Source organism: Oncorhynchus mykiss, chromosome 5 (genome assembly GCF_013265735.2).
Source record: "Oncorhynchus mykiss isolate Arlee chromosome 5, USDA_OmykA_1.1, whole genome shotgun sequence".
Taxonomy (NCBI): domain Eukaryota; kingdom Metazoa; phylum Chordata; class Actinopteri; order Salmoniformes; family Salmonidae; genus Oncorhynchus; species Oncorhynchus mykiss.
Window position 1 is genome coordinate 74405608 of NC_048569.1, and position 144179 is coordinate 74549786.

The 144179-nt window shown below is 44.5% G+C and overlaps 1 protein-coding gene across 7 annotated transcripts; it reads right to left on the minus strand.

The window, feature by feature from the left end:
* Nucleotides 1-238: 238 nt before the first annotated feature.
* LOC110524556 (E3 ubiquitin-protein ligase LNX) lies at nt 239-95498 on the minus strand. 7 transcript variants are annotated; one of them, XM_036978391.1, is made up of 12 exons: nt 95071-95242; nt 93573-93641; nt 84287-84844; nt 48092-48351; nt 46524-46679; nt 15460-15665; nt 14691-15110; nt 12631-12765; nt 3928-4105; nt 2333-2591; nt 1504-1662; nt 239-1267 (listed from the first exon to the last, which is right to left on the minus strand). In XM_036978391.1, the coding sequence occupies exons 3-12, from the start codon at nt 84751-84753 to the stop codon at nt 1132-1134; spliced, it is 2376 nt and encodes a 791-aa protein (XP_036834286.1). In that variant the 5' UTR covers nt 84754-84844; nt 93573-93641; nt 95071-95242; the 3' UTR covers nt 239-1131. The 7 variants fall into 7 exon arrangements, with proteins under 7 accessions (XP_036834286.1, XP_021460005.2, XP_021460004.2 ...); XM_021604330.2 differs by lacking the exons at nt 93573-93641; nt 95071-95242 and adding an exon at nt 95298-95498; XM_021604329.2 differs by lacking the exon at nt 93573-93641 and having other exon boundaries at nt 95071-95241.
* Nucleotides 95499-144179: the final 48681 nt, after the last annotated feature.

Genomic DNA, 144179 nt, shown 5'->3' on the forward strand with positions numbered 1-144179 from the left:
TTGAAGGTGAAAAACCAAATCATTGTTTTATGTTTACATTGAATACAACCTGTATATTTTGTCTCACCTGAGAGAGGTGTTTGTTTTGTTGCATTTAAGGGATAGGTTTGGATAAAGGAGCTGACTGGACCTCAGCTGAATAGTTAGAATTTCAGTGAGCTGTGCTAAATAATATCTTATCCCAGGTCATTTAACATGAACCCAAACCACAACCCTTGCCAAAGCTCTCAGACAAGTGTCCTTTTCCAATGACTTTATTGATTATGTTACCAAAAGGTACCATCAGATATACTACGCAGGCCGAAGCATGTGATAGAACTGCGTTAAATGGCCCTAGACCAGACACATCCACGGAAACACACAGAAACCAAGTCAGGTTTTTTTTTTCTTTTCAAAAGTAGGAAAATCAGTAAGGCCTCCACGATGTCACCTTAATATTACTTTTAACAGATTATGAACACAATTTTACTTGTTTTTTTTACTATACTTTTGCCAGTGTTTTGATAATTTAGCAACAGCTTCTGAAAACATCTCAACACAAACGGCTATGTGGCAATGTGTCTTCAGTCCAACAGATGAAGATGATGACCACTGTTAATACAAACGTAATAAAGCCTATATTGAAAGGCCATCAAACAATCATTGAAAGAAATAGAAACATAGTACAATTGCTTGAGTCAGTATTTTTTTAGATAGCCAACATTTACAATAAAGAAATGTGAGTCCAATGAAATGCATACCCTAACATAGAACCAATGGAATTGGCAACTTGTGTCCCCTCCCAACCACCCACCCACCCCCCTCATTGGATGCGTTGCCATCGAACAAGCCTCTCCTCCAATCAGATTGCTCCGAACATCCCAGGGGTAGGGCCACAGATCCAGCTCCACCCAGCTCAGTGTCTCTGGGGAGTTTGGTCAAATTCCAGTCACATGGATGGTTGGCCTCTTCTGAACTCCTAGCAAAGTCTCAGCTGTCCATCAGGAGTCAGGGTTCTTAAGGTCCGCCTTCCATAGCTACATCACTAGTGAAAGCCCATCCCATACGGTAGGGCTCAGTGTTATAATCCAGTTAAAAGCTCTGCCCACATTCCTGGGTCAGTGTTGGCCCCTCCCTGTGGCTGCAGCGGGGCTACAGCAGGCTTCCAGGCCAGGACACGATGGTCAGGGTGATTCTGCCCCGCAGCTCCTTCAGCAGACGCACCAGGGCTGTGTGGGTCATCCCCCACGAACTCTTGCCATTCACCTCCAGCAGAATGTCCCCACATCTACACACAGAAATGGGGGGGGGGGGGTTAATGCAGGGATTAACAACCATAGAGATGGACTCAGTATAGTAAAGGAGGCCCATATAGCAATGCTAGCAGTGTGTAAATACAAGACTACTGTAACGATAAGGTAAATACTGGACATAATTTGTCACAGAAAAATAGAAGATTCAGCAAACATGCAGTGATATAGGTCCTCTGGCCAGTGTGTGAGATATATGTTTAGTAGTCTGTACCGTATCCTGCCGTCGTTGTAGGCTGGTGTGCCCTCCACGATGGAACGGATGAAGAAGGACTGATTGCAGTTGACCTCCTCCTGCCCCCCCACGATGCTGAAGCCCAGGCTGCCTGAGGTGCTCCGGCGCAGCACAATGTCTTTGCAGCAGTACAGGTGCCTGCAAGGGACAAAAAGGGGGATTAGGGAATCTCTAGACTGCTGCCAGCATTCAAATGTGTGCCCATCCTGTACTGTGTGCACATATGCAGCAGTGAGATTGCATATGTTCAGCAGTGAGATTGCAGAGTCCCGTGGCAGTCTGTCGTAAAAAAAACAACGGCTTGGCTGTCATTCAATGAGAATGGAGACATGGCTTTCCCTCCCAGGTGAGGCAGAGCTGTGAAAATACAGTGCCCGGGGGTGAGTGAAAATTACATTCAAATCCTGTTGGAACTGTTGCCCATTTGGACTGAATTCCCATGGTGAATCACTAGTTGGTTTTCACTTTTCTAATCAATTTTGCCGGTTGGGGAGAAATTGAGTTTCTATTTTACTCCAGTAGTTAAAAAATAAATAACTACAGTAAGGGCAGGTTTTTATACCAGCAGTGGCAGATCTGTAGAGAAATGGACATACCCAGGGATGCAAACTAAGAATACAAGTTTGGAGGTGGGGGGGGACTTTGGATCACTACTGGCTGTAAACGAGTGATGCGCGTTTGTAAGCAAACGAATGATGCATGTTTGGTTGAACGAGTTATCAGCAAAGATGGTGCTGGTAGAACAAGATAAGCGCAAGGTTTCTGAGATATAGAATAAGAAGGCTAGCTGAGGGGTACTGCTACTCACCTGGGCAGCTGCAACCATGACACCCACAGTGGTGAGTAGTCATCGGTGTGTGGCAGCTTTGCAAGGTTCTGCTTGGTGCTGTCGGTGGGCGAGTGTGAGAGGCAGGGTGGCGAGGGGAACTCTGGCTGGCTCTCCTCCGGAGGCCTCATCTCCAGGACCTTGAGCACCACGGGGGAGGTGGTGTTCTTCAGGTTGGCCACAGCCTCGCCCCGCGTCACCCCCGTCAGGTCCAGCCCGTTAACGTTCAGCAGGATGTCACCTGCAGGCAGAGGGGAGGACAGAACACAGCACCACTCAGCACAGTGTTGTTGCCCTGACCACTGTCTGATTCTGATGCCTTTCAAAAGCAAAAGTTCCCAGGGACAAGGACTCGTCTCGTCTGCCTATTGAATATTCAATCTTCTCCCACAGGAACACAAAGCAGTGGGACCAAATAACTTCCAGATAATCAAAGTGGGCTTAGACAGTGCTGGACACATAGCACTGCACCGCAGCACACTGCACAGCCAGCTGCTATCTGGAGTGGAGGCTCGCTCAAAGGACAACATCCACCCCCTTTGATTAGGATGCACTATGCAAATTCACACACACGCTAGGGTACAATCTGGTTAATTATTATGTAGACAGCTGTATACACAAACATATGCATGTTACTGATACACACAGGAATGCACAGGAATACACACTCAGAATTATGCTTTTGCTAAAGGCTAGGGGAATAACACAAAATATCATACACACATCCTCACTCTCCTCTCTCTCTTTCTCTCACACACACACACACACAGATGTAGAGTATTGTGTATTCAGAAGAACAGACAGGTCTGGTCTCTTTGTACTGTGGTTATCTGAGGCGGATCCCTAGGATGAGTAGTTCTGGGTTTAAATGCCTCCACTGCCCTTCGATATCTGGCCCGGCACAGAGAGCTTCCTCAGATGTTCTGACATCCCACACCCAGACACCCAAACACACACACACACCTATACTCTCACACGCTGCAGTATATAGCCGTAACAGGCCTGCCACAAATGTGTCCAATCATTTTGGGAGTCTGTTTGTGTTTGGTCTATTTCAGAGTTGACTGATTTTGTATAATGAGCTGATAAAAAGCAGCATGTCATTTCCTCTGGAACCTTCTTAACAAAATCTGAGTGTGGTGTGTGTGTGTGTGTGTGTGTCAGTGGTTGTGTGTGTGTGTGTGTGTTATACTTAATTTGGCGAGCCCTGAACAGTAACCATCCCTGCGTTTCCTGTTGAATAAATAAGCTTGGTAATGAAACAGGAATTTGAGTGTTTCTTCTCAATCACCCTGTCTGTTCTACACAAGGGACATGTCACACACACATGACACCTGTCTGCAGTACCAGCTCTGGCATCATGAAGACCAACAGGGACTGCATGGAACAGAGTAACTATCAGAGTCAATATTGGAGCAATTCAGGTAAATATTACCTAAATTCCCTGGCAGAACATTGGATTTGATTTACTGTATGACTGAGTGAGAGTGAAAGAGAGAGAGACTGTGCCTGAGTGTGTATAATTGTATGAGTGTGTGTGAGACTGTGATGTTTAAGGTTTATCACCAGGCTGGTACCTTTGCGGATGGATCCCTCCTGTCCCACCACTCCGTTGGGGTCCACGTTAGTGACGTAGACAGGGAGATCCCAGCCGCGGGAGGACATGCCCCCTGCCACTGTCATCCCCAGGGAGTCATGGGGCTCCTTGGCCAGCGTCACCGTCTTCTCATAACATGCCGGCTTCTCACATGAGTCCTGCAGAGGGGACAAGACAGAGGGGAGGGCTGCAATGTGAGAAATGTTACGGGTTAAACTGTAATAGATGTGTGTTTACAATAGAGTGTTTATCTGTGTTGTTTGTTTGCATCCAGTGTGTTTTCTTGTGTTTTGTGTGAGAATGTGTGTGTGTGAGTGTGTGTATTTTTGTGTCTGTAATTGTATCTCTGTGTGTTCAAATTAAAGAATTGTACAGTATGGTCCTGTTTTTCTTCCAGTAAAACAAGGATTGCTGACGGCCATGGAATTCCTTCCTAGGCTTGGCTTGGTTTCCCTCCAACAGACACAAACACAGCCATAGAAGCCAACTTCATTAAGACCAATATTAAAACACGATATGAAGCCAACTTCATTAAGACCAATATTAAAACACGATATGAAGCCAACTTCATTAAGGGGGCAGTGTAGTTAAACACATGATTTCCAGTTTTTTTATGATATTTCCACATTTTGAGGTCGAAATAACACTCTGAAATTGTGAAAACAATGATAATGCCTTTTTGTGTAAAAGCTGAGGCACGTTCAACAAGGGGAATAGTTTGCGAAAGTTTGCTAATGTTAGCTTAAGCTTGTGAACATCATTTTTTTTTTAAATACAGTTTGTGGCAAACGTTCGCACACATAAGCTAACAGCCCGAAGAGGTAGTGCGCGGTGAACAGAAAATGATTTACATACTGTATGTATTGAATAACTACACGTAATAGACATTTTATGAATCATGTATGGTTTTTCTTCATTGCTTCTATTTGTTTTTCACATTGGTTTAGTTTTTCCATCTTATTTGACCCTCGGCGAGGCGAGGAGATGCACAACAAGATTGTCGGACTACTGGTTTGAAAGGTAGTTAGCCAGCTACGCCAACTTGTACAGTAGCCTAGCTACTATCACAAAATCATTATAGCAAGTGTGTCATTACTTAACTAGATACCCAAATGTTAATTTTCTTGTTGATCAAGAATTGGATATCGATGATGGTGAAAAGCCTAGGTGAGGATTAACATTAGATACATTATGTTACCTAGCTAGCGTAATAGTTTCCCCTTTCATCTGTGGTTAGGTGTTACACAACATTGTTGTCAAGTTATGAAGACTAGTTATCTATATCTGGATTTAACACAGTAGCTATGTATTAGCTAACTTGATCACCTTGAGGCCCCATACGGGGGGAGGGGGGGGGGGGACATGTAACATTCACACAATCCTAAAGTTAACAATTAAGAGGTGTAATAAATCTGATCCTGTATCAGTGGTTAGGGGAGGCTTGGTTCTTCTCAGGTTTGAACCTGTCCATGCACGTAGCTCTCAGACCAGTCTCTCTGTCCAACACAGACCACTGCATAGTTTGTACTATGCTTTTGCATCTAAGATGTAACTCGGTCTCGCATCTTGCGTGTGTTTTTACTCAGGTATAAGGCTATCCTCGACAGGCATACGAAAACCGGCCAAGGAGGAGGTCTTGTTTCTTTGTTCACTGACACACATCCCAACACCTCCACCTGCATACACCTGCAGACCACAAAATTCCTACTTACATCCACAAAAACTGCACACCCAACTCTTACCCTCCTCATACTGACACACACCCCAAAAACTCCACCCACACACAGCCACATACAGCACCCAACCTTCACATTCCTCACACTGACATCCACACACAGCAATGAGAACCTAAAAGGTCAACCAAGAAAAGTGTGACCGCAACCATGAAGGAAATGCTCAGCCTGCAGACATAGCACCCAGATTCAGCAAGACAGGAACTCTCGCTTGGAAAAGTTTACTCATGCTTTGCAGCGTCTCGCTGAGCAGTGGTTGTGAAAATTGAAGTAAATAGTTTTTGTTGAATGAGCAGTAAAAACAGTTGAGTGAGCAGTGATTTTTAATTGAAGTAAATGTTTTTTTCAATGAGCAGTGATTGTTATTGAAGCAAATTAGTTTTGGAATAAGCAGTGAGTAGCAAATCCATTTTTTTTTATGTTTCAAAATTGTATATTCGTGTTATTCATGAATACAATATCATTAAAAAAGTATTACATTTTCTCTGTCAGTTATTTTTTTGTTCTCTATGCAAGTTCATTCTGGAATAAAGTTAGTCTATTACATTTTTATTTATTTAATCTAAACCATTAAAAGTGCTATTTCTTAAAAAAATGGACACCAGAACAATTTTCTCCATTGTGCAACAACAATTATTTTATTGTTTAGAGCCCATTTTGTTGTCCCTCTTCTGGGCAGCCTGGTTACGTAGGGCCACTCTGTTGTCTGCAGGATTAGGGGCTGGCTCGATGTTACGTGCCTGTGCCACGACATAGTCCTCATCCAAGTCCTCTGTTGTCTGCAGGATTAGGGGCTGGCTCGATGTTACGTGCCTGTGCCACGACATAGTCCTCATCCAAGTCCTCTGTTGTCTGCAGGATTAGGGGCTGGCTCGATGTTACGTGCCTGTGCCACGACATAGTCCTCATCCAAGTCCTCTGTTGTCTGCAGGATTAGGGGCTGGCTCGATGTTACGTGCCTGTGCCACGACATAGTCCTCATCCAAGTCCTCTGTTGTCTGCAGGATTAGGGGCTGGCTCGATGTTACGTGCCTGTGCCACGACATAGTCCTCATCCAAGTCCTCTGTTGTCTGCAGGATTAGGGGCTGGCTCGATGTTACGTGCCTGTGCCACGACATAGTCCTCATCCAAGTCCTCTGTGATGCCCTCATGGATGAGGGCCATTTTGTGGAGGGCACAGGCACTGGCGAGGACATCTGGAATCTTCTCCAGCAGCAGCATGTCAAGATGTTGGAGCCTCCTCCAAATGCACTTTAAGAGGCCACTGGATCTCTCGATTTGGACTCGGGCGGAGCTGTGGATTGCATTGAATCGCTTGTGGTCGTCCACTGGGTGACCATTATCCCTGAATGGGACAATAAGATCCAGGCTTAGGGGATAAGAGGGTGGGCATTTAGGTGACATCGCTGGTCCTGTACACCCTGCATCATGCACAGAACAAGCGTTTCCCCGCAAAGTTGGCTGTCTCATACAGCTTGCAGCTGGAAGCTGGGCTGGCCTTTTCAGTTAGTGTAGGCATCCCGATGTTCGGAGGGCCCCCTGATGGTAATGTGGGTGCCATCTCTGCACCCAATCACACCAGGGAACCCTCTGATCCCCTGGAACCCAGCCTCCAGAACTGAAAACTGAGTGGGTGTTGGCCATTTGAAGTAGGTGGGCATCAGCTGGTTCTGGCCATCTACTATTTGGAGCAGTTGGCCAACAGCCACAGAGAGGCTAACATACAATCCTCCAGTCGTTCTCCTCTGTATGGAACCAGAGGGATGAGTTCCTCACACAACATCTGAAAAACAGCCAAATTGGATTTTGTCATCTTAGAGTTTTGTCCTGCCTTTGTTCTGTGTGTAAGACAGAGGCAAATAGCAATGATACAATGATGTATTATTCATTATAGGTTACATTCTACTTAATTTGTAATTTTTTTAATTATTTCCCCTTTGTGCAACTGTCGATAGATAAGGGGCCATATAAATAATATGCTTAATGTACAGCCTGGTTGGATGACTGTACACCCCACCCACACAGCTGTCTGATTGGCCAATTAACTAAGAGTCTGGGATGCATTCGTGCTTATAGATAACATTAGCTAGCTACATCATTGGGGATTTTTGTGACACAACTTTATTTAGGCTAGTTTAATCAAAACAAAGAGATCATCAACACATGCAAATTAACTGCAAGGTTTCTTGGAACATCAAAAAATGACATGGAAAGACAAAGTCGTTGTATCGAGGGATGACTTCCTCCACAGAACCCTTAACTCTTCCAATCGGATCCTCACTTTTTCTTGTCAATACACACTCAAATAAGTAGCCAGTACATGACATCAGTACCAGGGTCTAAAGAGTCATCGATTATTGCAGAAGCTGCAGCTAAAATCAACATTTTACGTGTTCTATCCATTGTTTTACCAGAAAGAATCTGTTGAAAACAAACATAGTTCGCCGTGAGCGTTCACAAACAGAAGTCTTGTCGAATGCACCTCTGTTTGAACAAAAACATTTTTTCTGGAATTTCAGCCTGTTCAGGTGGGATGGAACTTTTGTCCTACATCATGTCACAATGTGATCTGATTATAATAGACCGTTGTAACGCTCATCGTATTGGGTAGACCAAGGCGCAGCGTGATTTGGGTTCATCATAATTTATTTGAATGTGAACCAGCAACAAAACAATAAAGCCAAACAAACAAACGAACGAACAGCCTTGTAGGGCTCAAAAGCAACAATACAAAAACAAGATCCCACAAACAACAGGTGGGTAAAGGCTACCTCCATATGATCCCCAATCAGAGACAACGATAGACAGCTGCCTCTGATTGGGAACCATACCAGGCCAACATAGAAATACAAAAACTAGACTACACATAGAAATAATAAACTAGAACACCCCCCAATCACACCCTGACCTACCCCAACATAGAAATAAAGGCTTTCTATGGTCAGGACGTGACAACCATTGACTGACTGTTCATCTGGGTAAGGGGGTGGGTTCTAGACCATCCTATCAGTCTGAGCATTTCAAGGGCCAAAGAAGAACAATAACTACTGAGTGTATAAAACATTAGGAACACCTTCCTAATATTGAGTTGCTCCCCGTTTTCCCTCAGAAAAGCCTCAATTCGCCAGGGCATGGACTCTACAAGGTATTGAAAGCGTTCCGTGTTGACTCCAATGTTTCCCACAGTTGTGTCAAGTTGGCTGGATTTCCTTTGGGTGGTGGGCCATTCTTGATACACACAGGGAACTGTTGAGCATGTTCTTGACACACTCAAACTGGTGACTACTACCATACCCCGTTCAAAGGCACTTACATCTTTTATATTGGCCATTTACTCTCTGAATGGCACACATACACAATCCATGTGTCAATAGTCTCAATGCTTAAAAATAATGATTTAACCTGTCTCCTCCCCTTTATCTACAGTGATGGAAGTGGATTTAACAGGTAACATCCATAAGGGATCATAGCTTTTACCTGGATCCACCTGGTCAGTCTATGTCATGGAAAGAGCAGATGTTCCTAATGTTTTTTTTCTTTCATTAAAGAAACACAGACAGTGATTTATTAGACATACAGTGATGATTTAAAATAAAATTACAAAGACTGCATGGGGGCTTTAAGACCAATATTACAACACAATATAAAGGTCTGGTTAGATTTAGTCTAAATATGATAGTCCTGCTGAAGGTGGCTTAGCTTATCTCAGAACGATAATACGTTGTTATTGTTGCTACCTGCTATCTCTGCAGGGTTCTTTCTATTACAGCCTCATTCTCTCTCAACTAGCTTTGATTCCAAGGACTGTATCTGAAGAATACAGTACCACTTCACTCTGGCGTCACACATTCTCCAGTTTTAACAATGTGTCTGAGAGAATTAACACCTCAAATAGAGAAAGCGAGACGAGAGCTGTGAAGTTGATCATTATCAGAACAACGGAATTTGTCAGCTCCAATAATGAGCTGGAGAAAATCCTGTTTAAGCGTGGAGGTGTGTAAATCCTGACTATGTTTTCTTCATGGATAATAGGCTCAGAGAGAGAGAGGCGGCTGCTCTGGGCAAACACACATGGCACTCTGAGAGGAGCGGAACACTTTGGCACAGTCAGGAATGACACGCTCCTCTTTGATGGAAGAATAGTACGGCTCAGGATAATTTTCACATAAAAGGGAATATTTAACATGAGAAGAAGAGGCAGGAATACAAAGAGCTCTTTCAGTCTGTATCGCTGAAGCATTACAGATTGCGCAATATAAATGTTAAGGTAATTTCCGATTGAGCCGTCATATGCAGCTTTTCCCGTAAATGCTGTCTCCGCTAATGCAGGAACATTGCCTTTCCATTTCAATCACGCTATAATGCTGAACTTCCGCAACACGGATTGAATAGAGCTCAAAGTCTGGGGTTTTAGTGTGTGTATAACCTTGTCATGACGGTGACCTCGTTGGGTATAGCAAGCCCATCCCCCTCTCCCTGCCTCCCCCTTTCCTCCTTCAACTAGGTTGCTGTGGTCAGAGAGACGCCATAAATTCCTGAGAATCTCCTCATGGACACACAGTATAGAGAGAGTAGAATTTCATGGAGAACAAAGGAAATCCTTCCACCTCACAGAACTTGAGGTACAAACAAATTTCATCTTCCGGAGAAAGTATGAAAGATCGGTGAAGAATCCAGCTACGAACTGGTCCGTTTGTCACAACTTAGGGAAGCTCATGGGAGACGGTGGCCACATTACCATAACGCTGTTTATATAATAGCCCCAGATATGAGGTTTACATCTAATTGTTGTATAAGATGAATGAGTGAGTATGATACTGTTTACACAATTTTACAATGTGATTTTGGACTGTTTAATGAAGGAAAACTAAAAAAGGGAATTGGATTTGAACTAAATCAGAAGACCGCCCCGAGGCTCAGTTAGGGTCAGACATCCTGGGACCACCCTTTTCTGCCATTCCGAATAAAACCCCCACTCGAGTTTTCGATCAGCAGACCGAGCTTACCTCAATTACGAGATGGCTAAAGGTTGCAGACCATGTTTTTCTCCATTAGGAAGACAAAGGTTGTAGACCATTGCTGAATCTTTTAACCATACCACGGTTAAATTCTTAGACTATCGATACCGACAGAATAAGAACAAGTCTTTGATTTTAATTACTAGTCTGCAGCTAGGAATTCGGTATCATTGAACACGAAGAACGACAACCGCCGAAACATCCATCCTATAACGAATGTCCCCTCTAACCACAACCGAGAGAGAGAGAGAGAGAGATGGACAGTTCTACAAAAGAAATTAACTTTTCACCAGCGATCAAGACGACACACTGAGAGGAAATATATGTATTGATTGCAATTGTTCCCGAATGAGTGAGCGTTCATGTGCAAAGGATTAGCATTTTAATTGTTATAATTATCACTCTGCAGTGACTTCTTAGTCGGCCCCCACTTCCCCTTTTGTCTCCTATCATTTCATGTAACCACATTTACCTTGTTTGTTTGTTTGTTTATGCATTTCTGTGAATTACTTAGTTAGAAACCCTGTTATGGATGATGCGAATTTTCGCAGCTTTTTGTTAAAAATCGCGCAACATTTCAAAGTCCTGCTACTCATGCCAGGAATATAGTATATGCATATGATAAGTATGTGTGGATAGAAAACACTCTGAAGTTTCTAAAACTGGTTAAATTGGGTCTGTGGCTATAACAGAACGTGTTTAAAAGTAAAAATCCCTGGTAAAACTGTTTACCAAAAACAAAACAAAAAATATTCGTCCGCCATTCAATCAATTGTTTAAGACGAGAGAAAATATATGCGAACCCCCTGTAAACGCCTACAGCTTCCACACGATGTCACCATTGCTATCAATATCAGAATAATTTATCCCTGGTTGCAACACAAATAGACCCCTCCCTTCTTCTGACGCACCACAGTATGTTGTGAAACTGAAAAAATGGACGATGTTTTCCAGACTTGCTGCTATCGAATACAGATCGCCCCGTGATCAATTTGATACATCATTAACGTTTATTAATACCTAAAGTTGGGTTAGAAACGTCGTTTGAAGTGATTTGTAAAAGTTTATAGGCGACTTTTGTAATTTTAAAAAGTGACGTTGCGTCTTGTAAATTGACTTTTTGCAGCATCAGACTGGCCTTCAGCAAATGACATTTTGGGTATACAATGACGGATTTAATCGGGAAAAAGACCCAATTGTGATGTTTATGGGACATATAGGAGTGCCAACAAAGAAGCTCGTCCAAGGTAATGAATGTTTTATATTTTATTTCTGCGTTTTGGGTAGCGCCGGCTACCGCAAAATCTGTTGTTTACGTGTCGTGCTGGTATTTTGGGGGGTGCATGCTATCAGATAATAGCTTCTCATGCTTTCGCCGAAAATCATTTTACAAATCTGACTTGGTGGCTAGATTCACAACGAGTGTAGCTTTAATTCAGTACCTGGCATGTGTGTTTTAATGAAAGTTTGAGATTTAACGAGTACTAAGTAAAGTACTATAGGTGGCGCTCTGAAATTTCCGCTGAGCTATCCCTGTGCAGGGATCACCTCCATAAGAAGCTTAGTAATAAATAAATGATTTAAGACACTTGATGTATGGATGACTCATAGTGAAGACTGGGTTCGTGCAGATAACCAACAATTTACGACGTTTGGAATGAGACTAACGTGAGGTAAAGTAAATAATTCATTAATTCGAAGACTAATTGATCAGATAAAATATCTGAAAAGTTATTTTAGGAAATGATAACTTTGTAACCTGAATATTTTTCCTTGGTGCCCCGACATCCTAGTTAATTAGTTACGTGACTAATCAGTTGATCGCGTAATAACTAATTACAGAGAATCTTTGATAAAAACTATCAGTCTTCAGTTAATGATAGTGTGTGCCTATGCTTGTGCGTGCGTCATGCATTTTATGCATTGCTAACCAGTAGCGTATGCTCCATGTCCACTGGGGAGTATGGAGGGGGGCCGTCCATGCCCCATGGAGCCTCCTGCAGAATGTCAGGCGTGGGTAAACAGATCTGACGAGACACTATGAAGTGGACCTGCTCCTCACTCGCCTACAGGAGACAAACACACAAACACAACCAAGCTCAGAACCAGACAGACACACATAGCAATTAAAAAAGAATGACAAACTAAAAACAGTCACTTTGTAGAAGAATATCATGGTTGAGCCCCATAAATAAACATTGAATACAGCTTCACTGAAGTTGATCCAGATATCCAAACAAGCACTTTACAAAAATAACTTCACTGCCACATAACTAGACTCAGACACAGAAACTATACCAGCTCAAACAGGCCCATCTTGCTCATCCCAGATGCTGAATTGACGGCAGAGTATTAGCGGCAATTCCATGATAATGGAACGCTTTGACTACTTTCTTTCACTTTAAAATCAATGCCAAAAAGCATTGATTTCAAAGTTTAACAAACCATACAACTCCATGCACAAGGACTAATTTTTAACAATTTAGACTAACATTTACAAACATTTATTTTGTGGAAGAACTGTGTAGAAGCACATTTTGGTAACAGATTTATGGTAAAATCTCCCTTAGGTTTTTATGTGACCACATCTGCAGAAATAATGCGTTGTAAGCTACTGTATGACATGGCACCTTGAGTTTTACATTTTTTTTAATGTTTTGTTATTTTACGACAGTAAGTGAAGTGGGTTTACACCCGGTTATGGAATTACATCATGAATTGCACTCATTTCTAGTAGATGTTTTCTAAGACCCCGTTTCCATCTGTCTATTCAGAAATCCAAGCCTTTACTTATGCATATTTTGTCATTTGGAATTGTATGTAGCGATGCTTTAATTTCTCCCTTAGCTTTCACTTGACACCCAATTTGATATAATCCTATGAGCTTCACATGTTGGTGCTCATACATAGAAATGCCCTGAGGTAAACCTGTGGACATTTTCTACCTCCTCCTACCAACCCCCTAAGACAGCTCAAGGGGGAAGAAATCACCCACACAGAGCTTGGCCAGGCAGTAAAATATGTTAAACATTTATTACCCCTGAGAGGTTTACACAAATAATAAACATGTGTGGTGTACAAAACACTCTCACTCACACACACATTTCAATTGCACCCTTTTACTTGCATCAGGAAGCAGCCTGTTTAGTGTCACTCTCACCCACATTTTCTCTTCTCTCTCACAATACTGCAGTCTTTCTGCTGCCCTCACCTTCTCACTATGACTTATTCAATTTCAACTCAAAAACTCACCTTTAAACTTATTTTTCTAACAGTCTGTATTTCTCACCTCTCTACAACCTTTCCTCTAACTTTCTTTTTCATGCTCTTTATTTCTCTCTTTTGTCTCTTTTTCAGGCTGTATGTCCACCCACTCACACAGTGACTCACTCCCTCATTCACTCTCGCACACACACACACTCACAAGCACATGCACACACATTCGTGAGTACACACACACAGCTCGCCCTCCCGTGTTGCTCATTTGAGAGTGCCTGTGCTCTCTGTGCCGCAGAGCTACCTCCTAAATTACCCAGTCCAGCTCGTTAGCGCCTTAATTTGACTAATTTAATCGGTTTCCAGCCAGTTCTTAATCTCTGACAACAACAGTCTGCTGTGTGCCATGTTGGGTCCTCAGAGAACCCCAATTGCAAACCAGTCTCCTCAGACAAAAACCCAGAGAGCACAGCTACAGCTATATCCCACAGTCAACCAGAAACACACCACCGCAATTACCCAGCATCCACCAGGAAGCAGAGCCTCAGCCAAGCAGTAGAGCAGCGCCCAGTCGACCACAGACACACAACAATTAACCACAATTAACCTCAATGGACAGGGACAAAGCCAGCCAACAGAGTGCAATTAACCAGAACTACACACCACTATTAGCCATAATATCACAGGACCCAGAGACAAGAAATACATACCATTACCAACCATTGTAAACCACAACCAACCAATGCTCCCTAACCTCTAGCTCCTGCAGACTTACCTGGATGAGTAAAGCGGCGTGTTCTGGCGCTCCGTAGTGCAGGTCGTGTCCGTTGATGGCGAGGATGCGGTCGTTGACGCTGAGCTGCCCATCGTGTGCCGCCAGGCCGCCTTCCAGCAGGTGGAAGATAAAGACTCCATGTTCCTCTGGTCGTCTCACCAGCTTGATGCCCAGCTGCTCCTCTGGGGTGCTCTTAGCCAGGACCACGTGGATGCTGTCGTCCCTCAAGGGCTGGCCATGGGGGAGGCCATGAGGCGGGTAGCCCCCGGCTGCGTCGTGGGGGTGCCCGTGGTGCCCCGAGTGTGAGCGGTAACGGTGGCGCTGCTCTCTCAGCACTGTGAGTCGCAGCAGCTGGCAAGGCTGTTTGAGTGTGGCCAGGGCGTAGCAGTGGGGCACATTGCTGATGTCTATGCCATTCACCTGAAGATGAGAGGGAGAGGTGGAGTTAAGTCTCAGATTATATGCTGTGATGAGAAATCCAAATACACAACACATACAGGGAAAGGGGATGCCTAGTCAGTTGCACAACTGAATGCATTTGACCAAAATATGTCTTCCACATTTAACCCAACCCCTCTGAATCAAAGAGCTGCGGAGGCGCCCGGGGAGCGAGCAGAACGGCACATTTTTCCACCTTGCCAGCTCGTGGATTCGAACCAGCAACCTTACAGTTACTGGCCCAACATTCTTCACCTCACCCAACATTCTGCCGCCCCTCAGTCACATACATGGCGAATAGTACTCCACCTTACTTTGAACAAAAACTGACCTTGAGGATCATGTCTCCGGGCAGCAGGCGTCCGTCCCGGGCGATTACCCCCTCCCTGTAGATGTCCTGGATGAGGATACGCACCAGGGGGGTCTCGTTGCCCCCCACGATGCTGATGGCCAGGGGCTCCGAGGGCTCACGGTTGATCTTAATACTGGTGACCTCACCATCAGGGATCAGGTGATGGAGCTGGGGTAGAGCCAGCACTGAGAGTGAAGGAGGGAAATATACAGTACCAGTCAAAAGTTTGGACACATCCACTCATTCCAGGGTTTTTCTTTATTTTTATGTTTATCAAATCTATGAAATAACACGTATGGAATCATGTAGTAACCAAAAACAGGTTAAACAAATAAAAATACATTTTTAAATTTGAGATTCTTTGAAGTAGCCACCCTTTGCCTTAATGGCAGCTTTGTCTAGTACTGTATAATATATATATATATATATATATATATATATATATATATAGAGAGAGAGAGAGAGAGAGAGAGAGAGAGAGAGAGAGAGAGAGAGAGGGAGAGATAATGAGGGAGAGAGGGAGTGTGAGAGAGAGGAGAGAGAAATAGAGAGTGAGAGAATGAGGGAGGGAGAGAAGTTGTGTGTTACTCTGATTTCTATGATGAAAAGGAACTCTCACAGAGGCAGAATGCAAGGCCAAGGAGAAAGCAAAAGAAACAGAGAGAGAGAGAGAGAGCTAGAAATAGACAGAGGGAGGAAGCCAGAGAGGCCGCGTAGAGAGGTTTAGCGTTGAAGCAGCTGTCTCTACTCCCCCAGGTTAGCAAAACAAGCTTGTACAAGCCTAAGGGGAAAATCCACTTGGCTGATCATCTTTCCATATGTTTGTATCATTAGTCACATATATCTATCTATATGTACCAAGTATGCTTGGGAAAAACCTGACATTGACTTTTCCACAAGGTTATTGCTTGGGTGGAGATAAAATCACACACATGTTTACACAGATACACACTGACTGTACTGACAGAGAACTGAGATATAAAGTTCCCACAAATACACAACCACAGCCTCATACTGTACACAATACCGTTCAAAAAATTGGGGTCACCTAGAAATGTCCTTGTTTTTTTTAAATAACATCAAATTGATCAGAAATACAGTGTAGACATTGTTAATGTTGTAAATGACTATTGTAGCTGGAAACGGCTGATTTTTAAAAGAATATCTACATAGAGACCCATTATCAGCAACCGTCACTCCTGTCTTCCAATGGCATGTTGTGTTAGCTAATCCAAGTTTATAATTTTAAAAGGCTAATTGATCAGTAGAAAACCCTTTCGCAATTATGTTAGCACAGCTGAAAACTGTTGTACTGATTAAAGAAGCCATAAAACTGGCCTTCTTTAGACAAGTTGAGTATCTGGAGCATCAGCATTTGTGGGTTCGATTACAGGCTCAAAATGGCCAGAAACAAAGAACTTTCTTCTGAAACTCATCAGTCTATTCTTGTTCTGAGAAATGAAGGCTATTCCATGCGACAAATTGCAAAGAAACTGAAGATCTCATACAACGCTGTGTACTACTCCCTTCCCAGAACAGTGCAAACTGGCTCTAACCAGAATAGAAAGAGGAGTGGTAGGCCCCGATGCACAACTGAGCAAGAGGACAAGTACATTAGAGTGTCTAGTTTGAGAAACAGGCGCATCACAAGTTCTCAACTGGCAGCTTCATTAAATAGTACCCGCAGAACATCAGTCTCAAGTCAACAGTGAAGAGGCGACCCCGGGATGCTGGCCTTCTAGGCAGAGCTTCTCTGTCCAGTGTCTGTGTTCTTTTGCCCATCTTAATCTTTTCTTTTTATTGGCCAGTCTGAGATATAGTTTTTTCTTTGCACCTCAACTATCAGGTGCACCTGTGTAATGATCATGCAGTTTAATCAGCTTATTGATATACCACACTTGTCAGGTGGATGGATAGAAATGCTCACTAACAGGGGCGTAAACAAATTTGTGCACAAAATCTGACAGTGTATGGGACATTTATGGGATTTTTTATTTCAGCTCATGAAACATGGGACCAACACTTTACATGTTGCGTTCATATTTTTGTTCAGTGTAAATTATCCTTATATCTTCTTCTTTGTGCTATTTTTTAATAATCGCACAAACTCAGTAAAGTAATCTGATTACTTTCAGTTACTTTCCCTTTAAGAGGCATTAAAACAGGGGTGTCAAACACATTCCATGGAGGGCCTAGTGTCTGCTGGTTTTATTTTTTTCCTTTAAATTAAGACCTAAACAACCAGGTGACCTTAATTAATAAATTGAGTACAGCGGAGAAGCGAAAACTCGCAGACACAGAAAACTTCCCTCCGTGGAATAAGTTTGACACATGCATTAGAAGAAAGCTTACCCTGGCGTGACGTTTTCAGAACCGTGTAAATCTCTCAAGGACAAGATTACTTTTATCGTTATATTTGCCTGTATTTACCCCCACAAAATGACATTTTAATTAGCTGCTAATGTGGCTGTCATAAAGAACTACAAATGTCATGATGATCCGGATAAGACTGCCGAATCGAGGCAAGGTTAGCTACATCTAATGTTAGCTACATTAGTAATGTAAAAGGGGCAAAATGTCTTTAACTGGACGATTCTGTGAACTGCCTTGTGCTCTACATCTATCAGCCGTTCTACAATGCCTTCAGAAATGTCACTGGCTTACACACAATACCCCATAATGTCAAAGTGGAATTATGTTTTTCAAAATGTTTTTACAAATTCAAGTCAATAAGTATTCAACCCCTTTGTTATGGCATGCCCAAATAAGAGAAAAAAATTGTTAAACAAGTCACATAATAAATTGCATGGACTAACACTGTGTGAAATAGTAATGTTTAACATGATTTTTGAATGACTGCTTCATCTCTGTACCCTACACATAAAATTATCTGTGAGGTCCCTTAGTCCAGCAGGTAATTTCAAACACAGATTCAACCACAAAGACCAAGGAGGTTTTCCAATGCCTTGAAAAGAAGGGCACCTATTGGTAGGTGGGTAAAAAAAGCAAGCATTGAATATCCCTTTGAGCACGGTGAAGTTATTAATTACAATTTGGAATGTGTATCAATACACCCAGTCACTACAAAGATACAGGTGTCCTTCCTAACTCAGTTGCTGGAGAGGAACGAAACCGCTCAGGGATTTCACCATAAAGCCAAACAGTTACAGAGTTTAACGGCTGTGATAGGAGAAAATTAAGGGTGGATGTCACCGTCCTACTAGCCACCACCGATCCCTTTTTCGTTTGTCTGTTGGTTTTGTCTTATTAGTTTCACCTGTGTGTATTTTAGTTTAATTAACGTCCTTATATGTAGTAGGTTGTCCCGCCCTTGTTTTGTGCGGGATTGTTTTGGATTCATGTATTTTGGGTTAATACGTGTGTGTTATTTTCTCCGATAATATTTTGATCCTGTGTTGGATTATTTCACCCTGCATATTTGGGTTGACCGTGTTTGGTTTTCGGAGAATAAATAACTATCGACTCACTGTAACCTGCTCTCTGCGCCTGATTCCACCCACCTTGATATTACGTGACAGAATCCCGCACCACCCATGGAATCAGCAGGAGCAGCCGCGTCTCCTCTCCCATCGATGGAGGAGAGAGTCCTCCACCACACCAGCGTGCTTCATCGGATTGGTTCTGCCATGGACCAAATGATGGAGAGGATGGATCGATGGGAGAGGAGTGGTCTTCCCACATCATCGCTAGCACCCCCTTCTCCAGCACCTCCTGTTCCTGCGACCACATCGGGCTCCGGGGCTCTTCGGTTGACACTCCCACGGGAGTATGACGGAACGGCGGCTGGGTGCCAGGGTTTCCTCCTTCAACTGGAACTATACCTGGCTACCGTGCGTCCTGCTCCCTCTGGAGAGGAGAGTGTGAGCGCCCTCGTCTCCTGCTTGACTGGGCGAGCCCTCGAGTGGGCCAACGCAGTGTGGAATGGTCCGGACTCGGCGAGGGATAATTACCCAGAGTTCACCCGCCGATTCCGAGCTGTTTTTGACCATCCACCAGAGGGTCGGGCGGCGGGTGAACGGCTGTTCCACCTGCGGCAGGAGACGAGGAGCGCACAGGACTTCGCTCTGGAGTTCAGGACCTTGGCCGCAGGAGCAGGATGGAACGACAGGGCCTTGGTCGATCATTTCAGATGCAGTCTCAGGGAGGACGTCCGCAGGGAGCTGGCATGTCGGGACACCACCTGCACACTGGATGAGCTCATTGACTTGGCTATCCGTCTCGACAATCTGCTGGCTGCCCGCGGGCGTTCGGATCAGGCCCTGTCGTTTCCACTTCCCAGCCCTCCTGCCCCTATCCCTATGGAATTAGGAGGGGCAGCTTCGAGGGGGACCGGAGGAGGAGTGTCCTCCTGCACCAGTTGTGGTCGACGAGGGCACACGTCAGACCGGTGCTGGAGGAACTCGTCTGGGAGTCGGGATGGCAGGCGGAGCACTGCTCGATCACCCCAGGTGAGTAAGCACCAGACTCACCCAGAGCCTCCTGTCGGTCATGTGTATGTATTGACTTCTTTCCCTGGGTTTTTTCCCTCTCTACAGCATAAGGCGCTAGTCGATTCAGGCGCAGCTGGGAATTTCATGGATCGTGGGCTTGCGTTAAGGCTAGGGATTCCCCTGGTGTCGTTAGACCAACCCTTCCCCGTGCACTCCTTAGATAGCCGACCATTAGGGTCAGGAGTGATTAGGGAGGCTACGGTGCCACTGGACATGGTAACGCAGGGGGATCATAAGGAGCAGATTAGTCTGTTCCTTATAGATTCACCTGCGTTTCCAGTGGTGTTGGGGGTTCCCTGGTTAGCTCAACACAATCCGGTGATTTCCTGGCGACAGGGGGCTCTTAAGGGGTGGTCAGAGGAGTGTTCAGGTAGGTGTAGAGGAGTTGCCGTTGGTGCGACTACGGTGGAGAGTCCAGACCAAGTCTCCACCGTGCGCATTCCCTCTGAATATGCCGATTTGGCTATCGCCTTCAGTAAAAGGAAGGCGACCCAATTACCACCTCATCGTCGAGAGGACTGCGTGATAAACCTTCTGGAGAACGCTGCACTTCCTAGGAGTCACGTGTATCCATTGTCCCAGGAGGAGACGGTAGCGATGGAAACATACGTTGCTGAATCGCTGAGACAGGGGTACATTCGGCCCTCCGCATCACCCGTCTCCTCAAGCTTCTTTTTTTGTGAAGAAGAAGGATGGAGGTCTGCGTCCGTGCATTGATTATAGAGGTCTAAATTCCATCACAGTGGGGTTTAGTTACCCACTACCTCTCATCGCTACGGCGGTGGAATCATTTCACGGGGCGCGCTTCTTCACAAAACTGGACCTGAGGAGCGCGTATAATCTGGTGCGTATCCGGGGAGGAGATGAGTGGAAAACTGCATTTAGTACTACATCTGGTCATTATGAGTACCGCGTCATGCCATACGGGTTGAAGAATGCTCCAGCCGTCTTCCAATCCTTCGTAGACGAAATTCTCCGAGACCTGCTCGGGCAGGGAGTGGTAGTGTACATCGATGACATCTTGATCTATTCTGCCACACGCGCGGTGCATGTGTCTCTGGTGCGTAAGGTACTTGGGCGACTGCTGGAGCATGACCTGTATTGCAAGGCGGAGAAATGTGAGTTTTTCAAGCAGTCCGTTTCCTTCCTGGGATATCGTATTTCCACCTCTGGGGTGGTGATGGAGGATGACCGCGTTACAGCCGTGCGTAATTGGCCGACTCCGACCACGGTGAAAGAGGTGCAGCGGTTTTTAGGGTTTGCCAATTACTACCGGAGGTTTATCCGGGGTTTTGGTCAGGTGGCTGCTCCCATCACCTCGCTGCTGAAGGGAGGACCGGTGCGCTTGCGCTGGTCAGCAGAGGCGGGCAGAGCATTCACTCGTTTGAAGGAGCTGTTCACCAATGCGCCCGTGTTGGCGCATCCGGACCCCTCTTTAGCGTTCATAGTGGAGGTGGATGCGTCCGAGGCTGGGGTCGGAGCCGTGCTGTCCCAACGCTCGGGCGTGCCACCCAAGCTTCGCCCTTGTGCTTTCTTTTCGAGCAAGCTCAGCCCAGCGGAGCGAAACTATGATGTGGGGGACCGGGAGTTGTTAGCTGTAGTCAAGGCTCTGAAGGTGTGGAGACATTGGCTTGAGGGGGCTAAACACCCCTTTCTCATCTGGACTGACCATCGTAATCTCGAGTATATCCGGGCAGCGAAGAGACTAAATCCACGTCAGGCTAGATGGGCTATGTTTTTTACCAGGTTCCGGTTTACCCTCTCATACCGGCCAGGCTCCCAAAACACCAAAGCCGACGCGCTGTCCCGCCTCTATGATACCGAGGAGCGGCCCGTTGAGCCAGCTCCCATCATTTCACCGTCATGTCTCGTGGCACCGGTGGTATGGGAGGTGGACGCGGAGATAGAGGAGGCCTCACGGTCAGAGCCGGCCCCCCCCAACTGTCCAGTGGGAACTCAGTACGTACCGAGGGGGGTCCGGGACAAGCTGATTCGGTGGGCTCATACTCTCCCCTCATCGGGTCATCCTGGCATTGAGAGGACAGTGCGGAGTCTGAGAGGGAGATACTGGTGGCCCACGCTAGCTAAAGACGTGAGATTTTATGTCTCCTCCTGCTCAGTGTGTGCTCAGAGCAAGGCTCCTCGGCACCTTCCTAGAGGGAAATTACAACCCCTCCCCGTTCCACAACGGCCGTGGACACACTTATCGGTGGACTTTCTTACCGACCTTCCCCCGTCCCAGGGAAGTACTACGATCCTGGTCGTTGTGGACCGGTTTTCTAAGTCCTGTCGTCTCATCCCGTTGCCCGGTCTCCCTACGGCCCTGCAGACTGCTGAGGCCTTGTTTACCCATGTCTTCCGGCACTATGGGGTGCCTGAGGACATCGTTTCTGATCGGGGTCCCCAATTCACGTCCAGAGTATGGAGAGCGTTTATGGAGAGACTGGGGGTCTCGGTCAGCTTAACCTCAGGTTTTCACCCCGAGAGTAATGGGCAGGTGGAGCGCGTAAACCAAGATGTGGGCAGGTTTCTGCGGTCCTATTGCCGGGACCGGCCTGGTGAGTGGGCAAGGTATGTTCCCTGGGCTGAACTAGCCCAGAACTCCCTACGCCACTCCTCAACTAACTTGTCTCCTTTTGAGTGTGTGTTAGGTTACCAGCCGGTCCTGGCCCCATGGCATCAGAGCCAGACCGAGGCTCCTGCGGTGGAGGAATGGGTACAGCGCTCCAAGGACACCTGGAAGGCCGTTCAGGACTCACTACGGTTAGCGGGCGAACGGCAGAAGAGGAGCGCTGACCAGCACCGCAGTGAGGCCCCCGTGTTTGCACCAGGGGACAGGGTCTGGCTCTCGACCCGAAACCTGTCCCTCCGCCTGCCCTGTCGGAAGCTGGGGCCGCAGTGTGTGGGGCCGTTCAAAGTCCTGAGGAGAATAAACGAGGTGTGTTACAGGTTACAACTTCCTAGGTATTACCGTATTAACCCCTCGTTTCATGTGTCTCTCCTCAGGCCGGTGGTGGCTGGTCCCCTGCAAGAAGGTGAGGTGCCTGAGGTCCCTCCGCCCCCCCTGGACATCGAGGGGTCCCCGGCGTACACAGTTCGGGGCATTCTGGATTCGAGACGCCGGGTGGGGGGCCTACAGTACCTCGTGGACTGGGAGGGGTACGGTCCGGAGGAGAGATGCTGGGTTCCGGTGAGGGATATTTTGGACCCTTCTCTCCTGAGAGATTTCCACCGCCTCCACCCGGATCGCCCAGCACCTCGTCCTCCGGGTCGTCCTCGAGGACGGTGGCGGCGCGCTGCGGGGGCCGCGCGTCAGGGGGGGGGGTACTGTCACGACTTCCGCCGAGGTTGGCTCTCCTGCCTGTTCGGGCGGTGCTCGGCGGTCGTCGTCACCGTCCTACTAGCCACCACCGATCCCTTTTTCGTTTGTCTGTTGGTTTTGTCTTATTAGTTTCACCTGTGTGTATTTTAGTTTAATTAACGTCCTTATATGTAGTAGGTTGTCCCACCCTTGTTTTGTGCGGGATTGTTTTGGATTCATGTATTTTGGGTTAATACGTGTGTGTTATTTTCTCCGATAATATTTTGATCCTGTGTTGGATTATTTCACCCTGCATATTTGGGTTGACCGTGTTTGGTTTTCGGAGAATAAATAACTATCGACTCACTGTAACCTGCTCTCTGCGCCTGATTCCACCCACCTTGATATTACGTGACAGTGGATCAACAACATTGTAGTTACTCCACAATACTAACCCAATTGACAGAGTGAAAAGAAGGAAGCTTGTACAGAATACAAATATTCTTAAACATGCATCCTGTTTGCAACAAGGCACTAAAGTAATATTGCAAAAAATGTGGAAAAGTTTTTGTCCTGAATACAAAGTGTTGTGTTTAGGGCAAATACAATACAATACCACTCTCCATATTTTCAAGCATAGTGGTGGCTGCATCATGTTATGGGTATACTTGTTACTAAACTTTTTGGGATCGGGGGCAGCATTTTCACTTTTGGATGAATAGCATGCCCAGAGTGAACTGCCTCCTACTCTGTCCCAGATGCTAATATATGCATATTACTAGTAGTATTGGATAGAAAACACTCTGAAGTTTCTAAAACTGTTTGAATGATGTCTGTGAGTATAACAGAACTCATATGGCAGGCGAAAACCTGAGAAAAATCCAACCAGGAAGTGGGACATCTGACATTTGTAGTTTTTCAAAGCTTGGCCTACTGAATACACAGTGAGATATGGATAAAGTTGCACTTCCTACGGCTTCCAATAGATGTCAACCGTCGTTAAAAACTTGAATGAGGATTCTACTATAAAGGAGGGGCTCATGAGACCTATTTGAGTCAGTGGTCTGGCAGAGTGTCTCAGGCTCTCAGGCTCTTGTTCCGGTGCTTTTCTTCAGACATAGGAATTCTCTGGTTGGAACATTATTGATGTTTTATGTTAAAAACATCCTAACGATTGATTCCATACATCGTTTAACTTGTTTCTACGACCTGTAACGGAACTTTTTGAGTTTAATTAGTGGGCTGAACACGCTAACAACAAGTTGCTGTTTGGCCATAAATGATGGACTTTATGGAACTGAAATCGACAAGATGTTTATCTTTCATTTGCTGTATTGGACTTGTTAATGTGTGAAAGCTACATATTTCTAAAAAATATTTTTTAATTTTGCGCACTGCCTTTTCAACAGAATGTTGTCGAGGGGTTCCCCTAGCGGAACGCTGCGCTAGAAATGAAGGACTTGGGAGTTTTTCAAGATAAAAAAAAGTGGAATGTAGCTAAGCACAGGAAAAATTCTAGAGAAAAACTTGGTTCAGTCAGTTATCCACCAGACACTGGAAGATGAATTCACCGTTCAGCAGGAGAATAACCTTAAACAGACGACCACATCTACACTGGAGTTGCTTAACAAGAGGACAGTAAATGTTCCCGAGTGGCCGAGTTACAGTTTTGACTTAAATCAAAACTGTAAACTGGTTGTCTAGCAATGAGAAACAACGAAGTTGTCAGAGCTTGAAGAATTTTGAAAAGAATAATGGGCAAATGTTGCAAATTCAGGTGTGAAAAGCTCTTAGAGAAAACTCACAGCTTTAATTGCTGCCAAATGTGCTCCCACAAACTATTGACTCAGGGGTGCAAATACCTATGTAAATGAGATATTTCTGTATTTCATTTTCAATACATTGACAAACATTTCTAAAAACATGTTTTCACATTGTCATTATGGGGTATTGTGGGCAGATAGTTGAGATAAACACAAATATTTAATCAAATTGGAATCAGGTTTTAACACAACAAAATGTGGAATAAATGTGGAATAAGTCAACACTTTCTGAAGGCACTGTATCTCTCCCTCCCTGCTCATTCTCTCTTTCTGGCCAACTCTCTCCCCCTATCTCTCTTGTTCCATAGCCCCAGTCCCTAGTTCTAATCGCGCTGCAGTTTCTCCCTTCCAAAGTCAATATTTTCTCTTCATTGCTTCCAGGGAGAAGATCACAGACCTGTTGTTGTTATATAATCTCTCTCTCTCTCTCTCTCTCTCTCTCTCTCTCTCTCTCTCTCTCTCTCTCTCTCTCTCTCTCTCTCTCTCTCTCTCTCTCTCTCTCTCTCTCTCTCTCTCTCTCTCTCTCTCTCTCTCTCTCTCTCTCTCTCTCTCTCTCTCTCTCTCTCTCTCTCTCTCTCTCTCTCTCTCTCTCTCTCTCTCTCTCTCTCTCTCTCTCTCTCTCTCTCTCTCTCTCTCTCTCTCTCTCTCTCTCTCTCATTATGGCTCATCCTCCACTACTCATCCTACTCTTCATGACTCCTTCCATCCCTCTCATTCTCCATGGTCGTCCTGTACACTGCATCCCTCTGAAATAGATCCTGTATGCCTCTGAAATAGATTCTGTATCCCTCTGCAATAGAATATGTATCCCTCTGCAATAAACACAGTAACCCTCTACAAATCATGTATTCCATCACAGGCCTGCTATTAGACCCATGGGCTAATAGCAGGTGAGGAGGTAGAAGAGGGAACAGCAGCTCTCTGTCCCTGTCCCCTGGAGGTCCATCTCTCTCCTCCAACCTAGTCCACAGGCAGCCAATCTCCCATCTGATCACTCTCTTCTGTTCTGTTTTGTTCTGAGGGATCAGTGGACTCTTATGCAATGTGCAGTTGAATAATTAAAGGAACATATGTTGCTGAAGTTACGCTGGGGGATATCAGCAGTGTCACCTCAGCACAGAGCCAAAGGATCTGCTCAAAAATACATGCACAAAAAAAACTAACACAGGCAGACATTTACATAAACACAAATCAATGCAAGCACAGGCATGCACATAGACACAAAAATGCACTGAGCTCAAACACACACGCACACCTAAAACCTCTACAGGGAATCACAAAAACTGCAGACACAGCATAAAGAGCACTGACATAATACTGAACTAAACACAACCCCCACTGACATTATACTGAACTAAACACAACCCCCACTGACATTATACTGAACTAAACACAACCCCCGCTGACGTAATACTAAACTAAACACAACCCCCACTTACGTAATACTAAACACAACCCCCGCTGACATAATACTAAACTAAACACAACCCCCACTTACGTAATACTAAACTAAACACAAACCCCACTGACGTAATACTAAACACAACCCCCGCTGACGTAATACTAAACTAAACACAACCCCCGCTGACGTAATACTGAACTAAACACAACCCCCACTGACATTATACAGAACTAAACACAACCCCCGCTGACGTAATACTGAACTAAACACAACCCCCGCTGACGTAATACTGAACTAAACACAACCCCCACTGACATTATACTGAACTAAACACAACCCTCGCTGACGTAATACTGAACTAAACACAACCCCCGCTGACGTAATACTAAACACAACCCCCACTTACGTATTACTAAACACAGCCCCCACTGACATCATACTAAACTAAACCCATCAACCACTGATGTCAAACAGAACTAAATACAACGCCCGCTGACATCATAGTGAACTAAACACAATTCCTGCAGACGTCATACTGAACAATTCACAACCCCCACTGACTTCATACTGAACTAACCACACACCCCACTGACGTCAAATTGAACTAAACAACCATCGCTGACATCATACTGAACTGAGCACAACCCCCACTGAAGTCATACTGAACTATTCACAACCCCCACTGACATCATACTGAACTAAATACAACCCCCACTGATATACTACTGAACTAAACACAATTCCCGCTGACAGAGCTAAACACAACCCCAAGTGACGTCATACTGAACTAAATTTAACCCTCACTGACTTCATACTGAACTAAACACAATTCCCGCTGACAGAGCTAAACACAACCCCAAGTGACGTCATACTGAACTAAATTTAACCCTCACTGACTTCATACTGAACTAAACACAACCCCCACCAACATCATACTGAACTAAACACAACCCTCACTGAAGTCACACTGAACTAAAAACAACCCATACTAATGTCATACTGATCTAACCACAACCCCCACTGATGTAATACTTAACTAAACACAACCCCCACTGACTTCATACGGAACTAAACACAACCCCCACTTACGTCAAACTGAACTTATCACAATCACCACTGACAACATACTGAACTAAATTCAACCCCCACTGATGTCATACTGAACTAAACACAACCCCCACTAACTTCATATTGAACTAAACAGAAACCCCAACTGACATCATACTAACCTAAACACAACCCCCGCTGACATAATACTAAACTAAACACAACCCCCACTTACGTAATACTAAACTAAACACAAACCCCACTGACGTAATACTAAACACAACCCCCGCTGACGTAATACTAAACTAAACACAACCCCCGCTGACGTAATACTGAACTAAACACAACCCCCACTGACATTATACAGAACTAAACACAACCCCCGCTGACGTAATACTGAACTAAACACAACCCCCGCTGACGTAATACTGAACTAAACACAACCCCCACTGACATTATACTGAACTAAACACAACCCTCGCTGACGTAATACTGAACTAAACACAACCCCCGCTGACGTAATACTAAACACAACCCCCACTTACGTATTACTAAACACAGCCCCCACTGACATCATACTAAACTAAACCCATCAACCACTGATGTCAAACAGAACTAAATACAACGCCCGCTGACATCATAGTGAACTAAACACAATTCCTGCAGACGTCATACTGAACAATTCACAACCCCCACTGACTTCATACTGAACTAACCACACACCCCACTGACGTCAAATTGAACTAAACAACCATCGCTGACATCATACTGAACTGAGCACAACCCCCACTGAAGTCATACTGAACTATTCACAACCCCCACTGACATCATACTGAACTAAATACAACCCCCACTGATATACTACTGAACTAAACACAATTCCCGCTGACAGAGCTAAACACAACCCCAAGTGACGTCATACTGAACTAAATTTAACCCTCACTGACTTCATACTGAACTAAACACAATTCCCGCTGACAGAGCTAAACACAACCCCAAGTGACGTCATACTGAACTAAATTTAACCCTCACTGACTTCATACTGAACTAAACACAACCCCCACCAACATCATACTGAACTAAACACAACCCTCACTGAAGTCACACTGAACTAAAAACAACCCATACTAATGTCATACTGATCTAACCACAACCCCCACTGATGTAATACTTAACTAAACACAACCCCCACTGACTTCATACGGAACTAAACACAACCCCCACTTACGTCAAACTGAACTTATCACAATCACCACTGACAACATACTGAACTAAATTCAACCCCCACTGATGTCATACTGAACTAAACACAACCCCCACTAACTTCATATTGAACTAAACAGAAACCCCAACTGACATCATACTAACCTAAACACAACCCCCACTGACATCATACTGAACAAAACACAATACCCACTGACATCATACTGAACTAAACACATCACCACTGACGTCATACTGAACTGAACAAAACCCCCACTGACATCATACTGAACTAAACACAACCTCCACTGAAGTCATACTGAACTATTCACAACCCACACTGAAGTCATACTGAACTAAACACAACCCCACTGATGTCATACTAAACTAAACACAACCCGCACTGATGTCATACTGAACTATTCACAACCCCCACTGACATCATTCTGAAATAAACACAACCCCAACTGAAGTCATACTGAACTATTCACAAACCACACTGACATCTTACTGAAAAGAATCACAACCCCACCTACTTCATACTGAACTAAACACAACCCCCACTGACATCATACAAAAATAAACACAACCCCCACTGAAGTCATACTGAACTATTCACAACCCCCACTGACATCATACAAAAATAAACACAACCCCCACTGAAGTCATACTGAACTATTCACAACCCACACTGACATCAAAGTGAACAAAACACAAACCCCACTGTAATCATACTGAACTAAACACAACCCCCACTGACATCATTCTGAACTAAACACAACCCCCACTGATGTCATACTAAACTAAACACAACCCCCACTGAAGTCATACTGAACTATTCACAACCCACACTGACATCAAAGTGAACAAAACACAAACCCCACTGTAATCATACTGAACTAAACACAACCCACGCCGACATCATACTAAACTAAACACAACCCCACTGATGTCATACTAAACTAAACACAACCCCACTGACTTCATACTGAACTAAACACAACCCCACTGACATCATACTGAACTAAACACAACCCCACTGACATCATACTGAACTAAACACAACCCCACTGACATCATACTGAACAAAACACAATACCCACTGACATCATACTGAACTAAACACATCACCACTGACGTCATACTGAACTGAACAAAACCCCCACTGACATCATACTGAACTAAACACAACCTCCACTGAAGTCATACTGAACTATTCACAACCCACACTGAAGTCATACTGAACTAAACACAACCCCACTGATGTCATACTAAACTAAACACAACCCGCACTGATGTCATACTGAACTATTCACAACCCCCACTGACATCATTCTGAAATAAACACAACCCCAACTGAAGTCATACTGAACTATTCACAAACCACACTGACATCTTACTGAAAAGAATCACAACCCCACCTACTTCATACTGAACTAAACACAACCCCCACTGACATCATACAAAAATAAACACAACCCCCACTGAAGTCATACTGAACTATTCACAACCCCCACTGACATCATACAAAAATAAACACAACCCCCACTGAAGTCATACTGAACTATTCACAACCCACACTGACATCAAAGTGAACAAAACACAAACCCCACTGTAATCATACTGAACTAAACACAACCCCCACTGACATCATTCTGAACTAAACACAACCCCCACTGATGTCATACTAAACTAAACACAACCCCCACTGAAGTCATACTGAACTATTCACAACCCACACTGACATCAAAGTGAACAAAACACAAACCCCACTGTAATCATACTGAACTAAACACAACCCACGCCGACATCATACTAAACTAAACACAACCCCACTGATGTCATACTAAACTAAACACAACCCCACTGACTTCATACTGAACTAAACACAACCCCACTGACATCATACTGAACTAAACACAACCCCACTGACTTCATACTGAACTAAACACAACACCCACTGACTTCATACTGAACAAATCACAATCCCCGCTGACGTTGTACTGTATTGAATACAACCTCTACTGATGTTATATTGATATAAACAGAACCCCCGCTGACATCATACTGAAATAAAAATAACCCCCATTATATTAATTTTGAACTAAACACAACCCCCACAGACATCATACTAAACTAAACACAACCCCATACTGACTTCATACTGAACTAAACAGAACCCCAGCTGACATCATACTGAACTAAACATAACCTCACTGACTTCATATTGAACTAAACACTGACCCCACTAACGTCATACTGAACTGAACACAACCCCCACTGACATCATACTGAACTAAAAACAACCCCCACGGATGTCATACTAAAGAAAACACAACCCCCACTGACATAATACTTAACTAAACACAACCCTCACTGATTTCAAACTGAACTAAACACAACCCCAACTAATGTCACACTGAACTAATACAACCCCCACTGAGGTTGAACTGTATTGAATACAACCCCTACTGATATTATATTGAACTAAACAGAACCCCCACTGACATCATACTGAACTAAAAATAACCCCCATTAACTTAATATTGAACTAAACACAACCGCCACTGACATCATACTGAACTAATCATAACCCCGACTGACATCACACTGACCTAAACACAACCCCACTGACATTATACTGAACTTAACACAACCCCGACTGACATCACACTGACCTAAACACAACCCCACTGACATTATACTGAACTTAACACAACCCCACTGATTTAATACTGAACTAAACACAACCCCACTGATTTAATACTGAACTAAACACAACCCCCACTGACATTATACTGAACTAAACACAACCTCACTGATTTAATACTGAACTAAACACAACCCCACTGATTTAATACTGAACTAAACACAACCCCCACTGACATTATACTGAACTAAACACAACCCCACTGATTTAATACTGAACTAAACACAACCCCACTGATTTAATTCTGAACTAAACACAACCCCACTGATTTAATACTGAACTAAACACAACCCCACTGATTTAATTCTGAACTAAACACAACCCCCACTGATTTAATACTGAACTAAACACAACCCCACTGATTTAATTCTGAACTAAACACAACCCCCACTGATTTAATACTGAACTAAACACAACCCCACTGATTTAATTCTGAACTAAACACAACCCCCACTGACATTATACTGAACTAAACACAACCCCACTGATTTAATACTGAACTAAACACAACCCCCACTGATTTAATACTGAACTAAACACAACCCCACTGATTTAATTCTGAACTAAACACAACCCCCACTGACATTATACTGAACTAAACACAACCCCACTGATTTAATACTGAACTAAACACAACCCCACTGATTTAATTCTGAACTAAACACAACCCCGCTGACGTCTTAATGAACTAAACACAACCCCACTGATTTAATAATGAACTAAACACAACCCCACTGATTTAATACTGAACTAAACACAACCCCACTGATTTAATACTGAACTAAACACAACCCCACTGATTTAATACTGAACTAAACACAACCCCACTGATTTAATACTGAACTAAACACAACCCCACTGATTTAATTCTGAACTAAACACAACCCCGCTGACGTCTTACTGAAAGAAACACAACCCCACTGATTTAATACTAAACTAAACACAACCCCCACTGACATTTCTCTCAACAAAAAACAAGCCCCACTGACGTCAGACTGAACAAACACAACCCCCACTGACATCATACTGAACTAAACACAACCCCCACTGACGTCATATTGAACTGAGCACAGCCCCCACTGACGTCATACTGAACTGAGCACAGCCCCCACTGACATCATACTGAACTAAACACATCAACCACTGATGTCATACTGAACAATTCACAACCCCCACTGACTTCATACTGAACTAAACACAACCCCCGCTGACGTAATACTAAACACAACCCCCGCTGACGTAATACTAAACTAAACACAACCCCCACTTACGTAATACTGAACTAAACACAACCCCCGCTGACGTAATACTGAACTAAACACAACCCCCGCTGACGTAATACTGAACTAAACACAACCCCCGCTGACGTAATACTGAACTAAACACAACCCCCTGACTTCGTAGTGACCTAAACACAGCCCCCACTGACATCATACTAAACTAAACACATCAACCACTGATGTCATACTGAACAATTCACAACCCCCACTGACTTCATACTGAACTAACCACAACCATCGCTGACATCATACTGAACTGAGCACATCCCCACTGAAGTCACACTGAACTAAAAACAACCCATACTAATGTCATACTGAACTAACCACAACCCCCACTGATGTAATAATTAACTAAACACAACCCCCGCTGAAGTAATACTGAACTAAACACAACCCCTGCTGACGTAATACTAAACTAAACACAACCCCCACTGACATTATACTGAACTAAACACAACCCCCGCTGACATTATACTGAACTAAACACAACCCCACTGACATTATACTGAACTAAACACAACCCCACTGATTTAATACTGAACTAAACACAACCCCCAATGACATTATACTGAGCTAAACACAACCCCACTGATTTAATAATGAACTAAACACAACCCCACTGATTTAATACTGAACTAAACACAACCCCCACTGACATTATACTGAACTAAACACAACCCCACTGATTTAATACTGAACTAAACACAACCCCACTGATTTAATACTGAACTAAACACAACCCCACTGATTTAATTCTGAACTAAACACAACCCCCACTGACATTATACTGAACTAAACACAACCCCCACTGACATTATACTGAACTAAACACAACCCCACTGATTTAATACTGAACTAAACACAACCCCACTGATTTAATTCTGAACTAAACACAACCCCACTGACGTCTTAATGAACTAAACACAACCCCGCTGATTTAATACTGAACTAAACACAACCCCCACTGACGTAATACTAAACTAAACACAACCCCCACTGACATTATACTGAACTAAACACAACCCCCGCTGACGTAATACTAAACTAAACACAACCCCCGCTGACGTAATACTAAACACAACCCCCGCTGACGTAATACTAAACTAAACACAACCCCCGCTGACGTAATACTGAACTAAACACAACCCCCGCTGACGTAATACTGAACTAAACACAACCCCCTCTGAAGTAATACTGAACTAAACACAACCCCCTGACTTCGTAGTGAACTAAACACAGCCCCCACTGACATCATACTAAACTAAACACATCAACCACTGATGTCATACTGAACAATTCACAACCCCCACTGACTTCATACTGAACTAACCACAACCCCCGCTGACGTAATACTGAACTAAACACAACCCCCGCTGACGTAATACTAAACACAACCCCCGCTGACGTAATACTAAACTAAACACAACCCCCACTTACGTAATACTGAACTAAACACAACCCCCGCTGACGTAATACTGAACTAAACACAACCCCCGCTGACGTAATACTGAACTAAACACAACCCCCGCTGACGTAATACTGAACTAAACACAACCCCCGCTGACGTAATACTGAACTAAACACAACCCCCTGACTTCGTAGTGACCTAAACACAGCCCCCACTGACATCATACTAAACTAAACACATCAACCACTGATGTCATACTGAACAATTCACAACCCCCACTGACTTCATACTGAACTAACCACAACCATCGCTGACATCATACTGAACTGAGCACATCCCCACTGAAGTCACACTGAACTAAAAACAACCCATACTAATGTCATACTGAACTAACCACAACCCCCACTGATGTAATAATTAACTAAACACAACCCCCGCTGAAGTAATACTGAACTAAACACAACCCCTGCTGACGTAATACTAAACTAAACACAACCCCCACTGACATTATACTGAACTAAACACAACCCCCGCTGACATTATACTGAACTAAACACAACCCCACTGACATTATACTGAACTAAACACAACCCCACTGATTTAATACTGAACTAAACACAACCCCCAATGACATTATACTGAACTAAACACAACCCCACTGATTTAATACTGAACTAAACACAACCCCACTGATTTAATACTGAACTAAACACAACCCCCACTGACATTATACTGAACTAAACACAACCCCACTGATTTAATACTGAACTAAACACAACCCCACTGATTTAATACTGAACTAAACACAACCCCACTGATTTAATTCTGAACTAAACACAACCCCCACTGACATTATACTGAACTAAACAAAACCCCACTGATTTAATACTGAACTAAACACAACCCCACTGATTTAATTCTGAACTAAACACAACCCCACTGACGTCTTAATGAACTAAACACAACCCCGCTGATTTAATACTGAACTAAACACAACCCCCACTGACATTTCTCTCAACAAAAAACAAGCCCCACTGACGTCAGACTGAACAAACACAACCCCCACTTACGTCATATTGAACTGAGCACAGCCCCCACTGACGTCATACTGAACTGAGCACAGTCCCCACTGACATCATACTGAACTATTCACAATCCCCACTGTTGTTATACTGAACTATACACAACCCCCACAGACATCATACTGAACTAAACACAACCCCCACTGACATCATACTGAACTAAACACAACCCACACGGCTGTCTTACTGAACTAACCACAAACCCCACTGACGACATACTAAACTAAACACAACCCCACTGACTTCATACTGAACTAAACATAACCCCCACTGACATTATACTGGACTGAACACAACCTCCACTGACGACATACTGAACTAATCACAACCCCCACTGACATCATACTGAACTAAAAACAACCGCCACTGACATCATACTGAACTAAACAGAACCCCTGCTGACGTCATACTGAACTAAACACAACCCCTGCTGACGTCATACTGAACAAAACACAACACCACTGACTTCATACTGAACTAAACAAAAACCCCACTGATGTCAAACTGAACTAAACACAACCCCAACTGATGTCATAGTGAACTTAACACAACCCCCACTGACATCATTCTGAGCTGAACACAACACCCGCTAACGTCATACTGAACGAAAATCATCCCCCACTGACATCATACTAAACTAAACATAACCCCCACTGATTTCATACTGAACTAAATGCAACCCTCACTGACTTAATACTGAACTATACACAACTCTCACTGACATAATTCTGAACTGAACACAACCCCCACGAACATCATACTGAACTAAATACAACCATCACTAACATCATACTGAACTAAATACAACCATAACTAACATCATACTGAACTAAATACAACCCACACTGACATCATACTGAACTAATCATAACCCCGACTGACATCACACTGACCTAAACACAACCCCACTGACATCATACTGAACTAATCATAACCCCGACTGACATCACACTGACCTAAACACAACCCCACTGACATCATACTGAACTGAGCACAACCCCACTGACTTCATACTGAACAATACACAACCCTCACTGATTTAATTCTGAACTAAACACAACCCCGCTGACGTCTTACTGAACTAAACACAACCCCACTGATTTAATACTGAACTAAACACAACCCCACTGATTTAATACTGAACTAAACACAACCCCACTGATTTAATTCTGAACTAAACACAACCCCACTGATTTAATACTGAACTAAACACAACCCCACTGATTTAATTCTGAACTAAACACAACCCCCACTGATTTAATACTGAACTAAACACAACCCCACTGATTTAATTCTGAACTAAACACAACCCCCACTGATTTAATACTGAACTAAACACAACCCCACTGATTTAATTCTGAACTAAACACAACCCCCACTGACATTATACTGAACTAAACACAACCCCACTGATTTAATACTGAACTAAACACAACCCCACTGATTTAATTCTGAACTAAACACAACCCCGCTGACGTCTTAATGAACTAAACACAACCCCACTGATTTAATAATGAACTAAACACAACCCCACTGATTTAATACTGAACTAAACACAACCCCACTGATTTAATACTGAACTAAACACAACCCCACTGATTTAATACTGAACTAAACACAACCCCACTGATTTAATACTGAACTAAACACAACCCCACTGATTTAATTCTGAACTAAACACAACCCCGCTGACGTCTTACTGAACAAAACACAACCCCACTGATTTAATACTAAACTAAACAAAACCCCCACTGACATTTCTCTCAACAAAAAACAAGCCCCACTGACGTCAGACTGAACAAACACAACCCCCACTGACATCATACTGAACTAAACACAACCCCCACTGACGTCATATTGAACTGAGCACAGCCCCCACTGACGTCATACTGAACTGAGCACAGCCCCCACTGACATCATACTGAACTAAACACATCAACCACTGATGTCATACTGAACAATTCACAACCCCCACTGACTTCATACTGAACTAAACACAACCCCCGCTGACGTAATACTAAACACAACCCCCGCTGACGTAATACTAAACTAAACACAACCCCCACTTACGTAATACTGAACTAAACACAACCCCCGCTGACGTAATACTGAACTAAACACAACCCCCGCTGACGTAATACTGAACTAAACACAACCCCCGCTGACGTAATACTGAACTAAACACAACCCCCGCTGACGTAATACTGAACTAAACACAACCCCCTGACTTCGTAGTGACCTAAACACAGCCCCCACTGACATCATACTAAACTAAACACATCAACCACTGATGTCATACTGAACAATTCACAACCCCCACTGACTTCATACTGAACTAACCACAACCATCGCTGACATCATACTGAACTGAGCACATCCCCACTGAAGTCACACTGAACTAAAAACAACCCATACTAATGTCATACTGAACTAACCACAACCCCCACTGATGTAATAATTAACTAAACACAACCCCCGCTGAAGTAATACTGAACTAAACACAACCCCTGCTGACGTAATACTAAACTAAACACAACCCCCACTGACATTATACTGAACTAAACACAACCCCCGCTGACATTATACTGAACTAAACACAACCCCACTGACATTATACTGAACTAAACACAACCCCACTGATTTAATACTGAACTAAACACAACCCCCAATGACATTATACTGAACTAAACACAACCCCCGCTGACATTATACTGAACTAAACACAACCCCACGGATTTAATACTGAACTAAACACAACCCCCACTGACATTATACTGAACTAAACACAACCCCACTGATTTAATACTGAACTAAACACAACCCCACTGATTTAATACTGAACTAAACACAACCCCACTGATTTAATTCTGAACTAAACACAACCCCCACTGACATTATACTGAACTAAACACAACCCCCACTGACATTATACTGAACTAAACACAACCCCACTGATTTAATACTGAACTAAACACAACCCCACTGATTTAATTCTGAACTAAACACAACCCCACTGACGTCTTAATGAACTAAACACAACCCCGCTGATTTAATACTGAACTAAACACAACCCCCACTGACGTAATACTAAACTAAACACAACCCCCACTGACATTATACTGAACTAAACACAACCCCAATGATTTAATACTGAACTAAACACAACCCCACTGATTTAATACTGAACTAAACACAACCCCCACTGACATTATACTGAACTAAACACAACCCCACTGATTTAATACTGAACTAAACACAACCCCACTGATTTAATACTGAACTAAACACAACCCCACTGATTTAATTCTGAACTAAACACAACCCCCACTGACATTATACTGAACTAAACAAAACCCCACTGATTTAATACTGAACTAAACACAACCCCACTGATTTAATTCTGAACTAAACACAACCCCACTGACGTCTTAATGAACTAAACACAACCCCGCTGATTTAATACTGAACTAAACACAACCCCCACTGACATTTCTCTCAACAAAAAACAAGCCCCACTGACGTCAGACTGAACAAACACAACCCCCACTTACGTCATATTGAACTGAGCACAGCCCCCACTGACGTCATACTGAACTGAGCACAGTCCCCACTGACATCATACTGAACTATTCACAATCCCCACTGTTGTTATACTGAACTATACACAACCCCCACAGACATCATACTGAACTAAACACAACCCCCACTGACATCATACTGAACTAAACACAACCCACACGGCTGTCTTACTGAACTAACCACAAACCCCACTGACGACATACTAAACTAAACACAACCCCACTGACTTCATACTGAACTAAACATAACCCCCACTGACATTATACTGGACTGAACACAACCTCCACTGACGACATACTGAACTAATCACAACCCCCACTGACATCATACTGAACTAAAAACAACCGCCACTGACATCATACTGAACTAAACAGAACCCCTGCTGACGTCATACTGAACTAAACACAACCCCTGCTGACGTCATACTGAACAAAACACAACACCACTGACTTCATACTGAACTAAACAAAAACCCCACTGATGTCAAACTGAACTAAACACAACCCCAACTGATGTCATAGTGAACTTAACACAACCCCCACTGACATCATTCTGAGCTGAACACAACACCCGCTAACGTCATACTGAACGAAAATCATCCCCCACTGACATCATACTAAACTAAACATAACCCCCACTGATTTCATACTGAACTAAATGCAACCCTCACTGACTTAATACTGAACTATACACAACTCTCACTGACATAATTCTGAACTGAACACAACCCCCACGAACATCATACTGAACTAAATACAACCATCACTAACATCATACTGAACTAAATACAACCATAACTAACATCATACTGAACTAAATACAACCCACACTGACATCATACTGAACTAATCATAACCCCGACTGACATCACACTGACCTAAACACAACCCCACTGACATCATACTGAACTAATCATAACCCCGACTGACATCACACTGACCTAAACACAACCCCACTGACATCATACTGAACTGAGCACAACCCCACTGAATTCATACTGAACAATACACAACCCTCACTGATTTAATTCTGAACTAAACACAACCCCGCTGACGTCTTACTGAACTAAACACAACCCTCACTGATTTAATACTGAACTAAACACAACCCCCACTGACATTTCTCTCAACAAAAAACAATCCCCACTGACGTCAGACTGAACAAACACAACCCCCACTGACATCATACTGAACTATTCACAACCCCAACTGACATCATACTGAACTATTCACAACCCCACTGACATCATACTTAACTAATCACAATCCCCACTGTTGTCATACTGAACTATACACAACCCCCACAGACATCATAAGAAACTAAACACAACCCCCACTGACGTCATACTGAACTGAACACACCCCCACTGACGTCATACTGAACTAAACACAACACCAACGGACAATATACTTAACTGAGCACAGCCCCCACTGACGTCATACTGAACTGAGCACAGCCCCCACTGACATCATACTGAACTATTCACAACCCCACTGACATCATACTTAACTAATCACAATCCCCACTGTTGTCATACTGAACTATACACAACCCTCACAGACATCATACTAAACTAAACACAACCCCCACTGACGTCATACTGAACTGAACACACCCCCACTGACTTTATACTGAACTAAACACAACACCAACGGACTATATACTGAACTGAACACACCCCCACTGACTTCATACTGAACAAAACACCACCCCTACTGACTTCAAAATGAAACTAAACACAACCCCTGCTGACGTCAAACTGAACTAAACACAACCCCCACTAACTTCATACTGAACTAAACACAGCCCCCACTGACATCATACTGAACTAAACACAGCCCCCACTGACTTCATACTTGACTAAGCACAACCCCCACTGACTTCACACTGAACTAAATACAACCCCTGCTTACGTCATACTGAACTAAACACAACCCCCACTAACTTCACACTGATCTAAACACACCCCCACTGACTTCATACTTGGCTAAGCACAACCCCCACTGACTTCATACTGAACTAAACACCACCCCCACTGACTTCATACTGAACTAAACACCACCCCCACTGACTTCATACTGAACTAAACACACCCCCACTGACTTCATACTGAACTAAACACACCCCCACTGACTTCATACTGAACTAAACATACCCCCACTGACTTCATATTGAACTAAACACAACCCCCACTAACTTCACACTGATCTAAACACAGCCCCCACTGACATCATACTGAACTAAACACAACCCCCACTAACTTCATACTGAACTAAACACAGCCCCCACTGACATCATACTGAACTAAACACAGCCCCCACTGACTTCATACTGAACTAAACACAACCCCCACTGACTTCATACTGAACGGAGAACAACCCCCAATGATGTCATAGTGAAAAAAACACAAACCCCACTGACAACATAGTGAACTAAACACATCCCTCACTGACATCAAACTGAACTAAACACACCCCCACTGACTTCATACTTGGCTAAGCACAACCCCCACTGACTTCATACTGAACTAAACACCACCTCCACTGACTTCATACTGAACTAAACACCACCCCCACTGACATCATACTGAACTAAACACACCCCCACTGACTTCATACTGAACTAAACATACCCCCACTGACTTCATACTGAACTAAACACAACCCCCACTAACTTCACACTGATCTAAACACAGCCCCCACTGACATCATACTGAACTAAACACAACCGCCACTAACTTCATACTGAACTAAACACAGCCCCCACTGACATCATACTGAACTAAACACAGCCCCCACTGACTTCATACTGAACTAAACACAACCCCCACTGACTTCATACTGAACTAAACACAACCCCCACTAACTTCATACTGAACTAAACACAGCCCCCACTGACATCATACTGAAATAAACACAGCCCCCACTGACATCAAACTGAACTAAACACACCCCCACTGACTTCATACTTGGCTAAGCACAACCCCCACTGACTTCATACTGAACTAAACACCACCCCCACTGACTTCATACTGAACTAAACACCACCCCCACTGACATCATACTGAACTAAACACACCCCCACTGACTTCATACTGAACTAAACATACCCCCACTGACTTCATACTGAACTAAACACAACCCCCACTAACTTCACACTGATCTAAACACAGCCCCCACTGACATCATACTGAACTAAACACAACCCCCACTAACTTCATACTGAACTAAACACAGCCCCCACTGACATCATACTGAACTAAACACAGCCCCCACTGACTTCATACTGAACTAAACACAACCCCCACTGACTTCATACTGAACGGAGAACAACCCCCAATGATGTCATAGTGAAAAAAACACAAACCCCACTGACAACATAGTGAACTAAACACATCCCTCACTGACATCAAACTGAACTAAACACACCCCCACTGACTTCATACTGAACCTAACACAACCCCCACTGACTTCATACTGAACTAAACACAACCCCCACTGACTTCACACTGAACTAAATACAACCCCTGCTTACGTCATACTGAACTAAACACAACCCCCACTAACTTCACACTGATCTAAACACACCCCCACTGACTTCATACTTGGCTAAGCACAACCCCCACTGACTTCATACTGAACTAAACACCACCCCCACTGACTTCATACTGAACTAAACACAACCCCCACTGGCTTCATACTGAACTAAACACACCCCCACTGACTTCATACTGAACTAAACACACCCCCACTGACTTCATACTGAACCTAACACAACCCCCACTAACTTCACACTGATCTAAACACAGCCCCCACTGACATCATACTGAACTAAACACAACCCCCACTAACTTCATACTGAACTAAACACAGCCCCCACTGACATCATACTGAAATAAACACAGCCCCCACTGACTTCATACTGAACTAAACACAGCCCCCACTGACTACATACTGAACGGAGAACAACCCCCAATGATGTCATAGTGAAAAAAACACAAACCCCACTGACAACATAGTGAACTAAACACATCCCTCACTGACATCAAACTGAACTAAACACACCCCCACTGACTTCATACTGAACCTAACACAACCCCCACTGACTTCATACTGAACTAAACACAACCCCCAGTGATGTCAAACTGAACAATACACAACCCCCCACTGACTTCATACTTGACTAAGCACAACCCCCACTGACTTCATACTTGACTAAGCACAACCCCCACTGACTTCACACTGAACTAAACACAACCCCTGCTGACGTCATACTGAACTAAACACAACCCCTGCAGACGTCATACTGAACTAAACACAACCCTCACTAACTTCACACTGATCTAAACACAGCCCCCACGGACGTCTTACTGAACCTAACACAACCCCACTGACTTCATACTGAACTAAACACCACCCCCACTGACTTCATACTGAACTAAACACCACCCCCACTGACTTCATACTGAACTAAACACAACCCCCACTAACTTCACACTGATCTAAACACAGCCCCCACTGACTTCATACTGAACTAAACACAACCCCCACTAACTTCACACTGATCTAAACACAGCCCCCACTGACTTCATACTGAACTAAACACAGCCCCAACTGACTTCATACTGAACTAAACACAACCCCCACTGACTTCATACTGAACGGAGAACAACCCCCAATGATGTCATAGTGAAAAAAACACAAACCCCACTGACAACATAGTGAACTAAACACATCCCTCACTGACATCAAACTGAACTAAACACAATTCCCACTGACATCATACTGAACTGACCACAACACCCACTGATGTCATACTGAGCTAAACACAACTCCCACTGGCATCATACCGAACAATACACAACCCCCACTGACTTCATACTTGACTAAGCACAACCCCCACTGACTTCATACTTGACTAAGCACAACCCCCACTGAATATGTACTGAACTAAACACAACCCCCACTGACTTCATACTGAACTAAACACAACCCCCGCTGACTTCATGCTGAACTAAACACCCCCCCCACTGACATCATACTGAACTAAACACAGCCCCCACTGACTTCATACTGAACGGAGAACAACCCCCAATGATGTCATAGTGAAAAAAACACAAACCCCACTGACAACATAGTGAACTAAACACATCCCTCACTGACATCAAACTGAACTAAACACAATTCCCACTGACATCATACTGAACTGACCACAACACCCACTGATGTCATACTGAGCTAAACACAACTCCCACTGGCATCATACCGAACAATACACAACCCCCACTGACTTCATACTTGACTAAGCACAACCCCCACTGACTTCATACTTGACTAAGCACAACCCCCACTGAATATGTACTGAACTAAACACAACCCCCACTGATTTCATACTGATCTAAACACAACCCCCGCTGACTTCATGCTGAACTAAACACCACCCCCACTGACATCATACTGAACTAAACACATCCCCACTGACTTCATACTGAACTAAACACAACCCCCACTGACTTCATACTGAACTGAACACAACCCCCACTGACGTCATACTGAACTAAACACAACCCCCACTGACTTCATGCTGAACTAAACACAACCCCCACTGACTTCATGCTGAACTTAACACAACCCCCACTGACATCATACTTGACTAAGCACAACCCCCATTGACTTCATACTTGACTATGCACAACCCCCACTGACTTCATACTTGACTAAGCACAACCCCCACTGACTTCATACTTGACTAAGCACAACCCCCACTGAATTCATACTTGACCAAGCACAACCCCACTGAAGTCATACTGAACTAAACTCAACCCCCACTGATTATTTACTGAACTCAACACGACCCCCACTGACATCATACTGAACTATACACAACCCCAACTGACTATGTACTGAACTGAACACAACCCCCACTGACATCATACTGAACAAAGCACAACCCTCACTGACTTCAAACTGAACTAAACACAACCCCCACTGACTTCATACTGAACTAAACACAACCCCCGCTGACTTCATGCTGAACTAAACACCACCCCCACTGACATCATACTGAACTAAACACATCCCCACTGACATCATACTGAACTAAACACAACCCTTGCTGACGTCATCCTGAACTAAACACAACCCCCACTGACGTCATACTGAACTAAACACAACCCCCACTGACATCATACTGAACTAAACACATCCCCACTGACGTCATACTGAACTAAACACAACCCCCACTGACATCATACTGAACTAAACACAACCCCCACTGACGTCATACTGAACTATACACATCCCCACTGACTTCATACTGAACTAAACACAACCCCCACTGACATCATACTGAACTAAACACAACCCCCACTGACGTCATACTGAACTATACACATCCCCACTGACTTCATACTGAACTAAACACATCCCCACTGACTTCATACTGAACTAAACACAACCCCCGCTGACTTCATGCTGAACTAAACACAACCCCCACTGACGTCATACTGAACTATACACATCCCCACTGACTTCATACTGAACTAAACACATCCCCACTGACTTCATACTGAACTAAACACAACCCCACTGACGTCATCCTGAACTAAACACATCCCCACTGACGTCATCCTGAACTAAACACAACCCCCACTGACGTCATACTGAACTATACACATCCCCACTGACTTCATACTGAACTAAACACATCCCCACTGACTTCATACTGAACTAAACACAACCCCACTGACGTCATCCTGAACTAAACACATCCCCACTGACGTCATCCTGAACTAAACACAACCCCACTGACGTCATCCTGAACTAAACACATCCCCACTGACGTCATCCTGAACTAAACACAACCCCCACTGACGTCATACTGAACTATACACATCCCCACTGACTTCATACTGAACTAAACACATCCCCACTGACTTCATACTGAACTAAACACATCCCCACTGACGTCATCCTGAACTAAACACATCCCCACTGACTTCATACTGAACTAAACACAACCCCACTGACTTCATACTGAACTAAACACATCCCCACTGACATCATACTGAACTAAACACATCCCCACTGACTTCATACTGAACTAAACACATCCCCACTGACGTCATCCTGAACTAAACACATCCCCACTGACATCATACTGAACTAAACACATCCCCACTGACATCATACTGAACTAAACACATCCCCACTGACTTCATACTGAACTAAACACATCCCCACTGACTTCATACTGAACTAAACACATCCCCACTGACTTCATACTGAACTAAACACATCCCCACTGACTTCATACTGAACTAAACACATCCCCACTGACGTCATCCTGAACTAAACACATCCCCACTGACATCATACTGAACTAAACACATCCCCACTGACATCATACTGAACTAAACACATCCCCACTGACATCATACTGAACTAAACACATCCCCACTGACATCATACTGAACTAAACACATCCCCACTGACATCATACTGAACTAAACACATCCCCACTGACATCATACTGAACTAAACACATCCCCACTGACATCATACTGAACTAAACACATCCCCACTGACATCATACTGAACTAAACACAAACCCCACTGATAAAACACAGCATACAGAAATGTCATATGGTTCAGAAAAATTAACCATACAATCATTCACTCAAACAAACACACGCATACCTTCCTGCGGCACACTGGCGTTCCTCGCATTGTCTCGTTCCTCTGCGGTCTCATTCGACACGGATGTGCCACTCTTGGTCCTCCGCAGGACACTGAATGCACGGTTCAACCGCCTGAAGGAGCGGCTCCTGACCGAGGTGCGGTCATAGTTTCGGACTGAGGGCACAGAGAGACAGGGGCACACTTTATAGAGCAGCTCTGTTGTGATTGAACATGCCTGGACAAGTCTCTGAGCCTGCCTCATCACAGCCAATCAGATGCCTGAGATATCTCGTTCTCTCTGCCTCTAAAAAAGCCATAACAACAGCTTGAACACATCTGTTTTAGAGAATCCAATCAAAATCCTTCATGAATTCCCCAAACAGTCATTTGTTTGTCATTATGTCAAAGCTGATGAACAGGATGGAGGGGGCCTATAAACTCTGCAGGGGTGATGAGCTTCCTAGACTGCAGCAGTCATGTTTCATGTAATCAACAGATAAAACTTGGTGCAGTATAAATACAGCAGTCTGACCCTACTATAGTCTACTGAGATTCTGACAGGGAGTGTGGCTCTACCAGAGCGGAGCAGGCTGCAGTGGAGTGTGAGCCCCAGCCTGGCTCCCCTGAAAGCGGGGCAGTGATTCTCTGCAACTCCCCTTGTTCTGCGGGCCTTGAGAGATGCAAAGGCCTCCTGAAAGCCACATTATTCTTTTAAAGCATCCAGCTCTTCTGGAGATGACAGCTTGTTCAGCAGCAGTGGCTCTGCATGGCGGTGGGTGCTCTGCTCAGCGGCCCGGGCCAAAAGTGCTGTTGCAGCGTTATTTGGTGTCCCCACCGGCAGCGCGTTCACATTTAGAAGGGGATGTGAGTGAGTACAACAGTTGTGAGTGGCTCCAGGGTTCACAGGTGGGATTAGTGGAGGGTGAGGGCCTGTCTGTCTGTCTGTCTGTCTGTCTGTCTCTGTCTCTGTCTCTGTGATAAAATATTAGTGGAGGGTAAGGGCCTATCACGTAATTCAGTATTAATGGAACTGGGCTGTGTGAAATTCTCATTCCACCCACTCTCACTTCCTCTCTTTACATTCTTTCTCTCTCTCTCTCTCTCTCTCTCTCTCTCTCTCTCTCGGTCTGTCTGTCTGTCTGTCTGTCTGTCTGTCTGTCTGTCTGTCTGTCTGTCTGTCTGTCTCTGTCTCTGTGATAAAATATTAGTGAAGAAGCAATGCTAATTTAAGAATAGGATTTCTGTCAAAAGTCTTGAAGTAGTACAGATACTGTGTTTCAGTGAGCATGGGCTCTGGGATGTTTACCTGTGTGTGGGTATGATGTAAAATGTATGTTTGAATAGTGTTTACTGGTGGTATCTATGTGAGTGAGGGACTATGAAACTGTGACTAGAAAGCCTCTGCTGGCTCCCTGCTTTATATTGCTTTTCAATCAGTCACACTGACAAACAGTTCGATACGCACAAGCACGCACACATTTACGCACACACGCACAGACATACACACACACACACTGCTTTATAGATCAGAGAAAGGTTACTTGGTGCAGAACTACACAATCACAAACACATCCGTACGTACGCACACTCACAATCACTCTTTTTGGTACTGCTGCGGGCTGCCAGGCTGGTGGTGCTGCCTGATTGGCTGTTGTCCTCCATACTGGGGTCAAAGGCGGGGTTGACAAGGCCGGGATCGTCTGATAGGAGGGCAACAGCAGCAGAGGTGGGGCCATCGCCGGGCAGGGTGGCAACGGTGAGTTCTGACGTGCTGTCAGTACAGTCACCCTCCTGGGAACGCCGCTTCCTGTCTGCAGACAGGCCATAGTGAGACGCACCTTTACACCTGCAAATGCACACAGGGAGAGAAGGACGATCAGTCAGGGGGACGCACCATAGGCCCAGCTGGATGAGGTGATGCATCAACAACAACATCCAAGCAAGAAAATATGGGCTACTAGGACAGTGAGGTGTTTGGAACCTGTGATGGATAGAACCATTATTCTGCTCTCAGTGACTCATCACCAATTACCATGTGTCATGAATTATGATGTGCTGAACACACAACAGCCACTGAATCACGGAGCAGAATGGAGATAGCCATCGGTCAACAATGGCTGACAACATGTCAACACTGTCTGAATCCTCCTGTACCCTCGTTGGATCAGTAGTGACAACTGTTAACAACATAGTCCAGTTAGAGACAATATGGACAGGGATTAAACCAGAGGGATAAAGGTTAAAGGTCACCACCATCTCAGGAGCAGTAGTTAAAGTGTTGTGACCTCCAACCCATCACCCTCTGGCTGTGTCCATCTCCTCACTTCCACTTCCTGATCCAAGCTGCCCTGATGCGACATCTATCTGACCTCACGACTGAGGTCATCATCTTGATAAGTGATTCCTCCTCAGGCAACAACATCACACACCCAATACGCAACCTGCTAGTGTATAATTGCATATTGTCTTTCATACGTCCCTGATCATTGTATTTGTATTTAATGGCTGTTCATCTGTAATAAAAAGTGGTTTGATAATGTCATACTGAGCCGCTGAGTCTCTGCTTCTTGTCATCCTTCCTGGCTTCTTTATTTGATTCATTCGGTGTATAATGACATGCATTATGCTGATCTGTGAGTCGCTGTGGATAAGACCAGCTAACAGATTGAATAATGATGTGAGCAAACAAACGTATAGAACAGGTAACAGAAGAGACATCAGGGATACAAAACACCACGCAGGTCTTTAAGTCATATTCTCCCTCATGAAACTAATCGCATTCTCAAACTATTCTTCTTTCCCGTACCTACACTCGACATGCAACACAAACAGAACACTCGAAAGGCACAAACACACAAACACCCACGTGCACGTGCACATACACAGGAACGCACACACACACGCACGCACGCACGCACGCACGCAAACACACACACACACACACACACACACACACACAAATCCCTACAATTGAAATCTTCACAAACTGATAATGTTGGGAATGTGTTTGCATATAGACAGCAAATAACTGTCTCTGTGTCTTTCTCTCCCATAGTAAAGGTTTTTGGTTGAAGCTCCAAGAACGGAATCTGAAATAACATTGTCCTGTCTCTGCATCTCTGTGGAGCCATAAGAACAAACTTTTACTTTGTTTTTATGGGCTGGATCAGACCCAGTTAGAGCTTCTACTCACACACAGACATGCACAGCAAACTGGATCCATTTCTATATACATCCTCATTACAGCAGCAGGTATTATTACTGCATATGGAGGACAGGATGCAATTAAGGCAAAATGGAGGACATTAAGCAATAGCTAAAATGGTGGCAGTCAGCCTCATGCTCCATTTGGGAGGATACAAATAGAGGAAATAGCATTAAATGGCGCTGAGTAATGGAAGCTCAGAAACAGGCTGTGTGTGTCTAAGGGAGAGAGGCCATTGGCTCTCTGGGGGCTCCAGCGTTTTGTCTCAATCAGAGGTCTGTCTGAGCAGGTCATGCTCTATGTCCATACATCACAGACAGAGACATTTAATCCTGAACTGGCCTCTATATCTTACTTTTCCAGCCATTGGGCTTGACTCTCGCCAGTCAGCTCTAACACTAGGCTGACAGACACACAGAGAGTTTGGGGAGCAGTCCATTCAGTTTGGGTGTGGTGACTGGCATTCAAAGAAGAGGATGAAGTTTCAGACAGTGGAGCCAAGCAGAGGCCCATTGATCATGATTTGTGGCCCAGTCAGAGCTCTGCTATGCAGGGATACTTGTGGTTACTAACTCCCCCTCCTCCACCTGTGTTCCACCAGGCTGTCAGATGGAGGGAGGCGTGTCTGTGTGTGTGTGTCCAAGCATGCGTGTGTGTGTCTCTCTCTCTCTGCTGGAAACTCACCTTAATTCAGAGTTACTATATTGAATCGCATCAAGCCTGTCGAGTCAGCAATATACCACTTAAGCAAGGGAAGTGTTTGGATAGAAGAACACTATTTCAGTCAACAACATTGAGCCCTATACCAGTAGAGAGGAGCAGCAGCCTTTCACAACATCCATCACAACATCTACACCAGTAGAGAGGAGCAGCAGCCTTTCACGTCACTCAACATCCATTAGTGTAATTAAAGCTACATGCACATCAGACACAAAATACTGCTGTTACACCAGCATGTTCCGTGCACACGCGTATGCGCACATACACACACACAAACAACACAAACACAAACACATACAGACACTGCGATACACCTACAGATGGCAAAGCCTGTAGTACAGTACATTGGGCCAAGCTGACAGTAAGCAACTAAATCCTTAGACAACATTTCCTTCATATTGTTTCAACTTCGGCAGTGGAAAACCACAGTAAACATAACTGTTCAGAGAGGGATGAAGAAGTTCCATTCAGGTATGTAAATCTCAGAGGCCACCCAACCAGCAATTTCCTTCTAATCCTGGTGCCATATTTGAATAACCATTAATAAAAACATACATACCATTTGTTCAGGTCTGTCAAAGGCTACTTCTTATGTCTACCGGTGTCCTTGTCTCCCCGTCTCTTTATCTGTCTGTCTCCCCGTCTGTCTCCTGGTCCGTCTCCCTGTCTGTCTCCCATCTGTTTGTCTGTCCATCTCCCCGTCTGTCTCCCGGTCTGTCTCCCTGTCTGTCCGTCTGTTTGTCTTTTCGTCTACCTGTCCGTCTCCCTGTCTGTTTGTCTCCCTGTCCGTCTCCCTGTCTGTTTGTCTGTCCGTCTGTCTTTTCGTCTCCCTGTCCGTCTCCCCGTCTGTCCGTCTCCCTGTCCGTCTCCCCGTCGGTGTGTCTGTCCATCTGACTCCCTGTCTGTCCAACTGTTTTTCTTTCCATCTCCCTGTCCTTCTCCCCGTCTGTTTGTCTCACCGTCTGTTCATCTTTCCGTCTCTGAGTCTGTCTCCTGCTCCATCTCCCTGTCTGTCCATCTCCCTGTCCTTCTCCCCCTCTGTTTGTTTCAACATCTGTCTGTCTGTCCATCTCCCCGTCTGTTTGTCTGTCCGTCTGTCCGACTGTTCGTCTGTTCATCTCCCTGTCTGTCCATCTGTGGGTGTACCTGTCTGTCTTCCTGTCTTCATCCTGCAAGTCACCAGACGAACTTGCTGGGTATGAAATAAGCTGTAGCGTCTGTACCATCAAATTGATTGTATATCCAAATATGATCCAAGTAATAAGCTCACACAAGGTGTGTGACCAGTGCATCACCCAGGTGGTTTGAAAATAACTAGAAGGCATTATCTATTCGAGCGGAAACTCACAGCACAATATGGTCTTCCCCTCAGAGATGACATGCTAGTCATTGTCTCGTGTGTGCCTTGTCATTAAGGGCTTTGGCTACCCTTAAATCAAATCCCCTTCCTTCTGGGCATCAAAGGCACAGTTCTGCCGTAGCCACTTAGGCATATCTCCACTGCTGCTAAGAGCTTTAATGGCTGTCTGGAGGAATTAAGGCCACAATCTCTCCAGTCTGAGGCCAGGAACAGGGAACCCAAACAACCGTCCCGAAGTCACAGTGGGACAGACAGGACCCCAGAGAGAGGATCCAATGAGCCTACAAAGTGTCCTATGAGTATACAAGCTAACAAAAAGACAAATCTCACATAATTTTCTTCAGAACCAACTGCTCTATCTTTTTGTCTGCCCTCCTATCTAATACACAGCCTCCTCCTGTAGTGGAAGTTGTGTTTTTCTGCCCCCTCCTCTCCCCTGTGTGTGTCAGTGAGTGATTTCTGGGGATCATGGAAAACTTTGTGCTTGAACAGCCCGCCTCAGCAGCAGTACACCAGGCTTAGTTGTCCACAGTTTCAGACACAGAGAGACACTTCAACTATCGCATAATCTCCCTCAACCCTGTGATCTGGAGAGAGATAGCTAAGGAACAGCAACTCTAACCCATTCCTTATCACTAAAACATTCTCACCAATCCTCCCTTCCTCTCCTTCTTTTCAACCTGCCCTCCTACCCCCTCCCCCTCTAGCACAAAAATAATTACCCATCATGCCGTGGGAGAGGCGGCGGTGGCGATGACGGTGGCGGAAGGGAGAGAGGAGGAAGCGCCCTTGCTGGCAGTGACACAAACAGTCCTGCTCATATGATGTGAAATAAACACCAGCTCACAACTTATCAAAGCCTGTGAGATTCTCCAATCCTCTTTAGGGGTGAGTGGATTATCCTCCCTAACCCAAATACGCTACGTTCTCCTATCCCTGACTGAGCGCAGCACAGAAACATATCTTCACAGAATACACAGCCAGCACAAATAACCAGGCCACTATTAAAATATAAACTAGATCAGTCAGTCAGGTACGGACACAGGGCTCCCATGAATGGCCTTGACTACCCAGAGTGTGGCCTCATTCCCGTCAGTCAAGGATGGTGCAGTGTTGTGACCTGATCCCTGATGGGTGTATCCACTGAGAGATGGCTACTGAGTTACTGAGCGTCCTACAGGAACCAACCCAGTCCCCCGCCGGCCTTTCCCCCCTTCTGGCAGTAGAGAATCCAGCAGTGTTAATCCAGACTATAGGAGTACTGAAGTGCAATCCTCTCCCAGCTCACTACATGACAGCTCAGTTCTTAAAACACATTGGAATATAACTCCTGACATAAGAGTGGCTGAGAGAAAATAAATGTAGCTATGCCACTGTGAAAGAGGGGGAATTTTTATGTGAAAGAGAATGTCATTTGGGACCAACAATTGCTTTGCCCAGGAGGCCTATGTTTGTGGTATCCCATCATTCCTGAGCGTTTCTGTTAATCAACCTTCTTATCTTCTGAACTGAGGGGTATCCTCTTTCTAATCTCTATCTCTGCTTTATCACAAGATCAAACTGGAGCTCATTGCCTTGGCAACATAGCCTGTGGATTAAGAAACTCAAAATCTCACTAATCGTGAGAATAGAAGAGGGGAAAAAAACTCTTCTCCTTCTCCCTCTCCCTCTCTGTGTCTGAGAATGACGAAATTCCTCTGGGCGTCTGCTCCAAAAGTAATTCACTGTCCCAAGGATTAAACTCTTGACAGGAAACTGTCTGCCTGTCTGGGAGAGCTTTTGGCTTGAACACATCACACAGGAAAACTCACTTCAAACAGTTTGAAGAAAAAAAACACAGCCGTTCCATTCTTTCCCTCAGGAATCTGTGTGAAAGGAGCACCTAGGCCCTAGTTCCTTTCCTAGAGGATGAGATAACACAGGAGCACAGGGGAGCACCTGGGGAGCACCTGGGGCATGGACACTCACTCACTCACTCACTCACTCACTCAACTCACTCACTCACTCACTCACTCAACTCACTCAACTCACTCACTCAACTCACTCACTCACTCACTCACTCACTCACTCAACTCACTCACTCACTCACTCAACTCACTCACTCACTCACTCACTCACTCACTCACTCACTCACTCAACTCACTCAGTCACTCACTCACTCACTCACTCAACTCACTCACTCACTCACTCACTCAACTCACTCACTCACTCACTCACTCACTCAACTTAGTCACTCACTCACTCACTCACTCAACTCAGTCACTCACTCACTCACTCACTCAACTCACTCAACTCACTCACTCAACTCACTCACTCACTCACTCACTCACTCACTCAACTCACTCACTCACTCAACTCACTCACTCACTCACTCACTCACTCAACTCACTCACTCACTCACTCACTCACTCACTCACTCACTCACTCAACTCACTCACTCACTCACTCACTCAACTCACTCACTCACTCAACTCACTCACTCACTCACTCACTCACTCACTCAACTCACTCACTCACTCACTCACTCACTCACTCAACTCACTCACTCACTCACTCAACTCACTCACTCACTCACTCACTCAACTCACTCACTCACTCAACTCACTCACTCACTCACTCACTCACTCACTCACTCACTCAACTCACTCACTCACTCACTCAACTCACTCACTCACTCACTCACTCACTCAACTCACTCACTCACTCACTCACTCACTCACTCACTCAACTCACTCACTCACTCACTCACTCACTCACTCAACTCACTCACTCACTCAACTCACTCACTCACTCACTCACTCAACTCACTCACTCACTCACTCACTCAACTCACTCACTCACTCACTCACCCACTCACTCACTCACTCAACTCACTCACTCACTCACTCAACTCACTCACTCACTCACTCACTCACTCACTCACTCACTCAACTCACTCACTCACTCACTCACTCACTCACTCAACTCACTCACTCACTCACTCACTCACTCAACTCACTCACTCACTCACTCACTCAACTCACTCACTCACTCACTCACTCACTCAACTCACTCACTCACTCACTCACTCAACTTACTCACTCACTCACTCAACTCAGTCACTCACTCACTCACTCACTCAACTCACTCAACTCACTCACTCAACTCACTCACTCACTCACTCACTCAACTCACTCACTCACTCACTCACTCACTCACTCACTCACTCAACTCACTCAACTCACTCACTCAACTCACTCACTCACTCACTCAACTCACTCACTCACTCACTCACTCAACTCACTCACTCACTCACTCACTCACTCACTCACTCACTCACTCACTCACTCAACTCACTCACTCACTCACTCAACTCACTCACTCACTCACTCACTCACTCAACTCACTCACTCACTCACTCACTCAACTCACTCACTCACTCAACTCACTCACTCACTCACTCAACTCACTCACTCACTCACTCACTCAACTCACTCACTCACTCACTCAACTCACTCACTCACTCACTCACTCACTCACTCACTCAACTCACTCACTCACTCACTCACTCAACTCACTCACTCACTCACTCACTCACTCAACTCACTCACTCACTCACTCAACTCACTCACTCACTCACTCACTCAACTCACTCACTCACTCACTCACTCACTCACTCACTCACTCACTCACTCACTCACTCACTCACTCACTCAACTCACTCACTCAACTCACTCACTCACTCACTCACTCAACTCACTCACTCAACTCACTCACTCACTCACTCACTCACTCACTCAACTCACTCACTCACTCACTCAACTCACTCACTCACTCAACTCACTCACTCAACTCACTCACTCACTCACTCACTCACTCACTCACTCACTCACTCACTCACTCACTCACTCACTCACTCAAAGAAGAAACAAATATTTCTGAATTTAAGCAGGAAAATGATCTTTTACTTTTGAAGAGAGCAAACAACTACATGTTAAACTCAAAACATACTAATTCATGTAAAATAAACCCAGTAAACACCTTGCGGCACACACACACACACACACGCACACACACACACACGCAACATGGGGAGGGAGATTGTTCATTAATTAAGCCCATAGTGACAAAGGCCTGGAGAAAAGGAGAGAACATCTGTGTTCACTGGCTTCTTAATTAGATCAGTTAATCAATTACTAGTAGCTTTCTTTCTTTAGAGTAGACCATATACAATATACAGGGAGATAATTGAAATGTCTTTATTCTTTTGAAACTTTTGTGAGAGTAATGTTTATTGTACATTTTTTTAAATAGTTAATAATTTTTTTCACTTTCTTTGGCAATGTAAACATATGTTCCACAACTCCTGCAGCTCTGTCACACGCTGGGCATGTACATAGTCAATGGCAGGCTTCGAGGGGACTCCTATGGTCGGTACACGTATAGATCATCTCTTGGCAGTAGTACTGCAGACTACTTTACCACTGACCTCAACTCAGAGTCTCTCAGAGCGTTCACAGTCAGCCCACTGACACCCCTATGAGATCACAGTCTACTTGAACAGAGCAATACTCAATCATGAGACATCAAAGCCAAAGGAACTGAGTAATATTAAGAAATGCTATAGATGGAAGGAATCTAGTGTGGAAACCAACCAAAAAACTATTAGGCAACAACAAATTAAATTCAATCCCTTTTAGACAACTTCCTGGACAAAACGTTCCACTGTAATAGTGAAGGTGTAAACTTGGCAGTAGAAAATCTTAACAGTATATTTGACCTCTCAGCTTCCCTATCTCATCTAAAAATGTCAAACAGAAAACCGAGGAAAATTAACAACAATGAAAAATGGTTTGTTGAAGAATGCAAAAACCTAAGAAAGAAATTGAGAAACCTGTCCAACCAAAAACATAGAGACCCGAAAAACCTGAGTCTACGCCTTCACTATGGTGAATCACTAAAACAATACAGAAATACGCTACAGAAAAAGCAGGAACAGCACTTCAGAAATCAGCTCAATGTAACTGAAGAATCTAACCACTTCTGGGAAAATTGGAAAACACTAAACAAACAACAACACAAAGAGTTATCTATCCAAAATGGAGATGTATTAGTAAACCACTTCTCCAATCTTTTTTGCTCTATAACAAAGAACAAACAGCTAAAACATATACATGATCAAATACAAATATTAGAATAAACTATTAAAGACTGCCAGAACCCACTGGATTCTCCAATTACACTGAATGAACTACAGGACAAAATGCAAACCCTCCAACCCAAAAAGGCCTGTGGTGTTGATGGTATCCTCAATGAAATGATGAAATAAACAGACAAGAAATTCCAATTGACTATACTTAAACTCTTTAACCTCATCCTTAGCTCTGGCATTTTCCCCAAAATTTGGAACCAAGGACTGATCACCCCAATCCACAAAAGTGGAGAATAATTTGACGACAATAACTACTGTGGGATATGCGTCAACAGAAACCTTGGGAAAATCCTCAGAATTATCATTAACAGCAGACGTATACATTTCCTCAGCGAAAACAATGAACTGTCAAATTGTCTTTTTACCAAATTATCGTACGACAGACTGCATATTTACCCTGCACAGCCTAATTGACAAAAAAAAAAACACACAAAAAAACAAAGGCAAAGTCTTCTCATGCTTTGATGATATCAAAAAAGCCTTCGACTCAATTTGGCATGAGGGTCTGCTATACAAATTGCTGGACAGTAGTGTTGGGGGAAAAACATACAACAACATATAATCCATGTACACAAACAACAAGTCTGCAGTTAAAATTGACAAAAAACACATACATTTCTTTCCACAGGGCTGTGGGGTGAGACATGGATGCAGCTTAAGCCCCACCCTCTTTAACATATATATGTCAACGAGGGCACTAGAATGGTCTGCAGCACTTGGCTTCACCAGAATCTGAAGTCAAATGTTTGCTGATGATCTGGTGCTTCTGTCACCAACCAAGGAGGGCCTACAGCATCACTTAGATCTTATGCCAGACCTGGGCCCTAACAGTAAATCTCAGTAAGACCAAAATAATGGTGTTCCAAAAAAGGTCCAGTCGCCAGGATCACAAATACAAATTCTATCTAGACACCGTTGCCTTAGAGCACACAAAAAACAATACATACCTCAGCGCCGCAGGTAACTTCCACAAAGCTGTGAACGATCTGAGAGTCAAGGCAAGAAGGGCATTCTATGCCATTAAAAGGAACATAAAATTCGACATACCAATTAGGATCTGGCTAAAAATACTTGAATCCCAATGCCCATTGCCCTTTATGGTTGTGAGGTCTGGGGTCGCCTCACCAACCAAGAATTCACAAAATGGGACAAACATCAAATTGAGACTGCATACAGAATTCTGCAAAAATATCCTCCGTGATCAACGTAAAACACCAAATAATGCATGCAGAGCAGAATTAGGCTGATACCCAACTAATTATCAAAATCCAGAAAAGAGACGTTAAATTCTACAACCACATAAAAGGAAGCGATTCCCAAACCTTCCATAACAAAGCCTTCACCTACAGAGAGATGGCAGATCTGGCTCTCAAGAGAAGACAGGCTAATTGTACACTGCCGACAAAATGAGGTGGAAACTGAGATGCACTTCCTAACCTCCTGCCAAATATATGACCATATTAGAGACACATAATTCCCTCAGATTACACAGATCCACATAGAATTTGAAAAAACAAACCCCATTTTGATAAACTCCCATATCTACTGGGTGAAATACCACAGTGTGCCATCACAGTAACAATATTTGTGACCTGTTGCCACAAGAAAAGGGAAACCAGTGGAGAACAAAAACCATTGTAAATACAACCCATATTCATGTTTATTTATTTAACCATTTGCACATCGTTACAACACTGTATATATACATTATATGACATTTGTAATGTCTTTATTATTTTGGAGTGTAATGTTTACTTTTACTTTTGTTAATTATCTACTTGCTTTGGCAATGTTAACATATGTTTCCCATGTCAATAAAGCCCCTTGAATTGAATTTAATTGAGAGAGAGAGGCAGAGAGAGAGAGAGAGGCAGAGAGAGAGAGAGGGAGAGAGAGAGAGGCAGAGAGAGAGAGAGAAGCAGAGAGAGAGGCAGAGAGAGAGAGAGGCAGAGAGAGAGCCAGAGAGAGAGGCAGAGAGAGAGAGAGAGAGAGAGGCAGAGAGAGAGAGGCAGAGAGAGAGAGAGGGAGAGAGAGAGAGGCAGAGAGAGAGAGAGAGAGGCAGAGAGAGAGAGAGAGAGAGAGGCAGAGAGAGAGGCAGAGAGAGAGCGGCAGAGAGAGAGAGAGGCAGAGAAAGAGGCAGAGAGAGAGAGAGAGAGGCAGAGAGAGAGAGAGAGGGGGGGGGGGAGGGAGGGAAAGACAGAGTGGGAGTGATGGAGGGAGGGAGGGAGGGAGAGAGGGAGGGAAAGACAGAGTGGGAGGGATGGAGGGAGGGAGGGAGAGAGAGAGGGAGGGAAAGACAGAGTGGGAGGGATGGAGGGAGAGAGACAGGGAGGGAGAGAGGGATGGAGGGAAAGACAGAGTGGGAGGGATGGAGGGAGGGAGGGAGGAAAGAAAGGGAGAGAGAATTAATGATGAACTGAAAGAACATTCATCAGTAGGCGTGCTGGTGTGTTGATTGGATTCTACTGCTTTTGCTCAGAAGAAATGTCAGCTGTATGATGAAGCGACAGCTGAAATCCTCAATGACTGAATAGGGTTGAATCTCAGCTATGGGGTGTGACTTAACAACAAAACCTGTCAGGCCCGAGACGAACACGTGCAAGGCCCATATCATAGACAAATACAAAAACAGGTGGCTCCGCTGTGCTGGCAACCGTAAGTCTGGCTGATCTCATTTGGCAGGGTTGGTTTACCAACCCTCTGGGTGGCAGGTAGCCTAGCGGTTAAAAGCGTTGGGCCAGAAACCAAAAAGTCACTGGTTCGAATCCTCAAGCCAACTATTAGAAAAATCTGTTGACGTGAGCAAGGCACTTAACCCTAATTGCTTCTGTAAATTGCTCTGGATAAGAGCATCCACTAAAAGAGGTAAATGTAACAGTCTAAAATAAAACACCCCATCAGGGACACGGCCCAACCCCGAGTCAATGAGGTCATCAGCCTCAGCTTTTAATCAGGATTTTTTCCCAATCAATATCCCATCATCAGCCAAATCCATGACCTCACATGACCAGCCAGGAACGCCGTATATGCACTAGTCATTTTATTAGTGTGGCATTTCAAACAACAGTTTACCTCTCTGTACTCCTCTGTCCCTCATCTCCTTTTCCTCCATCCTGTGCTATCTTTTGTACTCTCTCCATCCATCCATTCTGCTCTCCCCTCCTCTCTCTCTCCCTCCAACTTGTAACTCTCTTTCTGTCAGAGGAGAACAGCACAGCGAGTACAGAGCTGATTTATTCTCTCCTCGGCTTGGGAGAGTAGCTGGCTCTGAGCTCGCTACAATAACAGTGATTTCTCCATACATAAAGACTTTGCTGTAGGAGCACAGCACAATAGTGCATATGGTATCTAATGGTATCTTTCATGCAACTCTGGAAATTGTCAGTGCTTCAATGTAAGTCTATAAGGCCCAAACCATGGCAGCTAAGAATGACTGCAGTGGGAATTGTGCTTATATCATTCTTTCCAGGACTGTGATAGTATGTTATGTGTTTGAGAGACACACTAAGGGTTATTAGGTACAGTATGTGGAGGTTTTTGTAAGTGTGCATGTGTGTGCACGTGTGTGAGCGTGAGAACCTTTCATGTTAAAAGGCAATCAAGGACAGCCTCCAGAGGATCTGTGTGTGAATAATACAGTATCTTCTATTCACTGTGCCTTTAGAGGCCTGTGTGTGAATAATACAGTATATTCTATTCACTGTGCCTTTAGAGGCCTGTGTGTGAATAATACAGTATATTCTATTCACTGTGCCTTTAGAGGCCTGTGTGTGGATGATACAGTATCTTCTATTCACTGTGCCTTTAGAGGCCTGTGTGTGGATAATACAGTATATTCTATTCACTGTGCCTTTAGAGGCCTGTGTGTGGATGATACAGTATCTTCTATTCACTGTTCCTTTAGAGGCCTGTGTGTGAATAATACAGTATATTCTATTCACTGTGCCATTAGAGGCCTGTGTGTGGATAATACAGTATCTTCTATTCACTGTGCCTTTAGAAGCCTGTGTGTGGATAATACAGTATCTTCTATTCACTGTGCCTTTAGAGGCCTGTGTGTGGATGATACAGTATCTTCTATTCACTGTGCCTTTAGAGGCCTGTGTGTGGATAATACAGTATATTCTATTCACTGTGCCTTTAGAGGCCTGTGTGTGGATGATACAGTATCTTCTATTCACTGTGCCTTTAGAGGCCTGTGTGTGGATGATACAGTATCTTCTATTCACTGTGCCTTTAGAGGCCTGTGTGTGGATGATACAGTATCTTCTATTCACTGTGCCTTTAGAGGCCTGTGTGTGGATGATACAGTATCTTCTATTCACTGTGCCTTTAGAGGCCTGTGTGTGGATGATACAGTATCTTCTATTCACTGTGCCTTTAGAGGCCTGCGTGTGGGTGTGGCTGTATAGTTCTATGTACCTGAGTGTGCTAATAGATGTATATCTGTTCTAACCTCCTATTAACTTAGACTTGTATTGCATTTCATTCAAGTGGTTAGCTTACTTTTCCCTAACATGCTACTAATATAGTGCCAGAGTAGCCTAGAGTGCAACACATTTAACTTATCTGGCATTCTGTCAGAATGTGCAATATTTTGTGTGTATGTGTTATCACCCCCTGTCAAAGCATCCCTTTCTGCTAGTATCTCACAGTTCTGGAGGTGCCACTCTACATGCCTCTGCTCTCTATGGTCTCATTTCTCACATGGTCACATGGTCAGGGAGCGGGCGGGTGGGCCTTGTTGCCGTGGGACACGAGCCTCCACCAGTCTATCCAGCCCCCGTGGAAACAAGGTCACCACGGAAACTATCCCTGCAGCGCCTTACCATAGTTCCGCTGGGCCCCGTTTGTTCCCACTATGTGACACGGTCTCTGGATGACGTGTAGCCTGGGGCGTGGCCAGGGGCGTGGCACAAGGCAGCCAGGGAATCACATCACTGACATGACAGATTAGACTAGATTAGATTAGCTTCTGCTTTCCTCTCATCTCCTCTCCTCCCTCTCGCCTCTGTCTCACTCTCTCTCCCTTTCTCTCTCTGTCTCTGAGATAGCTGTGCTACACTGCAGTCTCTTTCTCTCTCTCTAAGTGTGTCCTAAACCAATCATATTGTTTAAGGCAAGCCAGCCCAGGCCCCAGAAATGAAGACAGATTCTTAATTAACGCTCTATAGCACTGCAATGTGATTATCAGAGGAGTAGAGGGCATGTGTGCTGGGGGAGGGGTGAGACGTGTGTGTGTGTGGCAGTGTGTGTGTGTGTGTGTGTGTTATCGAAGAAATGTGGATTTTGTATATGTTTGCAATCACTGGTCAGAATGGTCTCCATTGAGAATGTAATTTGCGTGTCCAGTTGGACAAGATTTTTGTCTGTTGTCCTGATTTAATCATAACCTCTATACCCTCCTCTGCTCCGCCCCTCTGACTCCAGCCTGACAGATGCGCTGAGACAGGGAGAGCCGCCTGACCGCAGAAAAAGGATTCATACTCAATACAAACAAAAGTTTAATTAGTGAAGCCAGCCCTCCACCTAGCCGCGAGGCTGAGATGGGCCTGGGCCGGGATGGTAGTCAGGGTACGGTATGTCTTTCACTGGGGATGGGATGGACCTGGAATAAACAAACGCCTCTTATCGTTGAGATCTCCTGCTCTGTGGCCGGGAGGCGGGCTAATCCTGTTAGGATGTGTCCGTGCAGAAATCTCTGGGAGCACTGGGAGTACGCCGCAGCTCTCTCCACGTCAAGCTTTAGGGGAGATCAAACACCTTGGAGATTCAGGTTGAAAGGACGGAAGCTAAACCAATCATAGTGTTTAAGGCAAGCCAGCCCAGGCCCCAGAAATGAAGACGGATTCATAATTAACGCTCTATAGCACTGCAATGTGATTATCAGGGGAGTAGAGGGCATGTGTGCTGGGGGAGGGGTGAGACGTGTGTGTGGCAGTGCATGTGTGTGTTATGGAAAAATAGAGGGAATTATGTATATGTTTGCAAAAGGGGTGGTAAGTGGACGCAGCGTTCATGTCTTTTGTGTGATTTTGTTGTGTTTGTGAGCATTTGTGCAGGGACACATGGAGAGAAACGTCATATACAGTAGGTGCTCTTGTGTGTGTGCCAGTGCTGCGTTTCAATTGGTGCTGACAGAGGGCAATGGTGGTAACTTTATTAAAGATTTCAATTCTCTCTCTCTCTCTCTCTCTCTCTCTCTCTCTCTCTCTCTCTCTCTCTCTCTCTCTCTCTCTCTCTCTCTCTCTCTCTCTCTCTCTCTCTCTCTCTCTCTCTCTCTCTCTCTCTCTCTCTCACATAACATACAATACAATATAATTTCTCTCATAGAATAAAATCACTTTATTGGTAAACAGAGAAATACAGGGCAGACAACTGAGAGAGAGGCAGAGAAAAGCATAGTGAGAGAAGGAGAGAGGTATTAAATGCTGGAAGACTGCTCCTGGCTGTCAGGGCAGTGGATAAAGATTAACGGTGTGCCATGAATCTCCAGCCGGTTCTCCAGCCTGCTTTCCAGCTAGCTTTCCAGCCGGCTCTCCAGCTAGCTTTCCAGACAGCTTTCCAGACAGCTTTCCAGCCAGCTTTCCAGCCTGCTTTCCAGCTAGCTTTCCAGATAGCTCTCCAGACAGCTCTCCAGACAGCTTTCCAGCCAGCTTTCCAGCCAGTTCTCCAGCCAGCTCTCCAGCCACCCAGAAAAATACTATGTCTGCATTTGTCTGCTCCCCTATCTATCGTGTCATAGTCAACAAATGTCCCCTGTCACAGAGACAGCGATGCGCACAGACACATGGAAACACACACAGATACACACTCATGGTATTTACAAACAATCCCTAATTGGAAAGACCCACATTCTGAACGTGCTCCCAACGGTCCCCTCACGGTCCCATTGCTATGGCAGCCGTATGCATGGGCAGATGGGATGCAGGGCCAGGAAGTGACCTTATCCTCTCCTGTCTCCTCTCATCTCCCCTTCTCTCTCTCCTCTTTCCTCCTCTATACCCTTCTTTCTATTTCTAATCTATTCTCATTGCACCTCTTCTCTCCTCCTTTAACATCCTCTCCCTCCCCTCTTTCTCCTTTTCCCCTCACCTCCTCTCCCCTTTTGTTACCTCTCCACCCCTACCTGTTCTCTCCATTTCTTCCCTTTCTGTTCTTTCCATCTCTTTTCCTGGTCTCCTCTCCTATCCTATTCTCTCCTCTCTCCCTCTCATCTCCCCTTCTCTCTCTCCTCTTTCCTCCTCTATACCCTTCTTTCTATTTCTAATCTATTCTCATTGCACCTCTTCTCTCCTCCTTTAACATCCTCTCCCTCCCCTCTTTCTCCTTTTCCCCTCACCTCCTCTCCCCTTTTGTTACCTCTCCTCCCCTACCTGTTCTCTCCATTTCTTCCCTTTCTGTTCTTTCCATCTCTTTTCCTGGTCTCCTCTCCTATCCTATTCTCTCCTCTCTCCCTCTCCCCCTCTCCTCTCCCCATCTCGCTGGGATTCATGGCTGTCCAACAGGGAATCTGAGTGTCTGCAGGAGCTAAAGCTTCACTCAATAGAGGATCCTCACAATGGAATGGGAGACTTTTTAAAGCGTTGCATTGTTCCCTGTATTCATGCAGCATAATGGGACATTTCCGTCAGACTGGGGACTGGCGAGGACAGCTTAGAGATCTGTGAGCCCCAGGTTTCACGCGTCTGCTGAATATACCAATATCACTGAGAGAGACAGAAAGAATGCACTGAGGGCCAATATAGACCATTCCCGGAAAGACTCAGTCTATATGCATACAAAGAGAAGGAATGTCCACATGGTCAAACCGTATAAAGACTATACTGATATAGACACACTTAGAAACACACACACAGACCCAAACCTATATTCACAAATATGATTCAGCTGCACAGCCCAAACATCCACATACACAGCTCAATTCTCCACACTTGCAAACGTATAATGAAAATCAACAGTATGCAGTACTTGTTTAGGCTTATTTTATGGAGGACGGTGTCTATTTTAAAACATGAGAACCTGAGTCAGTGGAATGAAATACAGTAGGAAGTGAAAGTATCATCCACTCCTCAGTATGATGAATTCAGCTGGCTGGATGAGAGGGTTGTTGCCATGGTGTCAAAGTGCCTCAGTAAGAGTGTGTTTCACATTAACTATGACTGAATGGGCTCCTGAAGTGTGTGTGTGTGAGTGTGTGTGTGTGTGTGTGTGTGTGTGTGTGTGTGTGTGTGTGTGTGTGTGTGTGTGTGTGTGTGTGTGTGTGTGTGTGTGTGTGTGTGTGTGTGTGTGTGTGTGTGTGTGTGTGTGTGTGTGTGTGTGCGTGTGTGTGTGTGCGTGGGGGGGTCAGGGCAAAGATGTGAATAAGCTGTGTGTGTGTGGACATGTTATGGTTGTTATTGTTGAATCAAACAGACACACTCACACAGGCATGGCCATGTATGTCCTCCACACCTAAATAACTTATGAATAACTCAATGTGCACACATACAGAGACCATCAAAGCGTTTAGCAATAGCCGTACACAGGTTCACATTTTGGTACAAATAAATAGACTGCACGCACACACACAAAACAGGAAACACACACACACAGAAACATCCCACAGTCCTGATGAGAGTGCTCCCATGCTGCAGTGCTGCTCTGGAGCATCCAAACAGACCTTGTCTGCACAAAACCCTCTACCTGCCACAGCAACCGCATCCTGCTGCCAAGGCAACCGCATCCCGCTGCCATGTTCACTGCTACGGAAACCATTACCCAAGTCAATAACTCTCTTTACTGCCAGATTAAAACACAAACACACACACACACACACACACACACACGCACAAACGTGCACATACACAAACATACACTATCGCATTCACAATTGGGTGTGCATTCTCACACATACACACACACATACTGCAGGGCTGCATGGGCTGCTGCTGTTGGAGGAGAGTGATGGGGGTGAATGGATGCAGCAGGTCTATGCTGAGTGGGACAGTGGTACAGTACTCACAGCTCAGAGTAGAGGATGTGCAGGTTGCCCACATTGTCAGTGTAGTTGGCTGGGCTGAGCCAGGGTAGAACCAGCAGCAGCAGAGCCTTCATGGTCAATACACAGTCAGCTCTCTCTTGCTCTCTTTCTCTCTTTTCTCTTCCCTCTCCTTCTGCACTGGAGCTCTCTCCTCCTCCTTCCCTTCCTCCACCTCCTCCTCTCCGAGCCTGACCGTGCTGACTTCTTCCCTTCTTTCTTCGGAGTAGCTCTCAGGTCTAAATTACTCCCTTTCTTTTTTATTTTCCTCCTTCTCCCGTTCTCTCTTTTCTGTCTCCTCCTGTCTCACTCTCTCTCCCTTAGAGAGGCTGCCTGGTCATCTCAGCTGCAGAGGCGAGCAGGCCAGCTGCCAGAGATTGAAGACAGAGTGGAGGATGAAGAAGAAGAAGAAGCAGCAGCAGTAGAAGCAGGTGCAGAGAAGAAGTCCCGTGGAGGTAGATGATGTAGAGGAGGACGAGGAGGAGGAAGAGGAGGGAGGAGACCAAGGGGAAAGTGGCACATTTGGAATACGATTTGAAATGTGCAGGCTATAATCTGCTCTGGGCACTAGTGAGGTGTAAGAGGATTTGCGCTCGTACGAGTGTGTGTGTATGTGTGTCAGAGGGAACAGCGCAGCCTGTGACTTATACTGCAGCAGGAACCACTGAGAGGGAGAGATGGAGCAGACCAAACAAATGGGGGGGGGGGGGGGGGGGTTACCTGGGGCTTCTCTGATTGGTCGCAATCCCCCTCCCTCTCTCTCTCTCTCTCTCTCTCACACACACACACACACACGCACACTCACACACACACTGCATTAACCTCCCCCTGCCCGCACATGAAAAATAATTGACAATGAGCAGGGGAGAGAACACACTGCACACAATATTCATTACAAAGATAGAAGCCTGTTTGTTCTGAATGGAGTGAAACAGACTGATAGAGAGAACAGAAAAGGAGAGTTAACTGTTATAATAATTCTTGACTGAACCAAACCAGTGGCCAAATGCCCAGCGATATATTCAGGGAAAGTGTTGTGGGGGTGTGTGAATTGGAACAGGGGAAGGGGGGGGGCTAGACCATGTGACAGAGGCTAGACCATGTTTGATAAACCTGCAATCTTAAGGCCTCCGCACGCTTCCCAGCCGAAACAGCTTTGAAAAGTTTGTGCATACAGTGGGGCAAAAAAGTATTTAGTCAGCCACCAATTGTGCAAGTTCTCCCACTTAAAAAGATGAGAGAGGCCTGTAATTTTCATCATAGGTACACTTCAACTATGACAGACAAAATGAGGAAAATCCAGAAAATGAGAAAAAATCCAGAAAATCACATTGTAGGATTTTTAATGAATTTATTTGCAAATTATGGTGGAAAATAAGTATTTGGTCAATAACAAAAGTGTATCTCAATACTTTGTTATATACCCTTTGTTGGCAATGACAGAGGTCAAACGTTTTCTGTAAATCTTCACAAGGTTTTCACACACTGTTGCTGGTATTTTGGCCCATTCCTCCATGCAGATCTCCTCTAGAGCAGTGATGTTTTGGGGCTGTTGCTGGGCAACACAGACTTTCAACTCCCTCCAAAGATTTTCTATGGGGTTGAGATCTGGAGACTGGCTAGGCCACTCCAGGACCTTGAAATGCTTCTTACGATGCCACTCCTTCGTTGCCTGGGCGGTGTGTTTGGGATCATTGTCATGCTGAAAGACCCAGCCACGTTTCATCTTCAATGCCCTTGCTGATGGAAGGAGGTTTTCACTCAAAATTTCACGATACATGGCCCCATTCATTCTTTCCTTTACACGGATCAGTCGTCCTGGTCCCTTTGCAGAAAAACAGCCCCAAAAGCATGATGTTTCCACCCCCATGCTTCACAGTAGGTATGGTGTTCTTTGGATGCAACTCAGCATTCTTTGTCCTCCAAACACGAGTTGAGTTTTTACCAAAAACGTATATTTTGGTTTCATCTGACCATATGACATTCTCCCAATCTTCTTCTGGATCATCCAAATGCTCTCTAGCAAACTTCAGACCGGCCTGGACATGTACTGGCTTAAGCAGGGGGACACGTCTGGCACTGCAGTATTTGAGTCCCTGGCGGCGTAATGTGTTACTGATGGTAGGCTTTGTTACTTTGGTCAGGTCATTCACTAGGCCCCCCGTGTGGTTCTGGGATTTTTGCTCACCATTCTTGTGATCATTTTGACCCCACGGGGTGAGATCTTGCGTGGAGCCCCAGATCAAGGGAGATTATCAGTGGTCTTGTATGTCTTCCATTTCCTAATAATTGCTCCCACAGTTGATTTCTTCAAATCAAGCTGCTTACCTATTGCAGATTCAGTCAGATTCCACCATAATTTGCAAATAAATTCATAAAAAATCCTACAATGTGATTTTCTGGATTTTTTTTCCTCATTTTGTCTGTCATAGTTGAAGTGTATCTATGATGAAAATTACCCCACTGCCCCACTGTATATTATGACAAAATTTTCCAACATTTTTGTTTGTTTCGGTGAGTTTTTGGGGGGCTGGAAGAAAGCCGAACTTCTGATCCGTAGTCTACGCTCTTTTGTCGGTGATTGGTCAACAGTAGGGATTCTTCAATAAAGTCTTTATTGTCAATCATCGAGACACATGCACATTTTTTTATTGTGAAATACTGCACCAGACATCTTAGTTAAAATTGCATGACCAAGATCTCCTTGGTTAAAACGACAAAATTAATGACAGATTTCTTGAGTTATCTTAGATGAATTCTGAATATTTTGAGGAAGTGTCCTGACATTAGTTACTTTTTTATGTCTCTATTTTAGGTTGGTCAGGGCGTGAGTTGGGGTGGGCATGCTATGTTTTGTTCTATGTTTGTATTTCTATGGGTTTGGCCTGGTATGGTTCCCAATCAGAGGCAGCTGTCAATTGTTGTCTCTGATTGAGAACCATACTTAGGCAGCCTGGTTTCACCCTTGAGTTGTGGGTAGATGTTTTCTGTTGTGTGTCTGCACCAGCCAGAACTGTTTCGGTCGTTCGCTTTGTTATTTTTGTGATTTCAGTGTTCATTAAATAAATATGGACATACAGTGCCTTGCGAAAGTATTCGGCCCCCTTGAACTTTGAGACCTTTTGCCACATTTCAGGCTTCAAACATAAAGATATAAAACTGTATTTTTTTGTGAAGAATCAACAACAAGCGGGACACAATCATGAAGTGGAACGACATTTATTGGATATTTCAAACTTTTTTAACAAATCAAAAACTGAAAAATTGGGCGTGCAAAATTATTCAGCCCCCTTAAGTTAATACTTTGTAGCGCCACCTTTTGCTGCGATTACAGCTGTAAGTCGCTTGGGGTATGTCTCTATCAGTTTTGCACATCGAGAGACATTTTTTCCCATTCCTCCTTACAAAACAGCTCGAGCTCAGTGAGGTTGGATGGAGAGCATTTGTGAACAGCAGTTTTCAGTTCTTTCCACAGATTCTCGATTGGATTCAGGTCTGGACTTTGACTTGGCCATTCTAACACCTGGATATGTTTATTTTTGAACCATTCCATTGTAGATTTTGCTTTATGTTTTGGATCATTGTCTTGTTGGAAGACAAATCTCCGTCCCAGTCTCAGGTCTTTTGCAGACTCCATCAGGTTTTCTTCCAGAATGGTCCTGTATTTGGCTCCATCCATCTTCCCATCAATTTTAACCATCTTCCCTGTCCCTGCTAAAGAAAAGCAGGCCCAAACCATGATGCTGCCACCACCATGTTTGACAGTGGGGATGGTGTGTTCAGCTGTGTTGCTTTTACGCCAAACATAACGTTTTGCATTGTTGCCAAAAAGTTCAATTTTGGTTTCATCTGACCAGAGCACCTTCTTCCACATGTTTGGTGTGTCTCCCAGGTGGCTTGTGGCAAACTTTAAACGACACTTTTCATGGATATCTTTAAGAAATGGCTTTCTTCTTGCCACTCTTCCATAAAGGCCAGATTTGTGCAATATACGACTGATTGTTGTCCTATGGACAGAGTCTCCCACCTCAGCTGTAGATCTCTGCAGTTCATCCAGAGTGATCATGGGCCTCTTGGCTGCATCTCTGATCAGTCTTCTCCTTGTATGAGCTGAAAGTTTAGAGGGACGGCCAGGTCTTGGTAGATTTGCAGTGGTCTGATACTCCTTCCATTTCAATATTATCGCTTGCACAGTGCTCCTTGGGATGTTTAAAGCTTGGGAAATATTTTTGTATCCAAATCCGGCTTTAAACTTCTTCACAACAGTATCTCGGACCTGCCTGGTGTGTTACTTGTTCTTCATGATGCTCTCTGCGCTTTTAACGGACCTCTGAGACTATCACAGTGCAGGTGCATTTATACGGAGACTTGATTACACACAGGTGGATTGTATTTATCATCATTAGTCATTTAGGTCAATATTGGATCATTCAGAGATCCTCACTGAACTTCTGGAGAGAGTTTGCTGCACTGAAAGTAAAGGGGCTGAATATTTTTGCACGCCTAATTTTTCAGTTTTTGATTTGTTAAAAAAGTTTGAAATATCCAATAAATGTCGTTCCACTTCATGATTGTGTACCACTTGTTGTTGATTCTTCACAAAAAAATACAGTTTTATATCTTTATGTTTGAAGCCTGAAATGTGGCAAAAGGTCGCAAAGTTCAAGGGGGCCGAATACTTTCGCAAGGCACTGTATACCACTCTGCACCTTGGTCCTCTCCTTCCTACAGCCGTTACAGAACTACCCACCACAAAAGGACCAAGCAGCGTGAGAAGGAGGAGAAGAGCTATCTGGAGGAATGGACATGGGAGGAGATTTTGAACGGTAAGGGACCCTGGGCACAGGCTGGTTAATATTGCCGCCCCAGGGAAGAGCTGGAGGCAGCTAAAGCCGAGTAGCGGCGATATGAGGAGTTAGCACGGCAGCGCAACAGGCACGAGAGTTAGCCCCAGTGAGCACACATAGCCCGGTGCGCTACTTCGCAGCTCCTCGTATCGGCCGGGCTAGAGTGGGCATCGAGTCAGGAGGAATGAAGCCGGCTCAGCGCATCTGGTCTCCAGTGCTCCAGTGCCAGTCTCCTCGGCCCGGGTTATATGGCACCAGCCCTATGCACGGTGTCCCCGGTTCGCCAGTACAGTCCAGTGCGGTCTGTTCCACCCGCCGCACTTGCCGGGCTACAGGGGGTATCCAGCCAGGACAGGTTGTGCAGGCTCGGTGCTCGAGACCTCCAGTGCGCATCCACGGCCCAGTCCATCTGGTGCCTCCTCCATGCACCAGGCCTCCTGTGGCAGCCCCACGCACCAGGCTGTCTCTCCGTCTCCTCCCTCCAGGTGCTCCCGCCTGTCCAGCGCTTCCAGAGTCTCCTTCCTGTCCAGTGCTTCCAGAGCCTCCCTCCTGTCCGGAGCCGCCAGAGCCGCCTGTCAGGAGCTGCCTAAGCCGCCCGTCAGTCAGGAGCTGCCAGAGCCGCCCATCAGTCAGGAGCGGCCAGAGCCGCCCTTCACTCCGGCGCTGCCAGAGTCACCTTTCACTCCGGCGCTGCCAGAGTGGAGTGGGGTCCACGTTCCGTGCCAGAGCCACCACCGCGGACAGATGCCCACCCAGACCCTCCCCTATGGGTTTAGGTTTTGCGGCCGGAGTCCACACCTTTGGCGTGTACTGTCACGTCCTGACCTTAGTTCCTTTTTTTATGTCTCTATTTTAGGTTGGTCAGGGCATGAGTTGGGGTGGGCATTTTATGTTTTGTTCTATGTTTGTATTTCTATGTGTTTGGCCTGGTAAGGTTCCCAATCAGATTCAGCTGTCAATCATTGTCTCTGATTGACAACCATACTTAGGCAGCCTGGTTTCACCCTTGAGTTGTGGGTAGTTGTTTTCTGTTGTGTGTCTGCACCAGCCAGAACTGCTTCGGTCGTTCGCGTTGTTATTTTTGTAATTTCAGTGTTCATTAAATAAATATGGACACATACCACGCTGCACCTTGGTCCTCTCCTTCCAACAGCCGTTACAATCTTACTATTGCAGCTTTTTTTCAAATTTTTCAAGCGTCTTTTAAGGTAGTATCATTCGGCTAGACCACTTCGGCTAGGCGCCAGCCAAACTGAAGCATGCTAATACCTTTAGGCAATAACAAAACAAAAACAACTCCCCCAAATCATCATCTACACCTGATTAACTAAGCAGGGTTTAGGGGCTGATTTACAGTACACAGTGACTGACATTGGGCTGGGTATGGGTAAGAAGGTCAGCAGGTTGACATTTACACTACATGGCCAAAAGTTGAATATCTGCTCGTCGAATATCTCATTACAAAATCATGGCCTAACATTAATAAGGAGTTGGTCCCCCCTTTGCCACTCTTCTGGGGAGGTTTTCCATTAGATGTTGGAACATTGCTGCAGGGACTTGCTTCCATTCAGATACAAGAGCATTAGTGAGGTCGGGCACTGATGTTGGGCGATTAGGTTTGGCTCGCAATCGGCGTTCCAATTCATCGTTCAATGTGGTTGAGGTCAGGGCTCTGTGCAGGCCAGTCTAGTTCTTCAACACCGACCTCAACAAACCATTTCTGTATGGACCTTGTAATCACACTGCACACTGCGCTAATCCATCTGGACTAGAGGAATACCTATGTAGGAATGCTGTTCCTCAACATTAAGACCCTGGGTCTCGACCCCGCCCTGTGTAACTGGGTCCTGGACTTTCTGACGGGCCGCCCCCGGGTGGTGAGGGTAGGAAACAACATCTCCACCCTGCTGATCCTCAACACTGGGGCCCCACAATGGTGCGTTCTCAGCCCTCTCCTGTACTCCCTGTTCACCCATGACTGTGTGTCCATGCACGCCTCCAACTCAATCATCAAGTTTGCAGATGACACTACAGTGGTAGGTTTGATTACCAACAACGACGAGACGTCCTACAGGGAGGAGGTGAGGGCCCTCGGAGTGCGGCGTCAGGAAAACAACCTCACACTCAACATCAACAAAACAAAGGAGATGATCGTGGACATCAGGAAACAGCAGAGGGAGCACCCCCCTATCCACATCGACGGGACAGTAGTGGAGAAGGTGGAAAGTTTTAAGTTCTTCTGCGTACACATCATGGACAAACTGAAATTGTCCACCCACACAGACAGCGTGGTGAAGAACAGTGCCTCTTCAACCTTTAGTTTGTCACCAAAAAACACTCACAAACTTTTACTGATGCACAATCGAGAGCATCCTGTCGGGCTGTATCACCGCCTGGTACGGCAACTGCTTCGCCCACAACCGTAAGGCTCTCCAGAGGGTAGTGAGGTCTGCACAACGCATCACCGGGGGCAAACTACCTGCCCTCCAGGACACCTACAACACCCGTTGTCACAGGAAGGCCAACAGGATCATTAAGGACAACAACCACCCGAGCCACTGCCTGTTCACCCCGCTATCATCCAGAAGGCGAGAACTGTACAGGTGCATCAAAGCTGGGACCGAGAGACTGAAAAACAGCTTCTATCTCAAGGCTATCAGACTGTAAAACAGTCATCACTAACATTGAGTGGCTGCTGCCAACTCAAATTTGATTTGATTTGATTTGTGCACAGGAGTATTGTCATGCTGAAACAGGAAAGGGCCTTACTGGAATGTCATTGTATGCTGTAGAGTTAAGTGTAACGGGTTTCTTAAATGGAAGAAGGTGTGGACCAAAGCGCAGCATGGTACATGTTCATGATTTATTTAGCTGAACACTGAAATACAAAAAACAACAACGTGAATAAACGAAAAAAACGAAACAGTCCTGTAAGGTGCAGAAAACACTAAACAGAAAATTAAACACCCACAACCAAAATGGGGAAAACAGGCTACCTAAGTATGATTCTCAATCAGAGACAACGAACGACACCCACCTCTGATTGAGAACCATACTAGGCCAAACACATAGAAAAAAGAACATAGACTACCCACCCCAACTCACGCCCTGACCAACCTAAAACAAAGACATAACAAAGGAACTAAGGTCAGAACATGACAGTAACCCCCCCCCCCCCAAAGGTGCGGACTCCGGCCGCAATACCTGAACCGATAGGGGAGGGTCTGGGTGGGCGTCTGTCCGCGGTGGCGGCTCTGGCAGCTCCTGACTGACCGGTGGCTCTGGCAGCTCCTGACAGACGGGCGGCTCTGGCAGCTCCTGACAGACGGGCGGCTCTGGCAGCTCCTGACAGACGGGCGGCTCTGGCAGCTCCTGACAGACGGGCGGCTCTGGCAGCTCAGGACAGACGGGCGGCTCTGGCAGCTCAGGACAGACGGGCGGCTCTGGCAGCTCAGGACAGACGAGAGGCTCTGGCAGCTCAGGACAGACGGGCGGCTCTGGAGGGAGGAGACGGAGAGACAGCCTGGTACGTGGGGCTGCCACAGGACCCACCAGGCTGGGGAGACCAACAGGAGGCCTGGTGCTTGGAGAAGGCACCGGATGGACCGGGCTGTGGGGGAGCACTGGAGCCCTGGTGCGCAGCCTTGGCACCACTCCTCCCGGCTGGATCACCATTTTAGCCCGGACCATCCAGAGTGTAGGCACAGGTTGAACTGGGCTGTGGGTGAGCACTGAAGATCTGGTGCATACCACTCGCACCTCTCCCTTAGGCTCAATACCCACATTTGCCCGGCACGGGCGGAGCGCAGGCATAGGATGCACTGCGCCCTCCCAGTGCCTCGGAGACACAGCACGCAGAGCCGGCGCAGGATACCCTGGGCCGAAACGGCGTACTGGAGACCAAACACACTGGGCCAGCACAACACGCCCTTGCTGGACGCCCACTCTCGCATGGCACTTGCGGGGGGCTGGCCTATAGCCCACCGGGCTAAGAGTGCATATTGGTGACACCGTGCGCTTGACCGCATAACACTGTGCCTGACCAGTACGGTGCTTCTTCCAGTAAGCATGAGGAGTGGGCTCAGGTCTCCAACCTGACTCTGAAAGTGACATTGAGATTTACCTTCACTGGAACTAAGGGGCCAAGCCCGAACCATGAAAAACAGCCCCAGACCATTATTCCTCCTCCACCAAACTTTAAAGTTGGCACTATTCATTCGGGCAGGTAGTGTTCTCCTGGCATCCGCCAAACCCAAATTTGTCCATCTGACTGCCAGATGGTGAAGCGTGATACATCACTCCACTACTCCAGAGTCCAATGACGGAGAGCTTTACACCACTCCAGCCGAGGCTTGGCATTGCGCATGGAGATCTTAGTCTTGTGAGCTTCATGAAACACATTTCATGAAGCTCCCGACGAACATTTATTGTGCTGACGTTGCTTCCAGAGGCAGTTTGGAACTCGGTAGTGAGTGTTGCAACTGAGGACAGACCATTTCTTAACTCTACGCACTTCTGCCCCTGGCGGTCCATTCTGTGAGCTTGTGTGGGCTACCACTGAGCCGTTGTTGCCCCAGACATTTCCTCTTCACAATAACAGCACTTACAGTTGACCTGGGCAGCTCTAGCAGGGCAGAAATTTGGCAAACTGACTTGTTGGATAGGTGGAGTTCTATAACAGTGCCACGTTGAAAGTCACTGAGCTCTTCAGTAAGGCCATTCTATTGCCAATGTTTGCAATATGATTGCATGGCTGTGTGCTCGATTTTATACACCTGTCAGCAGTGTGGCTGAAATAGCAGAATCCACTAATTTGAAAGGGTGTCCACATACTTTTGTATATATAGTGTACCTAATAACCTTTAGTGTGTTTCTCAAATACTTTTGGCCATGTGGTGTATTGTAAAAATTGGCTATATTGTAAAAGTTACCTAAATTGAAGGATAGGGTTAGGCGTTATGGTTAGCAGTGTGGTAAGGTTAGGGTTAAGGTTAGGGTTAGGTGACAAGTCTGTAGAGCTGCCTCCAGAACAAGATTCATGACGGGAAACACTAACCTGCAGGTGGTCATGGGGAGGGGGGGGGGGGGGAAACTGTATTGATTAATAACGTTGGGCACCTTAAGGTTGCATAAGGGCTGATCACAGAGCTAGCAGACAGAAGACATGCAAATTAAGCAGACTGTTTTTGTTTTGAGTGTTTACAGGGCTAGATAGATAGATCTCTCTTTTCATCTTGTCCTCTCTTTTCATCTCTCCTCTTTCTCTGCCCCTCTCTCTCCTCTCATATCCCTCTTCTCTGTCATCCCTCTCTTCAGCTGTAAATAGAGCGCCTGAGGGAGTGACTGACCGATGGTGGTTAGAGAACTTAGATCTCCACTCATGTTATCAAGTAACACTTCAAGCTTGCAGCTTCCCTCATTTATCTACTTTCTATCTCTCCATCTCTCCCTCCTCTCAATTCCTCTCCCACTATATTTCATTACCACTCTGTCCCACATTGATTCTCTCCTTTAAAGCTATCCTCTATCCTCTCTTGCTCTCTTCTGTTCATCTTTGTTTTCTCTCTCTTGTCCCCATCTCTCTACAGCAGGCCTATCTAACAGCTCCTCTCCTCTCCTCTCTGTGGTAGTGGTTAGTAGTGGTTAGTAGTGGTTAGTAGTGGTTAGGGAACCTGAAGGATGAGTAAGTCTCAGTGTAGTACAGTCTTGTCTGGAACAGTGTAAGGCACTTAACTGGTGTAAATGCCCATCCCAATGAATATTTGATGGGTAAATATGAGAGAGATGTGTGGGTGCTGTGTGTTTAGGGGTAGAGTTGTGTGAGCTGGTGTGTGTGTGTTTAGTTGTATGTGCTTGGCTGCGGTGTGTAAGCAGAGTGTACCACACAAGGCCACAGGCTGGCAGGAAATGTATGAGTAGAATGTATGAGAGCCTATGACAGGCCATCGTCAGGACAACGCAATGTGACATAAGGAAGTGACAGGGCCAGCAAGGTCGGTAGGGTCAGGGACAGGACGGCCACCTGTCACTGTAGAGTTCACAGAGCGGAGAACAGCCATCTGGCTTATAGCCAAGTGGACTTACCTTATACTCACACATACACAACACAAACACACAGGCCTGCACGTAAGCATTCAGTACATACACAACACAAACACACAGGCCTGCACGTAAGTATTCAGTACATAAACAACACAACCACAAAGGCATGCACGTTAGCATTCAGTACATACACAACACAAACAAACAGGCATTTACATTAGCATTCAGTACATACACAATATAACCAATCAGAACATACACAACACAACCACACAGGCCTGCACGTACGCATTAAGTACATACACACAACACAAACACACAGGCCTACACGTAAGTATTCAGTACATACACAACACAAACACACAGGCACTTACGTTAGCATTCAGTACATACACAACACAAACAAACAGGCCTGCACATAAGAATTCAGTACATGCACAACACAAACACACAGGCCTGCACGTAAGCATTCAGTACCTACACAACACAAACACACAGGCCTGCATGTTAGCATACAGTGCATACACAACACAAACACACAGGCCTGCACGTTAGCATTCAGTATACACACAACACAAACACACAGGCCTGGACGTAAGCATTCAGTACATATACAACACAAACACACAGGCCTGCACGTTAGCATTCAGTACATACACAACACAAACACGCGGTCAGTTTAAGTTAGCATTCAGTACGTACACAACACAAACACACAGGTCTCCATGTTAGCATTCAGTACATACACAACACAAACGCGCGGTCAGTTTAAGTTAGCATTCAGTACGTACACAACACAAACACACAGGCCTGCACGTAAGCATTCAGTACATACACATGCACACAGAGCCAAGCATTCAAGCACACATCCTCTAGCATTGGATATCCATATTGACAGACTAGAATCAAATCTATTTTCATGTCCACAGGTTCACCATTGTGTCCCAAATTGCACCCTATTCCCTTTGTAGTGCACTACTTCTGACCAGGGCCCATAGTGGACTCTACTGGGTACTTTTTGGGATTCTCACCATGAACACAAAACAATGACCTAAATCTCACCAATACTCAACTCACAAAATGCATCAGCACGCAAAGGGATTTGTAACTTTCTGTTTATTACATGCTTTCACAAAGTTATTTACTTGACTTTTGCAGGGTAATCTGAATTTAGACAAATCCTTCTCCAATCCCACATTACGTAGACAGCAGCACTCCCCAAACAGCGTGTACGTATACTGAGAGGCATGACAACCCAGGCTACAGGCATAGCACCACCAAACATGGGAGGAATCAATGCACACCTGCCTGGACAAGCTAACCACCCAATGGCCAAAATATGAACGGACAAATACAAAAATCAAATCAAGTCAAATGTTATTTGTCACATGAGCCGAATACAACAGTGAAATGCTTACTTACAAGCCCTTAACCAACAATGCAGTTTTAAGAAAATATGTGTTAAGTAAAAAATAGATAAGTAAAAAATATGAAATAAAATTAACAAATAATTAAAGAGCAGCAGTAAAATAACAATTGCGAGGCTTAATACAGGGGGGTACTGATACAGAGTCAATGTGGTGGCTATATACAGGGGGGTACTGATACAGAGTCAATGTGGTGGCTATATACAGGGGGGTACTGATACAGAGTCAATGTGGAGGCTATATACAGGGGGTACCGGTACAGAGTCAATGTGGAGGCTATATACAGGGGGGTACTGATACAGAGTCAATGTGGAGGCTATATACAGGGGGTACCGGTACAGAGTCAATGTGGAGGCTATATACAGGGGGGTACTGATACAGAGTCAATGTGGAGGCTATATACAGGGGGGTACTGATACAGAGTCAATGTGGAGGCTATATACAGGGGGGTACTGATACAGAGTCAATGTGGAGGCTATATACAGGGGGTACCGGTACAGAGTCAATGTGGAGGCTATATACAGGGGGGTACTGATACAGAGTCAATGTGGAGGCTATATACAGGGGGTACCGGTACAGAGTCAATGTGGAGGCTATATACAGGGGGGTACTGATACAGAGTCAATGTGGAGGCTATATACAGGGGGTGCCGGTACAGAGTCAATGTGGAGGCTATATACAGGGGGTACCGGTACAGAGTCAATGTGGAGGCTATATACAGGGGGGTACTGATACAGAGTCAATGTGGAGACTATATACAGGGGGTACTGATACAGAGTCAATGTGGAGACTATATACAGGGGGTACTGATACAGAGTCAATGTGGAGACTATATACAGGGGGTACCGGTACAGAGTCAATGTGGAGGCTATATACAGGGGGTACCGGTACAGAGTCAATGTGGAGACTATATACAGGGGGTACTGATACAGAGTCAATGTGGAGGCTATATACAGGGGGTACCGGTACAGAGTCAATGTGGAGGCTATATACAGGGGGTACCGGTACAGAGTCAATGTGGAGGCTATATACAGGGGGGTACTGATACAGAGTCAATGTGGAGGCTATATACAGGGGGGTACTGATACAGAGTCAATGTGGAGGCTATATACAGGGGGTACTGATACAGAGTCAATGTGGAGGCTATATACAGGGGGTACTGATACAGAGTCAATGTGGAGGCTATATACAGGGGGGTACTGATACAGAGTCAATGTGGAGGCTATATACAGGGGGGTACTGATACAGAGTCAATGTGGAGGCTATATACAGGGGGTACTGATACAGAGTCAATGTGGAGGCTATATACAGGGGGTACTGATACAGAGTCAATGTGGAGGCTATATACAGGGGGGTACTGATACAGAGTCAATGTGGAGGCTATATACAGGGGGTACTGATGCAGAGTCAATGTGGAGGCTATATACAGGGGGGTACTGATACAGAGTCAATGTGGAGGCTATATACAGGGGGGTACTGATACAGAGTCAATGTGCAGGGGCACCGGTTACTTGAGGTAATTGATGTAGAGTTAAAGTGACTATGCATAGATAATAAAAAGAGAATAGCAGCAGAATCTAAACACAATCATTGCAACTACACACACATTAAAGTACAAATAGTTCACATATTTTCACTGGGAAAGGCACTTGATTAACTTTCATGGAAAACTCACTGTAAAATTATTTGTAAGCAAAACACAGGCTATAAACACCTGCCCATAAACACATACCTAATGACTTACAACATTAAACACTGCATCATAAACACATACCTAATGACTAACAACATTAAACACTGCATCATAAACACATACCTAATGACTTACAACATTAAACACTGCATCATAAACACATACCTAATGACTTACAACATTAAACACTGCATCATAAACACATACCTAATGACTTACAACATTAAACACCTGCCCATAAACACATACCTAATGACTAACAACATTAAACACTGCATCATAAACACATACCTAATGACTTACAACATTAAAACCTGTTAAGGATATGGCAGACATACGCCCCCTTTGGAGAGATTGGGTACCCCTAGTAAACTGGAAAAAAAATCTGTCAAAAATTGCTAATATATGCAAATATAAAATTATTATTGGATAGAAAACACTCTAAAGATTCTAAAACCGTTGGAATTATGTCTGTAAGTATAGCAGAACTCACAGGGCAGGCATTCTTCCAAACTAGTTTTTGTGGCCATGAAAGTTGGAGCAACTTTGACGTCATGGCCCCCACCCTTCCCAACGAGTTATGATTCTGGGGACACTTTCTTTCTCTTCCGCTAGATGTCCTCTTTCATTAGAGCTTCAAATCGTTCAAATCCCGCGAGAATTGACCTTATGGGAGTGAAATTAGTGCGTGCCACGAGAGAATAGGCTGTGCGTATGGGCGCGAATTGGTCCCAGCCATTCCTTTGTTTCCAGCACTCAAGAGAAGGGCAGACGATGACCGATTGATTTTAAGTTTGTTTTGCACGTCTAAAACATCATAAAGCTTGCTTCTGCACTTAGTTTGACCTGTTTAGTCGACATATAATGTGTAATTTTGAAGTTTTGATGCGCAACTTATCCGGACCAGAGGACGTTTTGGGTGCATTTCAGCTGATGTTATTAGCAGTAGCTAATACAAAGACGCAAGACTTGAAACCAAACGATGTATTGGGTAAGTATGAAGCCTTCCAGAACATTCTGAACGAAGACCATCGAAGGTAAGGGAATATTTATGCTTAAATCTGTGTTTCTGTTGACTCCAACATTACGTGGAAATGTAGCTTGGAACTGAGCGCTGTCTCAGCATATGGAATAGTGTGCGATTTCTGTAACGTTAAAAATAAATCTAACACAGCGGTTGCATAAAGAAGCAGTGTATCTTTCTAACTATATGTAGAACATGTATATTTAGTCAAAGTTTATGATGTCTATTTACGTTATCTTGCCGCGCTACATAGATTTCCTGCGGGCATTTTTGAGTAATTTCTGAAGGTGAACTCACTGTAAATGGACATTTATGGATATAAATGGCATATTATTGAAAAAAAAAAAATGTACTGTGTAACATGTCCTATTACTGTCATCTGATGAAGATTTTCAAAAGGTTAGTGAGCGATTAATTTTTTAATCCTGCGTTTGTTGATTGCATGTTTTGGCTATTGAAATGAGCTGTGTCTGGTGGTGGTTTTACATATATATGTGCTATGTTTTCGCCGTAAAACATTTTAGAAATCTGACTTGCTGGCTAGATGAACAAGGTGTTTATCTTTCATTTGAGCTATTGGACTTGTTAATGTGTGGAGGTTAAATATTTGTAAGAATATTTTTGCGTTCCATGCGCCACCGTTTCAGCTGAACGTGGGAGGGTTGATCCCCAATTGGGAACCAGTATCGTAGACAGGTTAAACACTGCATCATAAACACATACCTAATGACTTACAACATTAAACACCTGCCCATAAACACATACCTAATGACTTACAACATTAAACACTGGATCATAAACACATACCTAATGACTAACAACATTAAACACTGCATCATAAACACATACCTAATGACTAACAACATTAAACACCTGCCCATAAACACATACCTAATGTCTAACAACATTAAACACTGCATCATAAACACATACCTAATGACTTACAACATTAAACACTGCATCACAAACACATACCTAATGACTTACAACATTAAACACTGCATCATAAACACATACCTAATGACTAACAACATTAAACACCTGCCCATAAACACATACCTAATGACTTACAACATTAAACACCTGCCCATAAACACATACCTAATGACTTACAACATTAAACACTGCATCATAAACACATACCTAATGACTTACAACATTAAACACTGCATCATAAACACATACCTAATGACTTACAACATTAAACACCTGCCCATAAACATAACACATACTTGCAATTCTGTATGACCACAAGGACACAACCACAATTACTGGATCGCAAACACAACCACAAACACAAGACCACAAACTTTGAACCGAAAACACACAACCACAACCACAAGCAGACAGGACCAAAGTTCAACTACCAGTATGACCTTATGAAGCGTGTGAATCAGGCTGGATGGGCATCCCCAGTCAAGCCAGAGTGCCTATTGTCTTCCCCCTAGGACGTAGCCTCTCCCCTCCACAGATAAATAACGCCTCCTGACTCCTCCTGACTATCCAAGAAAGGAGCTGGTCCCCAGAGACCCCTGGCCCACTCACATCACATCACCTCCACACACCGCAATACAACACTCACACACCATGAACGAAACGGAGAGGAAACCTGGGAGCCTAGGGAGAGATAGAGAGAGAAAACGGGAGGAGGGAGAAGTAAGTGGGAGACCCAGGACACCAGAGGATGAATATGGGGGAGGAGAAGGGAAGAGAAAGGTGGTAAACTTTGAGGGGATTGCAGTATCAGGAGATAGAGGTTATGCAATCACTATCAATATTCAGTTCAATGGGAAACACATTGTTGTACAGTAGCAGTGCATAGCTATGGAGATGCACTTGTAATTATCTCCCAGGCCTCTGGGCTAACAGAGTGTTAACGAGCGCTATAATGAAGAGAGGAGCCCAGACACTGAACAACGAGCAGTCAAACCTCTGGCTATTCAATGATATGTAAACAGAGGAGCTCGGCTGGTTCAGATGAAAGAGCCAGGGTGAGGAAGTGTACTCTCTCCCCCTGGGACTGGAGAGGAGGGAGACAATAGGGGTGTTTGGTGTGTATGTTAACTGGAGGTCAACACAGTTTTATCACAACAACATTATGAGCCCTGAGAGAGAGGAGCAGATGAGGAGACCAGAACACAAAAACACACATGCAGCAGTTATTATGGGGGCTGCAATATCTAACCATATTTAGGAAAACATACAGTATAGTCACTCTGTGTATACAGTGGGTGAGGAAGTCTCTCTGCTCTTACAGTAGATTGTGGGTAAAAGTGTGTAGGGGTAGCCTCCTGTTCAAGTGTGTAAATGCATGTTGTGGTTTTCAGTGTTTCTGCTACCTGTTCTTGATGTGAGCCTCCATCTCTCCTTGAGGTAGGGTTTCAGTGCAGTGGGTTAAGGTGTGTTGGGGTAATATTTTATTACAGTAGACATTGTGTTAGGGTGTGTTGAGGTAATATGTTATTACAGTAGAAGTTGTCATAGGGTGTGTTGGGGTATGTTATTACTGTAGATAGTGTGTTAGGGTGTGTTGGGGTAATATGTTATTACAGTAGATATTGTGTTAGGGTGTGTTGGGGTCATATGTTATTACAGTAGATATTGTGTTAGGGTGTGTTGGGGTCATATGTTATTACAGTAGATATTGTGTTAGGGTGTGTTGAGGTAATATGTTATTACAGTAGATAGTGTGTTAGGGTGTGTTGGGGTCATATGTTATTACAGTAGATATTGGGTTAGGGTGTGTTGGGGTAATATGTTATTACAGTAGATATTGTGTTAAGGTGTGTTGGGGTAATATGTTATTACAGTAGATATTGTGTTAGGGTGTGTTGAGGTAATATGTTATTACAGTAGATATTGTGTTAGGGTGTGTTGAGGTAATATGTTATTACAGTAGATAGTGTGTTAGGGTGTGTTGGGGTCATATGTTATTACAGTAGATATTGGGTTAGGGTGTGTTGGGGTAATATGTTATTACAGTAGATATTGTGTTAAGGTGTGTTGGGGTAATATGTTATTACAGTAGATATTGTGTTAGGGTGTGTTGGGGTAATATGTTATTACAGTAGATAGTGTGTTAGGGTGTGTTGGGGTAATATGTTATTACAGTAGATATTGTGTTAGGGTGTGTTGGGGTCATATGTTATTACAGTAGATATTGTGTTAGGGTGTGTTGGGGTAATATGTTATTACAGTAGAAATGTTATTCCAGTCCATAGTGGGTTAGGGTGTGTTGGGGTACTGGACCTACCTATTCTTGATGTGAGCCCCCAACTCTCCTCGGGGCAGTGTTTCGGTGCAGTGGTCAGAGAAGGGGCAGGCCACGGCCAGCTTGTCCAGTAGCTTGTGCACCAGCAGGCTGGACTTGCGGCAGTTCTGCAGCATGAGATGGGTGCGGTCCACGGGGCAGAAGTCACTCTCCAGCAGGAAGCTGGTCAGACACTCCTGGCAGTAGGTGTGTCCGCAGGGCGTGTCCAGCGGCCTGATGAGTGGCTGCAGACAGATATGACACATCAGGTCATCGTCCACCTTGTCTTGGTACAGGTACTCATGGTTCTCCTCTATCAGGTGTCTCTGGCCGCACGTCTGGCACAGGTCAGGGGGAGGTGACTCCAGGCCGCCGTAGCCAATCATGGCAGGTGGTGGTGGTTGTGGTGGGGGTGATGATGCCATCACCATTGCCATGGCAATCTCAGGCACCTCCTCCTGGCTACTCATGAAGAGGGTAGGGCTAAGTTTGGCCGAGGGAGGCTTGGTTTGGTGCTGTGGGGGATCAGGTGAATTTCACTGAATGTAGAGGTCCATGGAGCTGTATAGAGAGACAGAGAGCGGCATTGATATTGTTTCCAGCTGGAAGCTGTTCATAATCTTAGTATTCTGTGAGATGAGCTAGAGAACTTGGTGTTGCATATTAAGGAAGGAAGGAAGGAAGGAAGGAAGGAAGGCAGGCAGCTCCATGGACAGCTCCAGCTCTATGGACCTCGACAGACAGACAGACAGACAGACAGGCAGGCAGGCAGGCAGGCAGGCGGGCAGGCAGGCAGGCAGGCAGGCAGGCAGGCAGGCCTATCTCTCCAAGTACACTGTGTGTACATTTAAACAGTATGCCTTGTTCATGAGAGGTAGGTTGGGACTGTAGTATCACTACGTCAACTCTGAGACAGGCGGTTTCCCCTGGCACACCGTCCTGAACAGATGGGCAGAGACGACTGGCATCCAAGGACTACGTCACCCTGGCAACAGCCATCTTTTTGGCACCCTTATGGCCCATTTTTCTGAAGCAACTCCTGACTGGTTATCGCTTTGGCTGATGATGTTATAGATAATCTGACAGGACATTGACTGACATCAACTAACCTTATTGGGTTTCAATTCACTGAGCATCAATGTAGGGTACTGTAATGGACATAGACTAATCAAGAACTAAGTATGTCATATAAGAGAGAACCTTTTCTATAGTGTGTGATGTCCTCTATATATAACCTGTAGTACACCTCTCCATCTGTGTGTGTGGTTGGCGGTCATGTGATAACCCAGCAGGTACTGAGACAGTTTCCATGACGCGCTCCATAGCATTCCAAAAGGGATATACCTGACTGTCATAGAGGTCATTCAGTACCTGAGCTGAAGCACATACACACGTCCACACCAATGACTGTAAATGGTGCACATACTGTACACTAACTAGCTTTAAGAACCAGCTGTCAGAGCAGCTCACAGATCACTGCACCTGTTCATAGCCCATCTGTATACAGCCCATCTATCTACCTCATCCCCATACTGTATTTATTTATTTTGCTCCTTTTGCACCACACTATCTCTACTTGCACATCCATCTTTTGCACATCTACCATTCCAGTGTTTAATTGGTGTATTGTAATTACTTCGCCACCATGGCCTATTTATTGCCTTCACTCCCTTATTTGACCTTATTTGCACTCACTGTATATAGACTTTGTTTTCTTTTTTCTACTGTATTATTGACTGTATGTTTTGTTCATTCCATGTGTAACTCTGTGTTGTATGTGTCAAACTACTTTGCTTTATCTTGGCCAGGTCGCAGTTGCAAATGAAAACTTGTTCTCAACTAGCCTACCTGGTTAAATAAAGGTGAAATAAAAAATAAAATAACAGGTATGCCCACAAACATAGACATGCCCACAAGTGCCTATACTGTACACACCCAGACATACACACTCGCACATAAACATGGACAGAGTACACATCAGCTAGTTGTAAACACACACACAGGCCTTAGCCTAAATAACAGGCAGAGTTGTGAGTTCTGTCTGTTTGCTGTGTGTGTCTGGGAGGAGGACTGTGGTAATAACAGCAAGCTGAACCAGACTATAACAAAGCTGGAGCTCCCGCGTTTTTTATTTATTTGATTTATTTCACCTTTATTTAACCAGGTAGGCTAGTTGAGAACAAGTTCTCATTTACAACTGCGACCTGGCCCAACGCTCCCGCGGTGGGCCGCTGTGATGAAGTGACTATTTTATCCTGCTACTCTCTGGTACCTGGTATGGAGAAGACCAGCCATGTCTTGCTCTTCTTCACTCTCTCGGGAGGGGAAGCTTTCACCTCAAAACACACAGAGAGAGGGAGAGACAGAGAGAGGGATAGACAGAGAGAGGGAGAGACAGAGACAGAGTCAGAGAGAGAGAGAGAGAGAGCGGGAGGGAGAGACAGAGAGAGGAAGAGAGAGAGAGGTAGAGACAGATAGAGGGAGAGACAGAGAGAGGAAGAGACAGAGAGAGGGAGAGGAAGAGAGAGAGAGAGGTAGAGACAGATAGAGTGAGAGACAGAGAGAGGGAGAGAGAGAGGGAGAGACAGAAAGAGGTAGAGACAGAGAGAGGGAGAGACAGAGAGAGACGGAGAGAGGGAGAGACAGAGAGATGAAGAGAGAGAGAGGTAGAGACAGATAGAGGGAGAGACAGATAGAGGGAGAGACAGAGAGAGGGAGAGACAGAGAGGGGGAGAGATAGAGAGAGGTAGAGACAGAGAGAGGGAGAGAGAGTATGTTCAGACTTAGTGAGCATAGCCTTGCTATTGAGAAAGGCCGCCGTAGACAGACCTGGCTCTCAAGAGAAGACAGGCTATGTGCACACTGCCCACAAAATGAGGTGGAAACTGAGCTGCACTTCCTAACCTCCTGTCCAACGTATGACCATATTAGAGATACATATTTCCCTCAGATTACACAGATCCACAAAGAATTTGAAAACAAATCCAATTTTGATAAAATCCCATATCTACTGGGTGAAATTCCACAGTGTGCCATCACAGCAGCAAGATTTGTGACCTGTTCCCACAAGGGCAACCAGTGAAGAACAAACACCATTGTAAATACAACCCATATTTATGCTTATTTATTTTCCCTTGTGTACTTTAACTATTTGTACATTGTTACAACACTGTATATATATATATATGTATATATATATATATATATATATATATATATATATATATATATATATAAATATATATATACAGTGCCTTGCGAAAGTATTCAGCCCCCTTGAACTTTGCGACCTTTTGCCACATTTCAGGCTTCAAACATAAAGATATAAAACTGTATTTTTTGTGAAGAATCAACAACAAGTGGGACACAATCATGAAGTGGAACGACATTTATTGGATATTTCAAACTTTTTTAACAAATCAAAAACTGAAAAATTGGTCATGCAAAATTATTCAGCCCCTTTACTTTCAGTGCAGCAAACTCTCTCCAGAAGTTCAGTGAGGATCTCTGAATGATCCAATGTTGACCTAAATGACTAATGATGATAAATACAATCCACCTGTGTGTAATCAAGTCTCCGTATAAATGCACCTGCACTGTGATAGTCTCAGAGGTCCGTTAAAAGAGCAGAGAGCATCATGAAGAACAAAGAACACACCAGGCAGGTCCGAGATACTGTTGTGAAGAAGTTTAAAGCCGGATTTGGATACAAAAATATTTCCCAAGCTTTAAACATCCCAAGGAGCACTGTGCAAGCGATAATATTGAAATGGAAGGAGTATCAGACCACTGCAAATCTACCAAGACCTGGCCGTCCCTCTAAACTTTCAGCTCATACAAGGAGAAGACTGATCAGAGATGCAGCCAAGAGGCCCATGATCACTCTGGATGAACTGTAGAGATCTACAGCTGAGGTGGGAGACTCTGTCCATAGGGCAACAATCAGTCGTATATTGCACAAATCTGGCCTTTATGGAAGAGTGGCAAGAAGAAAGCCATTTTTTAAAGATATCCATAAAAAGTGTAATTTAAAGTTTGCCACAAGCCACCTGGGAGACACACCAAACATGTGGAAGAAGGTGCTCTGGTCAGATGAAACCAAAATTGAACTTTTTGGCAACAATGCAAAACGTTATGTTTGGCGTAAAAGCAACACACCATCCCCACTGTCAAACATGGTGGTGGCAGCATCATGGTTTGGGCCTGCTTTTCTTCAGCAGGGACAGGGAAGATGGTTAAAATTGATGGGAAGATGGATGGAGCCAAATACAGGACCATTCTGGAAGAAAACCTGATGGATTCTGCAAAAGACCTGAGACTGGGACGGAGATTTGTCTTCCAACAAGACAATGATCCAAAACATAAAGCAAAATCTACAATGGAATGGTTCAAAAATAAACATATCCAGGTGTTAGAATGGCCAAGTCAAAGTCCAGACCTGAATCCAATCGAGAATCTGTGGAAAGAACTGAAAACTGCTGTTCACAAATGCTCTCCATCCAACCTCACTGAGCTCGAGCTGTTTTGCAAGGAGGAATGGTCTCTCGATGTGCAAAACTGATAGAGACATACACCAAGCGACTTACAGCTGTAATCGCAGCAAAAGGTGGCGCTACAAAGTATTAACTTAAGGGGGCTGAATAATTTTGCACGCCCAATTTTTCAGTTTTTGATTTGTTAAAAAAGTTTGAAATATCCAATAAATGTCGTTCCACTTCATGATTGTGTCCCACTTGTTGTTGATTCTTCACAAAAAAATACAGTTTTATATCTTTATGTTTGAAGCCTGAAATGTGGCAAAAGGTCACAAAGTTCAAGGGGGCCGAATACTTTCGCAAGGCACTGTATATATATAATATGACATTTGTAATGTCTTTATTGTTTTGAAACTTCTGTATGTGTAATGTTTACTGTTAATTTTATTGTTTATTTCACTTTTGTATATTACCTACCTCACTTGCTTTGGCAATGTTAACACATGTTTCCCATGCCAATAAAGCCCCTTGAATTGAATTGAGAGGGAGCGACAGGGAGAGGCAGAGAGAGACGGAGAGAGGGAGAGAGACAGAGAGAGGGAGAGACAGAGAGAGGAAGAGAGAGAGAGGGAGAGACAAAGAGAGGGAGAGAGAGAGAGGGAGAGACAGATAGAGGGAGAGACAGAGAGAGGGAGAGACAGAGAGAGGGAGAGACAGAGAGAGGGAGAGACAGGGAGAGCTAAACACAAAGAGACATCAGCGCCAGGAGTCTGAGGAATGAGAAAAGTCCAAACTACCCTCTAATCTGAGTTTGACTGGAGCAGTGTACAGACGGAAACCTTTAAAGCTGTACATCAGCTTTAAAGAGAGAGAGAGAGAGAGAGAGAGAGAGAGAGAGAGAGAGAGAGAGAGAGAGAGAGAGAGAGAGAGAGAGAGAGAGAGAGAGAGAGAGAGAGAGAGAGAGAGAGAGAGAGAGAGAGAGAGAGAGAGAGAGAGAGAGAGAGAGAGAGAGAGAGAGAGAGAGAGAGAGAGAGAGAGAGAGAGAGAGAGAGAGAGAGATGTACAGCTTTAAAGGTTTATGTCTGTACACCGAATTCAGTCAAACTAAGATTAGAGGGTAGAGTTTGGACTTTTCTCATTCCTCAGGCTCCTGACGCTGGTTTAGCTCTCTCTGTCTCTACCTCTATATGTCTCTACCTCTATATGTCTCTACCTCAGACAGACAGACAGACAGACAGACAGACAGACAGACAGACTGTCTGTCTGTCTGTCTGTCTGTCTGTCTGTCTGTCTGTCTGTCTGTCTGTCTGTCTGTCTGTCTGTCTGTCTGTCTGTCTCTCTCTCTTTCACTCTTTCACTCTTTCACTCTCTCAGGAAGACGCAGGTTAAGAAGAAGTATATATAGTATAGTATATATATATATATATATATATAGAGTATAGTATATATAGAGGTAAGATGTGAGGATAGAGAGAACAGAATGTATACATGTTTAATATATGTGTAGTCTATACAGACAACGGCAGCAGAACAATCATTCACAGAGTCCTCTGCAGTATCTGGAACTCATTAACCAAAGCAATGCCTTTGTGTAATAAAACAGTAAAATCTTTGAGGTTTACATTCACAAACACATACACACAAATACGCATGCATACCGCCACACACACGCAGAAAAGCACTCAGAGGAGACACACCCGTGCCCGGGGAACACCTCCCAGAGATCATTATCTCAGTGTTAATCCTCAGAGTGACAACATGGCGTCACAGAACCACCCCCGGGGAGCTCCGGCCCACTCTGCTCTAACCTGCTCTGGAGGGAAATAGAGAGTGACACACAGCTGACGGCCACGACAGGCTGAAACGTGACCAGGCTAAAGCCCACCTCACCAGCCATCCAATAACCAGGCCTACATGATTAATAAGAAAGAGAAATTAAGCCTCAGCCTTTCTAAAGTAATCAGTTGGATTGGACTTCCTTCATTGGCTTTTGTTCACACCACGTTTAATTAAATCATCCATTTTCTAGAGACAAGTCCTTTGTGTAACCAGGGTAACCTTTGCCCAACATTCAGGGAGGAAAGACGATGAACGATGGCATAAGGAAACCATTAAATGTAGACGGAGGCCAGAACCACTCATACGAGACTTAATCCAATGACTCATGAATACAAACGGCTCACATACCGTACACATTACGCAGACAATCATTCAATGCACAAAGTCTCACACACACATTGGTCAGTGTGTATCTCCAATCACCGTGTGATACAGTGTGAGTTGATGAGTTAGTAATGATACAACCCAGTGCTTACTCAGCTCTTTTCCTTATGGCTCTGGTTGAAAAACAACCTTTTGACAAGTTGTGTGTTACTGTCAGCATTTTAATGTCAGCATTTTAATGTCTGCAGTATACCAGTGTGTAGCTCTGTAAATTTGTCCCATACTCCTATGATAATGTAAACTAATGCAGCTAATGCACATCCTGCTAGCACAACAAACGGCAGTGACACTAATCCACAGAAACCTGCGTTGACCTGACAAATCTAAACCTTTCAAAAGCACACCAATTACAGTTCCATAAAAAACACCTTGTCCCTCACCCACGCAGAAACAAATTGTAGGCATATACAGCACATGGGGTTCAGAGTGTCCTGTGACAGACATGTAACTATGTGTATGTCATGTGGAATGGAACAGCATGAGTGCAATGTGCATGCTACAGTGGACATAATGAAGGTCCCATTTACTGTACTGCTTCTCTACTAACCTATGCCTGGTTCTTCAAGGAGTTAACAGCTCACATAGCCAGAGTATGGTATGTTATGCCTGGCCCTGCAGGTTCCCAGGCCGGTAGGTTCAGCGTGTTGTCTGAGCCAGGCAGGCAGGGCTGTTCCGACATGTTCGTCACAGGCAGAGCATTCCACAGCCCTGTGTTCCTCCACCAAACACACATGCTCAGAGCAGCAATATCAGAGAGGGGCACCGTGGGTAATAACATAGAAACCCACTTGTGCCCCATGATGAAATCCGGTGATCATAAAGCTGATTTTTAATAAACAGCCAAATTAATAATTAATGTGTCACACTGCAGATAATCATGACATGTGGAGGTTAAGGGACACACAAGGAGACAGTAGGTCAAACAAAGCAATTGTACAGAGAGAGAAAATGGGAATAAGATAAGATACAAGGACAATATCAATTATATTCACACTGAGAACAAGACACCATGGACACATGAACACACACCCCGTCAAACCCAACCATGTATAAAAAAATGTAATTAACAGCTAATGTTGACTTTGTTATTTGGGGCGATGGCAGTCACAATTGAAAACATTCTAACAGTATTTCTGATTGTCTGTTAGAAACATGCACAGCTATGGGGGCATAGTTCGCTTTTGAAAGACTCTCTCTCCGATAAGAATGATTTCATCTGAATCCACTGATTCGGTCACTCATCTGTAGATTGTTTTTGTATTTCCCTTGTATGCTTGCATTCAGTCCGTTCACTTTCCAAAATAAATCTATGACATAAGCACGGAAACACATTTTCTTTTCATTACACAAAAAGTCAACCAGTTTTTTTTTAGATCCATTGTGAATGACAACAGCTCCTCTCTCAGTGCGAAACATCTTTCCAACTCTCCCCCTCGATAACCAACAAACCTTGTCATGTTCTGATCCCATATCTTCACATCATTTTGCAACCAGGCGTGTGTGCAGTGGATGTGGTTTGATGAAGCTTACAATCGAAGTTGCCTGCTGCAGTATATGTCTGAGATCTGTGCTCAGATCTTTTGCCTCCAGTTGCTCTCAGTGTACCTTACAATGCGTCCATATGGCAGAGGGAGACACATTCATAACTAGAGTACAGAGTCCTGCCTGCCGCACAGCCATAGATGGAGCCTCATCTGTTCAAAAGCACACCATTCAGTCCCATGGAATCTGTTTTTTGTAAATATAGCCACACAGCACACTGAACATCCCCTGTGCTGTTTCAAGCTCAGAAATCGAGAATCAGAACAATATGTCCTCCTGAATAGCATGTCCAACATCTATAGCGAACAAAAGTCAATGCATGGGCATCTCGGCCCTCACAGCTATCGTCCATTGGAGATCATAAACTGGGGAGTTTTCGAGTTGTTCAGTCAGTTGCCTGTTGATTGCATGAATATCTGACAAAAATATTGATGTGGGTTTCTGTGCCTCTGCCATTGTTTTTACTATATCAATTGTGGCCAGTAATATCAAAGTCTCTGCAATAGTGTGTGGTTTCATAGCGTAGCAGGCCTAGCCATTCACCGTGGGAATGATTCAAGTGCAACAATAACGTTTCCCATGATCTAAGGGCGCTCTCTGGTTGAATTTGATATTTTAGATTTTAAGAATTTTAATTTCTATTTTTAAGGTTAGCCACATTACAATGATTTTGAGTTACTAAGACGATATTATAATATATACATTATTTTGTATATATTTAGTTTTTTCAGGGTTTTGGAAATCTCCCTCAATTTTCATATCAGGCGACCCAACGTGGGGTTGCGACCCCTAGTTTGGGAACCACTGACAAATCCTATCTACACAACCTGTCAACACAACCTGACAACAATTTCTGTCACAACCCTGTCAACACCATCTGTCAACACATTCTTTCAACATACTATGTCAACAGCCTGTCAACATACCCAGTCAATACATGTGAACACCTCCTGTCAACACATTCTGTCAACAACCTGTCAACACCCTCTGTCAACACAACCACATACTTCACTAGGGTTGCATAATTCCTGGAACTTTCAATAAATTACCTGTTTTTCCAGAAATCCTCGTTGGAAGATCCCAGATTTCCTGCTCATTCCCTCCTGATTCCGGGAATTCTTTGGGAAAAACAGGAAATTTATTCAAAGTTTTTTTTTTGCAACCCTACCCTTCACACATGGTTTAGTTTTTGTGTAATATTGATGCGTGTACCCATATCAAGTGTATCAACCTGGACTAAGGGGTAGACATAACATAGTAAACATACCATTTGTCTCTCTCCATTCGTATGGTATGTATTAATTTGTGGATGTCCATCATCCATGTTAGGATATTTTGTTACTAATTACAATTAATTTGATATGTTACAAATTGCAATTTGTACAATATGTTATGGCTAACATTAGCAAGGTGGCTAGGTAGCTAATGCTAGCATTAGCTAGGCAGCTAGCGTTACCTAGGCTAGGGGTTAGGGTTCGGGGTTAAGGTTAGGGTTAAGGTAAGGGTTAAGGTTAGGAGTTAGGTTACATGTTTAGGGTTAGGGGAAGGGTTAGCTAACCTGCTAAGGAGCTGCAAATTAGTAAGTAGTTGCAAAGTTTCTAAGTTGCTAAAATGCTAAAGTTGTCCTTGATGAGATTCGATGAGATTCGAACATGCAACCTTTGTGTTACCATACCAAATATAACATATCATGCTAATTTGAGTGTCCAGGGTTTATGTTTACTATGTCTAGTCTATGAGACCAGGCTGAAGTGTAAGCACACAAATATCAAGTGCGTGTACATAACGCATGCAAATTACATGACATAACTTAAACATTCATCCCTGTAGAAGTATGTCATTGATATTTGACACTTGTGATATGAGACCTAAAGTCAGTTCATGAAGGTTAGACTATTTAACATAATGTGTGTTAGTTATGTAATATGCATACTGTAGGAAAGTAATTAGTTCATCATTATCCAGCTAGGTGGTTGAGCTCTAAGGAGCTGCAGCCTAGAGGGCACTGTGTGTACCATGACTTCTAATACCACACTTAAACAAACAATTAGATATTAGCAAATAAGCTTCCCAGATCCAGAAATCTATCAAACATGATTTAAGATTAAAACACAGACTATGGTAATCAATGCCCTCTGTACACCCTGTCCATTAAGTCTACTGTCTGGAACAGCAGAGCTCAGAGGACAGGAGAGAAGCAGGCAGCCAATGAGCTGAATGGAGTGGCTCTAATGGCTCAGTCTGTCTGGATCAGAACAGAGTTACTCTCAGAGGCTCAAAACAGATAATATGGATAAGTTACTGTACAGACACTTACAGAGACAGGAAAAATATAGGGAAGAGAACATGTCTGACACACACACACTCACACTCACACACACACACACACACACACACACACACACACACACACACACACACACACACACACACACACACACACACACACACACTGCAAACTGCATTCAAATTACTTTCATGGATGCAAATACACAAACAGAAGTATGAGACAATAGACAAACTGTCAAGTAGACTTATTCTACTTACTGTTAGCCTTCAGAGCTGTGTAGATAGGTAGCAGTCATACATTCTGATCACAGAGTTTGTTGTAGTACTCACAGAACTCACAGAGCAACGTTCACTTCAGGCAAAGCGGCTTCACCTGGTCAGGTAATACTTAGGAAAGGGTGTAACTCTAGATCTGTCAAAGAGCCATAGAGGGAGAGGGGGAATGGAGGGAGGGAGAAAGTATGAACTGCAGGTGAACACAATACCTGTTGATTGGCTGGTGGAGTTCAGTAAGGAAATATCCCGGTCACAGAACCTGTTGATTGGCTGGTGGAGTTCAGTAAGGAAATGTTAGGTTGCTGCCGGTCTTGGGGGAATTCTGGGATAGAGAACAGGACAGAACAGAGTCAGAGAGTTGTGGATGTGCTGTGATGACCCAGAGCCGGTTGCTAACATCTGGAAGCTGGTCCAGGTGACCAGGAAGTGGCAGAGAAGGGCGGGGCCAGAGCAAAGGTAGACAGAAAAGTGGCTTAACCTGCTCTGGGAGGGAGGGAGACTGGGAGAGGCTTGGACTGTTTCCCATACAGGGATAGACAAATAGCGCTGGAGGGAGGGAGAGCAAGAGAGGGGGAGGGAGAGCAAGGAGGAAACTAAACAACACACAACAAACCAGACATATTTTGTTAATAGTCAGAAAATTAGGTATATTCCAGATTGAATATTGTATGTGTATGTATATTACTGTAAATATTGAACACGTTCCCTGTGTATAACCATATATTTTGATACATTGAAAGTTAATATTGTGAAACTATGTTATACATGTTTTACCTCCTGTTTCAGGAAGTGATGTCACTGAGTACTGCCCCTATATATAAGACCCCCCCCCCCCACACACACACACCTGGGAAATGGATGCCTGATGAAGACCTAAGGGTTGAAACTCTGTTGTAAATAAATATCACCTGGGAGCATGAGCAGCAGTGTGCAGCGTTTTCCTTTCTGTTTCCCATATTACAGATTAATACCAGCTGTAGACTCAGCAGGACTGTGTACCACCTACACACAACACTAAAATACACACGCACACTAGACCAGGGATGGGCAACTTTGATGGGGGTGGGGCCCACAAAAAAATCTAAACTCATCATGAAGGGCCACAGTGGCTTACGGGTCTGCATGACCACATCCAGACCCACGCATGAAGTCAACTTATTTGTGCAATCAATCTATTTCTGCAGTTAAACTACTTAACTCTCTTAAATGCATTATAGCATTAACCAGGGCTGGCTCTAGCCTTTTAGGGGCCCTATGTGACATTTGGTTGAGGGACCCCCACACCTTGCGGGCACACTGTTTTACTGGTCCCGTCCTGGCGGTAGAGTTTAATGTTAATCTCCTGCAATTCTACATACAGTGGCAAGAACAAGTATGTGAACCCTTTGGAATTATCTGGATTTCTGCATAAATTGGCCATAAAATTTTATCTGATCTGTATCTAAGTCACAACAACAGACAAACACAGTCTGTATAAACTAATAACACATCAATTATTGTTTTTTTCTTCTCTATATTGAATACATCATTCTAACAGACAGTACACAGTGTTGGTTGGAAAAAGTATGTGAACCCCTAGGGTATTGACTTCTCCAAAAGCTAATTGGAGTCAGGAGTCAGCTAGGAGTGGCTGTCCTGCAAAGATGACTGCAAGAGCACAGAGCAGAATGCTCAATGAGGTTAAGAAGAACTTAGTGTCAGCTAAAGACTTACAGAAATATCTGGAACATGCTAACATCTCTGTTGACGAGTCTACGATACTTAAAACACTAAACAAGAATGGTGTTCATGGGAGGACTCCACGGAAGAAGCCACTGCTGTCCAAAAAAACATTGCTGCATGTCTGAAGTTCGCAAAAGAGCACCTGGATGTTCCACAGCGCTACTGGCAAAATATTCTGTGGACAGATGAAACTACATTTGAGTTGTTTGGAAGGAGAACACAACATTATGTGTGGAGAAAAAAAGGTACAGCGCACCAACATCAAAACCTCATCCCAACTGTAAAGTATGGTGAAGGGAGCATCATGGTTTGGGGCTGCTATGTTGCCTCAGGGCCTGGAGAGCTTGCTATCATCGACAGAAAAATGAATTACCAAGTTTATCAAGACATTTTGCAGGAGAATGTAAGGCTACCTGTCTTTCAATTGAAGCTCAACAGAGGTTGGGTGATGCAACAGGACAACGACCCAAAACACAGAAGTAAATCAACAACAGAATGGCTTCAACAGATAAAAATATGCCTTCTGTAGTGGCCCAGTCAGAGTCCTGACCTCAACCCGATTGAGATGCTGTGGCATGACCTCAAGAGCGGTTCACACCAGACATCCCAAGAATTTTGCTGAACTGAAACAGTTTTGTAATGAGGAATGGTCCAAAATTCCTCCTGACCGTTGTGCAGGTCTGATCCGCAACTACAGAAACATTTGGTTGAGGTTATTGCTGCCAAAGGAGGGTCATTCAGTTATCAAAACCAAGGGTTCACTTACTTTTCCCACCCTGCACTGTGAATGTTTACACAGTGTGTTCAGTAAAGACATGAAAACGTATCATTGTTTGTGTGTTATTAGTTTGAGCAGACTGTGTTTGTCTATTGTTGTGACTCAGATGAAGATCAGTTCAGATGATGCAGAAGTCCAGGTAATTCCAAAGGGTTCACATACTTTTTCTTGACACTGTATTTTGCCATTCGAGAAAATGTTGCCGTTTTAAAGCAAGTTTTCTTCAATTCTACACATTTCGCCATTGGGCAGAGAGAACATATATACATTTGATGACAAATTTCATCCAATTCAACTAATCATGCAGAGATAAACATTTTGCAGTTTTGCAGCTAATTTCTTGCAATTTTATACATTTTGTCATTTTGTGGATTTTTTGCAATTTAAAGCAAATTTCCTGCAATTCTGTGCATTTTGCATGCTTTTTGCCATGTTCATTTGATATGAGTGACAGTGACTAACAAAATCAATGGGGGCCACCAGGAGGTCAGGGCACGTGCCCTGCGTGCCCTGTCGGTATTCGGCCGTGATTAATACAAGTTTAGATAGATGGCTAGACTAATTTACCAATCTAAAAATGGTTAGCTGGCATGGGCTAATTGACTGACACAACAAAAGAAACTGCTGGTGCACAACGAAATTTCGAAATTGCACTTTTTGTATTCTACTGTTCTAACTCTCAACAGCAAGTTGACAGAGATTTCTCGGAAGTAGATTGGGGTGCCTTGTGAGGATCAGGCGAGGAGTGGCTAATCTGCCTTTGCCATCCATACTGTTAGCCAACATACAATCTCTGGAAAATAAGTGGGACGAACAAAAAGCACATACAGTATACCCTACCAACGGGACATCTCCAGGCCCTGAGGCAGCAAAGCATTGCTGCTACTCTCTGTTATTATCTATGCATAGTCACTTTAATAACTCTACCTACATATACATATTACCTCGACTAACCGGTGCCTCTGCACATTGACTCTGTACCGGTACCCCCTGTATATAGCCTCACTATTGTTATTTTACTGCTGCTCTTTAATTATTTGTTACTTTAATTTCTTCCTTTTTTTTAGGTATTTTCTTAAAACGGCATTGTTGGTTAAGGGCTTGTAAGTAAGCAATTCACTGTAAGGTTGTATTCGTTGCATGTGACAAATACAATTTGATTTGATTCGAAGTTGAGACTGAGTTCCTTTATTTATTTTTGTTGGGGACCCATTTTTGGAAATTGATCTGAAGCTATCAGTTAGTTGTCCATCCCTGCACTAGACCAACCAGAACACCATCCTATTCTAGGACAAACATGGTCATATACTACAGAGACAGACCTTGTCCTAGCATGTTCCTGCTCAAGGAAAAACATCACTTCGTAATCTAAAGCAAATTACAACTTGGCAGCTACGCTAACCAGAGACAGAGAGCATTAAGGCTTAGATAACAATACCAGGATGTGTGTACAACACAGATGAACACAGATATTAAACCAGGGGCTTGGACAGATTCCTGTGTCTTTGTTATGGTTTTTCTGCTTTCTGACAATAGTTCCTTTTTACAACCCACGAAGACCACATATACAGTGCCTTGCGAAAGTATTCGTCCCCCTTGAACTTTGCGACCTTTTGCCACATTTCAGGCTTCAAACATAAAGATATAAAACTGTATTTTTTTGTGAAGAATCAACAACAAGTGGGACACAATCATGAAGTGGAACGACATTTATTGGATATTTCAAACTTTTTTAACAAATCAAAAACTGAAAATTGGGCGTGCAAAATTATTTTGCACGCCCAATTTTTCAGTTTTTGATTTGTTAAAAAAGTTTGAAATATCCAATAAATGTCGTTCCACTTCATGATTGTGTCCCACTTGTTGTTGATTCTTCACAAAAAAATACAGTTTTATATCTTTATGTTTGAAACCTGAAATGTGGCAAAAGGTCGCAAAGTTCAAGGGGGCCGAATACTTTCGCAAGGCACTGTATGTGTGTCAATGTGTACAAAACCGCTGCTATCCTACGTTTTTGTTGTGGTTTGTGCATAGCCTACATCACAGTTTTCTCTGTAAACCCAGAACATGAGCCATCAACAGCTGTTTCAATGAGACAGACAGACACACGTACACAGACAGGCAGACAGACAGAGACTGAGAGTTAATGATAAACTTAATCATCAGATTATGACACATCTGATAATTGAATCACTATAGCTAGATGTGAGCCTGCTGATTGCATATCAGCTGCTAGTCCTGCGTTAAATAAAACCCTATACACTCCTGTATATGCCAGTCAATGTTTTATTTTATTACAGAAGTTGGAAACGAGCTGGCATTGGACAGGCAAAAGTTAATCCTTCAGTCAGACAATTTGCAGTCAGTTTTCAGTGGCATCATCCCCGCTCTGGAGTCCCTTAAGTTGATGGAAGTGGGTGGGTGATTCAATAAAAGTATACATGTTTTGTGCTTAAAATGACTGTAATGTGTGTATCTCTGTGTGCATGTAGGGATCTCCTGCCACACAGCACCAGTAAGTACTATGGTGGCAAATAAGTAGGACAGAAGTAGTAACCCAATGAAATGTATGGTAGCATTGCTAAATCCTCCATTGAAAATCCTCCTCCATCAAAACAGACCTAATCAAAGACCTTAAGGCACGTAGCCTTTAGTGACCCTTTGTCAAACCTCAAATGAATCTTGTCGCCTCGGAAAATCACAGCAGAAACTCCACAAGTCCATCTGTCTAAAGAATCAAATCCTTTCTAAGTGCTCATGAAGATGTCAGGTCCCTTTACATAACATCTCCAGCCATTCAGTGGAGTTTAATGACCCATACCAATTCTCCAGAATGTGAGAATGGCATCTATACATCTCATTTGATTGTTTAAGGGTCTCTGTGTGTAAATGAGCTGCCATCTGTGCATGGATCGCTATGTGATCATTTGTCCGCTATAATACATATATATATTTCACCTTTATTTAACCAGGTAGGCTAGTTGAGAACAAGTTCTCATTTACAACTGTGAACTGGCCAAGATAAAGCAAAGCAGTGCGACTTAAACAACAACACAGAGTTACAAATGGAATAAACAAACATACAGTCAATAATACAATAGAAAAAGTCTATATACAATGTTTGCAAATTAGGTAGGATAACAGAGGTAAGGCAATAAATAGGCCATAGTGGCGAAATAATACAATATAGCAATTAAACACTGGAGTGATAGATGTGCAGAAGATGAGTGTGCAAGTAGAGATACTGGGGTGCAAAGGAGCAAATAAATAACAGTATGGGGATGAGGTAGTTCTCACCCTACATCCTTTTGTTGTCTTTTCCCTGAAGCAAAGTTGTTGTAGGCCTAGTCAGTAGTACCTGTGTCACGTTCTGACCTTAGTTCTTTTGTTTTGTCTTTGTCTTAGTATGGTCAGGGCGTGAGTTGGGGTGGGCAGTCTGTTTGTTTTTCTATGACGTATTTTGCGTTTGGCCTGGTATGGTTCTCAATCGGAGGCAGGTGTCGTTAGTTGTCTCTGATTGAGAAACATACTTAGGTAGCCTTTTCCCACCAGTGTTTGGTGGGTGATTGTTTTCTGTGTCTGTGTGTTCCACACGGAACTGTTTCACTTTTCCTTTCTGTCTTTCTATTTGTTATTTTGTATTTTCGTGTTCAGTGATTTTGTTCATTAAAACATGACGAACACGTACCACGCTGCATATTGGTCCGATCTCTCGTTACAACCTGGATGGGGGAGCGGATGCTGCGGTGGAAATGGTGTTGTAGGGCTCTAATAGTCAACAGGAGCCAAATGACCCCTGGTAGGTTAAACCAAAACCCTGACTTTCAGAGGTCCTTAAATAACCCACAGCACTTGTTACAGCATCTCTTCACCACATAATGGTTGGGAATGTGTTCCCAATCTTCCTACCTGGTAATATAAAGTTCAACACCAGAGATAAATGTGCTTTTTGCATGGTTTTAGATTGCCTCTTCATCAATGATGGACATGCTTGGATTGTGCTTTTTCACTTTCTACCACTTGTCTGTTTTTAGTCGGCATTCACTCAACTCTTGGTCCCACTTCTGCCACCTCTGGTCTCATCGCCCTCCCACCCCTATGGGAGGGCAGCTCCTGCTCAGCCCAGGCAAAGCTCTTCTCTGTCCTGGAACCCCAATGATGGAACAAACTTCCTGACATAACAATTCTCACTGTAAGGTGTAATTGCCAAATTTGAGACTCACTAACTCACTATGTATGTTTAATGTTGATACACAATTTATAGAGTATGACATACTCTTATATATGATTTCTGAAGCAGTCATGCATTGCTTATGAAGCCTTTATGTATGCTATATAAAGCTTTTATAAGTTTGTTTCAAGTGGGACCCAACTCGGTCGCACTCACATCCCCTCTCTTTCCCTCTCTCTCTCTCCCCCCACATCCTCCCAACAACCACCCCTCTCTCTTCCCCTCTACCCCCCCTCTCTCTCACTCTCTCTGTCTCCCTCTCTTTATCTCTCTCCCCCTCTCATCAGTCTGTGATTGGAAGTGCGGTATTTGTCACAGTGCTATCTCCGGCTGGGTTTTTGAGCCCGCCCAGCAGCCAATCAGGCTGACGAGGGTCTTTGTGAGTGAGTGAGGGTTGATGAACTAACAGCTCTGTTTCGCTGAGTGACCTTTATTGCTGTCATCTATCACTCGGTCCATCCAGACCCTCCTCCCCTCCTCTCCTCTGCTCTCCTCTACAAGGCCAGGGATGCTTACTGATTATGTGTTAACAGGTTCGGTAAAATCAACAGCTATTGTAGTATTAGGTCCCTACCAGGCTTGATTCTACATTTGCAGCCCCAAAGAATGTGCAATACATGCAAGATTCTGTTCAGTATTTGTCGTAACGTGGCTTGGTGATACAGTAAATTGTATTCCACCTTAATCAGCCCCATCTCAGGTGTAGCTGTGGCTACTGTCACTGCAGATGCTCCGCTGAGCCCTTGCAGTGTCTTCTATCTGCTGGTGTGAAATGAGACTTCATAGTGACGAAGTTACTACTGTCTGGCAGGGTCCTGGGGCTTTGACCTGACAGTTATGTGAACTGATCGATTGAGACCACTGCTCCCCATGATCTCCCCCCCCCCCCCCCCCCCCCCCCCCCCCCACCCCCCCCCCCCCCCACCCCCACCCCACCCCACTGTCACCCCCATCAACACACCTGCTGGGACCCAGACAGGAGTCACCCCTCTGCTCTCTCCCTGTCGTTCTCTAGCTCTAACACACTATCTCTATCACCCACTCCATATTCCCACTCTCTGTGGCTCAGAAGCAATTACACTGTAGTCACTACAGAGCATCACTATCTTTGTCCATGCAGACTGTCCAGGGAAGGTTCAGAATGGGCGCGAAGATGAATGTTATTCAGGGAAGTATTGGGCTATGCGAAAGGGAGCTATACTACTGTGGGACTAACCTGGCTCTTTCACACTGTCTGTAACTCTGGGAGTAGTGCAGCTAAACGTCCTACAGATGGATTAAATAGAGTGAAAACGCTCCTCCGTTTCATTTCTGCTGAGTCTCCTGCTGCCCTGTAGGAGTCTATAAAAACACTGGGATGCAGGTGAAACCAATCTCCCTCTCTCTAGGACACTTTCTCTTTCACTTTCTTCTCTCTCTGTCTGTCTCTTTCTGTCCCTCTCTCTCTCTCTCTCTCTCTCTCTCTCGCTCTCTCGTTTTTCTAGGACAGTCTCTTTCTCCCTCTCTTTCAATTGAACTTTGTCCTCTCTCCCTCGTCCCAGTCTCATTTCTCCCTGCCCTTCTCATTTTCTCTTGGCCTCTGCATTTAATTACATTCAGGTTGCATGACGAAAACCAGGTATAAATATAAACACTAAATAAAACAAGTGCAGAATATACATTTTTCTATGCATTTTAATCCCTCTCACCTTCGTCCAAGATCCCTCTCTATCCCTGTTGCCCTTCTCTCTAGTGACTAAGAAAGGCTCGCTCCTCTCCATACGCCATCAATTTTTAATGGTAACAATGCTAATGTGCCCCTTAGCATGAATATTAAAGAGGAAGACTGCAGTCACCAAGAAGAACTAGGTCCCGCTCTCTCACCACGGAGATACCATGGACCTCTGTCTTGCAGAACTAATGTGATTATTTACTGAAGAGAGAGAGAGGGAGGGGTGGGGGTGGTTGTGAGGGTGAGGAGGGCGTCTCAATTAGAGAAGCATGAAGACCTGATATATGACAGGGAGGAGGCTGAACATGGGATATGTCTGTAAGAGAAACCAGTTACATTGGCTGTACTAACCCTCAGCCCATCTCAAACGTTAACCCCCATCCCCATGCCTTTACACAGCTATTAGCATGTAGTTTGACGTGTATTTCGGTATAGTTGGAGTGCATTGGTAAGTGTGTAGGTAATACAGTACGTACAATAGTTATTTTATGTGATCATGTGTGCTGTTGTTTGTAATGACACTGACTGAGTAATGTGTCGCGCGTTACGGTATGTGCTGTTGTTTGTAATGACACTGACTGAGTAATGTAATGACACTGACTGAGTAATGTGTCGCGCGTTACGGTATGTGCTGTTGTTTGTAATGACACTGACTGAGTAATGTGTCGCGCGTTACGGTATGTGCTGTTGTTTGTAATGACACTGACTGAGTAATGTGTCGCGCGTTACGGTATGTGCTGTTGTTTGTAATGACACTGACTGAGTAATGTGTCGCGCGTTACGGTATGTGCTGTTGTTTGTAATGACACTGACTGAGTAATGTGTCGCGTGTTACGGTATGTGCTGTTGTTTGTAATGACACTGACTGAGTAATGTGTCGCGCGTTACGGTATGTGCTGTTGTTTGTAATGACACTGACTGAGTAATGTGTCGCGCGTTACGGTATGTGCTGTTGTTTGTAATGACACTGACTGAGTAATGTGTCGCGTGTTACGGTATGTGCTGTTGTTTGTAATGACACTGACTGAGTAATGTGTCGCGCGTTACGGTATGTGCTGTTGTTTGTAATGACACTGACTGAGTAATGTAATGACACTGACTGAGTAATGTGTCGCGCGTTACGGTATGTGCTGTTGTTTGTAATGACACTGACTGAGTAATGTGTCGTGCGTTACGGTATGTGCTGTTGTTTGTAATGACACTGACTGAGTAATGTGTCGCGCGTTACGGTATGTGCTGTTGTTTGTAATGACACTGACTGAGTAATGTGTCGCGCGTTACGGTATGTGCTGTTGTTTGTAATGACACTGACTGAGTAATGTAATGACACTGACTGAGTAATGTGTCGCGCGTTACGGTATGTGCTGTTGTTTGTAATGACACTGACTGAGTAATGTAATGACACTGACTGAGTAATGTAATGACACTGACTGAGTAATGTAATGACACTGACTGAGTAATGTGTCGTGCGTTACGGTATGTGTTGTTGTTTGTAATGACACTGACTGAGTAATGTGTCACGCGTTACGGTATGTGCTGTTGTTTGTAATGACACTGACTGAGTAATGTGTCCATACGGCATGTGCTGTTTTTAGACAAGCATGTTAAGCTGTTTTATGCTTTCATACGTAAACTAAGGCAACGCTTCTAGACCTGGCCTCTGTTTTGTCACCTGGGTAATTATTTATGGAAGTGCACAACTCTCTCTCTCTCTCTCTCTCTCTCTCTCTCTCTCTCTCTCTCTCTCTCTCTCTCTCTCTCTCTCTCTCTCTCTCTCTCTCTCTCTGACGCACGGATGCAGAAATGATAAACAACTCTGATCTCAGTATTCTCTTATTCCTGTCCATTTGGTTTTACTCCACACCACTACCCTCCTCTCTTTTCCTCTGTCCTGGATTCAAATGCACTTTCTCTCTCAACCCTTATTTCCTTCTACCGTACACAAAGTTGAAAGGAGTTTTTTTTTGCTTTGTTTGAGTTTTGGTCAAACACAGTTTTTCAGTGCTGCAAAAATGCACTTACCATTGTATGTTCTACATCACTGATGCAAGGTGGCATTTGCAATGCACTGGTGCTCCCATCTCATCTTGTTTCCCCTACTCTCCTCTTACAAGAGTAATGGAGTGTGCTTTTTCTCCATCACTCTGGCCCAGACAGGCACTAAAGAACAAACAGTTTCACATATTTAAGCACACAAATACCCTGAGTCAGAGAGGAGCACATCTATTACATCTGTCTGTCCCTCCCCTGGCCTGGCCGCTTGGCGAACGTCCCGCCCCACCCTGAGCTCCCTCCCCTGGCCTGGCCGCGTGCCAACGCCCCCTGGCTAGCTCTTATCAGCTCCAGGTGCCCAAGTACTTTCCCTCAGTAAAACCATCTGGGTGCCAAAAAAGCATTACATCAATACAGTGAGTGTCAGTGTGGGTCAGGAGGTGATGAGGTACATGGAAACAGGCATCACTGTCTGAGTTGTGGTGGCATAAGTGCCCCCTTCCTCTTTCTTGTTGATTGCGTCATGTGCTCAAAAAACAACCCAGTATTGATAAAGGAGGACAGTCTATTTACATTTTCTCTGCTCTGACAAATTAATATGGGAAAATAATGGTGTGTCTGACGTTAAAGGGTTGTTCCATTATCCTGTCAGTCTGATCACAGTGTCTGTTCTGCTCCTGATTCTGGCCCATGCAGCTACACACAGACCTGACAACAGACGTTTGCATGAGCAGTAAACAATAGCTTCAAAAGCAGCCTTGTAAAACATATGGGATTGATAGTATTATCTGTCACAGTGACAAACAGAGCGAGAGAAAAACATGAGCACAAGACATACCGTGTGTGTCGAATGAGAGGGACATGATCAGAGAGAAAAAAAGGGAGGGAGACAGAATGATGGAGAGAAAGAAAGAGAGATATTGAGTGTGCCTCAACAGTGAGGTGTCCCAGCTCCAGCCCCATTCCCAGCCCCAGCTCCAACCCCATCCCCAGCTCCAACCCCACACCCAGCTCCAGCTCATCCCTGCTCCAACCCCACCCCCAGCTCCAGCTCATCCCCTGCTCCAACCCAACCCCAGCTCCAACCCCATCCCCAGCTGCAGCCTCATCCCCAGCTGCAGCCCCATCCCCAGCTGCAGCCCCATCCCCAGCTGCAGCCCCATCCCCAGCTGCAGCCCCATCCCCAGCTGCAGCCCCATCCCCAGCTCCAACCCCATCCCCAGCTGCAACCCCATCCCCAGCTCCAACCCCATCCCCAGCTGCAACCCAATCCCCAGCTGCAGCCCCAATCCCCAGCTGCAACCCCATCCCCAGCTGCAGCCCCATCCCCAGCTGCAGCCCCATCCCCAGCTGCAACCCCATCCCCAGCTCCAACCCCATCCCCAGCTGCAACCCCATCCCCAGCTCCAACCCCATCCCCAGCTGCAACCCCATCCCCAGCTCCAGCCCCATTCCCATCCCCAGCCCCATTCCCACCCCCAGCTCCAGCCCATCCCCAGCTCCAGCCCCATTCCCAGCCCCAGCTCCAGCCCCATCCCCAGCTGCAACCCCATCCCCAGCTTTGGCTCCAACCCCATCCCCAGCTCCAAACCCATCCCCAGCTCTGGCTCCAACCCCATCCCCAGCTCCAACCCCATCCCCAGCTCCAGCCCCATCCCCAGCTCCAGCCCCATCCCCAGCTCCAGCCCCATCCCCAGCTCCAGCCCCATTCCCATCCCCAGCTCCAACCCCATGCCCAGTTGCAGCCCCATCCCTAGCTCCAGCCCCATTCCCATCCCCAGCTCCAACCCCATCCCCAGCTCCAACCCCATCCCCAGCTCCAGCCCCATCCCCAGCTCCAACCCCATCCCCAGCTGCAGCCCCATCCCCAGCTCCAGCTCCAGGCTCAGTAAGTGGTGTCCCGGTGGTCTGGATCTCACAGTTACCAGAGCATTTCTGTTCCACCAGATAACACTGCTCCTGCTCACGCCAGCCACCAAATGAAGATGAATACACTTAATCTCCTCCGCAAAAACTCTACCCCTATGTATTGACATCTCACTAAATCTAATTCTAACTCAAACCAGTCCAATGGTAACACCCAACAATTAATACAGTTCAATTACTGGTGGTGTTCTCCTGGAACATATTAACACAATGATAGATGTGGGCCTCACAGTTCTGTTGCACTCAGTTATCCAAGAGATTCCTATGTATGTTCCTTGCCTAAAAAAAATGGCAGTATGTGACTCACCGTGTGTGTGTCTGTGTGTGTGCATACAGGGTGTCTAAAGAGCCACATGAGTGTATGAGACAGTCTCATTGTCATGCTCCACTGTTGACCCCTGCCTGCCCTAGCCTGGCTGACACATGACCCGTGTGACTACACAGCAAGTCAAGATGACTTCGAGAGCTGGGCTGCAGTCCAAATACATTCATTTGACCCCTCAGTCCTCGCACTAGCCACTTTCCCTCGGGGAATCCCAGTCGCAACCGGATGCGGTTTGATTGCCATCTTAAGTGGAGGTCCAATTCACAAACATTGCCCCCGACGGACCTCGATTTAGCTTGAGGGAGCGAGTGAAGAACTTGGATCAGAGTTGAAGCCAGCATTAGATGTTGTCTAATCATCATAACTGCATGTGGTTTTACTGCAACAGAGTAGCACAACATCCTTCAATTGAAGCAAACATACTAAAGTGGCCACATCGCTCACAAAAACGGATCAAAATTAAATCACTGATAATTGTAAGGAAGCAGGAGAACTTATAAATTGGCTACAATAACCACCAACCACCAGTATTTGAATTTCTGAGCGTCAAATTCAAGTTCAAGTAGGCTACTTCAAGCCCCTTGAATTGTTTGAAATTGCAGGTTTAACATGGAACCTAAATGTACTTGTCATGATATTTCATTACCAGATCATAGTGTGAAGTCCACTAGGTTATGTCATTTGTTGAACCAGGTTAAAGGCCGTATTGATTTAGGTTAAGTGTCAAGGTAAGGCTACTCTTTCGGTTAGAAGCATTTGATTTTGAAATTGCATACATTTTGGGGGATTCGTGTGCCCATGAAAACTGTTTTCACCCTGTAATATAAAGAGACGCACACTTTTAAGTAGTTACACTGCATTTACTAAAAACTGTCCGACAGCTCTTACAGGGTTCAAGTTCAATGTCTAATTTAACTGATTAATGCTTAATATATGATATAATAACAACTTACACTGCCAAAAATGGAAGGACAGAAAGTAATATTTTATGTCACACGATTTCTGACAAATCTGTCAACCATGAGAAAGGTTTATACAGGTTTTAAAACAACTCGTGAATTGTATTCAATATAGCTACAGTATGTTTCCCCCTATATCTTAATGTAATGACATGAAAGAAATTGACAGATTATTACTAATCTGTAATGATATAAGCAGAGACACACACACACACACGCACGCATGCACGTATGTGCGTGCGTGCGTGTGTGTGTGTCTCTGCTTATATCATTCCACTGCAGTTCTGTATGAGCCGAACAGACAGACATCCCAGAATCCAGTGTGTCTCAGGGGGAGGTCTCTACTCAAACTACTGACATCTATCTCCCCAAATCCCAGCCTTAAACAATCACTGTCCCTCACAGCAGCAGCACTTTATGCCACTCAAGAGAACTGAGCACACAGACAGAGAGACAGAGATCATACAGACAGCCAGGAGAGGAAATAATACTATATAACATTTGCATCAGGTTCATGCAGTACAGATGGGAGGAAGGGCTCTCCAATCTCCATGCATCATCTCAGCCACTCCTCTGAGGAGTTGAAACCCTCCCCTCTCCTTTCTACTGTCACAGCACAGCATCATGATGATGGAACTTCACACCTGTCTGTTAGGGATGTTATAAGGTGTATGTAAATTTGTACTGTAGATGTTTGAATGGAGCCCCTGTCTGTGAGCAGTATGGTGGTGGGTCGTTTCTCTCCTCAGATCCTTTGGGAGGGAGGGTTAACTGCATGGGGGAGAAGTGATTCAATTGGTCTTTATGATGCAACAGCTCAGATGAGCAGGACTTACGGTATGTGAACAGACAGATTCATTCATCATAGACTGAATCCTCTCATCCTGTTGTTAGACATTGCACACAATGCCATGCAACTCCCTCTCTCTCTCTCTCTCTCTCTCTCTCTCACACACACACACACACACACACACACACACACACACACACACACACACACACACACACACACACACACACACACAGTTATGGCTGGAATGGAACAAATGGACTGTGGTCAAATATGTGGTTATCCATATAGTTGATGTGTTTGATACCATTCAATTTAATTAATTATATTACATTGAGCCCATCCTCCTATAGCCCCTCCCACCGGCCTCCTCTGGAAAACGTGTACCATGTGTCTGTACACAATGGGACAAGTTGCACACTCACCAACTAGCTCTCTGTCTTGTGTCAGAATTAGACGTTCATCCATGTTTCTCAAACATCACATTTCAACTTTGTTCCAAACATCAGGCTTAAAACAAAATTCTAAAAAACAACTTTCTATCGTTGGATTAGAACGTGCAACATCATCTCCCAACGTCCTCAGACATGGATGGAAGTTGATTACTGACTTGTATCCACACACACACACACACACACACACACACACACACACACACACACACACACACACACACACACACACACACACACACACACACACACACACACACACACACACACACACACACACACACACACACACACACATATGCTACATAGAGTTGAGATTCTCCCGGGAGCAAGAGCTGGGATCTGTGTTCCTGTTTAGTGTTTCTGAGAGCATCATTTTGGGGAGGTCTGTCGAGCGTTGGATGAATTAAGAGCTATAAATATTCATGAGTCTCTCCTCCTGTGAGCGCTTAGCCGCCTGTTCAAAAAGCCTTAGATCTCTCCATGAGCTAAGTTCCACAGGGACGCTGGGTAATATTTACTGGGACGGAATTTTGACATGTTTATAAGTATTTTCTTCCAGTATGATATTCACATAGAGACTAGGGCATGTCTGCCTCTGGTTAGTGTGGGTGGAGAAGTGGGAGGCTAGAATACAGTCAAACTTTGCACTAGCTCCAACTGAATGGTTTATTATCTTAATCTGTATTGAGATATTGTAGTTTGTTTGAACCCACGACCCTGGCATTGCAAGCACCACACTCTATCAACTGGGGACACTGATTTGCTATGTTACCTTTCATTGTGACATCACTCTGCTTGTTCTGTTCTCTTCCATTGTGCCATCACTGCTTTGTAAGTTACCTTCCATTGTGCCATCACTGCTTGTTCTAAGTTACCTTCCATTGTGCCATCACTGCTTGTTCTAAGTTACCTTCCATTGTGCCATCACTGCTTGTAAGTTACCTTCCATTGTGCCATCACTGCTTGTTCTAAGTTACCTTCCATTGTGCCATCACTGCTTGTTCTAAGTTACCTTCCATTGTGCCATCACTGCTTGTTCTAAGTTACCTTCCATTGTGCCATCACTGCTTGTTCTAAGTTACCTTCCATTGTGCCATCACTGCTTGTTCTAAGTTACCTTCCATTGTGCCATCACTGCTTGTTCTATGTTATTTTCCATTGTGACATCACTCTGCTGGTTCTATTTTAACTTCCATTGTGACATGACATCACTGCTTGTTCTGTGTTGACTTCTATTGTGAGATCACTGCTTGTTCTTTGTGACCTTATATTGTGACATAGCCCTGCTTGCTCTATGTTAACTTCCATTGTGACATTACTCTGATAGTTCCATCAGTGCTACCATCTATAATGACATAATACTACTGACTTCCATGTTATTATTATTTGCGTTTCCATCAACTGTGACATCTTTATGCTCTAGTTTGGTTCTAGATCAACTGTTCCGCACTAATGCCAGTGTCACTCTGCTTGAGGTTACATATCCTCCTGATCCATCTGACCTTACAGTTATGTGGGGCTTTACAGCATCACAGCACATTGACCCAGAAAACAGGCATGTAAAAGAATGAATAGCATATGACATCATATGTACCAGAGATTAGTCAGAAGAGGGACGTATTAAAATGGCTATTGACGAGTAAAAATAAAAGTACTACTTTATACATGGAGGATGCTATGGAGCTCTGAAATAGATGACAAGCAGAAGCCTTACCCGGCCAGTGCATGATGTCTTGGTTATTCCCCAGGACTATTGGACAATGTATATTTGTCATGCTGGGGGGTCCATATTGTGAGCAGTACTGTTAATATCTCTAGCACAAGCACAGAACGTACCATTACTGCACCAGGTGTTGAGATAAAATAAAACACCAAAGCAACACTGTCCGATCATGTGGGAAATATTTGGAAGAATCTGCATTACTGGAACGGACCAGCACATCGCTGGAATGGCCCAGCGCATTACTGGAACGGACCAGCGCATCGCTGGAATGGCCCAGCACATTACTGGAATGGACCAGCGTATCGCTGGAATGGCCCAGCGCATTACTGGAATGGACCAGCGCATTACTGGAATGGCCTAGCACATCGCTGGAATGGCCTAGAACATCGCTGGAATGGCCTAGCACATCGCTGGAATGGCCTAGCACATCGCTGGAATGGCCCAGCGCATTACTGGAATGGCCTAGCACATCGCTGGAATGGCCTAGCACATCGCTGGAATGGCCCAGCGCATTACTGGAATGGCCTAGCACATCGCTGGAATGGCCCGGCGCATTACTGGAATGGCCCAGCGCATTACTGGAATGGCCTAGCACATCGCTGGAATGGCCTAGCACATCGCTGGAATGGCCTAGCACATCGCTGGAATGGCCCAGCGCATTACTGGAATGGCCTAGCACATCGCTGGAATGGCCTAGCACATCGCTGGAATGGCCCAGCGCATTACTGGAATGGCCTAGCACATTACTGGAATGGCCCAGCGCATTACTGGAATGGACCAGCGTATCGCTGGAATGGCCTAGCACATCGCTGGAATGGCCTAGCACATCGCTGGAATGGCCTAGCACATCGCTGGAATGGCCCAGCGCATTACTGGAATGGCCCAGCGCATTACTGGAATGGCCTAGCACATCACTGGAATGGCCTAGCACATCGCTGGAATGGACCAGCACATTACTGGAATGGCCTAGCACATTGCTGGAATGGCCTAGCACATCGCTGGAATGGCCCAGCGCATTACTGGAATGGCCTAGCACATCGCTGGAATGGCCCAGCACATTACTGGAATGGCCTAGCACATCGCTGGAATGGCTTCTGAAGAGGAGGAATCGGACCAAAGCGCAGCGTGGTAAGTGTTCATGACTTTTTATTAAACAGAACACTGAAACAAAAATGACACAGTGAATAAACGAAACCGAAACAGTCTTGTCAGGTGCAAAACACTAAACAGAAAACAACTACCCACAAAAACCATGTGGGAAAAAGCTACCTAAGTATGGTTCCCAATCAGAGACAACGATAGACAGCTGTCCCTGATTGAGAACCATACCCGGCCAAAACAAAGAAATAGAAAAACATAGAAAAAATAACATAGAATGCCCACCCAAATCACACCCTGACCAAACCAAAATAGAGACATAAAAAGCTCTAAGGTCAGGGCGTGACAATATTATTATTATTTATCCTGTTACCAGTCACTTTCTCCTAATCCCTGCCTACCCAAAATATTTATTTATTATTATTATTATTTTTAAATGTACCCCTTTTTCTCCCCAATTGGTAGTTACAGTCTTGTCTCATCGCTGCAACTCCCGTACGGACTCGGGAGAGGCGTGCGTCCTCCGAAACACAACCCAACCAAGCCACACTGCTTCTTGACACAATGCCCACTTAACCCGGAAGCCATCCACACCAATGTGTTGGAGGAAAAACCACACACCTGGCAATCGTGTCAGCATGCTCTGCACCCGGCTCACCACAGAAGTCACTAGTGTGCGATGGGACAAGGACATCGCTGCTGGCCAAACCCTCCCCTTACCCAGACGACGCTGGGCCAACTGTGCACCGCCCCATGGGTCTCCCGGTTGCGGCTGGCTGCAACAGAGCTTGGACTCAAACCCAGAATCTCTAGTGGCACAGCTAGCACTGGGATGCAGTTCCTTAAACCACTGCACCACTTGGGAGGCCTACTATTTTGCTATTGAATACTGCACTGTTGGGTAGGGCTTGCAAGTTAAAACGTCTTAACCTCTCTGGGGTAGGGGGCAGTATTTTGACATCCAGATGAAAAGCGTGCCCAAAGTAAACTACCTGTGATTCAGGCCCAGAAGCTAGGATATGCATATAATTGGTAGATTTGGATAGAAAACTGTTAAAATAATGTCTGTGAGTATAACAGAACTGATATGGCAGGCGAAACCCTGAGGACAACCCCCCCCCCCCCAAAAAAAAATCAGCTTACCATTATTTTCAATGGCTAGTATTTTATTAATAATGCCAAGTCCTCCCAGATTGCAGTTCCTATGGCTTCCACTAGATGTCAACAGTCTTTAGAAAGAGTTTCAGGCTGGTTTTTGGAAAAAATTTAGTTTTTCTAGGTGGCTCCCATTTTGATGGAGGGAAACTGAGTGGATTATTGACTAAAGCGTGCCAGCTAAACTGAGTTTTTATGGATATAAAGAAGGACATTATCGAACAAAAGGACTATTTGTGATGTAACTGGGACCTTTTGGAGTGCCAACAGAAGAAGATCACGCCCTGACCTTAGAGAGACGTTTTATTTCTCTATTTGGTTAGGTCAGGATGTGATGTGGGGTGGGCATTCTGTGTTTTGTTTTCTATGTTTCTTTATTTCTATGTTTTGGCCAGGTATGGTTCTCAGTGGGACAGCGGTCGATCGTTGTCTCTGATTGGGAATCATACTTAGGTAGCCCTTTTTCCTTCCTTCAGTGTGGGTTGTTAACTTTGTTTGTGGCACTAAAGCCCTGTCAGCTTCACAGTTGTTCATTTTGTTTCTTGTTTTGTTGGGGTCATTCCAAAATAAAAAGGAAAATGTTTGCTCACCCCGCTGCACCTTGTTTCACTTCTTACAACGGCATTTTTTATATCACTATTTCTGACTTTTGTGTCGCACCTGCCTGGTTGAAATATGATTTTACTGCTTTTGTATGCAGGGTGCTGTCCTCAGATAATCACATGGTTTGCTTTCCCGTAAAGCCTTTTTTAAATTTGACACAGCGGCTGGATTAACAAGAAGGTAAGCTTTATTTTGATGTATAACACATATATTTTCAAGAATGTTAAATATTTGAATTGAGTATTTTTGAATTTCGCGCTCTGCACTTTCACCGGATGTTGGCCAGGTGGGACTCTACCGTCCCACATACCCTAGTTAAGGATCGGACCCTTTTGTCAATTTTTGCCTAAAATGACATACCCAAATCTAACTGCCTGTAGCTCAGGCATTGAAGCAAGGATATGCATATTCTTGATACCATTTGAAAGGAAACACTAAGTTTGTGGAAATGTGAAAGGAATGTAGGAGAATGTAACACATTAGCTCTGGTAAAAGAAAATACAAAGAAAAAAATAAACTTTTTTGTACGATCATCTTTGAAATGCAAGAGAAAGGCCATAATGTATTATTCCAGCCCAGGCTTTTTTTGTACGATCATCTTTGAAATGCAAGAGAAATGCGTAATTTAGATTTTTTTTCTCCACTAGATGGAATCAGTGTATGTGCAATGTTTTAGACTGATCCAAAGAACCATTGCATTTTGGTTCAAAATGTTGTATCAAGACAGCCCAAATGTGCCTAATTGGTCTATTAATAACTTTTCATGTTCAAAACTGTGCAATCTCCTCAAACAATAGCATGGTGTTCTTTCACTGTAATAGCTACTGTAAATTGGACAGTGCAGTTAGATTAACTAGAATGTATGCTTTCTGCCAATATCAGATATGTCTATGTCCTGGGATATGTTCTTGTTACTTACAACATCATGCCAATCGCATTAGCCTACCTTAGCTCAACCTTCCGGCAGGGATCCTGCATTTCACTGTACTTGTGTATGTGACGGATAAAAACAAGGCCAAGCCAGATAAATAGTGTCAGTATTAGAAAGATGAGAGGAGGCAGGATAAGGAAGGGAATGAAGGGGAGAAAGATACTGTGGTAAAGCAATATGAAACTGTTTGTGTGAGTCAGAGAAGAAAAGGAATGAACAAGTGAGAAAGAGGGAGAAGGGAAAGAATGTGCAGAAAGTAGAGCCTTTAAAACTTCCTTTGGTCAGGGAGGAGAGGAAGAGGAATAAAGGGGTATGAGAAGCAGGTAGAGAGATTGTGGGATGATGGGGAGAATTGAGCCTGGGATTAATGGATGTGTGTAAAATGAGACCAATGAGGCCAAGAGTGACACATGAAGCTCTGCCCCCCCCCCCCCCCCCCCCCCCCCCTCCCTCAGTCCACCTCTCTCTGACATTGAGCAGATGTGGAGGTTAACATCACTAAAAGCGGGGAGAATGGGGGAGAGGGGGTTTAGGCCAGACACTAACATAAACAGACCAGTCATACATAAACATACACAGCACACACAAACAATGATAGACCTACAAACAGATGCAAAAATACGCATGTAAACAAAGGTCACAGGAATATAAATACTGAAACGTAACCCCCCGCTTTATGGTAAATCATGGTCATGCAAATTCAGAATATCATATAAACCTAGTTTTTCAGATTTGATACAGTATAATCCAGTTTTCTGTGTAAAACGATAGATGAGACAGTGTGTCTGGCTGACGATTCAGAGAGATGATGTCATGTTCTGGTTGTTGTCTCTCCCTAGCCTGAGCTTGGCTCTACAGTAGAGGTATTCTACAGTTGGAAACAGCAAGGCATTGTGGTGTCAGGTATCCTAGTTGTTAGAGCATTGGGCCAGTAACTGAAAGGTTTCTAGATCAAATCCCTGAGTTGAGGGGTCTCTCGACCCCTCCTGTCTCAGCCTCCAGTATTTATGCTGCAGTAGTTTGTGTCAGGGGGCTAGGGTCAGTTTGTTATATCTGGAGTATTTCTCCTGTCTTATCTGGTGTCCTGTGTCTATTTAAGTATGCTCTCTCTCTAATTCTTTCTTTATCTCTTTCTCTCTTTCTCTCTCTCGGAGGACCTGAGCCCTAGGACCATGCCTCAGGACTACCTGGCCTGATGACTCCTTGCTGTCCTTAGTCCACCTGGCCGTGCTGCTGCTCCAGTTTCAACTGTTCTGCCTGCAGCTATGGAACCCTGACCTGTTCACCGGACGTGCAACCTGTCCCAGACCTGCTGTTTTCAACTCTCTAGAGACAGCAGGAGCGGTAGAGATACTCCTAATGATCAGCTATGAAAAGCCAACTGACATTTACTCCTGAGGTGCTTACCTTTTGCACCCTCGACAACCACTGTGATTATTATTATTTGACCCTGCTGGTCATCATGGTTATATCAAATCTGACATGGGGTGGGTGAGGGAGAGCATGAACATTTGAACATCTTGGCCATGTTCTGTTATAATCTCCACCCGGCACAGCCAGAAGAGGACTGGTCACCCCTCATAGCCTGGTTCCTCTCTAGGTTTCTTCCTAGGTTCTGGCCTTTCTAAGGAGTTTTTCCTAGCCACCGTGCTTCTACACCTGCATTGCTTGCTGTTTGGGGTTTTAGGCTTCGTTTCTGTACAGCACTTTGAGATATCAGCTGATGTAAGAAGGGCTTTATAAATAAATTTGATTTGAGCTGAAAAGGTAATAAATCTGTTGTTCTGAACAAGGCAGTTAACCCACTGTTCCTAGGCTATCATTGTAAATAATATTTTTTCTTAACTGACTTGCCTAGTTAAATAAAGGTTAATTATAAAAAATTGAAGTGTCTTTACGCTCTATCTACCAGCATCCTGGATCCACTGTAAGGCACACACACACACACACAGCGAGAGGCAGATACTGAACATCACATTTTAAATTCAACAGTCTGCCAAAACAGAGACCAGACACAAAGAGAGAGAGGGAGATATACAAAGTAAAGCCAAAGAAAAATAGAGAAACTTCAACCAATATACACGAGTCTGGGAAAATGCAGGAAATGTCAAGCTTGTATTGTATTTAAGGTTCAAAAAGGCTTCTGAAGCTTGTAATTTCCAGTTAAACATTTCAGACTTGATTTTCCCTTATGAAAAATGTATCAACCCCTACAAAATATCATTAATTATAATCCACATAATAATTCACATTTCCTGTTTTTGCTGCAGGATAATTTTCTTGTTGTAACAAACTGACTTTTATCTGTAGAACTCTGGCACTTAGCGATAACAAATTGGAACCAAACTTCAACATTTCACATCGCAATATTATGACTGCAAAACAATTGAGGAAAGTGTAAAAGGGGCATAACTACAAGAGGTTAACATGCAGCTAGTAAGTACCCGTCTAAGATGGCTGTCTGTTTGTTATTCTGTCTAATTTGGAACAAGCCCTAAGAGAGACCATGTACAGTGGCCATTAGGAGATGAGTGGGGTGTCACGCCCTGACCTTAGATCCTTTTTATGTTTCTATTTTGGTTTGGTTGGGGTGGGCATTCTATGCTTTGTGTTCTATGTTTTCTATTTCTTTGTGTTTGGCCGGGTATGGTTCTCAATCAGGGACAGCTGTCTATCGTTGTCTCTGATTGGGAACCATACTTAGATGCCCTTTTTTCCCCATCTGTGTTCGTGGGAGGTTGACTCTGTTTAGAGCTTCACGGTTTGTTTTTGTAGTGTTTAGTTTGGCGTCATTTTGATTAAAATAAAGAAAATGTACGCTCACCACGCTGCACCTTGGTCCTCTCCTTTGGACATCTGTGACATGGGGTGGGTGAGGGAGAGCATGAGTGAATCAATGACACTGGGTCCTTGGCCTGGTCCTAATCCCACCTCTACTAGCTAATTTTGGGGAATGGCTGAATAGATGGATGGACTGCATGGACTGTATATGATGCTAATGGAAAAAGTCCATTGATTGTGGTGAGGGTCTATTTTTAAACTGAAATCATAACATAATTCTGAGAGTATCAATAAGTTGATGGAAGGAGAGACTACCAGTGGTATACCCATCCTTTAAACATGTCAACAATTACCCAGGGAGCTGTGTGTGCGTGAAAGTGCATATCTCCTTTTGTCATGTGGGGGCTGTGTATTGCATTGAAAGATGGAAAACAAGAGCTATCTAACAACCACAATACAATAAAACATGGGCATGGAACTGCTGGAGCAGGAAATTATTTACAAACCAAATTGAATTCATTTTCTTTTGTAATTTTAACTACCAGAATGAATAAACTCTGGTCATTAGGCATATGCTGCATCTCTTTAAAGCATGAGCACCTCCACAGAACACCTCACAAGAAGGAAAATCTTGAGACAGTTATTTTGATGAAGAATACAGGGATTATAAAGGTAACTGCCAAAATAATGGAAACAGTTGAGTAAATCAGGTTTACAAAGTATATTGTAAGCAGGTGATTCCACACAGGTGTGGCTCCTGAGTTAGTTAAACAATTAACATCCCATCATGCTTAGGGTCATGTATAAAAATACTGGGCAGGCCATAATTTTGGCTAACTTAGCTATGCCCCCATAGTATGACAATGCCTCCATTCACAGGGTACGAATGGTCACTGAATGGTTTCATGAGCATGAAAACAATGTAAACCATATACCATGGCTGTCACAGTCACCAAATCTCAACCCAATTGAACACCAGAGAGAGTATTCCACCAACATCAATAGAACACCAAATTATAGAATTTCTTGTGGAAGAATGGTGTCGCATCCCTCCATCCCTCCACTTGTAGAATCTATGCCAAGGTGCATTGAAGCTGTTCTGGCTCGTGGTGGCCCAACACCCCATTAAGACACTTTATGTTGGTGTTTCCTTTATTTTGGCTGTTACATGTATAAGAGACAGTTAGAGCAAGCAGGGAATAGCGTTTTGCTGACCACACAGCCAAACAGACTCTGTTTCCTTTACTATTGATCTCATCCCTCTGTTGTAAACACAGCTCTGTTCAAGTCTCCAGTGTCCCTACATGTTTTATGTATGAGCTAAAAAAAAAAGTTCCTCTACTGTTGGTGTAATGATGCAGTCTGGCTGATTCAATGAAGGTCTCATTTCATATATCCTCCAGTGGTCCACTTTGAAGCTTAAACTGAGAGAAATAACTAAGATAGACACAAACTGTGAGCATGCATGCTCGCGCGCGCGCGCGCGCACACACACACACACACACAGTTGTGTAACGTTCAACATCCCAAACTGAGATTGCACAGCCCCAACGTACTGTAGCATTGAACCCCCAGAGCTCTGGGGCTACTCTCATTAAGCCACCAATCATAACACACAGCCCAGCAAACAGCATGCTATTGCAGATAGGCAGAGTTGGGTTTAGCTGGGAGACTACCTGAAAACATCTTGTATCAGTCTTGAATCATCCTTGTTTATTTCATAGGCCAATGAGGAGGTACATTTCCCCTTGATCAAGGTTGCATTTTTGCTGTCTTTCAAGATGCCACTGCACCCTAACCCAAGCTGTATGTCTGCAGCTGTTCATGTGCAAATAGGTAGACATACACACTGTACATGTGTATGAGTGTATTTCATATGTTCCACTCCAGCAAACACTAACAGGCCTATAAACTACAGTAACAGTGGACATAAACTCTGAGTCGAGCAGACCAGTCCACATCATTACACAGTCATCATCATGGCTAGCCCAGCCAGTGCTGGAGTCATCAGGATGCTGCTTGCTTGGTGCTTGCCAGAGGAGCTGCTGCGGGTGCTGAGATTTAGTGTTTCTCTCTAATGAGCCTCTGAGTTTGAGAGACATCAATGAGGAGCCTCATTCCTAATGAAGACCCACAATCCCATGGGTTGAGGGCTAAATTAACTGGGATGAAATGCAGCCAAACAATTTACTCCCTCCCTCCCTCCCTCCCTCAGAGAAAGCTAAGATAATTAGCGAAGCAGCTAAAGACTACAGATTCCTGTCAAGGTTACTAATGTTAATGTTTGGCTGGCAGAGCACATACCACTAGATGGCCATGGGGTGGCTAGGCATGTGAGCACTGCACACAATATGTGAAACAGGACAACTCATCATATGCTAGCCCAATTCAATATTTACATAAAGCCATGCAATAAGTCAAATCAGGTTACATATGGTACACCCTAGGCAGAAATGCAGACATGCACCATATACACAATAAAACAAACTAAGACGCATGCAACAGTGCAAAACAGAAAAAAAGGAACCAAAGATTAAATGCCAATAAAAACAAATCAAGGATACTACCATTCATTCCTAGTAATAACTATTGAAATGGGAAAGAGACTTCTGGGGATATAGGGGTCAGGGTGAGATACATTGTAGAGGAATAAAAATAAGTAATCTAACAAAAGAAAAAACAAAGAAACAAGAGCCATGTTGTGCCTGCCTGTGGATCCACAAATAAACTCCCCACTTTGCCGCGTGCGCTTCATAAATCCCTGGACAACTGATCAATGGATAAGGGCAAAGATGATAATACCCGCCACAACGAGCACAGGGATTAGTAATGTTTATCATCATTATTCTAATAGTCCCCTATCCAAATGAAACGAATTCTGGGAACTCATTTGCGCTTCAAAACCCTTGAGTGTCAGAGAGTGCGTGCGGCAGCGGCATTTATGAACCCCATCGTGCACCTCAACAAAAGGAAGTCGTGATGGATAGCAGCCATGCAGGTCAGCTCTGACTGTGATTCGTCAGCCTGGAAGGCCAGCGAGCCGAGGGACACAGCTCAAAGTGACAGAAATGAGAGGAGATGGGAGGGGGCAAAGAGGGGCATGATAGAGCATTCATCACACGTCTGTCTTTCACATGTTAGACTGAAGGACGCCTCCTCAACTCACATACTATAACATACCATCACCTGCAATAAAATACCTCAGCTGCACTAATGGACATTTGAAATTCAATTATTTGTGGAAAAACTACGCAAGCATACACATGCAGACACACTACTAGGTTGCCTAAAATCAAGGTAAATATACTCAAACTCCAAATTAGCACACATTCTTACCTTTGAAATCAGTCTTAAAATTGAGACTTTGCTTACAGCGCTTCGCTTGTCTTCTTCCAAGTTTGAATATATCACTGAGTTTGACATTCAGACACAAAAAGTCACATAGATACATAAAAAGCGAAGGCTGAATTCCAGTGGAGGCTGCTGTGGGGAGGACGGCTCATAATAAAGGCTGGAACGGAGCAAATGGAATGGCATCAAACACATTAGAAACCATGTCTTTGATTTATTGGATACCATTCCACCTTTTTCGCTCCAGCCATTACCACGCGCCCGTCCTCCCCTATAAATGTGCCACCAGCCTCCTGTGCTGAACTCACACATCAAATCAAATCAAACGTTATTTGTCACATGCGCCGAATACAACAGGTGTAGTAGACCTTACAGTGAAATGCTTACACATAAACTTGTCCTTCTAAATAATACAGAAAGGTGACAAATGGTGCAGTGACAGGAGAGTGTGAACACTGTGATCATGGCATTGCCCTTGACCCTAAGCCAACACTAGTCTAGAAGAATGGACTGTTTCATTGTTCACAGATTATAAAGGGTAGAATGTACCAACACGTGCAGTATAACGAGGTCAAATTGAAACATTTCAAACACACACTTAATTTTAACATGTATGGACTTTGAACAGTTCTTACTCAACTATGTATAGTAAAACCATAAACAAATTGATTCTGTCTTCATTACACTGTGCACTAACAGCATATGCACTATTCTAGCAGCACATGCACTATTCTAACAGCACATGCACTACTCTAACAGCATGTGTACTATTCTAACAGCACATGAACTATTCTAACAGCACGTGCACTATTCTAACAGCACGTGCACTGTTCTAACAGCATGTGTACTATTCTAACAGCACTTGATCTATTCTTACAGCACGTTCACTGCTGTGTGTATAAGAAAAAGTACAACAAAGGTACGCAGCTAATTGAACAATGATCTGCCTCTATATACAAGCAGTTGAACTATTCTTAATGCTTAATGAGACAGAGCGATAGAGCAAGAGAGATTAGGTGAGGGAATAGATTTCTGCCAGTTCAAAGTTGCACTGAGTTGCCATCAGTCTCTTTGGTCTGACGTAGGTCTGTCAGTTGTCCATACACTTAATTGAAGTTAAATGTCTTGCTATTTATGTTTTGTCATGGTTACTAAGAGCCCGCGTCTCTCTCTTTTTGCTCAATCTGCCACTCTACTTAAATTCATTGGAGGTTTTTGGACGGAAGTGAGATGAAATTGCTTCGCTAACAGCTTTGAAAATGGCAACCCTGGAGTGGCCACTGGCCTTTCCAGTCCTGAATCGACTGCAATCTTGTGGAATTATGGGTATTAAAAAGGTATTTCACAGCGTGGTGGAGCGTGAGTAGTAATCAAGAGTGAGACATCGGCACAGTCATACATTGTGACTCTAATGCTAAATTGCATGTGCAACATAAAGACAGACATGCCTACCATGGTAACAACTTCTCATCTGAAAAAAATAGAGGCAGGAAGCAATGGAGCTCCCCGACATATCCTTTACATGTGTGCACTCACAAAAACACACATGGACCCACTGATACAGAACACATCGTTTTCATGTATGAGAGATATACATCAAACATTTGCCACAAGCAATACAATACCCACATCTACACAAATACTACACACATTTGCACAAATACTACACACATCTGCAAACAGCATTGTACATGTATGGTATTTCATTTCTAAGCAAATGAGCAAGCTTACTGTCACGTTCTGACCTTTATTTCAGTTGTTTTGTATTTATTTAGTATGGTCAGGGCGTGAGTTGGGTGGGCAGTCTATGTTTGTTTTTCTATGTTTTGGGGCATTTCTATGTTTTCGGCCTAGTATGGTTCTCAATCAGAGGCAGGTGTCATTAGTTGTCTCTGATTGAGAATCATACTTAGGTAGCCTGGGTTGCACTGTTTGTTTGTGGGTGATTGTCTATGTTGATGGCTTGTTTCAGCACAGGTCTCATTTTGTAGCTTCACGGTCGAATTTGGTTTATTGTTTTTGTTACTCTCTTGTATAGTGTTCAGTCTTTCGTTATTAAAGATTTACCATGGACACTTACCACGCCGCATATTGGTCCTCTGATCCTTTTTGCCTCTCCTCTTCAGACGAAGAGGAGGACGACCGTGACACTTACCCTGTTGGTGGGACTTCTCTCTCTGTTTGACAAGGCTTTTCATAGCTCAGTCCTACATACTGACAGACACAGAGGCATGCACAGTAACTTTCAACGTAGCACAGTCACAGGATGCCACGTTTTCAACAAGTCAAATTTCTGCCCTGTTAAAATCGTTTGTCCTCGGTTGCGACACTCACTACCGAGTTCCAAAATGCCTCTGGAAGCAACATCAGCACAATAACTTTTCGTTGGGAGCTTCATGAAATGGGTGAAATGAAATGAAATGGGTTTCACCATGCACAATGCCAAGCGTTAGCTGGAGTGGTGTGAAGGTCACCGACATTGGACTCTGGAGCAGTGGAAATGCGTTCTCTGGAGTGATGAATCACACTCCACCATCTGGCAGTCCGACAGACGAATCTGGGTTTGGCAGATAACAAGAGAACGCTACCTGTCCCAATGCATAGTGCCAACTGTTAGGTTTGGTGGAGGAGGAATAATGCTCTGGGGCTGTTTTTCATGGCTCGAACTGGACCCCTTAGTTCCAGTGAAGGGAAATCTTAACTCTACAGCATACATTGACATTCTAGATGATTCTTTGCTTCCAACTTTGTGGCACCATTTTAGAGAAGGCCCTTTCCTGTTTCAGCAAGACAATGCCCAAGTGCACAAAGTGAAGTCCTTACAGAAATGGTTTGTCGGGATTGTGTTGAAGAACTTGACTTGCCTGCACAGAACCCTGACCTCAACCCCTCAACTTTGGGATGAATTGGAACACCGACTGCGAGGCAGGCCTAATCGCCCAATATTAGTGCCCAACCTCACTAATGGTCCTGTGGTTGAAAAATAAGTCCCCCCAACATTGTTCCAACATCTAGTGGAAACCCTTCACAGAAGAGTGGAGGCTGTTCTAGCAGCAAAGGGGGGGGGGGGGGGGGGGGCAACTCCATATTAATGCCTATGATTTTGGAATGAGATGTTCGATGAGCAGGTGTCCATATACTTTTGGTCATGTTGTGCATCATTACCCCTCCCCCTCACTGCTCTCCTCTTGGCTGTGCTCCACCAGTGATCCATCATAGTGCAATCATGGTGACATTTAGTTTAGCTCGTAAGCTAAAGCACAAGGAGCTCTCCTGCAGGCGGGAGTACCATAAATAACATGGTAATGTGTTAAAGTAACTGTCCAGTGAAAATCTCCCATACCCAAATAATGTTGATGACCTGTCCTATAATCGTATCTGTGGCCAGATAATAAATTGGAGATAAAACACTTTAGAAACCCCACTTCAAACTTGTGTCTAAAAAATACCATTTCAAAAATGTTCACAATTTCCTGATAGCGATTTATGTTATCTTTCCTCAATGACTGAGCTGGCCAATCAGCGGTCTACTCGCATGTCTATTTTTAATGACCGGTATACTCCCACACGATTCTGCTGTTGGGGAATGCCCACAAAAATCCAAAATAGAAAACCAGTTTTTTTAACATTCTTAATTACAATTTTTTTGGAAGGAATATTATTTCACTCCTATTGTAATTCATTTGTAGGTCATTGTTCATAAAAATCTGGAATCATTGGACAGCTACTTTAATATCATTATGAATGTGATCTTTACGTAATACACAGAAAGAGAGAGAGTGAAACATTCCCTGTGTTTGTTATTTCACTACTTCCCAATCCCTTCCTCCCCATCCATCCAATCCATCTCTCCTCTCTTCCATCTTCTCATTCATCCCTTCATTTTTCTTTCACTCACTCCCTCTCTCTGTTTCTTTTTCTGCCTCTCCATCCATCTCTCTCTCTCATCATCCTTCCTTCCATTGTATCATTCTGGACTGGTTTCTGTACGTTTCCACTTGAATAACCCTGAGGGGAGGACACCATGTCTTCACTACCAGATATACAGTGCATTGCGAAAGTATTCGGCCCACTTGAACTTTGCGACCTTTTGCCACATTTCAGGCTTCAAACATAAAGATATAAAACTTTATTTTTTTGTGAAGAATCAACAACAAGTGGGACACAATCATGAAGTGGAACGACATTTATTGGATATTTCAAACTTTTTTAACAAATCAAAAACTGAAAAATTGGGCGTGCAAAATTATTCAGCCCAGTTCAGTGAGGATCTCTGAATGATCCAATGTTGACCTAAATGACTAATGATGATACAATCCACCTGTGTGTAATCAAGTCTCCGTATAAATGCACCTGCGCTGTGATAGTCTCAGAGGTCCGTTAAAAGCGCAGAGAGCATCATGAAGAACAAGGAACACACCAGGCAGGTCCGAGATACTGTTGTGAAGAAGTTTAAAGCCGGATTTGGATACAAAAAGATTTCCCAAGCTTTAAACATCCCAAGGAGCACTGTGCAAGCGATAATATTGAAATGGAAGGAGTATCAGACCACTGCAAATCTACCAAGACCTGGCCGTCCCTCTAAACTTTCAGCTCATACAAGGAGAAGACTGATCAGAGATGCAGCCAAGAGGCCCATGATCACTCTGGATGAACTGTAGAGATCTACAGCTGAGGTGGGAGACTCTGTCCATAGGACAACAATCAGTCGTATATTGCACAAATCTGGCCTTTATGGAAGAGTGGCAAGAAGAAAGCCATTTCTTAAAGATATCCATAAAAAGTGTTGTTTAAAGTTTGCCACAAGCCACCTGGGAGACACACCAAACATGTGGAAGAAGGTGCTCTGGTCAGATGAAACCAAAATTGAACTTTTTTGGCATCAATGCAAAACGTTATGTTTGGCGTAAAAGCAACACAGCTGAACACACCATCCCCACTGTCAAACATGGTGGTGGCAGCATCATGGTTTGGGCCTGCTTTTCTTCAGCAGGGACAGGGAAGATGGTTAAAATTGATGGGAAGATGGATAGAGCCAAATACAGGACCATTCTGGAAGAAAACCTGATGGAGTCTGCAAAAGACCTGAGACTGGGACGGAGATTTGTCTTCCAACAAGACAATGATCCAAAACATAAAGCAAAATCTACAATGGAATGATTCAAAAATAAACATATCCAGGTGTTAGAATGGCCAAGTCAAAGTCCAGACCTGAATCCAATCGAAAATCTGTGGAAAGAACTGAAAACTGCTGTTCACAAATGCTCTCCATCCAACCTCACTGAGCTCGAGCTGTTTTGCAAGGAGGAATGGGAAAACATTTCAGTCTCTCGATGTGCAAAACTGATAGAGACATACCCCAAGCGACTTACAGCTGTAATCGCAGCAAAAGGTGGCGCTACAAAGTATTAACTTAAGGGGGCTGAATAATTTTGCACGCCCAATTTTTCATTTTTTGATTTGTTAAAAAAGTTTGAAATATCCAATAAATGTCGTTCCACTTCATGATTGTGTCCCACTTGTTGTTGATTCTTCACAAAAAAATACAGTTTTATATCTTTATGTTTGAAGCCTGAAATGTGGCAAAAGGTCGCAAAGTTCAAGGGGGCCGAATACTTTCGCAATGCACTGTATGTATACAACTAATGACTGAACACAATTACTGTCAGGCCTCTGTGAACACTTAAGCCGGAAACAGCATGAAAGAGCCAGAGAGAGCCAGGTTGAGAGGTTTATGAAGCCCAGAGCCAATCACCTTCCTCCAGGCTGGAGGCACAAAGGCATCATGGGTACAGTGACTGTGGCTTTTGCTCAGCTGATGCCCACTCGGCTCAGGCCCAGGGGTGCCTGATGCATCAACCGTTTACACTCAGTGGGGATATAGTCGTAGCAGGCTAGGGATTATGCCATAATGGTTACACCATAATATCACATGTAGGCTCAGTTCTTGTGGTGACGTCATCTCGGCAGTCACCCACGGCAACACTGTGAGAGGGGCCTTGTGGGCTCTGCCAAGCTTCTGATGGGCTTGTTTTAATGACTTTACAAAGAATCACTCTGGTTTCAATCAATCCCATGTAAGCAGAGTAGGTGTTCGATTCCCTTGTCGTTTCTTCCTTTTTACAATTTTCCAGATCTGATGATACCACAATATTAATAATCATATTTCTACTTGATATTTTTGATTTTATCTCAGTAAGACACATTACTCACACAGAGCAAGTGTTCCCAAGCGAGTGTTTTTTTACCTCCCCTTTTCCTGTCTCTCCATCTCTTCTTGCTATCACTTTTTGTCATTTTCCACCACACAAACATTCCTACATCTCTCTCTCTCTCCTCCGTCAGTTCCTCCAGGCTGTGGCTGGCAGCATTACTGTAGCAGACGCTTGTAAGGCTGGTGCAGTGTCCCCCTCCTTCTCCAAATGTCATGATGTCACGTGACATTTGGGACGAGTCCTCTGAGTTTGAAGTATTGATTGAAGTGAGGGAGGGGGAGAGAGCGAGAGAGACAGAGAGAATGAGAATGAGAGAGAATGAGAGAGAGAGAATGAGCGATAGAGAATGAGAGAGAGAGAGAGAGAGAGAGAGAGAGAGAGACACAGAGAGCACGGGCTCCTGAGTTCTTCTGCAAAAATATAGGATTAGAGTTGGATAAATGTAGATGACCTTGAATATGTGCAAGGATTTATACAGGATACTAACCTCAACATCAAAACATTCAATCTAAAACACAATTCCATACCTAAAACCTTGATATTGGACCAAATTACCTGAATGGACTATTGCTACCAAGGAAAAAAACTAACAAACCAGAAACTGCAGAAGAAACACAGAGGAACCTGGAAATACCATCCAACACAACACTAAGTGAGTAATGTTCAGCCTGAACCAACATCTGAAGGAGAAAGAGTAAAAGACAATCTCTAGGCAATTCTGTTATATAAATATGTATTTATTTTTATTTCACCTTTATTTAACCAGGTAGGCCAGTTGAGAACAAGTTCTCATTTACAACTGCGACCTGGCCAAGATAAAGCAAAGCAGTGTGACACAAACAACACAGAGTTACACATAAACAAACGATCAGTCAATAACACAAAAGAAAAGAAAATTAGAAAAATCTATGTACAGTGTGTGCAAATGAAGAAGATTAGGGAGGTCGGCAATAAACAGGCCATTGAGGCGAAAATAATTACAACTTAGCATTAATACTGGAGTGGTAGATGTACAGATGATGATGTGCAAGTTGAGATACTGGGTTGCAAAAGAGCAAGAGGGTAAGTAATAATATGGGGATGAGGTAGTCGGGTGTGCTATTTACAGATTGGCTGTGTACAGGTACAGTGATCGTTAAGCTGCTCTGACAGCTGATGCTTTAGAAAGTTAGAGAGGGAGAAAAAGACTCCAGTTTCAGAGATTTTTGCAATTTCTTCTAGTCATTGGAAGTAGAGAACTGGAAGGAAAGGCGGCCAAAATAAGTGTTGGCTTTGGGGATGACCGGTGCAATATACCTGCTGGATCGTGTGCTATGGGTCAGTGTTGCTATGGTGACCAGTGAGCTGAGATAAGAAGGGGTTTTGCCTAGCAAAGACAATTTTTTTTGAATTTTTAACCCTTTTTCTCCCCAATTTCGTGGTATCCAATTGTTGTAGTAGGTACTATCTTGCCTCATCGCTACAACTCCTGTACGGGCTCGGGAGAGACGAAGGTTGAAAGTCATGCGTCCTCCGATACACAACCCAACCAGCCGCACTGCTTCTTAACACAGCGCGCATCCAACCCGGAAGCCAGCCGCACCAATGTGTCGGAGGCTACACCGTGCACCTGGCAACCTTGGTTAGCGCGCACTGCGCCCGGCCCGCCACAGGAGTCGCTGGTGCGCGATGAGACAAGGACATCCCTACCGACCAAGCCCTCCCTAACCCGGACGACGCTAGGCCAATTGTGCGTCGCCCCACGGACCTCCCGGTCGCGGCCGGTTACGACAGAGCCTGGGCGCGAACCCAGGGACTCTTAACCACTGTGCCACCCGGGAGGCACACCTAGCAAAGACTTATAGATGACCTGGAACCAGTGGATTTGGCGACGGATATGTAGTGAGGGCCAGACAACGAGAGCATACAGGTCACAGTGGTGGGTAGTATATGGGGCTTTGGTGACAAAATGGATGGCACTGTGATAGACTACATCCAGTTTGCTGTGTAGAGTGTGTAGAGTGCTATTTTGTAAATGACATTGCCGAAGTCAAGGATCGATAGGGTAGTCAGTTTTACGAGGGTGTGTTTGGCGGCATGAGTGAAGGAGGCTTTGTTGCGAAATAGGAAGTAGATTCTAGATTTAATTTTGGATTGGAGATGCTTAATGTGAGTCTGGAAGGAGAGTTTACAGTCCAACCAGACACCTAGGTATATGCAGTTGTCCACATATTCTAGGTCAGAACCGTCCAGAGTCGTGATGCTCGTCTGGCGGGAGGGTGCGGGCAGCAATCGGTTGAAGAGCATGCATTTTGTTTAACTAGCATTTAAAAGCAGTTGGAGGCCACAGAAGAAGTGTTGCATGGCATTGAAACTCGTTTGGAGGTTTGTTAGCACAGTGTCCAAAGAAGGGACAGATGTATACAGAATGGTGTCGCTGCGTAGAGGTGGATCAGAGAATCACCTGCAGCAAGAGAGACATCGTTGATATATACCGAGAAAAGAGTCGGCCCGAGAATTGAACCCTATGGCAACCCATAGAGACTGCCAGAGGTCCAGACAACAGGCCCTCCGATTTGACACACTGAACTCTATCTAAGAAGTAGTTGGTGAACCAGGCGAGGCAGTCCTTTGAGAAGACAAGGCTTTTGAGTCTGCCGATTAGAATGCGATGATTGACAGAGTCGAAAGCCTTGGCCAGGTCAAGGCAGACGGCTGAACAGTATTGTCTTTTATCGATGGCTGTTATGATATCATTTGGAACCTTGAGCATTGCTGAGGTGCACCCATGACCAGTTCGGAAACCAGATTGCATAGTAGAGAAGGTACGGTGGGATTCGAAATGGTCGGTGATCTGTTTATTAACTTGGCTTTTAAAGATTTTAGAAAGGCAGGGCAGGATGGATATAGGTCTGTAACAGTTTGGGTCTAGAGTGTCTCCCCCTTTGAAGAGCTTTCCAATCTATGGAGATCTCAGACGATATGAAAGAGAGGTTGAATAGGCTAGTAATACGGGTCGCAACAATTTGGGCGGATAAGAGAGGGTCCAGATTGTCTAGCCCAGCTGATTTGTAGGGATCCAGATTTTGAACATCAGCTGTCTGGTTTTGGGTGAAGGAGAAGCGGGGGGGGGGGGGGGGGGGGGGGGTCAAGTTGCTGAAGGGGGTGCTGAGATTTTGGCCGGGTTAGGGGTAGCCAGGTGGAAGGCATGGCCAGCCGTAGAAAAATGCGTATTGAAATTATCGATTATCGTAGATTTATCAGTGGTGACAGTGTTTCCTATCCTCAGTGCAGTGGGCAGCTGGGAGGAGGTACTCTTATTCTCCATGGACTTTATAGTGTCCCAAAACTTTTTGGAATTAGTGCTACAGGAAGCAAATTTCTGTTTGAAAAAGCCAGCCTTAACTTTCCTAGTAGATTGAGTATATTGGTTCCTGACTTCCCCGAAAAGTTGCATATCACGGGGGCTGTTCGATGCTAATGCAGAATGCCACAGGATGTTTTTGTGCTGGTCAAGGGCAGACAGGTCTGGAGTGAACCAAGGACTATATCTATTCCTAGTTCAACATTTTTTGAATGGGGCATGCTTCTTTAAGATGGAGAAGTAAGCACTTTTAAAGAGCAACCAGGCATCCCCTACTGATGGGATGCGGTCAATATCCTTCCAGGATACATGGGCCAGGTCAATTAGAAAGGCCTGCTCGCTGAATTGTTTTTAGTGAGCGTTTGACAGTGATGAGGGGTGGTTGTTTGAACGCGGACCCATTACGCATGCAGGCAATGAGGCAGTGATTGCTGAGATCCTGGTTGAAGACAGCAGAGGTGTATTTAGAGGGCAAGTTGGTCAGGATGATATCTAAGAGGGTGCCCATGGTTACAGATTTAGGGTTGTACCTGGTAGGTTCCTTGATAATTTGTGTGAGATCGAGAGTATCTTTCTTAGAATGTAGGAAGGCCGGGGTGTTAAGCATGTCCCAGTTTAGGTGACCTAACAGTACAAACTCTGAAGATAGATGGTTGGCGATCAATTCACATATGGTGTCCAGGGCACAGCTGGGGGCTGAAGGGGGTCTATAACAAGCGGCAACGGTGACAGACTTGTTTCTGGAAAGGTGGATTTTTAAAAGTAGAAGCTTGAATTGTTTGGGCTTGTTTGGGCACAGACCTGGATAGTATGACAGAACTCTGCAGGCGTTCTCTGCAGGAGATTGCAACTCCTCCCCCTTTGGCAGTTCTATCTTGTCGGAAATTTCAGGATTTTTGGTGGCCTTCCTAAGCAAGGATTCAGACACAGCAAGGACATCCCAGTTGGCGGAGTGTGCTAAAACAGTGAATAAAACAAACTTAGGGAGGAGGCTTCTAATGTTAACATGCATGAAACCAATGCTTTTACGCTTACAGAAGTCAACAAATGAGAGCGCAAGGGGAATGGGAGTGATGCTGGGGGCTGCAGGGCCTGTGTTAACCTCTACATCACCAGAGGAACTGAGAAGGGGTAGGATAAGAGTAGGGCTAAAGGCTAAAATAACTGGTTGTCCAGTGCGTTCGGAACAGAGAGTAAAAAGAGCAGGTTTCTGGGCGCTGAAGAATAGATTCAAGGCATAATGTACAGACAAGGGTATGGTAGGATGTGAGTACAGTGGAGGTAAGCCTAGGCATTGAGTGACGATGAGAGGTTTTGTCTCTAGAGACACAATTTAAGCCATTTGCGGTCACCGCATGTGTGGGGGGTGGAACATAAGGGCATATTGAGCAGTGCTCTACAGTGAAATAAGACAAAAACGACTAACCAAAACAGCAATAGACATGGCATATTGACATTAGGGAGAGGCATGTGTAGCCGAGTGATCATAGGGTCCAGTGAGTAGCTAGGAGAGCTGGAGGCACGGCGATCCAGACAGCTAGCGGGCCGGTGATAGCAGCAGGCTAGCAGATGGGCCTCAGGGGGACGTTGCAATGGGAGAGCCTGTTGAAACCCCCTCGGACGGTTACGTCGGCAGACCAGTCATGATGGCTCTATAACAAGGAACAAACAGAAAAAAACATATACATGATCAAATATAAATCTTAGAATCAACTGTTAAAGACTACCGGAACACACTCGATTCTCCAATTACATTGAATGACAGGACAAAATACAAACCCTCCAACCCAAAAAGGCCTGTGGGGTTAATGGTATCCTAAATGAAATGATAAAATATGTTGACCACAAATTCCAGTTGGCTATACTTAAACTCTTTAACATCATCCTCAGCTCTGGCATCTTCCTCAAAATTTGGAACCAAGGACTAATTTGACCCCAATAACTACCGTGGGATATGCATCAACAGCAACCTTGGGAAAATCCTCTGTATTATCATTAACACACTGCCTCACGCTACAATCTGAAGTCAAATGTCTACTGTTTGCTGATGATCTGGTGCTTCTGCTTTACAACCACCTAAAATAATATGTGCCCACTGCCCAAAAAATGAGGTGTAAACTGAGCTGCACTTCCTAAACTCCTGGCAAATGTATGACCATATTAGAGACACATATTTCCCTCAGATTACATAGATACACAAAGAATTCGAAATCAAATCAAATTAGGATAAACTCCCATATCTATTAGGTGAAATACCACAGTGTGCCATCACAGCAGAAAGATGTGCGACCTGTTGCCACAAAATAATGGACATTTGAACATTTGAAATGTCTTTATTCCTTTGGAACTTTTGTGAGTGTAATATTTACTGTTAACTTTTTTTGGTTTATTTCACTTTTGTTTATTATCTTGCTTTGGCAATGCAAACATATATTTCCCATGCCAATAAATCCCTTACATTTAAATTGAGAAAGAGAAAGAGAAAGAGAAAGAGAGAGAGAGAGAGAGAGAGAGGAGAGAGAAAGAGAGAGAGAGAGAGAGAGAGAGAGAGAGAGAGAGAGAGAGAGAGAGAGAGAGAGAGAGAGGAGAGAGAGAGAGAACATTAAGATAGGAAGAGAAAAAGAGAGGAATGGACTGAGCAAATGATGGAAAAAGATCAAGTAGAGAGCGAGGCTGTTAACCATGTAATTGAGAGGAGGATGACCAACCCTGTCCTCTGTCTGCATCACAACAATCAGAGCATGGTTCAAAGTTAAGGTCTGAATATGATACAGAGGAAGACTCAAAGATTTAATAAACAAAAGAAGAGAATGTTTTGACAGCTGTCAAGACGTGTGCGCTCAATTAAAGGGAAATAAGAGATTTGTTTCCAAAACGATGAGAGACAATCTGGAGGGAAAATGTGCACTTTCAAACAACGTTCTGTGACAGCTGTGCAGTTCAAGCTCCATTTGAGATTGTCAGGTACAACAGTTTCTCAAAAACAAAACTTATCCCAAAACACAGTAAAAAAAAAAACACGTTACATTCCTGTCTTTTAATCTCTCGAACAAATTAAGCACATAGACATGCTCGTGTTCAAGCACACACACACACGAACACGCACACAGGAATGATGGCCCTGGGTAAGGTAACACAAGGTCTTTGTTTGACATGGGGGGAGGGACTCCCCATGACATACGATCTCTCTTCAAAGACGTCAGAGATGGACGTCTGCTGAGGACAGGTCTGCCGAGGACAGGTCTGCCAAGGACAGGTCTGCCGAGGACAGGCTCAGTATGTGACCTCTGATCTAAACCCTGGACCACCACACAGCCAATATATTGGTGCTCAGCCAATATATCCCTGTAGGGGGCTGTATGTGCACAGCACATTAGAAATCACAGCTAAAGATTATATTACCTGGCTGTGTGTGTGTGTGTGTGTGTGTGTGTGTGTGTGTGTGTGTGTGTGTGTGTGTGTGTGTGTGTGTGTGTGTGTGTGTGTGTGTGTGTATTGGGGAGGGTGTATACCGTACATGCTGATATATCATTTGATCTCCCTGGATCCCTGGTATCAGCATATAATTAAATATAATTTGATTATATTTGTCACGCCTGCTCCCCTCTTCCCCCCTGGCACTCGAGGGCGCCAAGCTGCCCTGCATTACGCACTCCTGCCACCATCATTTACGCACACCTGCCTTCCCTGGTCACGCACTTCAGCGATATTGGACTCAATTGGACTCACTCAATCACCTGTTTATTACCTCCCTATATTTGTCAGTTCCCCTGCTCTGTTCCCACTGCTGTACTGATTGTCGTCTGTCTTTATGTTTCCCAGTTCTGACGCTGCTCCTGTCCTGTTGCATGTCCGTTCCTAATTAAATGTCAACTCCCCATACCTGCTTCTCTTCTCCAGCGTCATTACTTACAGTATCTCTATGGGTACCCGCTTCTGCTGAGGAGTGTTTGAGACTTATCTGCAATGCTTCAGCACTGTGTGTGTGTGTGTGTGCGTGTCTTCATTCATATGTGTGGGCCTACACACACAGATTCTCTGATACTCTGATATAAAACGCTTCCGAGAGCTTTTTCCTTCGCTGGACTCTCCTGTATCACCCCAGTTTAACTTTAGGAAACTTTTCCCCCTCTACAGACTGTCTGTCTGTCTGTCTGTCTGTCTGTCTGTCTGTCTGTCTGTCTGTCTGTCTGTCTGTCTGTCTGTCTGTCTGTCTGTCTGTCTGTCTGTCTGTCTGTCTGTCTGTCTGTGTCTGTATCTGTATCGACTAACTGTGTCTGTGTGCCTGGGGGTGTCCGGCCACTCAATATCTAGGGTCTTCCTTAAGTGTCTTAAAGTACATACTGTTGCTGAAAGTAAATTCCCTAAACTGGGATTTGAAACTAAATTGGATTCCGTCTTCATGCTGATCAGTCATTAATCAAACTACAGGGGTTAGTGATAGTAAATTGGATTCTGTCTGCATGCTGATCAGTCAGTAATCAAACTACAGGAGTTAGTGATAGTGGATTGGAATCTGTCTGCATGCTGATCAGTCATTATCCAAATACAGGGGTTAGTGATAGTGGATTGGATTCTGTCTGCATGCTGACCAGTCATTAATCCAACTACAAGGGTTAGTGATAGTAAATTGGAATCTGTCTGCATGCTGATCCGTCATTATCCAACTACAGGGGTTAGTGATAGTGGATTGGATTCTGTCTGCATGCTGACCAGTCATTAATCCAACTACAAGGGTTAGTGATAGTAAATTGGATTCTGTCTGCATGCTGATCAGTCAGTAATCAAACTACAAGAATTAGTAATAGTGGATTGGATTCTGTCTGCATGCTGATCAGTCATTATCCAACTACAGGGGTTAGTGATAGTGGATTGGATTCTGTCTGCATGCTGATCAGTCATTAATCCAAATACAGGGGTTAGTGGATTGGAGTCTGTCTGCATGCTGATCAGTCAGTAATCAAACTACAGGGGTTAGTGATAGTGTATATTATATCTCTTCTTCTGCTGAGACGTAGAAGATCAGCATCTGTATGACATGATTTAACACACACACACACACACACACACACACACACACACACACACACACACACACACACACACACACACACACACACACACACACACACACACACACACACACACACAGGTAGTGTCATCTGTATCTGTGACGGTCTGTTCAGAATTATGATGTGCTGCAGTCTTGTTTTCTTCTGTTCTATCCCTTACTCATCTGGTGTACTCTCCAAACTCTTATTTTCTCTAACCTATAGTGTTCTCTCTTCTGGTGTACTCTCTGAACTCTTCTTTTCTCTAACCTATATGGTTCTCACCCCCACTGTTACCCCTCTTTCTGTTTCTCTCCTCAGGTCTGTCTTGTTATTGCGTCTCCATCTCCACATGAATTTGAAGTCCTGGCACCACAAAGTCTTTCTGATGCCTCTGGTATCCTGTAGCTTAAAGAAACCTATCTGTCTCTCTCTATTCCTTTCTCTCTCACTCTTCATCTCTCTGTGGACTTTTCTCACTCTCTCTCTCTCTCTCTCTCTCTCTCTCTCTCTCCCTCTCTCTCTCTAATATAGAGATAGGGCTGATGTTGTGTTTTTAGCATAATGAGAATGTCTCATTAAAGTAAGACAAAAGTCAGTCTCTCTCACTCTCCCCACGTCTCTCTTTGGCAAAATAAAGTCTCGTTCTGACCACGCCTCCAGTCTTTCATCTGCTTTACGAGGCCTTCCATGCCGTCTCCACTACCAAATGTGAAACAGACCCCCCTCCTAATTAACTCCAGTGACTTTCGCCTTCCTTTCCCAGAATCACAAATCTCAGCCTATGTATCCCAGACACACAGACATGTACACTAGCTACACAAAGAGACCAGCGGTTACTTTGACTCTCTGTTGTTGTTATTTTACAAAACCAGTATAGTACTCCGGAATGCATTTGTAAGATAAAATAAAAACAGATTAATCTGCTCAGATGACTGGGAGTAAATATCATGTGAATGGGATTCTATTTAAAGGCAGACCGCATCACTGGAATCCATCATTGTGAGTTTGTTAAAGAGCCTTTAAAAAAACTCTCCACACAGGCAGTAAAAACACCCTCACTGGGTCTGTCTGTCTGTTTCTCTCTCTCTCTCTGTTTCTCTCTCGACTGAAAGGGTGGGATGGCTCTTGTTCAGCTGGCTGCTGCTTCACTCATTTCCTCTCCTTTCCTCTCATTTCCTTTCTCCATTACCCAGCACTCCTAGCAGCAGCAGCCAACAGGTTAAAGTGACACCAGCCAACAAGCTGTTTTCAGCTCTTGAAGAGCAGCCATCTTAAAAAGGTCAACCAGCGCAGGGCCTGGAGGGTCGTTGGAGACCATTTTGACAAGGCACATCACAGGAGTGCCACACATACACACATCTCCACTCCCCACCTTCCACACCTGTCCCCCTCACTGTGACCTGGTAATTAAAGGCCCATATGTGAGAGTCTCACACCTCTGTCACGTGTGGCACCCTGCAATCTACAGCTGCGCAGTAGGAGCTGCTGGCTTATCCCTGTCCCTCAAACTAACTGTGAAATCCCTGTCCCTCAGACTAACTGTGAAATCCTTGTCCCTCAGACTAACTGTGAAATCCTTGTCCCTCAGACTAACTGTGAAATCCTTGTCCCTCGGACTAACTGTGAAATCCTTATCCCTCCGACTAACTGTGAAATGCCTGCCCCTCAAACTAACTGTGAAGTCCCTGTCACACAGACTAACTATAAAATCACAGGCTAGGTCATTGGGAGACAAGGCAGATTTCGGGAGACATCATTTACAAGGTGTCCCTCTTTATAATGTAATCCTCAGTGATAACCATCCAAGTGTGGCTCTGCCTCTTTGAACTACTCCTCATGCTTATCTGCTCTGCATCATGGGAGCATCTTTAAGCATCTCTACCCCCCGCTGATCAAAGAGATAAGATGTACTAGCTAGCTAGCATAGCACTCTCCTCCATCACACTTCGCTTATGTAACATACCGCGCCACGCATGCAGCCGTGCAGGAGCTCTGCCTTGAGTCTGACAGAGAGGAGGAGCTCAAAGCGGGGGGCGTTTCCTGAGTGTCAGGACTCACTTTGAAGATAAAGAGGAGCGATATCATCCAGGCATGCGGAGAGGAGAGAGGAGAGAGGACAGAGGACAGAGGAGATAGGAGAGAGGAGCTACTGCAGTGCGACTCTGCAGGCTGAAGAAAACACAAGCCCACTGAACACTCACGCAATACACAGGCATGCATGTGTGTGTGCGTTGAGTGAGTGCATGCACATGCATGCACATGAGTTACTGTACACATCAAGATGATGATGGACAGTACTGAACAAGAGAAGTATATGTGTCATTAAGTATGATTATAACAGACTTCCTATCATCCTTTCATTCTCATCTAGGTGGAATAAAAGCAGAAACCTGTTCATTGTTGTTGTGTTCTACCTCTGCTTGTTGCTAAGCAATGCCTTTCCTTAAGCCAGGGGACTTGTCTGACCGATACTGTATGTCATTTCATCTGGCCAAACAGGAACGCATTACACACAAGCGCATACATAGACAAACGCAACGCGCACACACACATTTGCCTTTATACACATTACACACAGGGTCACACACACACACACACACACACACACACACACACACACACACACAGCTGAGAGTTGAGATTCTCCCAATGTAAGCGGCGAGAGAGCTGGGAGCTGTCTTCCTGTTTAATATTTCTGAGAGCATCATTTTGGGGAAGTCTGTCGAGCATTGGGTGAATTAAGAGCCATACATATTCATTCATGATTCTCTCCTCCTCTCTATACCCTCCTGTGATCCAACACCCACACAGTTATCTGGGGTCTGTCCTGTGACTTCCTCCTGTCAGTGGTTGAGTTGTCTGACCTCGTCCTCACAGAGTGCCATCCATCACAGTCTATCAGGCCCAAGGTGAGTGTTTGTGATCAGGCGACACACAGAGATACAGAGACAGCCAACCACAGAGGACCTTACTGCCAGGGTCAGCGGTCAGGCCTGTTCCCACAGTAGCTGGAGGGGGAGTTGTCTCTGTTCACTGTCACCTCATTATCATACTCATGACCTCTAACCCCAGGTCTGCTTTAAACATCCCAGCAAACTCTACTAGATTATCTAGACTCAATCATGAAGGTGAGATGTTCTGTATGTCAAAATTAAGCCACAAAAGAGTAACATTTAGAGTGTTACAATTCTAGGTATATTCTTATAGATACATACATGTACATTATAATTGTCCTCAAAGCTGGCCATTATCTGGTGGATGCAGACAGATAGAACTGTATCTGTGATGACTCAACCCCCTCATGTTCCATTACGTTTCTGACATTTGCAGCAGTGCGAGGACATCTAGCATTATTCGCCAACATAATTAGCAGATGATAATACATTAATGTGCTCGGCACATGACTAATTGGCTACTTAATGAGACTTACAGAAGCACATAGTGACACCCACCGTGAGTAAGAATCAATGACAAAGACAACTCTAGAGGACCTGTCCTGTTTGAACTCTCTATCTGCAGTCTTTTAGGATGGGAAGGTGCATCAGGGAGGCTGTGTAAAGGTGATGGGGCTTGACACATGTTTGTAGGCAGCCTGAATCCCTGTAAATGTTGTATACACTGCAGTGTAGTGCAGTCCAGTGCAGGGGGAGCTGCTACAGAGCATGCTGCTACAGAGCATGCTGCTACAGAGCATGCTGCTACAGAGCATGCTGATACAGAGCATGCTGATACAGAGCATGCTGCTACACAGCAGTTAAGCAGTTACAGTCCCATGGGGAAGTTAGAGCACCGTGGGATTGAATGTGTCATGTCTAATGCTGTAGAAACTACTCCACACCAATACACAGTGTGGTCTGGACACAGTGTGGTCTAGACTAATGAGCATTGACTACTTTACTGTAATGACTAGCCTACAACATCATCATCTTCTTCATCATCATCATCATTACTGGAATACTCTACACAACATGTATGTTTTGACCCATTTGTCTCTATGTCACGTTCTGACCTTAGTTTTTCTGTCTTTGTGTTAGGTTGGTCAGGGCGTGAGTTGGGGTGGGTAGTCCATGTTCTTTTTTCTTTGTTATATTTCCATGTGTTTGGCCTAGTATGGTTCTCAATCAGAGGCAGGTGTTGTTCGTTGTCTCTCATTGAGAATCATACTTAGGTAGCCTGTTTTCCCCATTTTGATTGTGGGTGTTTAATTTCTGTTTAGTGTCTGTTCACCTGGCAGAACTGTTTAGTTTTCTCTTCGTTATTATTTTGTGTAGTGTTCAGTTTGTCATATTAAAACATGACGAACACTTACCACTCTGCATTTTGGTCCTCCTCTCCTTCCACCAACGAAAACCGTTACACTCTAGTTGACTTTTCTCCTCTCTTTTCCCATTCTCCCCTTCTCTGTCTCTCTTGGCTCAAATGGGTGCCATCAGGGGCAGAGCATATCTCATCCCCATCAGTTGAGAGAACTCCAGAAGTGTTATTTTTTCCCTGAGGCGATCGATGGCTGTTTGTCTTTTGTCTTCTTATCAGAAAGGCAGAGGACAGAGGGAGGGAGAGATGGAGAGGCTGTTCCAGAGACAGTGACAACCCAGAACTCCACTATAAGCCCTGTCTATGAGCTATCATTCATTGAGCATGCTGCCATGTGATTGGACAGAATCCCTGATCAACGAAATGACTCTGATCAAAGGAGATCAGTGATTGGACTGTGCCTGCACTACCCTGTCACTGGCCCACATGATTGGTTGATTGGTTTGTTGGGTTGTATAATGATCCATTCTCTGTGTCAGCCCAGGCTAGGAATATATATCATCTGAGCTCGTTGGAAGGTGATGGGCACAGAGATCTTTAATGAGAGGCAGGCATGCGTGGCGGCAACAATAGCTTTTCCAATCTTTGAAATGTGTGACGAATCCTAATGAAAATGCTGCACGAGTCTGGCTAATAGGACGTGTCAGATGCACGGGGCGTGAAGCAGAACAGCTGTCATCTGTCTATCGGAGACGCAGCGGCATGCTTTCTCTCTCTCTCTCCCTCCCTCCCTCGCTCTTTCTCCATCTCTCTCCCTCTCTCTCCTCTCTCTTTCATCGTTAATAAGTTCAAAGCCCTCTTTTCAGAATTTGTCATATATTCTCCTCATAGATCAAGTAAACAAACGTCTGCTCCACAGCTAAGTTGAATGAATCTTCCAACCTGCTCTTTCCCTCTCTCCCTCTCCCTCTCCCTCTCTCCCTCTCCCTCTCCCTCTCCCTCTCCCTCTCCCTTTCCCTTTCCCTCTCCCTTGTCGCTCTTCTCTCAATCTCCATCCATCCACCTCTCCATCTCCCTCTCCCTCTCCCTCTCCCTCTCCCTCTCCCTTTCCATTTCCCTCTCCCTTGTCGCTCTTCTCTCAATCTCCATCCATCCACCTCTCCCTCTCACTGTTCTACTCTCTCTCTACACCTTTGCTGTCCCTCTCTATTGCCAACTTTAAGTAGTCACTTCATTATAATACGGCAGTGGATTCTAGCTATCACTAGGTGGCTAGGCTATCACTAAATAACTAATTACTAGGAACAGTGTGAGCTATCTGCTGTCTCACACCTCAGCCACCTCCAACTTCAGCCCTGAAGCCCAAATACCAGTACAGTACACCGCCTTCTCCAGAGAGACTGACCACACCTGATTAGACCATATTAAACCCTGACAGATTATAGTAATACATTGATTCTCACATTAAACTGTCAAATACAGCAGTGGCTTTCCAACATGCCCGAGAGTGTGTATGTGTGTGACAGTGTGTCTAGGAATATGTATTTGATTGTGTGTATGTGTTATGTGTGTGTGTGCAGCAGTGGTGTGTGTTTGTGTTTGCACTGTAGGCGTGAATCACTTTCTGTTTAACCCGTCCAGAACAGGCACAGTGTGTTCCTGCTAAAAGAGCCCATTGATAGGCCTGAAGCCTGGGCATTTCCTGTGGGGCTGCTGCTGACAGCTCTGACAGGGCCCAGGGGAGCTCCTGTCATCAGCACCCCATCACCCACACTACCAGCAGCTCTCCCTGTGTCTACTGTCTACATGCCAAGGGAGGTTAAGGGGCACTGTGAAAGCAGAGTCAAGAACAACTTCATGACCTCTGTCATTAACATACAGTATGAACTGGAACTGGCGCATTCCGATCAACTGTCGGAGGTCAATAGAAACAAGGTTCACCGAATGCGATTCAGACCAGCTTGGATGGAAAATAAGGGGATAGTCATATGTCAAGGTCATAAGTTCACATTCTGAAAGGAAGAGCGAAGGAAGACAAATCATAATTAACAATATGTGCCTATTGGGAATTACATGCGTGTGTATGCAAACTCTTTTCCACCTTCTCCTCCCTCCTTAATCATCCACTCCCACCCCCTCCCTCCTAACTCTCATCCACTTTGAAGAAGGTTGATGACATACGCTCCTCATTCACTAAGCCTAATAAGTCCAAGGGTCCCACTCACACAGAACTACCCTAAGCTTTGACATCTTCCTCCAGATGAAATCCTGCGACTCGTGAGGGACGGCCACCCGACAACCTACCCGCTCAACTGCATTTCCTTCTCCAGACCATCTGTGCCATCAAACCCCAGCAACTTATTCAGCCGGCCTGGTGTTCAACCTTTCCAAATTCTCCCATGTCACCCTGCTCCTTCCTCACACTCCACTGGCTTCCATTCAAAGCTCACATCCACTACAAGACCATGGTACTTACCTACAGAGCAGCAAGAGGAACTGCATCTCCCTACCTTCAGGCTCTGCTCAAACCCTACACCCCAACCCGAGCACTCCGTTCTGCCACCTCTGGTCTCTTGGCCCTCCCACCCCAATGGTGGAACCAGCTTCCCCCTGAAGCTAGGACAGCAGAGTCCCTGCCCATCTTCCCATAACATCTAAAGTGCGTCACTTGAGTGGGTTGAGTCACTGATGTGATCTTCCTGTCTGGGTTGGTGCCCCCCCTTGGGTTGTGCCGTGGCGGAGATCTTTGTGGGCTATACTCGGCCTTGTCTCAGGATGGTAAGTTGATGGTTGAAGATATCCCTCAAGTGGGTGGGGTTATATCCTTCCTGTTTGGCCCTGTCCGGGGGTGTCATCGGATGGGGCCACAGTATCTCCTGACCCCTCCTGTCTCAGCCTCCAGTATTTATGCTGCAGTAGTTTATGTGTCGGGGGGCTAGGGTCAGTTTGTTATATCTGGAGTGCTTCTCCTGTCCTATCCGGTGTCCTGTGTGAATTTAAGTATGCTCTCTCTAATTCTCTCTTTCTCTCTTTCTTTCTCTCTCTCGGAGGACCTGAGCCCTAGGACCATGCCTCAGGACTACCTGACATGACTCCTTGCTGTCCCCAGTCCACCTCCAGTTTCAACTGTTCTGCCTGTGATTATTATTATGTTATAATCTCCACCCGGCACAGCCAGAAGAGGACTGGCCACCCCACATAGCCTGGTTCCTCTCTAGGTTTCTTCTTAGGTTTTGGCCTTTCTAGGGAGTTTTTCCTAGCCACCGTCCTTCTACACCTGCATTGCTTGCTGTTTGGGCTTTTAGGCTGGGTTTCTGTACAGCACTTTGAGGTATCAGCTGATGTACGAAGGGCTATATAAATACATTTGATTTGATTTGATTTGATACTTCTTCAAAGAGTGTCTTAAATAATCCCACAGCACCCAACTGACACTCGTACTTGACTCTTTTCCTCTATACTAGCTCTGACTGCTGAGCTACTTTATTGAAGAAAAATGTATTTACTATAACTGTGACATGGTTGTCCCACCTAGCTATCTCAAGATGAATGCTCTAACTGTGAGTTGCTCTGGATAAGAGAGTCAACTTAATGACAAAAATGTAAAGGTGCAGGGCGAAGAACGTTCCACAGGAGTGAGCCCTCATGGCAGGGGAGAGGGGTCAGGGAGGAGAAAAGGTCAGTCCAATAGAGA

Bases quoted from the DNA above. Each gene is read 5' to 3' on its own strand.
- LOC110524556 (XM_021604330.2), bottom strand. From the start codon at position 84,753: ATGAGTAGCCAGGAGGAGGTGCCTGAGATTGCCATGGCAATGGTGATG. The intron at 46,680-48,091 runs GTGCGTACGTAC...CTGTGCCCTCAG, and splicing joins CAAAAAGAGTGATTGTGAGT to TCCGAAACTATGACCGCACC. The intron at 1,663-2,332 runs GTGAGTAGCAGT...TGTCCCTTGCAG, and splicing joins TCATGGTTGCAGCTGCCCAG to GCACCTGTACTGCTGCAAAG.